At 44.7% G+C, this 144,179-nt stretch overlaps 3 protein-coding genes across 3 annotated transcripts; all 3 read right to left on the reverse strand.

The window, feature by feature from the left end:
- Nucleotides 1-21,608: 21,608 nt before the first annotated feature.
- LOC109732708 (uncharacterized) lies at nt 21,609-25,192 on the reverse strand. Its single transcript, XM_020291895.2, has 2 exons — nt 23,281-25,192; nt 21,609-23,184 (listed from the first exon to the last, which is right to left on the reverse strand). Exons 1-2 carry the CDS (start codon nt 25,190-25,192, stop codon nt 23,099-23,101), a joined length of 1,998 nt encoding a protein of 665 aa, XP_020147484.1. The 3' UTR covers nt 21,609-23,098.
- A 9,377-nt stretch (nt 25,193-34,569) lies between these two features.
- Nucleotides 34,570-95,251, reverse strand: LOC109737773 (uncharacterized). Its single transcript, XM_045231593.1, has 5 exons — nt 95,030-95,251; nt 94,754-94,950; nt 94,435-94,487; nt 93,685-93,894; nt 34,570-36,446 (listed from the first exon to the last, which is right to left on the reverse strand). Exons 1-5 carry the CDS (start codon nt 95,249-95,251, stop codon nt 34,570-34,572), a joined length of 2,559 nt encoding a protein of 852 aa, XP_045087528.1.
- Nucleotides 95,252-102,212: 6,961 nt separating this feature from the next.
- Nucleotides 102,213-104,470, reverse strand: LOC109737775 (bidirectional sugar transporter SWEET6b-like). The gene is made up of 5 exons (XM_073503104.1): nt 104,351-104,470; nt 104,050-104,266; nt 103,788-103,949; nt 102,802-102,921; nt 102,213-102,699 (listed from the first exon to the last, which is right to left on the reverse strand). Exons 1-5 carry the CDS (start codon nt 104,428-104,430, stop codon nt 102,538-102,540), a joined length of 741 nt encoding a protein of 246 aa, XP_073359205.1. The 5' UTR covers nt 104,431-104,470; the 3' UTR covers nt 102,213-102,537.
- Nucleotides 104,471-144,179: the final 39,709 nt, after the last annotated feature.

The raw sequence follows: 144,179 nt of genomic DNA on the forward strand, positions 1-144,179 counted from the left end.
AGTAATAGTGGTAGATGCAGGCAGGAGTCGGTCTACTTGTCTCGGACGTGATGCCTATATACATGATCATACCTAGATATTCTCATCACTATGCTCAATTCTGTCAATTGCTCAACAGTAATTTGTTCACCCACCGTAAATACTTATGCTCTTGAGAGAAGCCACTAGTGAAACCTATGGCCCCCGGTTCTATTTTCCATCATATTAATCTTCCATCCACAAGTTATTTCTAGTGCCGTTTTTATTTTACTTTCTTTACTTTGCATCTTTATCATAAAAATACCAAAAATATTATCTTATCATATCTATCAGATCTCACTCTCGTAAGTGACCGTGTAGGGATTGACAACCCCTTATCGCGTTGGTTGCGAGGATTTATTTGTTTGTGTAGGTGCGAGGGACTCATGCGTGGCCTCCTACTGGATTGATACCTTGGTTCTCAAAAACCGAGGGAAATACTTATGCTACTTTGCTGCATCACCCTTTCCTCTTCAAGGGAAAACCAACGCAGTGCTCAAGAGGTAGCAAGAAGGATTTCTGGCGCCGTTGTCGGGGAGGCCTACGCAAAAGTCAACATACCAAGTACCCATCACAAACCCTTATCTCCCGCATTACATTATTTGCCATTTGCCTCTCGTTTTCCTCTCCCCCACTTCACCCTTGCCGTTTTATTCTCCCTCTCTTTTCCGTTCGCCTCTTTTTCATTTTCTTGCCTTTTCGTCATGGCTAGTCCTTTATCTTCTCCGCTGTCTCCCGAAAATGAAATTCTCAATTTTAAACAAAGGGAGGGAGAAAATCTAAAAGACGCTTGGTATAGAATTTGCAATGCTCAAAATAGATCTACCGGGAAGCAATCTACTTCCGTTCTTCTCCGCAATTTTTATGTAGGTGCTAATCCTTGGTATAGATATATTCTTGACACCATTACCGGAGGGAATTTCTTGGGTAGCCATACTTTTGACTCTTATAATGCTATGATAGATTTGTTTGGCTCACCACCTCTTTTGGTTAATGGAACTATTTTAACTTTGGAGCATGTAATGCAAAGACTTGAAATTATTGAAAATAAAGTTGCTACCATAGAGCTAATTGAAAATTTGGATAAAAATATCCACAACCAAATTACCCAATACGGATCTAAAGTAGGAGTCACTTTGAAAAATATTAAGGAGAAGGAACCCATAGTTAATGAAAGAATAAATCAGGATTCTACTAGAATCGATAAACTTGAGGGTATCATTACCAACTTGGGAACCGCTTTTTCTTCCATAAAAAATACTCCTAGTCCTCCAATGAAAATTGCAAAGCATATGTATGTTCCTAAAAATAAGGGTGAACCCTCTAGTAAGGAAACTGCGGATCTCAAATCTATAAGTATTCATCCCGATCTTTTTGCTATTATTAAGGAACCATTTGCAATGAATGAATTTTTCGATCTTGTGCCTAAAAGTTTGATAATTAATAAAAATAAAGAAACTCCCAAGGATGATAGATGCCTCATTGAAGAATTGCCTACCAAAGATGGCAATACCTAGATCTATCCTTGCTTTTATGCCTAGCTAGGGGCGTTAAATGATAGCGCTTGTTGGGAGGCAACCTAATTTTATTTTTAGTTTTTTGCTTTTTGCTTATGTTTAGGAATAAATAGTTGTTCTAGCCTCTGGTTAGATGTGTTTTTATGTTTTAATTAGTGTTTGTGCCAAGTTAAACCTATAGGATCCTCTTGGATGATAGTTATTTGATCTTGCAGAAAATTCCCGAAACTTTCTGTTTACGAAAATAATTGTTAAAAATCACCAGAACGTGATAAAATATTGATTCGAATTGCTGCTGATCAATAAAAAAATTGTCTAGGTCTTCCTATTTTGGCTGATATTTTGGAGTTCCAGAAGTTTGCGTAAGTTACAGATTACTACAGACTGTTCTGTTTTTGACAGATTCTGTTTTTCGTGTGTTGTTTGCTTATTTTGACGAATCTATGGCTAGTAAAATAGTTTTTAAACCATAGAGAAGTTGTAATACAGTAGGTTTAACACCAATATAAATAAAGAATGAGTTCATTACAGTACCTTGAAGTGGTCTTTTGTTTTCTTTCGCTAACGTAGCTCACGAGATTTTCTGCTGAGTTTTGTGTTGTGAAGTTTTCAAGTTTTGGGTGAAAGATTTGATGGATTATGGAACAAGGAGTGGCTAGAGCCTAAGCTTGGGGATGCCCATGGCACCCCCAAGATAATCTAAGGACACCTAAAAGCCAAAGCTTGGGGATGCCCCGGAAGGCATCCCCTCTTCCGTCTACTTCCATCGGTAACTTTACTTGGAGCTATATTTTTATTCACCACATGATATGTGTTTTGCTTGGAGCGTCTTGTATTATTTGAGTCTTTATTTTTTAGTTTACCACAATCATCTTTGCTGTACACACCTTTTGAGAGAGACATACATGATTCGGAAATTATTAGAATGCTCTATGTGCTTCACTTATATCTTTTGAGTTATATAGTTTTTGCTCTAGTACTTCACTTATATCTTTTAGAGCACGGTGGTGGATTTGTTTTATAGAAACTATTGATCTCTCATGCTTCACTTAGATTATTTTGAGAGTCTTAAATAGCATGGTAATTTTCTTAAATAATCCTAATATGCTAGGTATTCAAGATTAGTAAAAACTTTCTTATGAGAGTTTTGAATACTAAGAGAAGTTTGATGCTTGATGATTGTTTTTAGATATGGAGGTAGTGATATCAAAGTTGTGCTAGTTGAGTAGTTGTGAATTTGAGAAATACTTGTGTTGAAGTTTGCAAGTCCCGTAGCATGCACGTATGGTAAACGTTATGTAACAAATTTGAAACATGAGGTGTTCTTTGATTGTCCTCCTTATGAGTGGCGGTCGGGGACGAGCTATGGTCTTTTCCTACCGATCTATCCCCCTAGGAGCATGCGCATAGTGCTTGGTTTTTGATGAATTGTAGATTTTTGCAATAAGTATGTGAGTTCTTTATGACTAATGTTGAGTCCATGGATTATACGCACTCTCACCTTTCCATCATTGCTAGCCTCTTCGGTACCGTGCATTGCCCTTTCTCACATTGAGAGTTGGTGCAAACTTCGCCGGTGCATCCAAACCCCGTGATATGATACGCTCTTTCACACATAAACCTCCTTATATCTTCCTCAAAACAGCCACCATACCTACCTATTATGGCATTTCCATAGCCATTCTGAGATATATTGCCATGCAACTTTCCACCGTTCCGTTTATCATGACACGTTCATCATTGTCATATTGCTTTGCATGATCATGTAATTGACATAGTATTTGTAGCAAAGCCACCGTTCATAATTGTTTCATACATGTCACTCTTGGTTCATTGCATATCCCGGTACACCGCCGGAGGCATTCATATAGAGTCATACCTTGTTCTAGTATCGAGTTGTAATAGTTGAGTTGTAAATAAATAGAAGTGTGATGATCATCATTTTCTAGAGCATTGTCCCAAGTGAGGAATATAAAAAAAGGAGAGAGAGAGAGACAAAGGCCATAAAAAAGAGAAGGCCCCAAAAAATGAGAGAAAAAGAGAGAAGGGACAATGTTACCATCCTACCACACTTGTGCTTCAAAGTAGCACCATAATCTTCATGATAGAGAGTCTCTTGTTTTGTCATTTTCATATACTAGTGGGAATTTTTCATTATAGAACTTGGCTTGTATATTCCAACAATGGGCCTCCTCAAGTGCCCTAGGTCTTCGTGAGCAAGCAAGTTGGATGCACACCCACTTAGTTTCTTTTGTTGAGCTTTCATATATTTATAGCTCTAGTGCATCCGTTGCATGGCAATCCCTACTCCTTGCATTAACATCAATCGATGGGCATCTCCATAGCTCATTGATTAGCCTCGTTGATGTGAGACTTTCTCCTTTTTTGTCTTCTCCACATAACCCCCATCATCATATTCTATTCCACCCATAGTGCTATGCCCATGGCTCACGCTCATGTATTGCGTGAAGGTTGAAAAAGTTTGAGATTACTAAAGTATGAAACAATTGCTTGGCTTGTCATCGGGGTTGTGCATGATGAGAGCATTCTTGTGTGACGAAAATGGAGCATGACTAAACTATATGATTTTGTAGGGATAAACTTTCTTTGGCCATATTATTTTGAGAGGACATAATTGCTTAGTTATTATGCTTGAAGTATTATTATTTTTATGTCAATATTGAACTTTTATCTTGAATCTTTCGGATCTGAATATTCATACCACAATTAAGAAGAATTACATTGAAATTATGCCAAGTAGCATTCCACATCAAAAATTCTGTTTTTATCATTTACCTACTCGAGGACGAGCAGGAATTAAGCTTGGGGATGCTTGATACGTCTCCAGCGTATCTATAATTTTTGATTGCTCCATGCTATATTATCTTCTGTTTTGGACATTTTTGGGCTTTATTATACACTTTTATATTTATTTTTTGGGACTAACCTATTTACCGGAGGCCCAGCCCAGAATTGCTGTTTTTTTGCCTATTTCAGAGTTTCGCAGAAAAAGAATATCAAACGGAGTCCAAACGGAATGAAACCTTCGGGAACGTGATTTTCGGAACGAACATGATCCAGAGGACTTGGACCCTACGTCAAGAAAGCTACCAGGAAGCCATGAGGTAGGGGGCACGCCTACCCCCCTGGGCGCGCCCTCCACCCTCATGGGCCCCATGTTGCTCCACCGGCATACTCCTTCCTCCTATATATACCTACGCACCCCCAAACTACCAGATACGGAGCCAAAAACCTAATTCCACCGCCGCAACCTTCTGTCCCCGTGAGATCCCATCTTGTGGCCTGTTCCGGAGCTCCGTCGGAGGGGGCATCGATCACGGAGGGCTTCTACATCATCACCATAGCCTCTCTTTTTGGATCTTCGGGTCCATAGTTATTAGCTAGATGGCTTCTTCTCTCTTTTTGGATCTCAATACAATGTTCTCCCCCTCTCTCGTGGAGATCTATTCGATGTAATCTTCTTTTGCGGTGTATTTGTTGAGACCGATGAATTGTGGGTTTATGATCAAGTTTATCTATGAACAATATTTGAATCTTCTGAATTCTTTTATGTATGATTGGTTATCTTCGCAAGTCTCTTCGAATTATCAGTTTGGTTTGGCCTACTAGATTGATCTTTCTTGCAATGGGAGAAGTGCTTAGCTTTGGGTTCAATCTTGCGGTGTCCTTTCCCAGTGACAGTAGGGGCAGCAAGGCACGTATTGTATTGTTGCCATCGAGGATAACAAGATGGGGTTTATATCATATTGCATGAGTTTATCCCTCTACATCATGTCATCTTGCTTAAAGCGTTACTCTGTTCTTATGAACTTAATACTCTAGATGCATGCTGGATAGCGGTCGATGTGTGGAGTAATAGTAGTAGATGCAGGCAGGAGTCGGTCTACTTGTCTCGGACGTGATGCCTATATACATGATCATACCTAGATATTCTCATAACTATGCTCAATTCTGTCAATTGCTCAACAGTAATTTGTTCACCCACCATAAATACTTATGCTCTTGAGAGAAGCCACTAGTGAAACCTATGGCCCCCGGGTCTATTTTCCATCATATTAATCTTCCATCCACAAGTTATTTCTAGTGCCATTTTTATTTTACTTTCTTTACTTTGCATCTTTATCATAAAAATACCAAAAATATTATCTTATCATATCTATCAGATCTCACTCTCGTAAGTGACCGTGTAGGGATTAACAACCCCTTATCGCGTTGGTTGCGAGGATTTATTTGTTTGTGTAGGTGCGAGGGACTCGTGCGTGGCCTCCTACTGGATTGATACCTTGGTTCTCAAAAACTGAGGGAAATACTTACGCTACTTTGCTGCATCACCCTTTCCTCTTCAAGGGAAAACCAATGCAGTGCTCAAGAGGTAGCAATACCTCGGCCCCGGACACATGGGGGAGCAGACCCCCCTGGAAACTGGCGATGGGGGCCATACCCAATTCGGCCCCCAGCCGAATACTATTCCGGAGGCCCATACGGCTCCGGAATCAGGTAAGCAGCCTCGTTCGAAAGAAGCAGGTGCACCTATTCTGCCGGTTACTTTTGTCTATCCAGAGGCACCGGATACTCTACTGGAAGCGCTTCAAGGTGCTTCCATTGTAGAAGAACACCGTATCCTTATGGGTACGGTGGTTGAGAGGGTTCAGTCTGCTAAGAGCGGACTGACCGAAGCCTGCACCAGCCTCCTAACAGGCTTTGAGGTATGTGACATAATTATGCAAAAAGAATGTCGTAGTATAGACAGTAGCCCCTGAGACTCTTTCTGGTGTTCGAAAAGAAAGGCCGGACAGAGGATGAAATAATTTTCGCAGCAGACTAATCATATATGTCTATATGAATAAGCAGGCATCGATGCTGGCTGCGACCTCCCATTCTGCCAAAGTCACCAAGCTGAAGCAGAGTCTGGAGCAGGCCGAAGAAGAACTCGGCCGTGTCAAAAAACAACTAGAGGACAAGCAAGGTATGCAATGGCCTATTCAGATCTAAAATGATATGAATTATTTGTGTCGATCATGTTATTATGATGTTTCATAGGAGCTGCGGCCGAGGTGGAGTCCCTCAAGAACGCGCTGGCCAAGGCCCAGAAGAAAGCGGAGAAGGAACAAGCCACCCGCAAAAAACACGAGTCAAGGGTCGGGGAGGTTCAGCAGGAGCTCAAGGACGCCATAAAGAAATGCGAGTCCTTGGAGCGCGAGATTATGGACCAAGAGTCTGAACTTGCTAAGGCCCGCCAAAGCGCACAAGTGGCCCAGGTTGAGGCCCAGGGTGCCCTCCAGGAAATCCAGGAGGCCAAGCAGATTGCGGCGGGTAAGGCCTTTATTATGTAGAGCAAATTTGTGAAGGAAAGGTACCTCTTACTGACCCGGATTTGGAGTTCTCCAGGAGCGTTTGCAGATCTGCCTCGCAGTGTTGCTGATGCTACGGAGTTCTTCCGAGCCGAAGAGGGGAGCTCAACGGAGAAGCTGTTCTGGTCACAATACCTTGCGCCAGAGCATCTAGTGCCCCTTAGGGATCAGCTGAAATAGCTGACCGAACTGCATAGCGTGGCCGGATTGACCATGAAGGATTTGATAATCCGTCTATGGCCTACCGAAGCCATACCCAGCAGCCACTTCGGGCTCGTGAAGCGGCTGATCGATGCCTACCCTCAGCTTGATGCCATAAAGCGGTCGGTCTGCATTGAAGGTGCGCGGATGGCCTTCGCCCGTGTCAAGGTACAGTGGGCGAAGATGAACACTGTCAAGCTTGCGACCGAGGGACCGCCTATGGGCAAAGAGCACCGCACGCCCGATCTGTATTTTGATGATGTCCTGGAAAGATCCCGCATTGTAGAGGGCCAGTGTGTGAAGGACATTATCTTTGAATGAATGTATTCGTGTTATTCGGTCCTGTATTATGGAACAAAGCCTATATGTAATATATTGCTTGTTGTTTTATGAAAATATTTCCTCCTGTGCGGCCGTTTATTAAATCTGAGAGTTGGCCAGTCGTCGGCTTCTGCCCCCACGTAGGTAGTATGGGGGTGTTCGGGTTGGAACCTAAACACACTTGACCTAAGAGTTTGGTCCTTGAAGGAGGTGTTTAGTGCATCGAACCAGGAAATCGGACTATGTGGCTTTATCACCCTCACTTAGCCATAGGAGTTTGACAATAGGAGTGTAGGTGCAGCCTCTAGTTAGTATTTGTTTATCCCGACTAGGGCGCTGTAGACACCTGATCGGGTGGAGGCCGATCCGTCGGATAATGCAGAAAAAATTGCAAGAGATTTATGTTTAGCCGCCGAATAGCTGACCAGCTCTTGCCGCATCATGACAATCAGTTTTCGGCTTTCTCTACTGAGGTGTTTATCCGGATGAATCAGAAACACAATCGCAGTAGTTCTCCCTTTACTACCCTAGCCGATAAGATGGAACGTAAGGTAGCAAGCATAGGAGCCAGGCAACCCAACTATTGACCAAAGACATGATTCGGAGCCGATGCATATAATGCTATATTCTGGGCGCCGAATTATACTGTAAAAAGTGTTCGAACTTGTTGCAAACGTATGGAGCGCAATGGAGACCCTAAGTCGGACCAATGTGTACGAGTGAAATCGATAAAAATAGTGAAATGTAATGAAGGAGTAAGCCAGTGCCACGTATGTTGGGCCGGAAACTATTTCCATTATGATCTGATTGATACGTCAAAGCGTATTTGGTACAGGTAATGCGATAAGCAATAGGGCTATTTAACATGCTGAGACCAAGGGGAAGCTGCGTGTCGCTCCTGAAAATAGGTAAAGTGATCATCAAGAAGATCATCTAGGTATTCTGCCACACGTCTATGTTGCTTGCCTCCTTGGTATGTTTATCCTTCGAAAGGATCGATGATCAAGCCATCGTGAGGGGCCCATGGAAAAGAAACATGAAAAGGATAGAGAAAAAAGGGAAAGTATGAGTGCTCAGATGAGGTCGAGCCATATTGTGGACCATGATCAAGTTATGCATCCGTCTTTGCCCATGGTATTTTTAGTACGTAGTTATGTATGCGTGGTACGTACGCCGCAATCCGGTCGGGACTGAGACAGAGGCCGAATTGCTAGTCGAACTCCTAACGAGTTGGGCTGTCATGCTGCAGAGTAGTCCGGACTCGTTTAATAGTGTCCAGGGGCTTGGCCGCCGAATTGATGTTCTGCTTGATAAGGCCGCCCTGTACTTCCGCTACCAGGGCCGCGGTGTGCTCCTCGGTACGAAGGGAGTGAGGGAGTCCTAGACTAAGGGGTCCTCGGGCGTCCGACCTGTTATCCTTGGGCCGGACTGATGGGCTGAGAAGACATGAAGACCGGAGACTATACCCGTGTCCGGATTGGACTCTCCTTGGCGTGGAAGGCAAGCTTGGCGATCAACTATGAAGATTCCTTCCTATGTAACCGACTCTATGTAACCCTAGATCCCCCCGGTGTCTATATAAACCGGAGGGTGTAGTCCGGATAGGACACATTCATTACCATAGTCATACATGCTAGACTTCTAGGGTTTAGCCATTACGATCTCGTGGTAGATCAACTCTTGTAATACTCATATTCATCAAGATCAATCAAGCAGGAAGTAGGGTATTACCTCCATAGAGAGAGCCCGAACCTGGGTAAACATCGTGTCCCCCGTCTCCTGTTACCATCGATCCTAGACGCACAGTTTGGGACCCCCTACCCAAGATCCGCCGGTTCTGACACCGACATTGGTGCTTTCATTGAGAGTTCCACTGTGCCGTCGACGAAAGGTTCGACGGCCCCTTCAATCGTCGATAGTGACGCTGTCCAAGGAGAAACCTTCCTCCCCGGACAGATTTTTATATTCGGCGGCTTCGTACTGCGGGCCAACTCGCTTGGCCATCTGGAGCAGATCGATAGCTATGCCCCCGGCCACCAGGTCAGATTTGGAAGCTTGAACTATGTTGCGGATATCCGTGGAGACTTGATCTTCAATGGATTTGAGACCACGGCGATCGCTCCCCCTCGCTCTGGTGAACATGACTTAAATCTGTCGTCGGACCTCATTCAGGAGATGGTTCCTATAACTGCTACGGCCTTAGATCCGGAGCAGATTGCACCATCCGAAGCCAGGGAGTCCGCGGCGTTGGAGCTGCACACAGACTCAACACCAGGCATTGTCAGCGTCAACGGAATTCCGGACTCGTCTCCGGCTATAAGTTCCGAACCACGCACACCCCCGGTCACCGAGTTGGACCGGTTATCAATCTTCGAGTTCAGCGCCGCAGATATCTTCCAACACTCGATGTGACGAATTCATTAAAAAACCTGTCCCTAGCGAAGGACTCGCGCCCGAACTATGTCCGGTTCGAGCTAGAGGATGATAATGGAGAATTTCACTTCCCACCCACCACCCACTTCATAGCCACTGTCGAGGACTCAACCGACATGCCTGGTTATGGCTCTGAAGACATTCACGGTATAGACGACAATGCCAACAAGGAGCAAGGCCAAGACCCGCCAGTCACCGGACGTGGGACGACCACCCCTTCGTACAACGTATACATGGTTGATACACCTAAAAAAGCTCGCGACGATGACAAAGGAGATCCAGTTGAGAATAAACCTCCTGGGACACAGTCTAAGTACCGGCGCCCTAAACACCGCTCCAAGTCACATCGCAGCAACGATGGCACCGGAGAAAATAGTACTCCGGACGACGCCGAAAACAATGAAGACCCTGTTGGAGCAAGATCCGAACAGGAGGAATAGGAAAACGGGCAAGCCAGCCCCAATGAACAGGCCCTGCCCAGCGACAATTCGGAGGACGACAACTACCTCCCGCTCTCCGAAGATGTGGTAAGCCTCGGCGACGAAGACTTCATCGTACCCGAAGAGCCCCTCGAGCAGGAGCGCTTCAAGCGCAGGCTAATAGCTACTGCAAGGAGCCTGAAAAAGAAGCAGCAGCAGCTTCAAGCTGACCAAGACCTACTCAACGACAGATGGACCAAAGTCCTGGTCGCCGAAGAATACGGCCTTAGTGGCCTAGCCAAAAGCTACCCAAAGCACAGATTGCTATACCAGTCCGACGACGGGGCGTTGGAGCCCGTACCATCATCACACAATGCGGCAGGTCACCGACAACTCTGTCCGGATAAAGAGGCAACTCAAGCCGAACACCAGGCCGCCCCACCTCGCCATAAAGGCAAGAATAACGCGGATCACGATCGCCCAGACGACCTACAGCGGGACTCGAACAATAGAGCAGGATACGCAAGACCGATCTACAGATCGCGCAAGCATGCCTCGACACGCGACGATGGCTACCTATTCGGACGTGACAAACCTAGCCACTCCCAAGCTGAAAACCGCAAAGGGACTCCTTCGGAGTTACGTCGCAGTGTGGCCCAACATAGAGGCGCCGCACACCCGCTTTGCTTCACTGATGAAGTAATGGTTCATGAATTCCCCGAAGGATTCAAACCCGTCAATATTGAATCATACGACGGAACAACCGATCCTGCGGTATGGATAGAAGATTTTATCCTCCACATCCACATGGCCCGTGGGGATGACCTCCAAGGAACATATGTCCGAGGAACATATGTCCGGCCGCCGGATGCCGATGACCTAAGTCACATTGTCCAGCAGCCCGGAGAGTCAGCTAGGAAGCTCTGGACTCGGTTCTTAGTCAAAAAGAACCAAATTGTCGACTGTCCGGACGCGGCAGCCCTTGCGGCTTTCAGAAACAGTGTCCGGGACGAATGGCTTGCACGTCACCTCGGCCAAGAAGGACCTAAATCCATGATAGCCCTAACTGCTCTGATGACCCGCTTTTGCGCGGGAGAAATAGCTGGCTCGCTCGTAGAAGCAACAACACCAGTGACCCAGGCACTTCCGAAATTCGAGACGGCAACGGAAACCACGACAAATCAAATTCAACAGTCGCAATGATAATGAAAGGTCACGTGACACAGCGGTCAACGCCGGATTCAGAAATCCCAAGCCCGGCCAAAGGAAGAAGCCATTCAAGCCAAACGAGACGAACCATCCAACCTAGACAGGATATTGGACCGACCCTGCCAGATTCACGGCCACCCCAATAAACCAGCTAATCATACTAACAGAAACTGCTGGGTCTTTAAACAAGCCGGCAAGCTCAACGCCGAACACAAGGGGAGAAGGCCGCCAGGCGACAGGGATGACGGAGAGGTTCACCAACGAAGTACAGGGGGTCAGAAGCAATTTTCGCCCGAGGTTCAACCACTCCCGGAGCGGAAATGGCAACCCGGCTTCCGCCGCCCACTCCGTACACCTACAAAGTTTGTACCACACATACATCATTGTGCACTCAAGATACCATGGGCATTGGCGGAAGCACAATACGGACAAGCCTGCAAGCACTCCAGTAACTTTTATTATTATTATTATTATTATTATTTATTTTCTCTTTATTTCCTCCTTCTCTATCCTTTAAAAATAGGTGACGAACAGGATAAACATCTGAAAACTGGCTCTATCGGAGTCTGGATCCGTACACTCACCTAAGGGGCTATTTCCATCAAGGATTCCCCCCACCAAGGACTGGCGGCGCAGACGTGCGACAGGAGGTCCAAAATAACTTTTTGTAGATCGCACTCTCTATTTCTCGAGCCTGTACTATGCCTGTTCCTCCGCCTCCAACCCCGAGCATGTCAAATAGCCCGGGGGATGGCTTATATATATATATATATATATATATATATATATATATATATATATATATATATATATATATATATATATATATATATATATATATATATATGTATGTATGTATATATCATAAGTAATCATTGGCATATCGCTTAGTTCCCGGTAAACAATACCCGAACTAATCATCCGGATTATTTCCCCAACAAAATATGGCTCCTACGGTTATTTCACAGAAATACCTTGGCATAACCTGCCAGGGGCTTAGTGTGGGAACAAATGAGTTGCCAGTAAAAGTCTGAACAGCTCTATAGCATACTTCAGCGTCGCAAGTTTGGCCTTATATCCATCAGCTCCAAATCATTGTCTTGGGTCAATAGTTGGGTTGCCCGGCTCCTGTGCTTGCTACCCTACGTTCCGCTCTATCGGCTAGGGTAGTAAAGGGAGAACTACTACGATTGTGCCCTGGTCTAAACCGGACGAGCACCTCAGTAGAGAAAGCCGAAAACTGACTGTCATGATGCGGCGTGAGCTGGTCAACCACTTGACGACTTCTTGGAATCTTTAGTGATTCTCCGTGTCACACGAGTGATCTTTTTCAGATCAAATATGTAAGGCACCATACGCCGCATACATACCAGAGGCTATGTCGTAGTCCCACCATAAAACTCCTATGGCTAAGTGAAAGTGTTAACGCCCTATAGTCCGATTGCCTGGTTCGCCGCATTATCACCTCCTTCATGGACCAAGACGTTGGATAAAGATTTATTAAATGCTTTTCCGGACACCCCCGTACTTCCTACGAGGGGGCTGAAGCCGACGACTGGAAAACTTTCAGATTATATTAAAACGGCCGCACAGGTGGAATTCAAGCTTTCGAGCAAAACAGAAAAATAGATTAACTATAAAATTGTCTTTTACAATTCCCATACATCTCACTCGAACATTATGTCTTTCGAGCACTGGCCCTCTATCAAGCGGGTGGCCTCTAGGATGTCTTCAAAATAATGCTCCGGTTGGACGGTCCTTGCCTTTGGGTGGACTCTTCGTCGCAACATCGATGGCCTTCATCTTCTCCCAGAAAGTCTTGACTTGGGCAAAAGCCATCCTTGCACCCTCAATGCACGTTGACTGCTTCACAGCGTCGATACGCGGCACCGCGTCAACAAGCCTCTGCACCAAACCGAAATAGCTATTCAGAACAGGCTCGGTTGGCCACAACCAGATTATGACATCCTTCATGGTAGCGCCGGATATCCTATGAAGTTCGGCCCATTGGGACAGCTATTCGTCGAGCAACAAAGGGCGCTTTGATGCGCCAAACTGCGACCAAAAAAGCTTCTCCGTTGCATACCCATCTCGCGCTTGGTAATACTACGCCGCATCGGAATAACTCTTCGGCAAGTCCAAGAACTCATCTGGAGAAGTCCACACTTGGTTAAGCTGAGCATAGTTGGGTCACCGAACTTAGTTTGCAGCAGAAATGGCTTTCCAGCCGCAATCTCCCTAGCCTGCCGAACCTCCTCACGGACTGCTCTGGATTCCGACCGCGCTTCCCTCGCCTCTTGTAAGGCCTTGTCCAGTTCAGCCGTTAAGGCTTTACTCTCCTTCTCCAGAAATTCACAGCGGCCAGTGGCATTTTCCAGTTCAAGCGCCACCATGGATATCTTCTCCTCGTCCTGGCGCCGTGCAGCTTGTTCCGCTTTCAGCTCGGCCGATGCCTTTTCGGCAGCAGCATTACTACACCAGGCCAGCTCCTTGGCCTGGGCCAGCTCCGCTCGAAGAACTTCAACGGCGGCAGCACCATCTGCAGCCATGCATACTCCAGCATATAGATTTTAGCGTCATGCTTATACCATAAAAATATATGGGGATTGCACCGAATACATACCTTGCGACTCGTCAAGACGCATATTGATTAATGCAAGATCATCCCCTGCCGCATCAATCTTCCGCTGCAGCTTGGCAATTTCCATAGTGCGGGAAGTGGCCAAGGGGGAAGCAGCCTGTGTTCAAAGTTTATCAGGTTAGTCCTCAAGCGATCCTTTTCGATCCTCCGTTTGCTTCCTCAGGGAAGACAACCCGAGTCTCAGGTGCTACTACCTATACACTGACGCATCTTCACAAATGAAACATAGCTGAAAACATTATGTCACAAACCTCGAAGCCCTTAAGTAGGCTCACGAAGGCTTCATTTAATCCGCTTTTCACGGACAAAACCTTCTCAATCACTGTACCCATCAAGGTACGCTGCTCCCCCGAGATAGATGCTTTCTGCAACATGTCCCGCAATATATCCGGAGTCTCCAGGTCTCCGGAAGCTGCTCCAAAAGCACAATCATCCTTTGAAGGAATCTGTTCACCCGTCTCCAAAATCACTGTCGGCTGTGAACCAGACAGTTCGGGGCCTTTGTTATCATCAGCCCCGGAGTCCCGGATGGTCAGAGGTCCACCTTCGGGTACTGCCTCTTTCTTCCCCTGGTCTAAAGGGACCCTCCGCGATGACTCTTCAGAGTCACCTGCCTTATTGGGCGAAGAGGTTGGAGGAGGCGTTTCGCTCTCCATCATCTCTGGGAGGAGACTTCCCGAAGAAGAGGATCGCCCAGAAAAACTCTGTGCCGACCTGTAAAAATGCATGAACGTGTTACGTATATCATCGATAACAGCAACGGAGCGGGACGCTATCAAAGTACTCCGGATTCACTTACGGTTTGGCAGAGGGCTTATTCCCTTGTTGGAGCTGTTTAACGGCATCACTTTCCAAACCCAAGCCGCTCGACGGTGGCACCTTGCCCTTCTTGGAAGACCGCCCCTCCCAATCTTCGGAGGCGGCCCTCTTCCTCCTGCTTGGAGAAGGGATACTGGGTCCTTTTCCGCCTCCGTCTTCGGGCGAGGAAAGGTCGATTTCTCCGGACTTAATGTCCGACTTACCTCCGGAACCAAGGTCATCTTGGGTCTTCTCGCCCTCCCGTGCTGGTGCCTGGTATGGCGCCGAGACCAGCATCCTTGTTAACACAGGAGTAGCTGAGTCATCGGGAAGGGGAGCCGGACACCTAATCCGTTCCACCTTCTTTATCCAGTCCTGAAAAAGGATGATACTGTTGGTATCTTGCCACAAGGTATCTGACTATAAGGTATTCGGTAAACGGGTACTTACCGGGGTATCCGGATGGTTACAGTCTAGGCCGACGTCTTCGGTGGTGTCCGGCCATTGCCTTCGTTTCCCGAAGAATAATCTCCACATTCCTTCGTGTGTTGTGCCGAAGAAGTGCTGAAGAGTCTGCGGCCCTTCTGGATTGAACTCCCATAGGCGGAGAGGCCGTCACTGGCACGGCAGGGTCCGACGAACTAGCATTACTTGAACGACGTTGGCTATGTCGATGTCCCTCTCAATGAGGCTTCGGATGCGACTTTGCAGAGTTCGCACATCATTCATTGATCCCCAATCTAGCCCCTTGTTAATCCGCGATGCAAGCTGAATTATGGGGCTGGTTCGAAAGGCAGGCGCAGCTGCCCACTTGGAGCCACGGGGCTCGGTGATATAGAACCACCCCTGCTGCCATAAATCGGAAGATTTGGCGAAGGATCCTTTCAGCCAAACAGCGCTAGCAAGCTTGCTCACGGTAGCGCCACCGCACTCAGCTTGCTCCCCTTTTATCGCTTGCGGCTTCACATCAAAAGTCTTGAGCCACAAACCGAAGTGCGGAGGAGTTCGGAGGAAGGCTTCGCACGTGACGATAAACGCCGAGATAAGAAGAATAGAGTCCGGGGCCAGATCGTGAAAATCTAGCCCATAATAGAACATGAGCCCTCGGACGAAGGGGTTAAGTGTAAACCTAACCCAGGGAGGAAGTGGGATACGAACACGACCCTCTCACCGGATCTGGGGGTGGGAATAACCTGCCCCTCGGCAGGAAGCCGATGATGGATTTCTGTGGTCAGGTACCTCGCCGACCGAAGCTTGGCAATATCTCCCTTCGTGACAGAAGAAGCTACCCACCGGCCTTCATGGCTGGATCTGGACATGATTGGGGCTTGAGGCAACCGAAACCCGGGTGTTGGAACTCGGGGTAGCAGGGGTCGAGGAAGAAGCAAGCGTGAAAGAAAAAGACGGGTCTGTACCCCTATATAAAGGCTACGAATATCAAACGTCTCTTCCTGGGCCTCAAAACTTGCCTATTCCCAAGGAGTTGTACCCAAGCGACGGTGGGGTTACCCACGTCTGGGTTGGCAAGAATCCCCTAAAGAAGGGGAGACACGATCTCCGCTTGGATAAGACATGCCAATAAAACCACGTCTCGAGACGTGGGACGGTGGGCCGGCTAACGGCTCAAAAATAATGGCCGAGCAGGCATGATGTCATATTACCAAAAATTATCAGCGGATTGAGCTTGTGAAATATTATATCCTCTGTAGTTGTGTATACAGGTCTGGATACAATCATTACATCTGAAGACTATCTTGGAGTTCGGAAAGGGGAACCCGCCTTGCAATGCCGAAGACAATCTGCACGTCGGACTCCTCGTCATTGAAGCCAGGTTCAGGGGGTACTGAGGGTGTCCTGGACTAAGGGGTCCTCGGGCGTCCAGCCTGTTATCCTTGGGCCGGACTGATGGGCTGAGAAGACATGAAGACCGAAGACTATACCCGTGTCCGGATTGGACTCTCCTTGGCGTGGAAGGCAAGCTTGGCGATCAACTATGAAGATTCCTTCCTATGTAACCGACTCTATGTAACCCTAGATCTCCCCGGTGTCTATATAAACCGGAGGGTGTAGTCCGGATAGGACACATTCATTACCATAGTCATACAGGCTAGACTTCTAGGGTTTAGCCATTATGATCTCGTGGTAGATCAACTCTTGTAATACTCATATTCATCAAGATCAATCAAGCAGGAAGTAGGGTATTACCTCCATAGAGAGGGCCCGAACCTGGGTAAACATCGTGTCCCGCGTCTCCTGTTACCATCGATCCTAGACGCACAGTTCGGGACCCCCTACCCGAGATCCACCGGTTCTGACACCGAGAGGGAGCGTTCCATGTTTCCGTTGACTGTTATGACACCGCGTGGTCCGGGCATCTTAAGTTTGAGATAGTCATAGTGTGGCACCGCATTGAAGCGAGCAAATACGGTTCGTCCGAGCAGTGTGTGATAGCCATTGCGGAAGGGGACGATGTCGAAGATCAAGTCCTCACTTCGGAAGTTGTCCGACGACCCGAAGACGACTTCTAATGTGATTGAGCCTGTGCAACAGGCCTCTACACCTGGTATTACTCCTTTGGAGGTAGTTTTTGTGGGTTTGATCCTTGACGGATCGATGCCCATCTTGCGGACTGTGGCCTGATAGAGCAGGTTAAGGCAGCTGCCACCGTCCATGAGGACTCGCGTGAGGTGGAATCCATCAATGATTGGGTCGAGCACTAGTGCGGCTGAGCCGCCGTGACGGATACTGGTCGGATGGTCCCTGCGATCAAAAGTGATTGGACAGGATGACCATGGATTGAATTTTGGGGCAACTGGCTCTATCGCATAGACGTCCCTGAGCGCGCGTTTGCGCTCCTTCTTGCGGATATGAGTAACGTATATCATGTTCACCGTTTTGACTTGGGGGGGGGGGGGATTTGTTTTGTCCCCCTATGTTCGGCGGATGGGGCTCCTCGTCGTCGTCCTCACTTGGCGAACCCTTCTCCTTATTCTCGGTATTTAACTTACCGGCATGTTTAAAGACCCAATAGCTTCTGTTGGTATGATTGGCGGATTTATTGGGGGTGCCGTGGATCTGGCATGGTCGATCGAGGATTCGGTCCAAGCTGGATGAGCCTGGATTACTTCTTTTAAATGGCTTCTTCCGCTGACCGGACTTGGAGCCACTAAATCCGACGTTGACCGCCGTGTCATCGGTATTGTCACCGTTATTCTGACGCTTGTGTCTGTTGCGTTGGGGCTTGCCGTTGCTATTTCTGGCTTCAGAAGTGCCAGGTTCGCTTGCATTGTTGCTGCTACGGGCTAGCCAACTATCTTCGCCCGAGCAAAAGCGGGTCATAACTGCCGTGAGGGCTGCCATGGACTTCGGCTTTTCTTGGCCAAGGTGTCGGGCGAGCTATTCGACGCGAATGCTATGCTTAAAGGCCGCTAGGGCTTCGGCATCCAGACAGTCGACAATCTGGTTCTTTTTAATTAAGAACCTGGTCCAGAATTTCCTGGCCGACTCTCCGGGCTGTTGAACGATGTGACTTAAGTCACCGGCATCCGAAGGTCGGACGTATGTGCCCTGGAAGTTGTCGCGGAAGGCGTCTTCCAAGTCCTCCCAGCTGCCGATGGAGTTTTCTGGCAGGCTGTTTAACCAGTGCCGAGCTGGTCCCTTGAGCTTTAGTGGGAGGTATTTGATGGCATGAAGATCATCACCGCGGGCCATATGACTATGGAGAAGAAAGTCCTCAATCCATACTGCGGGATCTATTGTTCCATCATATGATTCGATATTCACGGGTTTGAACCCTTTTGGGAATTCGTGCTCCATTACTTCGTCAGTGAAGCAGAGGGGGTGTGCGGCGCCTCTATATCGGGCCAAGTCACGACGCAGCTCGGATGGAGTCCGTCTGCGGTTTTCGGCCCGGACGTGCTTATGCTTGTCGCACCCGGCTAGATAGCCGACCTCGTGCGCCGGGGCACGCCCCCGCGATCCATAGATCTATCTGGTCTGACCTGCTCTATTTTCCAGGTCCTGCCGTAGGTCGTACGTATACCCCCGAGCTGTTGTGTCTCTGCTTTTACGGCGAGGTACTATGGGCTAGTGTTCGGCTTGAGTTGCCGTTTTGTCACGGCCGCGTTACGCGTTGATGGTACGGGCTCCAGCGCCTCATCGTCAAATTGAGGTAGCAGCCTGCGCTTCGGGTAACTCTTGGTTGGGCGCCCGAGGCCGTATTCCTCGGCTGCCAGGACATTAGTCCACCTGTCGTTGAGCACATTTTGGTCAGCTTGAAGCTGCTGTTGCTTCTTTTTCAGGCTCCTTGCAGTGGCTATTAGCCAGCGCTTGAAGCGCTCCTGCTCAAGGGGTTCCTCAGGCACGATAAAGTCTTCGTCGCCGAGGCTCACCTCATCCTCGGAGAGAGGAAGATAATTACTATCCTCCGAGCCTTCCTTTACTGCTTGTTCATCAGGGCCAATTTGCCCATCTTCCCGATCGTCCTGTTCGGAGGTTGGCTTGACGGGGTCTTCTTGGTTTTCGGCGTCATCCGCAGTATAGTTATCTCCGGTGCCGGTATTGCTGTCTTTTCCACGGCGTGATTTAGAGCGGCGCCGCTGACGTCGGCGATTTGGTTGTGTCTCAGGAGGTTTATCCTCAACTGGGTTTTTCTCGTTATCTCCGTTACCTTGTTTGGGTGTATCCACCATATATACGTCATATGAAGAGCTGGCCGTCCAGCGTCCGGTAAACGGCGGGTTATGGGCCTGCTCTTCTCCGGCATCATCGTTCATACCGTCGATGTCTTCGGAGCCGTAATCGAGCATGTCGGTTAAGTCCTCGGCAGTGACTATGAAGTGGGTGGTGGGTGGGGCGTAAAATTCCCCGTTCTCAGCCCCTAGTCCGGGCTGGGCGTAGTTCGGACGTTTCCTCTTTGTAATGACGAGGGGTCGCATTAAGTCCAGAGCCTCGGTTAAAGGCGAGGTTTGGCCAGGGAGAAGAGAGTCCGTGGAGTACGGCGGGAAGGGAACTCTTTGGCCGAGCTCACACGATGCTAACTCTGAGGGTTCGGAGCTAGTGTTCGGAGAAGGGTCCGGCTTCATGATGATTGCCGGTGACACTACTTCCTCCGGCTCTCCCGTACTAGGCTTAATAGCCGCAGAGAGTCCGGCGGGCTCGGGAATCCTGTCTTCGGACCTGGTGATGCGCTCCGGATTTAAGGCATGAGCGAAGGTTGGGGTCGCGAACCCTTGGAAGATCAAATCTCCTCGGATATCGACGACATAATCCAGATTTCCAAAACTAATCTGGTGACCTGGGGCGTAGCTGTCGATCTGCTCTAGATGGCCAAGCGAGTCGGCCTGCAGTGCGAAGCCGCCGAACACAAAGAACTGACCGGGGAGGAAGACCTCCCTTAGGGCAGCATTGTTGTAGATGAACGATGGAGCCATCGAGCCATCTATTGACGGTACAGTGGAACTCTCAATGAAAGCACCAATGTCGGTGTCAAAACCGGCAGATCTCGGGTAGGGGGTCCCGAACTGTGCGTCTGAGGATCGAAGGTTACAGGAGACAGGGACACGATGTTTACCCAGGTTCGGGCCCTCTTGATGGAGGTAATACCCTACTTCCTGCTTGATTATCTTGGATGAATATGCGGTTTACAAGAGTTGATCTACCTCGAGATCGTAGTGCCTAAACCCTAGATGTCTAGCCTATATGATTATGATTGTCCTCTACGGACTAAACCCTCCGGTTTATATAGACACTGGAGGGACCTAGGGTTGTACAACGCCAAGCTTGCCTTCGACGCAAAGGAGAGTCCCATCTGGACACGGGAAGAAGTGCTCTATCTTGTATCTTCATGTCCCATTACTCCGGCCCACGTCACATAGCCCGGACGCCGAGGACCCCTTAATCCAGGATTCCCTCAGGCACGACCCGAGTACTTTTTTTAGAGAAGCCAAGACTTAGTGTGCCTGAACGGATCGTGCCGTGCATGGCCCTTTTAACCCAGGCTGGGCCGTGCTGGGTCGGGCCGGTCCATTTGGCTAGGTTTGCACACACCGAAGCCCACACACCCGACATGCGTAACATTGTGGCCCACAACGCGTCCACCCTTAAACAGCGGGCGTCACCAAGCAAACTCATTTTGAGGTTCTATATTCTCAGGGAGTTTGTTTTTCACGGAAAGAAGTGTGACGATCCAGTCAAAATTGTACCGCTCAATTGATCGAGGGAGTTCCTACCCATATGAACTTTCTTTACCAAAACAATCAGATCTATTATAAAAGTACATCAGAAGTACACAACATCCCAAACATATTAAAAATTACATAGAGAATCCGAAACCATCAAACGTTGCCAGAACTCCTAGATAAAACCACACACAATTAGATAAACTTCATAATCTTACTGCTTGTTTGCGGATGCTCCCAGTCAAACAGGAGGAACTCGACGGTACCAATGATGTTGGCATCAACCATATGACTGAGGCTCATGCCAATAGTTATATCGTAACTGTGTTATTTCAATTATAGATAATTCACATCATTCCAACCCAGCTTAATACCGCTCTTAGTTGTCATTTATAGAACCGCCGCCCTGCCGCAAGCACAAGCAGCCCCTAGAATATATTCATCGCCCACTCAAGGCCGGGTAAGTCCCAAAGTTCAAAGGGAAAAATTCCATTTGAAAGCTGGAAAATACGTTACTCGTGGTAAAAACTCTTATTACTTTCCTGTTTGCAGCAACTCCTCCGACAAATACTAAATACTATAGTTCTGTGTAAATTGGCGGGCAAGCCCGGTGAGTGGTACTTAGATGAGTTCGCTGCCCACTATGTGTGGGGAAATACATTTAAGTTGTATAGCAAAAATGTTTGCACTCTGCGAAATATCATCAAAGACAAGAAAACACCTTACCATTACTACGTATGCCACATGACAGAAACATTTGCTACTGACGGCAAAAGAATGGTAATCTTAAACAAATGCATTCTTGGTTTCCTACAAGAACATGCCGACAAACCATATACTGAATAGCCTTTATCCTCATTTGCAGTACTTCAGCACACACTTTTCTAAGAAAAGCCTCTTCCGCACATGGATGCTGTTCATGATGAGCAACCAATCAGTATAGGAGACGGGACCACAAGTGTCATGGCCCGCTTTATCAAGGGCGTCGACAACAGGGCTACACTCACAAAGAACTGGAGCAGCTTCTTCCATAAGGCAAACATGAAGAAAGGGTGTGTGTATGCTTTCGCCTTCAAATGCACGTCTAAGGGCCTTTGCATGATTGTCTATCCAATCTAAGCATATCACAGTAGTCCTTTGCTATGTAACTTGGTATTACTACAAGTACCTGTCGAGACTTTTACATTTGGTATCATTCTGGATTTTATGTAAAAAAATATGACAATCATGTCCGTATGACTATCATCAATCCGTACTTTATTTTCATATGTTTCCTTCTGTGTCTACATATTTTGATGCACACTCTTTCAATAATTGGCTTGATCTCGGCCTTTGCGCCATGGGCGCAACGGGTTATTTAGTGGGGTGAAACGATGAAGACATCACCATCGCCAGCTCCTGGAAATATCTAGAGGTTGGATTTTCACCCGGAGAGCCTAGGCTCCTTGTAGAGGAACATGAGTCCCATGACGATGCCTGCAAAGAGGGAAACGACGCACGAAAGCGCTGCCGTCGACAGCACCAACATAGTCAGGTCTAAGCTTTCGCCCGGAATTCTTTCGTCCCAACACGAGCGGCCTACAGGTTTGGACCAGAGCTTCCGAGCTGTTCCAGAATAGTAGAAACTCTTAAAAAAAAACTTATATTTAGGAACGGAGGGAGTAGTTTGGATCCAGACAAGAATCATGTCAAAATCATCAATCTGTGGTAGAAATTACGAAATTGCTCAGACCACACCAGAGACAGAGAGCACAGCAAAATTTCAGCGAAATGATGGAATTATTACGAGATTCGTGTCCATTTCCAAACGCCTGTCCATGAGACATGACATAGGATTTATTCGATAACAGGATTTATTCGATAACAAACTAGCTAGGTTTGAAAGCAAAATCGACGCAAATTGTTCAGAGAGCAGGAAATACGCTGAAGAAAACAAAAACTACCACACCCGATTGATTATTCAGAGAGCACGGCCGGGGCTTGTAGTCGATCAGTCGAAGACGACGAGCTTCTCGTACAGCGGCCCGGCGATGGCCTTCTCCATGACGGACCTCGGCGTCATGGCGACTTCTTTTCCTTTCTTCAATTCTTGTTCTTCTTCTTCTTTCGAATTCCCATCTCCCTTTTGTAGTTCTTCTTCTTCTTCTACCTTCTGTTCTTCTTCCTCTGGGCCGAGGAAGAGCTTGAGCATGTTCTGGGAGAAGCCGCTGACGAGCGCCACCCCCTTCTGCTCCGACGTGACCGGCACGGACCTCGAGTCGCGCAGGTTCCAGAAGACGATCTGCGGTATGGCGTCGGCGTACCCGGCCTCGGTGTACTTCCTCGTGATGGCCTCGTAGTCCGTCTCCCACGGCCTGGCCGACGCCTGGTCGAACTCCATGTCGCTGAACACGAACACCTTCTTCACCATGCTCTCGGGGGGCAGCTTGCCCGCGACGGCCACGTGGAGGAGCTGGTCGAACACGGCCTGGAAGTCGGTGTTCATGGCCCACTCCATGCGCTGGACGAACTGGGCCTTCTCCCAGAGGGTGTCGCCGACGACGTGGTGCAGCTGCGGCCGCATGCTGAATGTGATGACGCGGTGGCGCCACGGCTCGTCGCAGAGCTCCGAGAGGAGGAGGCCCAGCGAGACGCAGACGTCCATTGGGAGGCCGGACATGCTGCCAGACACGTCGCACACGGCGAGGCAGTTGTTGAGCTTGCCCAGCGCCAGCAGGTCGTCCACCGTGCGCTTCCACTGCAGGTTGGCGACCTCGGGGTCGAAGTAGGCGGACGTCAGGATCTCGTGCGGCAGCAGCGCGCCCGCCGCTATCTTCACTTTGCCGGCCTCGACGTCGGCCAGGTAGCGGGCGAAGCGCGCTTGGTCGTAGTAGACGAAGTGCTCCTTGTAGTTCTTCATGGCGACGGAGGACACGCGCGTGTACACCACTTTCGCCCACTCGCCCGCCGAGATGAAGATCTCGGGGAGCTTCAGGGCATGGCGGAGCGGCACGTAGGCCTCCTTGCGGAGGCGCTCGCGCACGCGGTAGGCGTAGTGCGCGTCCGGCAAGTCCTCGGGAAGATCGCGGGCCGAGCCCTTGGGGAAGAGGCGGCGCGCGATGGCCTCGCAGATGAGCGTGGAGCGGTCGTAGCAGCTGTCGACTGACGGGCACCACTTCCCGGCCAGCGAGAGATCCATGTTGCCTGCCGCGAGCTTCTTCAGGTCCTCGGCGAGAAGGTCGGCGAACACCTCCGCCGTCATGTCGTGCAGGAGGCGGTAGTTCTGGTCGCGGGTGTACCTCTGGACGGCCGTCGCCGCGGCGTCCGTGCGCTTCTTCCTGCGCGCGACGGCGGCCTGGGCGGCCTCCTCCAGATCACGCCTCTGGCTGGCAGCAATGCGCGCCCTCCTCGTGCGCTTCTTGTTGCGGCGCGCGAGCCCCGACACCTCAATCCTCCGGCCGGGGCGCGGCGTACGCGTACGAGATCGGAAACGGGCGAAGCGAGCGTAGGCGGGGATGGCGTGCGCGCGGGCGACGAGCCCTCCTCCCTCGGCGGCGAGGCGGGCCTGCTTCCCCGGCTTCCTGGTGGAGACGCCGCCGTGGATGATGCGGTGGAGGATCTCGGGGAGGTCCTTGAGGTAGCCGAACTCGGCGACGGGGCGCGCGTTGAGGGCGAGCGTGGCGGGGTGGGAGCCGTGCATCCAGAGCGCGGCGGCGTAGAACCCCTCGCGGTCGGCCTTGCCGGTGCCGCGCACGCCGCGGAGGTTGCAGGCGAGGCGGAGCGCGGTGGTCGGCTCGGCGGCCCAGGCGTTGGCGAGGAGCGATGACACGGTGCCGGCCGGGGTGCCCGGGACAACGTGGAAGAAGAAGTCGAGGCAGGGGTCGCCCGAGGTGGCGAACGTCGGGGAGTTGTTCTCCGTGCGCGTCTTGGGGGGCGGCGGCGGGGCCGGCCTGTTGAAGTTGGCGTCGAGGAGGTCCACGAACTGGTCGCCGGTGGGGGCGGCGGCGCACGCGGCCGTCGCGGCCAGGCTCTCTATCGGCGGGCCGCGGAGGGTGCTGGAGACGGCCCTGCGGCACGCCGCAGCAGCTGCCGACGCCGCCGCCATGGGTGATCGGTTTTGGGGCGAGGGTTTTGGCTCAGGGTTTTTGGGAGGTTTATATCGTGTGCAGAATATGGGGAGGAAATGGCGCGGGTTGTTGGAGGCGAATATAAAGCGAGCGGTCGCGTGTGGTTCAAGTCGCGGCAGTGAATATCTTATCAGCCTACCTGGCTACGTACCTGCGGCTGGTGCCATTTCCGTTTGATTTTCCGAGCTCATACACTATACTTTTTTTTTGCGGGAGGTAATAAATTTTTTGCGGGAGGATATACTATACTTTTCACGTATCGAATATTCAATAATGTAAGTGAGATTTTTATTTTGCTGATTTAACATACGCCTACGGCCGTACGGGTATATAATCCATATCTAAGATGTAATTAAGGAGAAGGACGGGAGAATGTACAAAGACAAGTACTCTGCAGAAAGGAATGTATAGAGATTAGAGAGAGGGTGCACACGGTTGTCTCCACCGTTCGTACACAATGTGAAGTCCTATGCATTTTCTGTTTTGCATCTGATGTGTATCGGTGGGTAAGGCTATCTCTCATCAAATGCACCATCAAATGGGAGGGGAACTTTTGGTCTATGGGGACATATACAACCTATATGGAATTTTTGTTTTAACAATTCAACACAAAGTCAAAAAATTCTGTAAATATTTTTTAAATAACTTGACCTTACATTGTAGTACTTGTTAGAAAAATTTCACAAAAAGAAAATCCTCCTTTGACTTCTTTTCAAAAAAGACAAAATGTTGACCAAAATAGTGTGAATAGTGACCTGTAATAGCAAATAAATTTTGTCTTTTTCGCTGTGAAGTCAACGTTGGGTTTCTTTTCATGGAAATTTGTATACAGGTGCGAAACTAAGTCTAAGTTTATTCTAGAAAAACTTCTCGACTATCTTGACTTTTTGTTTAATTATTAAAAAAAATCTCCATATAGGGTGTATATACAACCAGGAACCGAAGTGTAATTCCCCCATCAAATGTGCGTACACACGTTCTACCGGATAGAGGCATCCAATCGTGATCACCAAATGTCCACCCTTGTCTGGGCTCCTTCTTTTGATTTTTCTTTTATCTAGATTAATAGCAATAACCATAGATTTAAATAGTTGCAAAAAATGCAACTAGTATTATAGACACCGAATGTTCAGCTAGCCTTTTACATCCATATAGATCTCGAAAAGTCCCAAGTTCAATTGTCTCTGTCAGCGTCAATCCTTAATTTTTGAGCTCCTTTTCACCCTCTTTTTTTTTTTTGAAATGGACGCAGGAGAGCTGCGTATTTCGATTGATTAGAAGAAGCGGTAAAGAAACGGATGCTCGGTTAATTAAGAGAAACCGAGCTAAAACCTTTGCAAAGAGCACACCACACCTAGGCTCGAGCACAATAGGACATACAGGAAACGCCTAAAGGCCAAAAAAGACCGCCATGAGCATGTAAGGCGACATCACCGCCGCCGGAGAGAAACGACATGTCCGACGAAAGAGGAGCGAACATGTGCCTCTCCGATCCTAGAGAGGGCGCCCAACCTGACTCGCATGGCGCTGCAAGCATGTCGTGTGTGCTCCAAGTGCCATCACCATCGCCTCTGATGGACATGCCACCAAGGGGAGCTCCTGCCACACTCCTGCCGACCAACGACCGGCCCCAGACGGATGCACCACCAACGGCTCCAAGCATACCAATCCGCTGCCCGCTTTAGATCCACCGCACCACCACTACCAAGTGCTCCCGGCATCCGACTTGACTCCAAGGCAATGCTTCCAACAAAGTAATGACGCCAATGGCGCCACCATTACACATGGTTTTCACCGGGAGACAAGAACTCAAATCAGGGAGAGGTGTCAGATCCCCTCGATGGCACCTCCAACAAGGCAAAAATCACACCAGAAGGCATCATTCGCCACCAGCCCAGACCGAAGTCGAGCATGACTTTCGTCAGGGAGCCGAGCACCTATGCCGGAGACGGCGTCTTCAACACACCATCACCAAACCGGAGCAGCAGACGCCACCTGCTACACCGCCCAAGAACCAGCCGAAGCGCCGCCAACGCGCAAGCCAGAGCAACACGAAGGCCATGCCCCGACCATGCCACCGCGGACCACCATCCCGACAAGGAGCCACCACGCAACCTGACTGCAGACAGTCGCCAGCCGACCCACCTCCGGGCCTCCGGCCGCCAAATTCCGGATCCGGCCGCTCCAGGCCAGAGGCCGCCCACCGCCCGCGCCCCCAGCAACACCGCCAGCCATCGATCTGAACCACCTCCAGATCCACCACGCCCGCAGCACCGACGACGTCCCAACATCACGCCGGACGAGCAGGGCCGCCGGCGAGCGCCCAGGCCACCACCAGCCTTGCCGGACCAGATCTGAGCAGGGGACGCCCCGACCCGCCGCGAGCAGGCACCACGGGCGGCCACCATGCTGCCCCCGCAGCCGTAGCGGCGGCACCATCGTCGAGAGCCCCTAGGGCCGCCGCCCCAGCTTCCTGGCACGGAGCCCACGCCGCAGCACCGCCGCCCGCAGCTCCATGCCTCCGCCGCGTCGCTGCGTAGATCTGAAGGACACCTCGCTGCAGGTCGGCGCCTCGCGCCCAAAGCTGCCCAGCTGCCACCTTCCTTGGGCCAGCCCGAGCTTCGCTGGGATGAGCCCTCCGGCGGTGGCAGGACGAGAAGATGAGGGGGAAAAAGCTGCGGCGACTAGGGTTGTCTCCCCCGATCTGCCAGGGAGGTGACGCGGGGGTCGGGCCTCCTGCTACGAATTGGATTGGAGGAGACAAATCGTTTTTACATGGTAGCACGGAATGTCCTGAACAACTTCACCGCATTGGGATCCAAGTTCGTTGCCACGTTTGCTCCTAGGAAACACCCTTGATAACAATATTCCTCTCCTCGAGCTTAAAATTATTGTTTTGCATTTCCATGGACATGTCAAACCTCTCCACCTTCTTTTCTTTGTTCATCATACTACGGTTTGGCACATGCCTCCTCCTTTGCCATGATGTCCTCGAACTAGTCCAACATCTTGGCCACCGCCACTTCTAGCTTCTTCTTGTCGATCTCTCACCCCCCCCCCCCCCCTCTCCTCGACCTAGCTAAATGGGTGGCCAGTGCAAAGCCCTCCCACGGTTGGATCAACAACATTGTCATCAGGTTTTCCATAAGTGATATTGGCAGAATGGGCAATGCTTGCCCACTTGCTTTGTTTATTCAACCATTAAGCAACAATGAATCAATGTGAATGGTTTGCCCTCGGTCTGGCAGTACAAGGCGCATGCCCAATCTGGCCAGCAAAGTAAGACGATGACATGACCAACAAGTCGCAACAAAGAGCAAATAAATCCAATGACCAAGCACATAGAGCAACACAAAGGGAAACTTACGAGCTCTAGGAGTGACGCATCACTTGGCCACTGGTTTTGTGTTTGTGTATACGCGCTGCAATACTTATTTGACCTCATGTTGAATGGTGTACCATCAGTAGCCTAATGACTTGGAATTGCGATTGTGGGTCACTTCTTTTTTGTAGGGTCCGTGGTTCTTTTTGCTCATGATAGAAATCATGCATGTTTTCCCAACACACCGAGCCCTTTTTGCTATGTGTGTGCCTTGCAATGGATCAAACACTCATGCCCAACTAGGCGTCACACAACAATTCATCCGCATCGTCCCCGTCCGGCTCCATCTACTAGGTATCCGGTGGCATATTTTGCTCGACTGCGGCGAGTCGTCTCCTCGACTTGTCCATTTCTCATGGGCGCCGCGTTGTTGATCATGTTCGTCACCGCCTCATAGGTGGCCACCGTCAATCTTGGAGGTGGCATTCCGTCGAACAGTAATCAGGCACCGCCGGACGATGACTCCTCGAACGAAAACCACAATTGGGCAAGCTATAGACATTGCGACTCCGTGAACACTAAGTCTAAGTTGAGGTAGACGACGTACAGTTGATGGTGGCCGGATGCGTATGTGAATGAGGCACATAGTGTTGCGGTGACTCCGTCTCGGGCTGATTGTTAAGAATTAAGATGGTCGGCGTAATAGTACGGTGGCTTTTACTAGGGAGCGGCCAGGGCGACTTTGTATCCGCATAGGTTCATAACAAAATAGTAAAAAGGTCATAGCAGCAATACAGCTCAAACCAAACCCAAGATGGTTGACATACTGGAAACATTTCTTCGGCTCATTTACCATCAGTTGAAGGACTGAAAAAAAACCATATTTTCAAAGCTTGGTGTTATTCTTTTTGTCAGTCATTTTTTCCCACCTTTAGCTTCTCATCAAGGGTCGTGTAGTTTTTCCCAACCTTTTGGTTCATCTTATATTAATAAAATTAACTTCTCAAAAAGAAAAGGAGGAGGCCAATGGAATATTTGTTAATCTTGTTGGGTTGATGCAGGGGCGGATTTTCCGTACCTGGTGTGCCCAGGTTGGCGACGCCCCAAGGAGCTGATGCGACACCCGACAAACTCTAGTTAATGCCTACACGCGTCAAATATTTGGCGTGACGCCTGACGCGCGCTCCGTGCCGGGCTAGCCCAAGTAGATGTTCGTTTAATTCCGAGCGGTTTAACTGTTTTTTGTTGTTTCTAGAAAAACTGCTTTTTTGTTTGTTTATTCTGGTTTGTCCAGTTTTCAGTTGTTTAATTCTTTATCTTCAATTTATATTTCAGTTTTACTTTTCCCTTTTCTCATCTTTTGTTTTATTCTATTTTTCTGATTTAGATGTTTTTTATTATTTCTTTCTTTCTTGATTTCCCTCAGGTTTTGGTTTCCTCATAATGTTTTTATTTTTTATTTTTGTATGTTTTCGTAATTTGCCTATACAGAGGACATCTTTTAAATATGTATTAAACATTTTTATGTATGTTGAACATTTTTTTATATACGGTGACCATTTTTTAATGCATGGTGTCATTTCTGTTGTATATAACTATATATAGTGAACATCTGTTAAATGCAAATTGAACACTTTTTATACTACACATTGAAGTTTTTTTAATTACATGTTGAACTTTTTGGTAATATATGGTGAGCATTTTTTAACAGCTGATAAATTTTGAAAATGTATATACATTTTAGTTTGTTCTTATATATTTTCAAATTCTATGAAAATTTAAGAAATACTCCCTCCGTTCCTAAATACTTGTCTTTCTAGGCATTTCAACAAGTGACTACATACGGAGTAAAATGAGTGAATCTACACTCTAAAATATGTCTACATACATCCGTATGTGATATTCATTTGAAATGCCTAGAAAGACAAGTATTTAGGAACGGAGGGAGTAGTTCTTATGGAAGACAAATGATATAAAACCATAAAAAGAAAATCAAATGAAAGGAAACTTTTCAAAGGTGCACACCACACCCCTAACCATGCATCGCCAGTACGGGCCGGCCCATTATTCTTGAACTGTGCAAAACTTCAGTCATTTTTTGCCTACAAGCATCCAATAAGAGGCCTCGCAACACCCTACAACGCCGAGGTGACTAAAATCGTGATCTCTAGGGTTTATGTCTATTTTCATTTCTGGGCCTTACCTTGTTGCCCCTTCATTTTTTTAATATTTCATTGGTTGATCTCTCATTGGTTGATCATCTGATGGATTTTGTGACGGTTGAAGCGTGAGGCAAAGCTCTGCCTCGCCCGCAGCAAGGTAGAAGGAGGTCTCACCTCAGTCGGCGCCTCACATCGCTACTATTGGACCGGATCAATAGTAGCCTAAGGGGTGACCGTTTGTTCTTTCTTCTTCGCTTCTTTGTTTGTTAATTTTATCTTTTTTTACCTTTGTTTATATTTTCTAAATGTTCTAAATATATATGATTCGAAAATTCATTTACTTAATCTTCAAACAAAATGTTCACCATGCATTTGAAAAACATTAACACAGTGAATTTTCCTCTTCATGCAGTTTTGAAAAAATGTTCGCACTATTCACTAAAACATTTCTGACAATTAAAAAATGATCATGTATTTAGAAAAAAGTTTGCACTTTTTTATGAAATATAAAAAACATTCGTATAGTTTAACAAAATGTTTCCTACCATTCAAAAAATATTCATTACATTTTTAAAATTGTTTATCCAATGTAAAATATGTCATTTTATTCAAAACAAAATGTTTCATACCATTCAAAATAATGTTCAAAACCTATAAAAAATGCTTAACATAGTGAAGCTTGTATTTGAAAAGTAATTCATAATGTATTTATAAATGGTCACGTGTATCAGCAAAATGTTACATGTCTATACAAAAATCTTTGACTTGTATTTTAAAAGTATTCATCATGTATAATGAAAACTGTCCAGGGTCTATTTGAAAAATGTTTCACATGTAATTATAATATATTCAACGTCTATTAAAAATATATGCAATGTTTATTTGAATTTTTTTCACATGTATTACAAAAATGCTCAAAGTTGACCTTTTTTGTATTTGGGGTGGTGTGTAACAAAATCTATTCTCCTCCTTAATTAATAGTTGAGGCAAAGCTTATGCCTCCGTTTCGAAGAAAAAAATTGCTCAAACATGTATTTGAAGAAATGTTTCACATATAATTATAAAATATTCAACGTCTATTAAAAATATATGCAATGTTTATTTGAATTTGTTTTCACATGCATTACAAAAATGATCAAACATGTATTCGAAAACATGTTCTCATCTATTTGAGTTTTTTTCAATGTGTATAAAAAATGTACAACATGCAAAGAAAATGTTTAGAATTTGTATTAGAAAAATAGATATGCAACTGAAGAAAGAAAAATAACAAAAACAAAAAACAAAACATAAAAAAACATGAATAAATAAATAATTTTTTTGAGGTTTTTTTTAGGGGAACCGCAACAAAACCCGGCCGAAACAGATGACAGGTTCCATGTTATTGGGCCGCCGATCCCACCGGTCGTTGAGGCCCGCAAAGAGCGAAACATAGCCCTCACTGAAGTGTGGGCATGTTGTGAAGCTATGACGGTAGCACAAGATCTTGAGGCCTGGAAAAATCCATGTCACTTTTGATGCTCTAGCTATGGTGCACGAAATCAATAGCATTGCTTGTGGCATCTACATTTGGGTGATGGGGAAGGAAGCAATTCACGGATGGGATTTTCATCCATGAACACACGGCTTCTAATTTGAATGCTCATAGTTTAGTTTGAAGCGTCTTGCTGATTGCAAGTGGTCGTTTTTGACTGATCCCTGGGATTCGGTTATTGTACCTCTAAAAAGAAGACCACTTATTCTATGATATATACTGTAAAAAATACCACTTATTCTGCTACAAAAAAACCCCTGATGGGCTTGGGCTTTTAAGGACATTACTTGTCTCCTACATACATATACGGTGGGGTCACGGCGTACCACCATTGACGAATTGGTGATGAAATGCGTTGAGATGGTCACTGTCCAAATCTTTCTATCGCCCATGTCCGCCGTCCAGATCTTCCCACCGCCAACGGTTGCCGCAATGCCGACGTTAGTCGAACCGCCGACCGTGAGGAGAGAGTGATGGGGGAGACAGCGAAGAGTGAGCGGTGCAAGGATTTATGGCACGCCTTTGAGAAAGACCGCGCAGTCTCATGCCCATTCGCAGGTGCAACCGCGTGCCCTCTTTGCAGTCACTCTGACCCGACTCATCGGAAATGGTCGATTCAACCGTTCCTCTTTCTCTGAGCCACTTTGAGGAGTGTGTGATATTGGCCAAGCAATACGCGCACGTAACCAAATAAAACGATCAATCAAACACGACCGTGTAGGATCTGCACATTTACTCTTCCATCTCATGCATATTTTAGATGCTTTTTTTGCAAGTCTAAGGAGGATGTTAAGACTATTTTTCCATTTCTTTCCTCCTCTATAAGAAAAAGCTCTTCTCCTTTCGTCGGCGCCGCCACCGGTACGCCCCATCTCTGACGGCCTCTAGACCATGGAGGTGCGGAGGATCCCGGGCCCTTGCCGGCGAGAGGGACCCTGTTCTCGTTCCTGTTAGATTATGCATCTTGGTTGGGGCTGTGTGGCGGTAGCGATGTCCCTGAGTAGGAATAATGTCTCTCATATTGTATCCCCGTCCTGATGGTGCATCTAATATCGTCGGAGGGTGCGTGGAGGATTGTTCCGTCGTTTCTCACGGGATTCGGTCGGTGCTGGTCTTCGGTGGATCTGTTTGGATTCGGTCTATGTTCGTCTTCGCTTGGGTGTTCACAGGTTTGACCCTTCTGATCTACGACTTTCTTCATCGGCGATGATTGCTAGTCTGGTGCACTGGCCCTATGGGGCCTTAGCACGACGACTTCCCGACTGTCTTCTACAATAAGGTTTGCCCGGCTCCGGTGAGGGAGGACGATGACGGCGGTGCGCCTTCGGCTCGCTCCAGTGCTTGTACTCGTCGCTAGGTGGTCCATGGACATGGTTGTAATTTTTATTACCTCTGTTGTTCTTTGTACTGCCAGGATTGAAGATGAATAGATTGGGAAATTTCTCGTAAAAAAGGTCTAAGAAGAAGATTAGTTATGCTGCTGTAGTGGGTAGCATTAATATCATGCATATGATACTAATATATGGTACTACCTCGGTAATACATAGTATCCAATATCAGTATCTTACATGACCTTATTTGTTGTCATGCAAGACATATAGTACTATAGCATTATTATAATACGGTATCATGATATGATACTCAATTATCTCTTTCTCTACTTAATTCTATGCCACCTCATCAAAATTATCCCGTTTTGGGTTATTAAGTAAATAATATCTGTACTCTTTTTGGCAAATTTCCTATATAAATTAAAAAAAAATTCTGAAAAAAAGAACACACGCTCTTCCTTCGTATTGTGGATATTGATATATTTTTCTAAAAACTCAGTCAAACATGCACTCGTTTGACTTTTGGAAAAACAAATACATCTTGTATAACGGAATGGAGGGAGTACATAGTATCAAATATCAGTATCTTAGATGACCTTATTTGTTGTCATGCATGACATATAGTAGCATAACACTATTATTGACAAGGTATCATGATATATGATACTCAATTCTTTCTTTATTTATTTAATTCTATGTCACCTCATCAAAATTGTCACGTTTTGGGTTCCTATCAAGTAATAATCTCGGTACTCTTTTGTCAAATTTCCTATATTAATTAAAATATTTTTCTGCAAAAAAGAACGCTCATCTTCCTTCTTGCATTTGTCCAAAAAGACAATAACAAATATGAGATGAAAAGTTTAATGTTCGTTTCATGGACAGCTCTAAACTATAGACAAAGTTGGCCGCCTGCAATATATTTCTTCAGCAGAATGGAATGGAAACAGCTACAGAGAAAACCATTGCAAGCAGTCACGCTCACTCACACACGCGTGCCTACTCTTCAGTCGAACACAACGAACTTCTGGTACTCCGGCCCAGCGATGGCCTTCTCCATGACTGCCCTCGGCGACAGGATGTATTCGCCCTCGAGGAACAGCTTCACCATGTTCTTGGAGAAGCCGCTCACCAGCGCCACCTCCTTCTGATGCGCCGTCACCGGCACCGAGTCTGAGTCCCGCAGGTTCCAGAAGACGATCTGCGGCACGGCGTCGCCGTACCCGGCCTCGGAATACTTCCTCGTGATCGCCTCGTAGTCGGTCTCCCACGGCCTCGACGACGCCTGGTCGAACTCCATGTCGCTGAACACGAACACCTTCTTCACCATGCGCTCCGGAGGGACCTTGCCGGCGACGGCCACGCGCAGGAGCTGGTCGAACACCGCCTGGAAGTCGGTGTTCAGGTCCCATTGCATCTCGCGTATGAATTGTGTCTTCTCCGCGAGGTTGTCGCCGGAGATGTGGTGCAGCTGCGGCTTCTCGCTGAAGGTGATGACGCGGTGGCGCCATGGCTCGTCGCAGAGCTCGGAGAGGAGGAGGCCGAGCGCCACGCATACGTCCATGGGGAGGCCGCCCATGCTGCCCGACACGTCGCATACGGCGAGGCAGTTGTTGAGCTTGCCCAGCGCCAGCAGGTCCTCCACCATGCGCTTCCACTGCAGGTCCGCGACTCCATCGTCGTCGTAGGCGGACTTCAGGATTTCGTGCGGCAGCAGAGCGCCCGCCGCGATCTTCGCCTTGCCGGACTTGACGTCGGCGAGGTAGCTGTTGAAACGCTCTTCGTCGTGCTCGAGGAAGAGGTCCTTGTAGTTCTTCATCGCGACGGAGGCCACGCGCGTGTACACCACCTCGCCCCACGCGCGCGCCGAGATGAAGATCTCGGGGAGCTTGAGGGCATGGCGCAGCGGCACGTAGGCCTCCTTGCGGAGGCGCTCGCGCGCGCGGTAGGCATAGTACGCGTCCGGCAAGTCCTCGGGAAGATCGGGCGCCGAGCCCTTGTGGAAGAGGCGGCGCGCGATGGCCTCGCAGATGAGCGTGGAGCGGTCGTAGCAGCTGTCGATCGACGGGCACCATTTTCCGGCGAGCGAGAGGTCGACGTTGCCATCTGAGAGCTTCTTCATGTCCTCGGCGAGGAGGTCGGCGAACACGTCGGCCGTCATGTCGTGCAGGAGGCGGTAGTTCGGGTCCCGGGCGTACCTCTCGACGGCTCTCGCCGCTGCATCCGCGCGCTTCTTCCTGCGCTGGACGGCGGCCTGGGCGGCCTCCTCCTGGTCGCGCTTCAGGCTGGCAGCAATGCGCGCCTCGCTCGTACCCCCGTACATGGAGACCTCCGAGTCTTCGCTCCACTGCTTCTTTGGGGTCCTGGCGGTGGTGGCGACACCGCCATGGATGATGCGGTGGAGGATCTCGGGGAGGTCCTTGAGGTATCCGAACTCGGCCACCGGGCGCGCGTTGAGGGCGAGCGTGGCGGGGTGGGAGCCATGCATCCAGAGCGCGGCGGCGTAGAACCCCTCCCGGTCCGACTTGCCGGTGCCGCGCACGCCGCGGAGGTTGCAGGCGAGGCGGAGCGCGGTGCTAGGATCGGCGGCCCAGGCGTTTGCGAGGAGAGATGAGACGGTCTCGGCCGGGGTGTCGGGAACGACGTGGAAGAAGAAGTCGAGGCAGGGGTCACCCGAGGTGGGGAACGTCGGGGAGTTGTTCTCGGTGCGCGTCTTCGCCTGCGGCGCCGGGGCAGGCTTGTTGAAGTTGGCGTCGAGCAGGTCCACGAACTGGTCGCCGTTGCGGCGAGGCTCTCGGCCGGCGGACCGCGCAGGGTGTAGGAGACGGCCCTGCGGCACGCCGCAGCAGCAGCAGCCGCCGCCATGGATGCGATCGGTTTGGTCTGGGTGAGGGTTTTTGGGGGATTTTTAAGATCGTAAATAGCCTGATTAGTTTGGGAGAGACGGATTTTGCGGGGGATCGCGCGCCTTTTGTGGAAGGTTTTGCTAATTAAGCTGATCCTCATCGTCGGAAAGCTTATTAGTTTTTTTAGGGATTAACCAAGTTTTTTTATTGGAAAAAAAAACCAAGTTTAATATTGCTCATAGACCACATTAAGTGGGATACACAAAGGATCATGGGGTTCCAAAAACCACAATTGTCTACCCCGATCAAACGAATGTGCAAACATCGCTATTAGTAGCTCTGTCTTCAAAGGTAAAATTACAATTGAAGAGTAATGAACGTTGCCTAACCTCCATTATGATTGCTCCGTAGCTCCCTTTGCTTGCTGTCTTGATATCATTTACTACTTGCTTGGAGTCCGAGGCTTGGAAAGCTTATTAGTAGTACGCTAATTTATCGTTGTAGGCTTTCATTTTCTTAGCTCATATGCATTTCTCTTTCCTTTTCCTTGAAAGGTTTAGTAGTACGGTAATATGTTTTGACGCAATTGTTATCGAATTCAAAATTCGTTTAAAAATCTGGCCAAAGAGTCTGAAAAATACGTGATCTTCCAGAAACCATCCCAGAAAAAACTAGAATCGAGAAAAAAAATATCTTGGCAGGGACATGTACATTTCTAACGTAGTTCTGCTAAACTTTTTCAGTTTTATCAGTCACCTACAATTGAAAATTGGGTCAGTCGATTAGGTGGAGAAGAAGCAGCAGCCGTGAAGCAGCACCGAGGCCGCCGGCGGAGGCAGCAGCAGCAGGTAACTTCTAATGTTTTTTTTTAATTTTTTCAAAACTACTAATGGCGCACCGTGGGATGATGCGCCATTAGTAGTTTAATTAGTAATGGCGCACCACCCCACGGTGCACCATTAGTAATTATTTTTCAATTATTTTTCAATTTTTTATTTTTATTTTTTAAACTACTAATGGCGCACCTGTGAGTGGTGCGCCATTAGTAGTTAGTTCAACTACTAATGGCGCACCACTCCCACGGTGCGCCATTACTAGTTGAACTACTAATGGCGCACCACTCACAGGTGCGCCATTAGTAATTTTGTTACAAATTTTGTTTGTTTCAAATTTTTTTTTTTGAAAAACTACTAACGGCGCACGGTTGGGGAGGTGCGCCATTACTAGGTGAACTACTAATGGCGCACCACCCCCACGGTGCGCCATTAGTAACTTGGCCCATTCCACCGAATGCACCCCCTGGACCGCCTTTTCAGTTTTTAAAAAAATAAAAGAAAATGATGGAAATGTCAAAAAAATAAAATAAAATAAGTTTCCCATGTGATATGTGGTCTAGTTGTTGGGAAAATTAACAAATATGAATTTCGACTTTATATGCAAAATCTCTCTGGAATTTCTTAAAATGGGCATAACTTTTGCATACGAACTCGGATGAAAACGTTTTTTATATGAAAAATCATCTACTCGAAAAGTTACATCCGAATTTAACGGGGGAACCCCGTTAAACATTTTCAAAATCCTCAAAAACCTAACAGAAAAAAAGATACGGGGCTTTTAAGATCTGGAGAGGCAAAAAAATTCAAAAAAAATCAAACTTACTAATGGCGCACCTGCCCATGGTGCGCCATTACTATCTTCCCGCCTTCAAAATTCAAAATAAATTAAAAAAATAAAAAAAGTTACTAATGGCGCACCTGCCCATGGTGCGCCATTAGTATCTTCCCGCCTTCAAAATTCAAAATAAATAAAAAAAATAAAAAAAAGTTACTAATGGCGCACCTGCCCATGGTGCGCCATTAGTATCTTCCCGCCTTCAAAATTCAAAAAAAAAATAAAAAAAATAAAAAAAATAGTAATGGCGCACCTGCCCACGGTGCGCCATTACTATGCCGTATATATGGCTGGGCGTGTCCTCTCCTCCTTACCTCTTCATTCTTCTCCTCCACTTCATCTCCTTCTCCCTCCTCTCCGGTGAGCTCCTCCTCCCTCCTCTCCGGTGAGCTCCTCCTCCCTCCTCTCCGGTGAGCTCGTCCTCCCTCCTCTCCGGTGAGCTCCTCCTCCCTCCTCTCCGGTGAGCTCCTCCTCCCTCCTCTCCGGTGAGCTCCTCCTCCCTCCTCTCCGGTGAGCTCCTACTCCCTCCTCTCCGGTGAGCTCCTCCTCCCTCCTCTTCGGTGAGCTCCTCCTCCCTCCTCTCCGGTGAGCTCCTCCTCCCTCCTCTACGGTGAGCTCCTCCTCCCTCCTCTCCGGTGAGCTCCTACTCCCTCCTCTCCGGTGAGCTCCTCCTCCCTCCTCTTCGGTGAGCTCCTCCTCCCTCCTCTTCGGTGAGCTCCCCTCATGGTTTCTCCTTCCTCCTCTCCGATGCTCCGGTGAACTCCTCTCCGGCGACCTCCTCCTCCTCTCCGGCGATGTAGGCGAGCACCTCTCCGGCGACCTCCTCCTCCTCCTCTCCGGCGAACTCCTCTCCGGCAAAAGAACACGGCAAAAGAACGTACAAGATCCAAAAACAGGAACAAAATTTGAAATAATATCGTGCAAAAAAATGAGCCAAAAAAACAAGCAAAAAATGGGCAAAAAAATCGCGATCCAGATCCAAATTCAAAAATAGCAAAGGATACTAATGGCGCATCACTAAACAGTGCGCCATTAGTATGCCGAAGTTACTAATGGCGCATCCTGTTGTTGTGCGCCATTAGTATGCCAAAGCACCTGGGTATAGATGGCCCCCTGGGAGGCATACTAATGGCGCACTGTTGTATATACTAATGGCGCATCTGGGGTGCGCCATTAGTATACCAGATACTAATGGCGCACCAGTGGTGCTCCATTAGTAAAATATACTAATGGCGTGGCACTAATGGCGCACCACTAATGCGCCATTAATGGCCAAATTAGGTGCGCCATTAGTAGGCCTTTTCCTAGTAGTGGTCCGAACGTCATAACCGTACTTTATTAGATATGGTGCGATCTATGATGTCTCTTACCGATTTACCGCTATCGTTTTATGGTTATGCTTTAGAGACGGCCATATTCACGTTAAATAGGGCACTATCTAAATCCGTTGAGACGACACCATATGAACTTTGGTTTGGCAAGAAACCTAAGTTGTCGTTTCTTAAAGTTTGGGGCTGCGATGCTTATGTGAAGGCAAGAAACCCAAATCGGAGAAATGCGTCTTCATAGGATACCCAAAGGAGACCTTTGGGTACACCTTCTATCACAGATCCGAAGGCAAGATTTTCGTTGCTAAGAATGGATCTTTTCTAGAGAAGGAGTTTCTCTCGAAAGAAGTGAGTGGGAGGAAAGTATAACTTGATGAGGTAATTGTACCTTCTCCCGAATTGGAAAGTAGTTCATCATAGAAATCAGTTCCAGTGATGCCTACACCAATTAGTGAGGAAGATAATGATGATGCTCATGAAACTTCGGATCAAGTTGCTACCGAACCAGAGTGGTACGGTAATCCTGTTCTGGAAGTCATGTTACTAGATCATGACGAACCTCCAAACTATGAGGAAGCGATGGTGAACCCAGATTCCGCGAAATGGCTTGAGGCCATGAAATCTGAGATGGGATCCATGTATGAGAACAAAGTGTGGACTTTGGTTGACTTTCCCGATGATCGGCAAGCCATAGAGAATAAATGGATCTTCAAGAAGAAGACTGACGCTGACGGTAATTATACTGTCTACAAAGCTCGACTTGTTGCGAAAGGTTTTCGACAAGTTCAAGGAGTTGACTATGATGAGACCTTCTCACCCGTAGCGATGCTTAACTCTGTACGAATCATGTTAGCAATTGCCGCATTTTATGATTATGAAATTTGGCAAATGGATGTCAAAACTGCATTCCTTAATGGATTTCTTAAAGAAGAGTTGTATATGATACAACCAGAAGGTTTTGTTGATCCTAAAGGTGCTAACAAAGTGTGCAAGCTCCAGCAATCCATTTATGGACTGGTACAAGCCTTTCGGAGTTGGAATATACGCTTTGATAGTGTGATCAAAGCATATGGTTTTATAGAGAATTTTGGAGAAGACTGTATTTACAAGAAAGTGAGTGGGAGCTCAGTAGCATTTCTAATATTATATGTGGATGACATATTGTTGATTGGAAATGATACCGAATTTCTGGATAGCATAAAAGGATAGTTGAATAAGAATTTTTCGATGAAAGACCTCGGTGAAGCTGCTTATATATTGGGCATCAAGATCTATAGAGATAGATCAAGACGCTTAATTGGACTTTCACAAAGCACATACCTTGATAAAGTTTTGAAGAAGTTCAAAATGGATCAGTCAAAGAAAGGGTTCTTGCCTGTGTTACAAGGTGTGAAGTTGAGTCAGACTCATTTCCCGACCACTGCAGAAGATAGAGAGAAAATGAAAGTCTTTCCCTATGCCTCAGCCATAGGTTCTATCATGTATGCAATGCTGTGTACCAGACCTGATGTGTGCCTTGCTATAAGTTTAGCAGGGAGGTACCAAAGTAATCCAGGAGTGGATCACTAGACAGCGGTAAAGAACATCCTGAAATACCTAAAAAGGACTAAGGATATGTTTCTCGTTTATGGAGGTGACAAAGAGCTCGTCGTAAATGGTTACGTCGATGCAAGCTTTGACACTGATCCGGATGACTCTAAGTCGCAAACCGGATACATATTTATATTGAATGGTGGAACTGTTAGTTGGTGTAGTTCCAAGCAGAGCGTCGTGGCGGGATCTACGTGTGAAGCGGAGTACATAGCTGCTTCAGAATCAACAAATGAAGGAGTCTGGATGAAGGAGTTCATATCCGATCTAGGTGTCATACCTAGTGCATCGGGTCCAATGAAAGTCTTTTGTGACAATACTGGAGCAATAGCCTTGGTGAAGGAATCCAGATTTCACAAAAGAACCAAACACATCAAGAGACGCTTCAATTCCATCCGTGATCAAGTCAAGGAGGGAGACATAGAGATTTGCAAAAAACATACGGACCTTAATGTTGCATACCCGTTGACTAAGCCTCTTCCACGAGCAAAACATGATCAACACCAAGACTACAAAGGGTGTTAGAATCATTACTATGTAATCTAGATTATTGACTCTAGTGCAAGTGGGAGACTGAAGGAAATATGCCCTAGAGGCAATAATAAAGTTGTTATTTATATTTCCTTATATCATTATAAATGTTTATTATTCATGCTAGAATTGTATTAACCGGAAACTTAGTACATGTGTGAATACATAGACAAAACAGAGTGTCCCTAGTATGCCTCTACTTGACTAGCTCGTTGATCAAAGGTGGTTATGTTTCCTGACCATAGACATGTGTTGTCATTTGACGAACAGGATCACATCATTAGAGAATGATGCGATGGACAAAACCCATCCGTTAGCTTAGCATTATGATTGTTTAGTTTTATTGCTATTGCTTTCTTCATTACTTATACATGTTCCTCTGACTATGAGGTTATGCAACTCCCGAATACCGTAGGAACACCTTGTGTGCTATCAAACGTCACAACATAACTGGGTGATTATAAACATGCTCTACAGGTGTCTCCGAAGGTGTTTGCTGGGTTGGCATAGATCAAGATTAGGATTTGTCACTCCGTGTATCAGAGAGGTATCTCTGGGCCCTCTCAGTAATGCACATCACTATAAGCCTTGCAAGCAATGTGATTAATGAGTTAGTTGTGGGATGATGCATTACGGAATGAGTAAAGAGACTTGCTGGTAACGAGATTGAACTAGGTATGATGATATCGACGATCGAATCTCGGGCAAGTAACCTACCAATGACAAAGGGAACAACGTATGTTGTTATGCGGTTTGATGATACGTCTCCAACGTATCTTTAATTTATGAAGTATTCATGCTATTATATTATCCATCTTGGATATTTAATGGGCTTTACTATGCACTTTTATATTATTTTTGGGACTAACCTATTAACCCAGAGCCCAGTGCCAGTTTCTGTTTTTCCCTTGTTTCAGTGTTTCACAGAAGAGGAATATCAAACGGAGTCCAAACGGAATGAAACCTTCAGGACCGTGATTTTTGGAACGAACGTGATCCAGGAGACTTGGAGTTGAAGTCAGGGAAGCTTCGAGGTGGCCACGAGGCAGGGAGGCGCGCCCCCCACCCTCGTGGGCCCCTCGTGGCTCCCCTTACCGACTTCTTTCGCCTATATATATATATCCATATACCCTAAAAACACCGGGGAACACAATAGATCGGGAGTTCCGCCGCCGCAAGCCTCTGTAGCCACCAAAAACCAACCGGGACCCTGTTCCGGCACCCTGCCGGAGGGGGGATCCCTCACCGGTGGCCATCTTCATCATCGCGGCGCTCTCCATGACGAGGAGGGAGTAGTTCACCCTCGGGGCTGAGGGTATGTACCAGTAGCTATGTGTTTGATCTCTCTCTCCCTCGTGTTCTTGGTTTGGCACGATCTTGATGTATCGCGAGCTTTGCTATTATAGTTGGATCTTATGATGTTTCTCCCCCTCTACTATCTTGTAATGGATTGAGTTTTCCCTTTGAAGTTATCTTATCGGATTGAGTCTTTAAGGATTTGAGAACACTTGATGTATGTCTTGCATGTGCTTCTCTGTGGTGACAATGGGATATCACGTGATCTACCTGATGTATGTTTTGGTGATCAACTTGCGGGTTCAGTGACCATGTGAACTTATGCATAGGGGTTGGCACACGTTTTGTCTTGACTCTCCGGTAGAAACTTTGGGGCACTCTTTGAAGTACTTTGTGTTGGTTGAATAGATGAATCTGAGATTGTGTGATGCATATCGTATAATCATACCCACGGATACTTGAGGTGACATTGGAGTATTTAGGTGACATTAGGATTTTGGTTGATTTGTATCTTAAGGTGTTATTCTAGTACGAACTCTATGATAGATAGAACGGAAAGAATAGCTTCGTGTTATTTTACTACGGACTCTTGAATAGATCGATCAGAAAGAATAACTTTGAGGTGGTTTCGTACCCTAGAATAATCACTTTGTTTGTTCTCCGCTATTAGTGACTTTGGAGTGACTCTTTGTTGCATGTTGACACTACTAGGGAAAACCTTATACACAGAACATTAGCAGTAGCGCGGGCTAAAAATGCATGCTGGTGCTAATTAGCAGCAGCGCGGTGGTGTAAACCGCGCTACATATACAGTTATAGCAGTAGCGCGCCCGAGTACAAAAGCGCTACTACTAAAATTCCCACGGCTTAGCCGATAGGCTGCACATAGTAGTAGCGATCTTCGCCAAACCGCGCTACCGCTATTTGCTTTGTAGCAGCGTGTTTACGCTGAGACGCGCGACTGCTAAAGTAAATAAAATTAAATGGAAAGCAAATAGAAAAGTAAATGAAAATGAAAGAAATACAAAAAGGTGAAAGGAAAAAAAATAAAATATAAAGAAAAATAAATGAAAAGTGGAAAAAAGAGAATGGTATACCAGTAGCGCATATCCAGGAACGTGCTGTAGTTATGTTAGCAGTAGCGCACTTCCTGGAACGCGCTACTGCTACTTCTGACTAAACCGCTCGATTCATTTCCCCCAATGGCCACTTCCCCCAAATCGCAACTCCTCCGCTGTCGCCGCCGCCGTCGCCCGTCGGCCGCCGCGTGCTCTCCCGCCTCAACGCCGCCCCTGACCCCGGATTCGACGCCGCCCCCGACCCCGACCTCGACGCCGCCCTCGGCCGCGCGCCCGAGCCCCGACCCCGACCTCGACGTCGCCTGGCCCTCCCTTGCCGCAGTCACCGTAAGGCTCTGCCTCTCCTCTCCCCTACCCTCCTCTCTCTCTCTGCTAGGGCAATTTATATATGTGTTGATGCTGTGTTGATGTTCATATGAACCCTAGGTGTTCATATGAACCCTAGATTTGTTTAGGGCAGTAGGCATTTTTTAGCATTTAGGAAAAATGATTAGTAATTTTTTTTTGGAAATTAGCTAGGGCAATTTTTTTTGAAAATGCCTAAACAGTAATTTCATTTGCATATTGTTGTTATATGATATATGTCATTGATGTTCATTTGCATATTCCATTATTGAAGTGGTTCGATTGTGCCCAAGTGGTTTTGTTGTTTCCAGGAAATGAAGCTGAGTGGCCTATATTTTGCCGGAATGTTGATTCATTTCCGTTCCGGCAAATTTCAGATTCTCGATTTGTCCACTTTTTAGCAAAAGTCATGCCGAAATTTTCCGTGAATTTCCCATTGTATTGGGTGTGTTGGGGACACAAGAGACTCTTTGTTATTTGGTTGCAGGGTTGCTTGAGAGAGACCATCTTCATCCTACGCCTCCCACGGATTGATAAACCTTAGGTCATCCACTTGAGGGAAATTTGCTACTATCCTACAAACCTCTACACTTGGAGGCCCAACAACGTCTACAAGAAGAAGGTTGCGTAGTAGACATCAAGCTCTTTTCTGGCCCCGTTGCCGGGGAGGTGAGTGCTTGAAGGTATATCTTTAGATCTTGCAATCGAATCTTTTTGTTTCTTGTTTTATCACTAGTTTAGTTTATAAAAGAAAACTACAAAAAATGGAATTGAGGGTGCCTCATATGCTTCATCTTTTTAATATCTATTGTGAAAATGATGGAAAGGAAAATTGTGCTCAAGTACTAGAAGAAGAATTACATAGAATGCTTGGCATAAAATATGTGAATGATGAGCATGATTGCAGTGTTGTTAGTATGAATTCTTTGAATACCCATGATGCTAATGATATGCAAAGCCACAAGCTTGGGGATGCTATGTTTAATGAAGATGATATGTTTAGTCCCCCAAGTTTTGATAAGCAAATTTATTATGATGAAAGCATGCCTCCTATATATGATGATTATTGTGATGACACGTATGCTATAAAGAATAAAGATAACCATGAAAATTGTCATCATGATTTTAATTTTCAGTTGGATTATGCTTCACATGATAGTTATTTTGTTGAGTTTGCTCCCACTACTATTGATGAGAAGAAATTTGCTTATGTGGAGAGTAGTAAAATTTATATGCTTGTGCATCATGAGAATAATGCTTTATGTGATGGTTATATTGTTGAATTCATTCATGATGCTACTGAAAATTATTATGAGAGAGGATCATATGCTTCTACATATGGCAATAATATCAAGTTTCCTCTCTATGTGTTGAAATTTTTGAAGTTGCACTTGTTTTGCCTTCCTATGCAAGTTGATTCTTGTTTGCATAAGTTGTTTGCTCACAAAATCCCTATGCATAGGAAGTGGGTTAGACTTAAATGTGCTAGTCATATTATTCATGATGCTCTCTTTATGTTTCAATTCTTACCTTTTATATGAGCATCATTGAAATCATCATGCCTAGCTAGAAAGGCATTAAAGAAAAGCGCTAGTTGGGAGGCAACCCAATTTTATTTTTGTTCTTTGCCTTTTGCACCTGTTTAGTAATAAATAAATCATCTAGCCTCTGGTTAGATGTGGTTTTATGTTTTAATTAGTGTTTGTGCCAAGTAAGACCTATAGGATCTTCTTGGATGATAATTATTTGATCTTGCTGAAAAAGACAGAAACTTTCTGCTCACGAAAACAATTGTTAAAAATCACCAGAAAGTGATAAAATACTGTTCCAATTGCAGTAGATCTATAATCAAATTATCTAGGTCGTGCTATTCTGGAAGATTTTTCCGAGTTCCAGAAGTGTACGTTTGATACAGATTACTACAGACTGTTCTGTTTTTGACAGATTCTGTTTTCTATGTGTTGTTTGCTTATTTTGATGAATCTATGAGTAGTATCGGAGGGTATGAACCATAGAGAAGTTGGAATACAGTAGATATTACACCAATATGAATTTAGAATGAGTTCACAACAGTACCTAAGTGGTGATTTATTTTCTTATACTAACGGAGCTTACGAGTTTTCTGTTAAGTTTTGTGTTGTGAAGTTTTCAAGTTTTGGGTAAAGATTCGATGGACTATGGAATAAGGAGTGGCAAGAGCCTAAGCTTGGAGATGCCCAAGGCACCCCAAGGTAATATTCAAGGATAACCAAAAGCCTAAGCTTGGGGATGCCCGGATGGCATCCCCTCTTTCGTCTTCGTTCATCGGTAACTTTACTTGGAGCTACATTTTTATTCACCACGTGATATGTGTTTTGCTTGGAGCGTCATTTTATTTTGCTAGGATTTGCTTGCTGTTATTTAGAATAATGTTTTGCATATTTATTTTCAATAAAAATGTCAAGGATAGCCTTTACCATGCTGATTCTGCAAGTATACATGTTGCTGTTTCAAAACAGAAGTTTACCGCTGTTGCAAAAATTCCCTAGAAAAGTCAGAATATGATAAAATGTTGAAACTTTTTGCATATTGAGCTCTGATAAATTTTCTACAGTGTGGTAGAATTTCATAATGTTTGGAGTTAGGTAAGTATGATGAATCTTGCATTCTTTACAGATTGTACTGTTTTGGCAGATTGCTGTTATGTTTGCATAGTTTGCTTGTTTAATGATTCTATTTGAGGATAGGAGTATTAAATATGCAGAGGCATTTAGTATGCAATGTTGAATAATAATTTTAGTGATTTGTTACAGTAGAAAATGATAAGGTTTTTGCATTGGTTTTTACTAACTTATCTCACGAGTTCTTGTTGAGTTTGGTGTGGATGAAGCTTTCGAGATTTAGGAAGCTGTGATATTTGAGGAATTAAGGAGACACAAAAGCTCAAGCTTGGGGATGCCCAAGGCATCCCAAGATAATACTTCAAGAAGTCTCAAGCATCTAAGCTTGGGGATGCTCCGGTAGGCATCCCACCTTTCTTCTTCAACAATTATCGGTTAGTATTGGATGTGCCTAAGTTTTTGCTTCTTCACATGATGTGTGCTATCCTTGAAGTGTCGTTTTATTTTGTTTTGCTTGCTGTTTGATTAATATCCCAAGATCTGAAATTCTTAAATGAGAGAGAGTCTTCACATAGCTACATAATTATTTAACTACTCATTGATCTTCACTTATATCTTTTTGGAGTAGTTTGTCATTTACTCGTGTGCTTCACTTATATCCTTAAATGGTTGAATGAATTGAATCTCATAAATCTGAAATTATATAAGTTTCATATGCCTTTCCCATGGGGAGTAATGCCTTCACAAATAAGAAGTATAGGTGATCAATTTTTTGAAGGTTAGCAAACATTGTATTGGTCACGTGAACAATTCATGAAAGAATATTGAAGGAAGAGAGATTTCACATATAAATATACTATCTTGGACATCTTCTATGATTGTGAGCCCCATTAATTATTTTCAAATCTGAGCAAATTAGTTGAAGTTGGACAAGGAAGACAACATAATGAGTTATGCTTGGGTATATTTGTATAGAAGTTATATTGTTATGGATCCTCTAACATGTGGTGCTTTCTATTTAGAATCCTTTGCTAGCCAAAATATCTGTACTAAGCGGGAATACTGCTTGTGCATCCAAATTCCTTGAACCAAGTTTATTCCATGAGTGTCCACCATATCTACCTATATGCGGTATTTACCTGCCGTTCCAAGTAAATTTGCATGTGCCAAACTCTAAACCTTCAAATAATACTCTGTTTTGTCTGCCTGAATCTCTCATGTAGCCACTAGGGGCTGTCAGTTGTTGGGGAACGTAGTAATTTCAAAAAAATTCCTACGCACACGCAAGATCATGGTGATGCATAGCAACGAGAGGGGAGAGTGTGTCCACGTACCCTCGTAGACGGAAAGCAGAAGCGTTAGCACAACGCGGTTGATGTAGTCGTACGTCTTCACGATCCGACCGATCCAAGTACCGAACGTACGACACCTCCGAGTTCAGCACACGTTCAGCCCGATGACGTCCCTCGAACTCCGATCCAGCCGAGTGTTGAGGGAGAGCCTCGCCTAAGCACCGCTACAGTATTATCGAGGTGGACTATGGTGGAGGGGGGCACCGCACACGGCTAAAAGATCAAACGATCAATTGTTGTATCTCTAGGGTGCCCCCTGCCCCCGTATATAAAGGAGCAAGGGGGAGGTGCGGCCGGCCAGGAGGGGCGCGCCAGGTGGAGTCCTACTCCCACCGGGAGTAGGACTCCCTCCCTTTTCCTAGTTGGATTAGGAGTCGAGGGGGAAAGAGGAGGGAGAGAGGAAGCAAAGGGGGGGCGCCGCCCCCCTCTCCTTGTCCTATTCGGACTAAGGGGGAGGGGCGCGCGGCCCTGCCCTGGCCACCTCTCCTCTTCTGCACAAAGGCCCACTATGGCCCATTAAGCCCCCGGGGGGTTTCGGTAACCCCTCGGTACTCTGGTAAAATCCCGATTTCACCCGGAACACTTCTGATATCCAAATATAGGCTTCCAATATATCAATCTTCATGTCTCGACCATTTCGAGACTCCTCGTCATGTCCGTGATCACATCCGGGACTCTGAACAACCTTCGGTACATCAAAACATATAAACTCATAATATAACTATCATCGAAACGTTAAGCGTGCGGACCCTACGGGTTCGAGAACTATGTAGACATGACTGAGACACGTTTCCGGTCAATAACCAATAGCGGAACCTGGATGCTCATATTGGCTCCCACATATTCTACGAAGATCTTTATCGGTCAGACCGCATAACAACATACGTTGTTCCCTTTGTTATCGTCATGTTACTTGCCCGAGATTCGATCGTCGGTATCTCAATACCTAGTTCAATCTCGTTACCGGCAAGTCTCTTTACTGGTTCCGTAATACATCATCCCACAACTAACTCATTAGTTGCAATGCTTGCAAGGCTTAAGTGATGTGCATTACCGAGAGGGCCCAGAGATACCTCTCCGACAATCGGAGTGACAAATCCTAATCTCGAAATACGCCAACCCAACAAGTACCTTCGGAGACACCTGTAGAGAACCTTTATAATCACCCAGTTACGTTGTGACGTTTGGTAGCACACAAAGTGTTCCTCCGATAAACGGTAGTTGCATAATCTCATAGTCATAGGAACATGTATAAGTCATGAAGAAAGCAATAGCAACATACTAAACGATCGAGTGCTAAGCTAACGGAATGGGTCAAGTCAATCACATCATTCTCCTAATAATGTGATCCCGTTAATCAAATGACAACTCATGTCCATGGCTAGGAAACCCAACCATCTTTGATTAACGAGCTAGTCAAGTAGAGGTATACTAGTGACACTCTATTTGTCTATGTATTCACACAAGTATTATGTTTCCGGTTAATACAATTCTAGCATGAATAATAAACATTTATCATGATATAAGGAAATAAATAATAACTTTATTATTGCCTCTAGAGCATATTTCCTTCAGTCTCCCACTTGCACTAGAGTCAATAATCTAGTTCACATCGCCATGTGATTTAACATCAATAGTTCACATCTTTATGTGGTTAACACCCATAGTTCACATCGATATGTGATCAGGGTTTACTAGAGTCAGTAATCTAGTTCACATCGCTATGTGATTAACACCCAAAAGAGTACTAAGGTGTGATCATGTTTTGCTTGTGAGATAATTTTAGTCAACGGGTCTGTCACATTCAGATCCGTCTGTATTTTCCAAATTTCTATGTCAACAATGCTCTGCACGGAGCTACTCTAGCTAATTGCTCCCACTTTCAATATGCATCCAGATTGAGACTTAGAGTCATCTGGATCAGTGTCAAAACTTGCATCGACGTAACCCTTTATGACGAACCTTTTGTCACCTCCATAATCGAGAAACATATCCTTATTCCACTAAGGATAATTTTGACCACTGTCCAGTGATCTACTCCTATATCACTATTGTACCCTCTTGCCAAACTTATGGTGAGGTACACAATAGGTCTGGTACACAGCATAACATACTTTATAGAACCTATGACTGGGGCATAGGGAATGACATTTCATTCTCTTTCTATTTTCTGCCGTGGTCGGGCTTTGAGTCTTACTCAATTTCACACCTTGTAACACAGGCAAGAACTCTTTCTTTGACTGTTCCATTTTGAACTATTTCAAAATCTTGTCAAGGTATGTACTCATTGAAAAAACTTATCAAGCGTCTTGATCTATCTCCATAGATCTTGATGCTCAATATGTAAGCAGCTTCACCGAGGTCTTTCTTTGAAAAACTCCTTTCAAATACTCCTTTATGCTTTCTAGAAGATTCTACATTATTTCCGATCCACATATACTTATCAGAAATGTTGTAGTGCTCCCACTCACTTTCTTGTAAATACAGGCTTCACCGCAAGTCTGTATAAAACTATATGCTTTGATCAACTTATCAAAGCGTATATTTCAACTCCGAGATGCTTGCACCAGTTCATAGATGGATCGCTGGAGCTTGCATATTTTGTTAGCATCCTTTGGATCGATAAAACCTTCAGGTTGCATCATATACAACTCCTTTTCCAGAAATCCATACAGGAATGCAGTCTTTACATCCATTTGCAAAATTTCATAAAATGTGGCAATTTGCTAACATGATTCGGACAGACTTAAGCATCGCTACGAGTGAGAAAATCTCATTGTAGTCAACACCCTGAACTTTGTCAAAACCTTTTTCGACAAGTCTAGCTTTGTAGATAGTAACACTACTATCAGCGTTCGACTTCCTCTTGAAGATCCATCTATTTTCTATGGCTTGCCGATCATCGGGCAAGTCAACCAAAGTCCACACTTTGTTCTCATACATGGATCCCATCTCAGATTTCATGGCCTCAAGCCATTTCGCGGAATCTGCGCTCATCATCGCTTCCTCATAGTTCGTAGGTTCGTCATGGTGAAGTAACATGACCTCCAGAACAGGATTACCGTACCACTCTGGTGCGGATTTTATTCTGGTTGACCTGCGAGGTTCGGTAGTAACTTGATCCGAAGTTACATGATCATCATCATTAGCTTCCTCACTAATTGGTGTAGGAGTCACATGAACAGATTTCTGTGATGAACTACTTTCCAATAAGGGAGCAGGTACAGTTACCTCATCAAGTTCTACTTTCCTCCCACTCACTTCTTTCGAGAGAAACTCCTTCTCTAGAAAGGATCCATTCTCAGCAACGAATTTGCCTTCGGATCTATGATAGAAGGTGTACCCAACAATTTCGTTTGGGTATCCTATGAAGATGCACTTCTCCGATTTGGGTTCGAGCTTATCAGTTTGAAACTTTTCACATAAGCATCACCGCCCCAAACTTTAAGAAACGACAGCTTAGGTTTCTTACTAAACCACAGTTCATAGGGTGTCGTCTCAAAGGATTTATATGGTGCCCCTTTTAACGTGAATGCAGCTGTCTCTAATGCATAACCCCAAAACGATAGCGGTAAATCAGTAAGAGACATCATAGATCTCGCCATATCTAGTAAAGTGCGATTACGACGTTCGGACACACCATTACGCTGTGGTGTTCCAGCTGGCGTGAGTTGCGAAACTATTCCGCATTGTTTCAAATGAAGACCAAACTCGTAACTCAAATATTCTTTTCCACGATCAGATCGTAGAAACTTTATTTTCTTGTTACGATGATTTTCCACTTCACTTTGCAATTATTTGAACTTTTCAAATGTTTCAGATTTATGTTTCATCAAGTAGATATACCCATATCTGCTCAAATCATCTGTGAAGGTGAGAAAATAATGATACCCGCCGCGAGGCTCAACACTCATCGGATCGCATACATCAGTATGTATTATTTCCAATAAGTCAGTTGCTCGCTCCATTGTTCCAGAGAATGGCATTTTAGTCATCTTGGCCATGAGGCACGGTTCGCAAGTACCAAGTGATTCATAATCAAGTGGTTCCAAAAGTCCATCAGTATGGAGTTTCTTCATGCGCTTTACACCGATATGACCTAAACGGCAGTGCCACAAATAAGTTGCACTATCATTATCAACTCTGCATCTTTTGGCTTCAATATTATGAATATTTCTATCACTACGATCGAGATCCAACAAACCATTTTCGTTGGTGTGTATGACCATAGAAGGTTTTTATTCATGTAAACAGAACAACAATTGTTCTCTAACTTAAATGAATAACCGTATTGCAATAAACATGATCAAATCATATTCATGCTCAACGCAAACACCAAATAACACTTATTTAGGTTCAACACTAATCCCGAAAATATAGGGAGTGTGCGATGATGATCATATCAATCTTGGAACTACTTCCAACACACATCGTCACCTTGCCCTTAACTAGTTTCTGTTCATTCTGCAACTCCCGTTTCGAGTTACTACTCTTAGCAACTGAACTAGTATCAAATACTGAGGGTTGCAATAAACACTAGTAAAGTACACATCAATAACATGTATGTCAAATATACCTTTGTTCATTTTGCCATCTTTCTTATCCGCCAAATACTTGGGGCAGTTCCGCTTCCAGTGACCAATCCCTTTGCAGTAGAAGCACTTCGTCTCAGGCTTAGGTCTAGACTTGGGCTTCTTCACTTGAGCAGCAACTTGCTTGCCGTTCTTCTTGAAGTTCCCCTTCTTCCCTTTGTCCTTTTCTTGAAACTAGTGGTCTTGTCAACCATCAACACTTGATGTTTTTCTTGATTTCTACCTTCGCCGATTTTAGCATTGCGAAGAGCTTGGGAATTGTTTTCGTCATCCCTTGCATATTATAGTTCATCACGAAGTTCTAGTAACTTGGTGATAGTGACTAGAGAACTTTGTCAATTACTATCTTATCTGGAAGATTTACTCCCACTTGATTCAAGCAATTGTAGTACCCAGACAATCTGAGCAAATGCTCACTGGTTGAGCTATTCTCCTCCATCTTGTAGGCAAAGTACTATCAGAGGTCTCATACCTCTTGACACGGGCATGAGTATGAAATACCAATTTCAACTTCTTGGAACATCTTATATGCTCCGTGGCGTTCAAAACATTTTTGAAGTCCCGGTTCTAAGCCGTAAAGCATGGTGCACTAAACTATAAAGTAGTCATCATACCGAGCTTTGTCAAACATTCATAACGTCTGCACCTGCTCCTGCAATAGGTCTGTCACCTAGCGGTGCATCAAGGACATAATTCTTCTGTGCAGCAATGAGGTTAATCCTCAGATCACGGACCAAGTCCGCATCATTGCTACTAACATTTTTCAACTTAGTTTTCTCTAGGAACAATATCAAAATATAAACGGGGAGCAACAACGCGAGCTATTGATCTACAACATAGATATGCTAATACTATCAGGACTGAGTTCATGATAAATTAAAGTTCAATTAATCATATTACTTAAGAACTCCCACTTAGATAGACATCCCTCTAATCCTCTAAGTGATCACATGATCCAAATCAACTAAACCATGTCCGATCATCACGTGAGATGGAGTAGTTTCAAGGGTGAACATCACTATGTTGATCATATCTACTATATGATTCACGCTCGACCTTTCGGTCTCCGTGTTCCGAGGCCATATCTGTTATATGCTAGGCTCGTCAAGTTTAACCTGAGTATTCCGAGTGTGCAACTGTTTTGCACCCGTTGTATTTGAACGTAGAGCCTATCACACCCGATCATCACGTGGTGTCTCAGCACGAAGAACTTTCGCAACGGTGCATACTCAGGGAGAACACTTGTACTTTGATAATTTAGTGAGGGATCATCTTATAATGCTACCGTCAATCAAAGCAAGATAAGATATATAAAAGATAAACATCATATGCAAGCAAAATATGTGACATGATATGGCCATGATCATCTTGCGCCTTTGATCTCCATCTCCAAAGTACCGTCATGATCTCTATCGTTACCGGCATGACACCATGATCTCCATCATCTTGATCTATATCAATGTGTCGTCACATGGTCGTCTCGCCAACTATTGCTCTTGCAACTATTGCTATCGCATAGCGATAAAGTAAAGCAATTATTTGGCGCTTGCATCTTATGCAATAAAGAGACAACCATAAGGCTCCTGCCAGTTGCCGATAACTTTAACAAAACATGATCATCTCATACAACAATTTATATCTCATCACGTCTTGACCATATCACATCACAACATGCCCTGCAAAAACAAGTTAGACGTCCTCTACTTTGTTGTTGGAAGTTTTACGTGGCTGCTACGGGCTGAGCAAGAACCGTTCTTACCTACGCATCAAAACCACAACGATAGTTCGTCAAGTTAGTGCTGTTTTAACATTATCAAGGACCGGGCGTAGCCACACTCGGTTCAACTAAAGTTGGAGAAACTGACACCCACCAGCCACCTGTGTGCAAAGCACGTCGGTAGAACCAGTCTCGCGTAAGCGTACGCGTAATGTCGGTCCGGGCCGCTTCATCCAACAATACCGCCGAACCAAAGTATGACATGCTGGTAAGCAGTATGACTTATATCGCCCACAACTCACTTGTGTTCTACTCGTGCATATAACATCAACGCATAAAACCAGGCTCGGATGCCACTGTTGGGGAACGTAGTAATTTCAAAAAATTACCTACGCACACGCAAGATCATGGTGATGCATAGCAACGAGAGGGGAGAGTGTGTCCACGTACCCTCGTAGACCAAAAGCGGAAGCGTTAGCACAACGCGGTTGATGTAGTCGTACGTCTTCACGATCCGACCGATCCAAGTACCAAACGTACGGCACCTCCGAGTTCAGCACACGTTCAGCCCGATGACGTCCCTCGAACTCCGATCCAGCCGAGTGTGGAGGGAGAGTTTCGTCAGCATGACGGCATGGTGACGATGATGATGTTCTACCGACGCAGGGCTTCGCCTAAGCACCGACAGTATTATCAAGGTGGACTATGGTGGAGGGGGGCACCGCACACGGCTAAAAGATCAAACGATCAATTGTTGTATCTCTAGGGTGCCCCCTGCCCCCGTATATAAAGGAGCAAGGGGGGGAGGTGCGGCCGGCCAGGAGGGGCGCGCCAGGTGGAGTCCTACTCCCACCGGGAGTAGGACTCCCTCCCTTTTGCTAGTTGGATTCGGAGTGGAGGGGGAAAGAGGAGGGAGAGAGGAAGGAAAGGGGGGGGGGCGCTGCCCCCCTCCTTGTCCTATTCGGACTAAGGGGGGGAGGGGCGCTTGGCCCTGCCCTGGCCGCCTCTCCTCTTCTCCACAAAGGCCCACTATGGACCATTAAGCCCCCGGGGGGTTCCGGTAACCCCTCGGTACTCCGGTAAAATCCCGATTTCACCCGGAACACTTCCGATATCCAAATATAGGCTTCCAATATATCAATATTCATGTCTCGACCATTTCGAGACTCCTCGTCATGTCCGTGATCACATCCGGGACTCCGAACAACCTTCGGTACATCAAATCATATAAACTCATAATATAACTGTCATCGAAACGTTAAGCGTGCGGACCCTACGGGTTCGAGAACTATGTAGACATGACCGAGACACGTCTCCGGTCAATAACCAATAGCGGAACCTGGATGCTCATATTGGCTCCCACATATTCTACGAAGATCTTTATCGGTCAGACCGCATAACAACATACATTGTTCCCTTTGTCATTAGTATGTTACTTGCCCGAGATTCGATCGTCGGTATCTCAATACCTAGTTCAATCTCGTTACCGGCAAGTCTCTTTACTGGTTCCGTAATACATCATCCCACAACTAACTCATTAGTTGCAATGCTTGCAAGGCTTAAGTGATGTGCATTACCGAGAGGGCCCAGAGATACCTCTCCGACAATCGGAGTGACAAATCCTAATCTCGAAATACGCCAACCCAACAAGTACCTTCGGAGACACCTGTAGAGCACCTTTATAATCACCCAGTTACATTGTGACGTTTGGTAGCGCACAGAGTGTTCCTCCGGTAAACGGGAGTTGCATAATCTCATAGTCATAGGAACATGTATAAGTCATGAAGAAAGCAATAGCAACATACTAAACGATCGAGTGGTAAGCTAACGGAATGGGTCAAGTCATTCACATCATTCTCCTAATAATGTGATCCCGTTAATCAAATGACAACTCATGTCCATGGCTAGGAAACTCAACCATCTTTGATTAACGAGCTAGTCAAGTAGAGGCATACTAGTGACACTCTGTTTGTCTATGTATTCACACAGGTATTATGTTTCCGGTTAATAAAATTCTAGCATGAATAATAAACATTTATCATGATATAAGGAAATAAATAATAACTTTATTATTGCCTCTAGGGAATATTTCCCTCATCAGTATCTTCCATGCTAGGTGGGTTATTCTCACGATGAGTGGAATCCGCTCATCATTCACGAGAAAATGGCTGGTAACTGGGATGCCCAGTCCTATGATCGAAAGATCAAAAACAAATTCGCAAATAATTTAAACAAAACTCCCCCCGGAATGTTGATAGTTGGACGGCACCCGTTGTTTCGGACAAGCCGTGGAGTGTGAATGTTGGTGGAGGGGGAGTAAAAACTTTACCTTTCTGCGTGGGAACCGCCTATAATGTATCTAGTATGGAAGATATTGGGAACTCTTGGTCGTTATGTTGACAATGAAAGCATAACTCTCAAAATTATTTTCATCTCTGTTTTTGCTTCGAGCTCTGGCACCTCTGCAAATCCCTGCTTCCTTCTGCGAAGGGCCTATCTTTTACTTTTATGCAAGAGTCAGTAGTAGTCCTTCTCATTCCAACCTACTCTTTAGTTGGCAAGCATCATGTGGTGGAAAGATCTAAGCATATATGGCCATTCAAATATATTTGATCATGAATTATTATTGTTGACAATTATCTATATGATAAATAAGTTGGGAGGCGAAACATTAAGCCCCTATCTTTCTCTGTGTTCGATGGATGCTATTTGTTCTAAAAATATGCTTTGAGTGGTAGCAATCATGGAAGACTATATGATAGTTGAGTATGTGGGATTTGCTAAATCAAAGCTCTAACATAGATTCTTCCTGAAAATAAGATGAATTGTAATTGTTTGATGATTAATAACACGGTTTGTTAGTTTTCAAGAAAGTTTATGATCTATACTTTAACATGTGAATAGCTTGTTACTTGATCATGAAAAGTTCTATGAGTTGAGCTACTGTTATGACATATGATGATGCTAGAAAAGGTGATTGAAATTATCATTGATCAAACTTGTGCACCTGCTAGCATTCACACTTCATAAATTATTTCTTTTATCATTTACCTACTTGGGGACGAGCAGGAATTAAGCTTGGGGATGCTGATACGTCTCCAATGTATCTATTATTTATGAAGTTTCATGCTATTATATTATCCATCTTGGATGTTTAATGGGCTTTACTATGCACTTTTATATTATTTTTGGGACTAACCTATTAACCCAGAGCCCAGTGCCAGTTTCTGTTTTTCCCCTTGTTTCAGTGTTTCGCAGAAAAGGAATATCAAACGGAGTCCAAATGGAATGAAACCTTCGGGAGCGTGATTTTTGGAACGAACATGATCCAGGAGACTTGGAGTTGAAGTCAGGGAAGCTTCGAGGTGGCCACGAGGCAGGGAGGCGCGCCTGCCCCTTGGGCGCGCCCCCACCCTCGTGGGCCCCTCGTGGCTCCCCTTACGGACTTCTTTCGCCTATATATATCCATATACCCTAAAAACACGGGGGAACACGATATATCAGGAGTTCCGCCGCCGCAAGCCTCTGTAGCCACCAAAAACCAATCGGGACCCTGTTCCGGCACCCTGCTAGAGGGGGGATCCCTCACCGGTGGCCATCTTCAACATCCCGGCGCTCTCCATGCCTAGGAGGGAGTAGTTCACCCTCGGGGCTGAGGGTATGTACCAGTAGCTATGTGTTTGATCTCTCTCTCTCTCTCTCTCTCTCTCTCTCTCTCTCGTGTTCTTGATTTGGCACGATCTTGATGTATAGCGAGCTTTCCTATTATAGTTGAATCTTATGATGTTTCTCCCCCTCTACTCTCCTGTAATGGATTGAGTTTTCCCTTTGAATTTATCTTATCGGATTGAGTCTTTAAGGATTTGAGAACACTTGATGTATGTCTTGCATGTGCTTATCTGTGGTGACAATGGGATATCACGTGATCTACTTGATGTATGTTTTGGTGATCAACTTGCGGGTTCAGTGACCATGTGAACTTATGCATAGGGGTTGGCACACGTTTTCGTCTTGACTCTCCGGTAGAAACTTTGGGGCACTCTTTGAAGTACTTTGTGTTGGTTGAATAGATGAATCTGAGATTGTGTGATGCATATCGTATAATCCTACCCACGGATACTTGAGGTGACATTGGAGTATCTAGGTGACATTAGGGTTTTGGTTGATTTGTATCTTAAGGTGTTATTCTAGTACGAACTCTATGATAGATCGAACGGAAAGAATAGCTTCGTGTTATTTTACTACGGACTCTTGAATAGATCGATCAGAAAGAATAACTTCGAGGTGGTTTCGTACCCTACAATAATCTCTTCATTTGTTCTCCGCTATTAGTGACTTTGGAGTGACTCTTTGTTGCATGTTGAGGGATAGTTATATGATCCAATTATGTTATTATTGTTGAGAGAACTTGCACTAGTGAAAGTATGAACCCTAGGCCTTGTTTCCTAGCATTGCAATACCGTTTATGTTCACTTTTATCATTAGTTACCTTGCTGTTTTTATAAATTCGGATTACAAATACCTATATCTACCATCCATATTGCACTTGTATCACCATCTCTTCGCCGAACTAGTGCACCTATACAATCTACCATTGTATTGGGTGTGCTGGGGACACAAGAGACTCTTTGTTATTTTGTTGCAGGGTTGCTTGAGAGAGACCATATTCATCCTACGCCTCCCACGGATTGATAAACCTTAGGTCATCCACTTGAGGGAAATTTGCTACTGTCCTACAAACCTCTGCACTTGGAGGCCCAACAACGTCTACAAGAAGAAGGTTGCGTAGTAGACATCATTTGACCGATAAAGATCTTCGTCAAATATGTAGGAGCCAATATGAGCATCCAGGTTCCGCTATTGGTTATTGACCGGGGATGTGTCTCGGCCATGTCTACATTGCTCTCGAACCCATAGGATCCGCACGCTTAACGTTCGATGAAGATTTGTATTATGAGTTATGTGTTTTGGTGACCGAAGTTTGATCGGAGTCCCGGATGTGATCACGGACATGACGAGGAGTCTTGAAATGGTCGAGAGGTAAAGATTCATATATTGGAAGGTTATATTCGGACATCGGGATGGTTTCGAGTGATTTGGGTATTTTACCGGAGTACCGAGGGGTTACCGGAACCCCCCGGGGGAAATATGGGCCTTAGTGGGCCTTAGTGGAGAGAGAGAGAAGGGCCGCCAGGGTGGCCGCACGCCCCACATAGCAGTCCGAATTGGACTAGGGGGAGGGGGCGGCGCCCCCCTTCCCTCTCCCTCTCCCTCTCCCTCTCCTTCCTTTTCCCTCTGGTGGAAGAAAGGAAAGGGGGGGGGGGGCGAATCCTACTTGGACTAGGAGCCAAGTAGGACTCCCCCCATGGCGCGCCCCTCCTGGCTGCCGGCCTCTCTCCCCTCCTCCTCTATTTACGGTGACGGGGGGCACACCCCAAAGATACACCAAGAATTCTCTTAGCCGTGTGCGGTGCTGAAGGAAATATGCCCTAGAGGCAATAATAATGTTATTATTTATTTCCTTATTTCATGATAAATGATTATTATTCATGCTAGAATTGTATTAACCGGAGACTTAGTAAATGTCTGAATACACAGACAAACAGAGTGTCACTAGTATGCCTCTACTTGGCTAGCTCGTTGGATCAAAGATGGTTAAGTTTCCTAGCCATAGACATTATTTGTCATTTGATTAATGGGATCACATCATTAGATAATGATGTGATTGACTTGACCCATTCCGTTAGCTTAGCACTTGATTGTTTAGTATGTTGCTATTGCTTTCTTCATGACTTATACATGTTCCTATGATTATGAGATTATGCAACTTCCGAATACCGGGGGAACACTTTGTGTGCTATCAAACGTCACAACGTAACTGGGTGATTATAAAGATGCTCTACAGGTGTCTCCGATGGTGTTTGTTGAGTTGGCATAGATCGAGATTATGATTTGTCACTCCGATTGTCGGAGAGGTATCCCTGGGCCCTCTCGGTAATGTACATCTATATAAGCCTTGCAAGCAATGTTACTAATGAGTTAGTTGCAGGATGATGCATTACGGAACGAGTAAAGAAACTTGCCGGAAACGAGATTGAACTAGGTATTGAGATACCAATGATCGAATCTCGGGCAAGTAACATACCGATGACAAAGGGAACAACGTATGTTGCTATGCGGTTTGACCGATAAAGATCTTCGTAGAATATGTAGGAACCAATATGAGCATCCAGGTTCCGCTGGTTATTGACCGGAGACGAGTCTCAGTCATGTCTACATAGTTCTCGAACCCGTAGGGTCCGCACGCTTAACGTTCGGCAACGATCGGTATTATGAGTTTATGTGTTTTGATGTACTGAAGGTTGTTCGGAGTCCCGGATTTGATCACGGACATGATGAGGAGTCACGGAATGGTCGAGACATAAAGATCGATATATTGGAAGGCTATGTTTGGACATCGGAATGGTTCCGGATGAGTTCGGGCATTTATTGGAGTACCGGGGGTTACCGGAACCCCCCCGGGGAGCTTATGGGCCTTAATGGGCCTTAGTGGGACATGAGAGAAGGCATCCTAGGAGGGGGCCCCCCCCGAAGCCCAATCCGAATTGGGTGAGAGGCCCGGCCCCCCTTTCCTTTCTCCTTTCCCCTCTTCCTTCTATTCCTAGTGGGATTAGGAAAGGGGGAGTCCTACTCCTACTAGGAGGAGGACTCCTCCACCCTTGGCATGCCTAGAGAGGTCGACCGGCCTCCCCCTCGCTCCTTTATATACGTGGGGAGGGGGCACCCTAGGACACACAAATTGATCATTGTCTTAGCCGTGTGCGGTGCCCCCCTCCACCATAATCCACCTCGGTCATATCGTCGTAGTGCTTAGGACAAGCCCTGCGCTGGTAACTTCATCATCACCGTCATCACGCCGTCGTGCTGACGAAGCTCTCCCTCTACACTCAGCTGGATCAAGAGTTCGTGGGACGTCACCGAGCTGTACGTGTGCAGATCACGAAGGTGCCGTACTTTCGGTACTAGGATCAGTCGGATCGTGAAGACGTACGACTATATCAACCGCGTTGTCATAACGCTTCCGCTTACGGTCTACGTGGGTACGTGGACAACACTCTCCCCAATCGTTGCTATGCTTCTCCTAGATAGATCTTGCGTGATCGTAGGAAATTTTTGAAACTACGTTCCCCAACGGTGGCATCCGAGCCAAGTTTATGCGTAGATGTTATATGCACGAGTGGAACACAAAAGAGTTGTGGGCAATAATAGTCATACTGCTTACCAGCATGTCATACTTTGATTCGGCGGTATTGTTGGATGAAGCGGCCCGGACCGACATTACGCGTACGCTTACGCGAGACTGGTTCTACCGACGTGCTTCGCACACATGTGTCTGGCGGATGTCAGTTTCTCCAACTTTAGTTGAATCGAGTGTGGCTACGCCCGGTCCTTGTTGAAGGTTAAAACAACACACTTGACGAAAAATCGTTGTGGTTTTGATGCGTAGGTAAGAACGATTCTTGCTAAAGCCCGTAGCAGCCACGTAAAAATTTCAACTACAAAGTAGAGGACGTCTAACTTGTTTTTGCAGGGCATGTTGTGATGTGATATGGTCAAGACATGATGCTAAATTTTATTGTATGAGATGATCATGTTTTGTAACAGAGTTATCGGCAACTGGTAGGAGCCATATGGTTGTCGCTTTATTTTATGAAATGCAATCGCCATATAATTGCTTTACTTTACCACTAAGCTGTAGCGATAGTCGTAGAAGCGATAGTTGGCGAGACGACAATGATGCTTCGATGGAGATCAAGGTGTCAAGTCAGTGACGATGGTGATCATGACGGTGCTTTGGAGATGGAGATCAAAGGCACAAGATGATGATGGCCATATCATATCACTTATATTGATTGCATGTGATGTTTATCCTTTATGCATCTTATTTTGCTTAGTTCGGTGGTAGCATTATAAGATGATGTCTCACTAAATTTCAAGGTATAAGTGTTCTCCCTGAGTATGCATCGTTGCGGAAGTTCGTGTAACATCCCAAAATTCTCAATTTTGGAATGTTATATTAAATAGATAGATTTGATTGACTGTTTGATTGTGGTGTGGTTGCTTGTGTGAAATTGAGTGAAATTCGAAACTTTTTGAAAGTTAAATGAGAGGGAATAAAAGGACTTTCCCAAACTTTCATTTTTCATTTATGATCTCCGTGAATTCAAATTCTTTTCAATTACAAAACCCTAGAGAGAAGATGACATGACTTCTTCCATTTAATTAAATGAAAAGGGTATTTGAAAATATTTGAATTTCATTGGGAACTATTTCAAACTCAGAAACTTTATGCAACTCAATGATTTTCACGAGAGAAGATAAAATGACTTCTTCAAGACATATGAAATATGAGTTGGAAGTTTCAAAGAGTCAAATTTAAAGCCCCTTTGAAATTATTTTCAATTTGGAGTTATTTGAGTTTTATTCAAATTATTTTTCTCCAAAAATAAAATATATGGAAACTAGGGTAAAATGATTCCCTACATTAGAAAATTGGAGATAAATAAATTTGAAATCATTTTAGTATTTTTAAAATGATTTTTTATTGGGTTTTATTGCAACAGTAGTACTCTTTGCTTTATTTGAATTTTTGTGGATTTTATTTGGCATTAGAAAAAATGCTCACGCTGTAGGAAATCTTTTTCTAAATTTTTTGATATATTATATGCCTATATATTATTTTTATTTATTTTGTTTTATTATTTTTGTTTGTCTGGAAATTGTTTAAAAAAAACCTTCCCTCGAACTGGGCCGGCCCAGCGCCAGCCAGGCCAAGCCCCGCCGCCAACCGCCATCGCCCCGACCCCGTGCCCGCGCCGGACTCCGGTAGGGAGTTTGAGCCATTGCCGCCGCCGTCGCCTGATGACGCACAAGTATAGGGGATCTATCGTAGTCCTTTCAATAAGTAAGAGTGTCGAAGCCAACGAGGAGCAGAAGGAAATGATAAGCGGTTTTCAGCAAGGTATTTTCTGCAAGCACTGAAATTATAGGTAACAAATAGTTTTGTGATAAGATAATTGGTAACGAGCAACAAGTAACAAAAGTAAATAAAGTGCAACAAGGTGGCCCAATCCTTTTTGTAGCAAAGGACAAGCCTAGACAAACTCTTATATAGAGAAAAGCGCTCCCGAGGACACATGGGAATTATCGTCAAGCTAGTTTTCATCACGTTCATATGATTCGCGTTCGATACTTTGATAATTTGATATGTGGGTGGATCGGTGCTTGGGTGCTGTCCTTACTTGGACAAGCATCCCACTTATGATTAACCCCTATTGCAAGCATCCACAACTACAAAAGAAGTATTAAGGTAAACCTAACCATAGCATGAAACATGTGGATCCAAATCAGCCCCTTACGAAGCAACGCATAAACTAGGGTTTAAGCTTCTGTCACTCTAGCAACCCATCATCTACTTATTACTTCCCAATGCCTTCCTCTAGGCCCAAATAATGGTGAAGTGTCATGTAGTCGACGTTCACATAACACCACTAGAGGAGAGACAACATACATCTCATCAAAATATCAAATGAATACCAAATTCACATGACTACTAATGGCGAGACTTCTCCCATGTCCTCAGGAACAAACGTAACTACTCACAAAGCATATTCATGTTCATAATCAGAGGATTATTAATATGCATATAGGATCTGAACATATGATCTTCCACCAAATAAACCAACTAGCATCAACTACAAGGAGTAATCAACACTACTAGCAACCTACAGGTACCAATCCCAGACTTTGAGACAAGAATTGGATACAAGAGATGAACTAGGGTTTGAGAGGAGATGGTGCTGGTGAAGATGTTGATGGAGATTGCCCTCTCTGGATGAGAGGAGCGTTGGTGATGACGACGGTGATGATTTCCCCCTCCCGGAGGGAAGTGTCCCCGGCAGAACAGCTCTGCCGGAGCCCTAGATTGGTTCCGCCAAGGTTCCGCCTCGTGGCGGCGGAGTCTCGTCCCGAAAGCTTGCTTATGATTTTTCTTCGGACGAAAGACTTCATATAGCAGAAGATGGCCACCGGAGGGCTAACAGGGGGCCCACGAGGCAGGGGGCGCGCCCAGGGGGGGGGGGGTAGGGCGCGCCCCCACCCTCGTGGACAGGTGGAGGACCCCCTGACGTAGATTCTTCTTCGAATATTTTTTATTATTTCCAAAAATAACTTTCGTGGAGTTTCAGGACTTTTGGAGTTGTGCAGAATAGGTCTCTAATATTTGCTCCTTTTCCAGCCCAGAGTTCCAGCTGCCGGCATTCTCCCTCCTTATGTAAACCTTGTAAAATAAGAGAGAATAGGCATAAGTATTGTGACATAATGTGTAATAACAGCCCATAATGCAATAAATATCGACATAAAAGCATGATGCAAAATGGACGTATCAACTCCCCCAAGCTTAGACCTCGCTTGTCCTCAAGCGGAAGCCGATAACGATAAATATGTCCACATGTTTAGAGGTAGAGGTGTCGATAATATAAAATACGGACATGAGGGCATCATGATTATTCTCATAACAACAACATATATGGATATTTTCATATGATTTCTTATGCTCAAGTAATAATCTATTCACAATGCAAAGTATGAATGAGAAACTTTATTGAGAATCAACAAACTATAATCTCAGTCATTGAGGCAATTGCAATTTATCATAACATAAAAAAGAGTCTATGTCAAAGATTTCTAGCAAGTCCACATACTCAACTATCATTTAGTCTTTCACAATTGCTAACACTCACGCAATACTTGTGTAACATCCCAAATTTTCAATTTGGTATGTCATACATAGATCATCATTGCATATCATATTTTATTGCATTTTGACAAATCCTCGATAAATCCTAAGCAACTCAAGGACCCTCGGAGAGAGTTGGGGATTTTCTCGAATTTTCATATTTGATTTTCATCAAATAATAAGACGAGGATTTTGGTTTTAATTATTTTCTCTCCGGAAAATATTTCATTAAACAAAAGAAATGAGAGGAGAAAATATGACTTCTCCAAAACCATTGAAATACTGGAGGAAAAGTGTTAAAATCATTTATTGGAATTTATTCGGATTTTATTTGCAATTTTAATTGCATTAAAAAAATATTGCATGTTTTTAAAAATTTATTTTGCGTTAAAAAAATGTTCACCCTATTATAGATTTTCTAACTAGACGGGGAAAATTTATTTTATCTTTTTTGGACTTTTATTTATTTTTCTATGAATTATTTTCCGCGGAACGTTTAAAAAAAACAGCGCAGCGCCCGACTGGGCTGAGCCCAGCCGAGTCGCAGGCCGGCCCGCCCGCGTCGTCCTCCTCGCGCACGCAGCGCCGCCGCCGCTCGGAGTCCGGCACCCGCACGCCCCCGCCCGGCTTGCCCCTCCCCCAAGCCACCGGAGCCCCCCTCCTATTTATACCCCCGCACCCCCCCTCTTCTCTCACCCCCGCCGCCGCCGCACTTGCCCGCCCCGCCGCCGCCGGAGTCGAGCACGGGAGCCGCCGCCGCCGTTTGCCGCCGCCCCTCGCCCTCCCCCGAGCACCCCGCACCCCGCCGCCCTCGCCGCCCCTCGCCGGAGCACGGGAGCCCCGCCGGAGCACGCCCCCGACGAGGTAGCCGCACCTTGCCTCGTTGCCGGTTTTTTTTAAAACAAAACCGTTCGTTTAAAAAAAAACCCTAGATCGTTTTTTTTCGGTTTTGTTATTTTGCGAGCGTTCACCGAACCGTTCGTTTTAACGAACGCGTTCGTCGGTTTTTCTCTGTTAAGGAACGTCCGTTCTTGAACCGTTCGTCCGTTTTTCTTTTTCGTCGGATTTTTCCGCGATTATCTCAGATTCGATTTCTGATCAAATCTTCGTTTCTGTTTAACTTCTCGCTCGTTTATCGGAATCAGGCGATTCAAGCGCCTAGAGTTTCGTCTCGAAATTCTCTTTCCGTTTAAACTACTCAAACAAGTTTTTGCTACTGTAAAATTTGACCTAGATCCAGATTAGTAAACGAAGCTTGTTTCTTTCACCGTTTGATTTTCGTTGCTTCGTTCGAGTTGATTCTTTTTGCAAACCGGAGTTCTTAAGTTGAACTTTCTGGTTGGATCTTTCATTCGAGTTTACCAGTGCATTAGATAAGTACTGATTGTATGCTTGTTTGTTTGCGATAGAGTACCCGGAGTGTGCCGCTTGTTACTTCGAATCGCTAGGTTTCGCGGATCATCAGCAAGGCAAGTAACACTTTGATCATACTTTCCATACCCAGTTTTATTGCATTAGATCTATTCCTCTAACAATTGCATGATTAGGATCTGATTAAATTGTGGGAACTGGGAAGTAGTTGAGGTAGTACCTATTACCTGTTTTATTTATCAAACCCTTGGGAGTTACTTCTACGTTGCTATTATTATTGCCATGCTATGCTCGTAGACGTGGATTGGGTTTGGGAGATATTCATGACAGATGTGAGATGTTTAATAATGGTTTACGTAAGGTGGCAACTAAAACTCACATTTGGGTGGATTGAGGCACCTGGAGAACCCAGTGTTGTCTGATTTTATAAGGTCCGCCACCCAGGCTCAAAGGGATCATAAGATTGTTCATGCTAGAAACTTCCGTGTGCAGCCGCAAGCTATTATGGGCTCTAGCATAGTTGAGTAGGTTACAGGATCTCTTGAAGAGGTGGACTAGCAGATGTAGGGGAAAGTAGGTGTACCGGTCCATCCAGAGTAAAGAGTGATTGTTTCTGAAAGACTGTGTCTCGGTCATCCGTTTCTCAAACATCATGCAGTGCGAGAATCAAGCGGAGGCAATCGAGTCTTGTGGGAAAAAGTGCACAAACCTCTGCAGAGTGTACAAACTAATCATGCTTAGCCGTGTCCCCGGTTATGGACAACTTGAGTATCTAGTACCTAGATTATCATTTGAATCTCATCACCATGTTACTTTTAATTAATTTTGTTGGGTTAATGATGACACTTAATTGGGATTGAGTTGGGGGTACCTTCTCAATGTTTAACAACCACCATGATAGTTAAATAAAATTTATTCCTTTGAAGTAGGGAAAAATTGGCTTTTCGCATAAACTGTAACCGTAGAGCTTTCCACCAGCCATATATGCATGTAGTATAGCATTATTATTGTTCATTACTCTCTATGTGTTACTTTGCCAGCATATTCTATGTGCTGACCCGTTTCGGGCTGCAACGTTTCATGTTGCAGACTTTTCAGACGACGAGTAAGGTGCTTTAGGTCGTGGTCTTATACTCAGTGATGCCGCTGGAGTTGATGGACTCACTTATCTTCCAAGTCTTCCGCTGTTATCGTTATTAGATGGCCTTAAGCCATATTTATCATACTTAATCTCTTTGGAGATATTCGATGTAATAAGAGTGTGATTGCTACTCTGTTATAAATCCTCCATTTGTACTGTGCGTGTCAGCATTACTGATCCAGGGATGACACTGGTGCACAGCAGCACAGACCATTTGAGGTCTGGTCGCTACAAAGGTGGTATCAGAGCACACGCTGACTGTAGGACACGACCACTAAGCTTAAGCCCTAGAAAGCTTCTCTCTTCTCATTTCTGACCCCTCTCCACTTTCTACTCTTTTAGGAATGGCGGATACAAGGAGCAAGTTCATGCAACCAGATGAAGACACGCCGTTTGGTCGACACTTGAAGGAAGTCACTAAGTATCTGAACATAGGAATACCAAGCATCACCGGAACCTACAACGCCACATTACCCAAAGAGGAGAGCTGGAAGATTCAAGTTCACATTCCAGGAAGGACGTTTGTGCCAACTACTGAACCCATAAGATTGGTTTTCGAAGCACCAACCTGGAGTTTAGGGAAGAGCATGGCCGCACACATCGCCATGGGACGCATTGGAGAAGTCTACCACCAGGAGCTTATATAAGGATACAATTTATCAAATTTGTGGACGCCGAGACGCGCAATGGGAGATGATCAGAACCAAGAAGGATGGATCAATCGCAGCTTTCATCCAGGAGCAAAACCAACATATTCGTCGCCAGGAGAACCAGATGTGCACGGACAAGGAAGAACTGAAGAAGGCACTAACCAAGATCAAAGAGCTGGAGGAAGAACTCAAGGCTACACGCGAGGATTATTTGGAGGAAATCATCGCACTAGTAGGGAAGAATGACGACCTGGAGAAGAAGATTGGAGTATTCATGGGAAATCCAGTGCCAAAAGCAAAGGATGACGAATGCACTTGTCCGGATAACTACATCATCATCGACGGCACCGACTCGGAACCAAGTGAAGATGACTGGGTTGACGAAGCTGGAGCAGACATCATGGAGTCTTCAACGGATTAGAATTATTATTAGACCACCATATCAGTAGTAGTTTTCCCCCATTTAATAGTATAGTTCAAGCACTTTGTAACGCTAGTTAGATCGATTGTTATGCCTTGTTTGAATTGATTGAGTGATATTGATTGTATTTTTCTCATGAGCATATGGGTAGTGTTTTCAATCTAGACCTCATTCTATTCTTAACTCTCATCTTTTCTAACCTATCAGATGCCTCCGAGACGAGACACCGGATTTGTTTTCCCGCCAGAGATCACCCAGTTGATTCAGCAACAGAATGCCCTGATGCAAGTGTTAGTGCAGAACCAAGGCAACAACAACAACAACAACAACCCACCGCCACCACCACCTGTTGATCACTTAGCCCATTTCTTAAGGCTAAACCCGCCGGTGTTTTCCAGTAGCACCGAGCCGATTGTAGCAGATGATTGGCTCCGCAAAGTTGGAAGGGAGTTGACCACTGCAGGATGCACAGATGCGGAAAGAGTGCATTTTGCCGCACATCAGCTTGATGGACCCGCAGCATCATGGTGGGAGAATTATACAGCCACGCACCCTATTGACACTGTCACATGGGATCAGTTTCAGCAAGCTTTCCGAACAACACATGTTTCAGCAGGAGCTATGGCTATGAAGAAGCGTGAGTTTCGCAACCTACGCCAAGGAGGACGCACCGTAGGCCAGTATGTGGAGGATTTCAGTAAGTTAGCACATTATGCACCAGATGACGTTGCTACAGATGCTGCCAAGCAGGAGAAGTTTCTTGAAGGACTGAATGATGAACTGAGTATGCAGTTGATGGTAGCAACCTTCAACAACTACCAGGAGCTGGTAGATAGAGCTCTCATGATTGAAGGGAAGCAACAGCAGATTGAAAACCGTAAGAGGAAGTATGGACAAGGGAAGTACAATTCTGGAGCTCAGCAGAAGCCACGATTTATCCCGAGACCGGGAGGACAGTTTCAGCATACCCATGGAGGAGGTAGTTCGCACAACCATAATGGCTCCAAGAATGGTAATGGGAATGGAGGAACCAACGGACAGAACCGTACCAACCCATCTACCCCAACCAAGAGGGATCTAAGTCACATTACTTGTTTCAAGTGCCAGAAGACTGGACACTATGCAACTGATTGTCCTGAAGCCCAAAATGGAAATGGCAATGGAAGCTCTGGGAAGAAGCCGAACCCGTTCAATAAAGGACATGTGAACCACGTGAGCGTGGAGGAGGTTGAAGCTCAGCCTGATGCAGTAATAGGTATGTTTTTGGTTAAGTCATTTACTGCAACCGTTCTTTCGATACTGGTGCATCGCATTCATACATATCAAGGGGATTTGTGAATAATTTTAAGATGTCCACCCAAGTTCTCAAAAGCCCTATGTTAGTAACCTCGCCAGGAGCAGAGTATATGGCAAGCCAAGGATGTTTTCAGATACCATTGGCCATTGGAAGGCATGTTTTCCCCTCAGACCTCATAGTTTTGGAGTCGCAAGGTTTGGATGTGATTTTGGGAATGGATTGGCTATCGTTGTATGGAGGGAACATCGATTGTGCCAGTAAGACGATTTTGCTTACCACCCCGGAAGGAAAAAGGATCAAGTATGTATCCCGGCATATGCCGAAGAGGACTCAAGTAAGTTCCTTATCAGGAGTTGTACAGGAGGAAGTACCAGTGGTGAAGGATTATCCGGATGTATTTCTAGAAGAGTTGCCAGGCATGCCACCGGATAGAGGCATTGAGTTCTTGATTGAACTTTTGCCAGGCACAGGACCAATATCTAAGAGACCGTACATGATGCCCGCAAAAGATTTGGAGGAAATTAAGAAGCAGATCAAGGAGTTACTGGATAAAGGCTATATTCGCCCAAGCTCGTCACCTTGGGGATCACCAGTACTTCTAGTGGAGAAGAAGGATGGATCGCTGAGGATGGTTGTTGATTACCGAGGATTGAATGAAGTGACCATCAAAAACAAGTACCCACTGTCGATGATCAATGATTTGTTTGACCGTCTACAAGGAGCTAAAGTATTTTCCAAGATCGATCTACGATCAGGATACCATCAGTTAAAGATTCGAGAGCAGGATATACCTAAGACGGCTTTTACCATCAGATATGGACTGTATGAGTATACCGTTATGTCATTTGGTATGACTAACGCACCTGCCTATTTCATGAACCTGATGAACAAAGTGTTTATGGAGTTTTTGGATAAGTTCGTCATGGTGTTCATTGACGACATTCTAGTCTTTTCCAAGAATGAGGAAGAGCATGAGGAGCATTTACGATTGGTACTTGAGAAGCTCAGAGAACATCAATTATATGCCAAGTTCAGCAAATGTGAGTTTTGGCTGAAGGAAGTTGGATTCCTTGGACATGTTATTTCTGGAGAAGGAATAGCAGTAGACCCTGCCAAGGTTGACACAGTGACAAGTTGGGAATCACCCACGACAGTTGGAGAAATCCGGAGTTTTCTTGGACTTGCAGGATACTACCGGAGATTCATCAAGAATTTCTCGAAGATTGCTAAGCCCATGACTGAGCTATTGAAGAAGGACACCAAATTCAATTGGACTGAGGAATGTGAAGGTAGTTTCCAGGAGTTGAAGAAACGATTGGTTACCTCACCAGTGTTGATTCTGCCAGATCAACGCAAGGATTATGAAGTTTATTGCGACGCTTCTCGTCGAGGACTTGGAGCAGTGCTTATGCAGGAAGGAAGAGTTGTGTCATATGCTTCACGACAACTTAAACCCCATGAGAAGAATTATGCTACGCATGATTTGGAGTTAGCAGCCGTGGTGCATGCATTGAAGACATGGAGACATTTTCTCATCGGAAACCATTGTGAGGTGTACACGGATCACAAGAGTTTGAAGTATATTTTCACGCAGAAGGAGTTAAATCTCAGACAGAGGAGATGGTTGGAGCTCATTAAAGATTATGATATGAGATTGCATTATCACCCTGGAAAGGCTAACGTAGTAGCAGACGCGTTGAGCCGCAAGAGTCATGTCAACACCCTCATGACAGGAGAGTTACCTCAGGTGTTAGCCGAGGACCTTCACGAGCTATGTTTGGAGATAGTCCCAAGAGGCTATTTAGCGACATTGGAGATTCAGTCTACCTTGATGGATCAGAGAAGCTCAGAAGACAGACAAGGAGATTGAAGAGATAAAGGAGAAGATGAGCAAAGGAAAAGCCAAGGGATTTCGTGAGGATGAGCACGATACCTTATGGTTTGAGGACCGCGTATATGTGCCAAATGATCCGGAGATCAGGAAGTTGATTTTGCAAGAAGCCCATGATTCACCGTACTTGATACACCCAGGGAATACCAAGATGTACTTGGATCTGAAGAATACTTTCTGGTGGACCGGAATGAAGAAGGATATTGCAGAATATGTAGCAGTTTGTGATGTGTGTCAGAGAGTGAAGGCAGAGCATCAGAAGCCAGCAGGATTGCTACAACCATTGCCGATACCCGAATGGAAGTGGGATAAAATAGGCATGGATTTTATCACGGGATTACCCAGGACTCGTTCAGGCTATGACTCAATATGGGTTGTAGTCGACCGTTTGACGAAAGTGGCTCATTTCATTCCAGTGAAGACCACTTACACCAGTGCTAAGTTGGCAAAGATATACATGACCAGGATCGTATGTTTGCATGTTGTTCCGAGGACCATTGTATCAGACAGAGGAACCCAATTTACCTCGAAGTTTTGGAAGCAGTTACATGAAACATTGGGAACCAGGCTGGAATTTAGTACAGCTTTTCACCCGCAGACAGATGGACAGACCGAGAGAGTCAACCAAATTTTGGAGGACATGTTGAGAGCATGTGCACTAGATTATGGATCTAGTTGGGACGATAATTTGCCATATGCGGAGTTTTCGTATAAACAACAGTTATCAAACCAGTTTGAAGATGGCCCCTTTCGAAGCTTTGTACGGAAGGAGGTGTAGAACACCGTTGTTATGGGACGAAGTTGGAGACCGTCAGTTGTTTGGACCAGATTTGATTAAGGAGTCTGAACAGAAAGTAAGGTTGATTCGCGATAGGCTCAAAGTAGCCTAGTCCAGGCAAAAGAGTTATGCTGATTCTAAACGAAAGGAGACAGTCCACGAAGTCGGAGACAGAGTGTATCTTCGAGTATCACCACTTCGAGGAGTGAAGCGCTTTGGAGTTAAGGGAAAGTTAGCGCCCCGTTTTATAGGACCATACAGAGTTGTGGAACGTATGGGAGAGGTTGCCTACAAGCTGGAATTGCCCGAAGGATTGTCTGGAGTTCATGATGTATTTCACGTTTCCCAGTTGAAGAAGTGCCACGTAGAGATGGCTGAGATACCACTGAGAGATACCGTGCCACTGGAAGCGATTCAGCTGGAAAGTGATTTGACCTATGAGGAGAAACCAGTTAAGAATCTTGAGTATGCCAGCCGAGTTACCCGCAGTAAGGTTATCAAGTTTTGCAAAGTCCAGTGGAGTCACCACATGGAAGATGAAGCCACCTGGGAGCGAGAGGAAGATCTACGGAAGGACCACTCCCACCTGTTTTCTAGCCAACCCGAATCTCGAGGGCGAGATTCATCTTAAGGGGGGTAGGTTTCTAAAATCCCAAATTTTCAATTTGGTATGTTATACATAGATCATCATTGCATATCATATTTTATTGCATTTTGACAAATCCTCGATAAATCCTAAGCAACTCAAGGACCCTCGGAGAGAGTTGGGGATTTTCTCGAATTTTTCATATTTGATTTTCATCAAATAATAAGACGAGGATTTTGGTTTTAATTATTTTCTCTCCGGAAAAATATTTCATTAAACAAAATAAATGAGAGGAGAAAATATGACTTCTCCAAAACCATTGAAATACTGGAGGAAAAGTGTTAAAATCATTTATTGGAATTTATTCGGATTTTATTTGCAATTTTAATTGCATTAAAAAAATATTGCATGTTTTTAAAATTTTATTTTGCGTTAAAAAATATTCACCCTATTCTAGATTTTCTAACTAGACGGGGAAAATTTATTTTATCTTTTTTGGACTTTTATTTATTTTTCTACGAATTATTTTCCGCGGAACGTTTTAAAAAAGAAAAAAAACAGCGCAGCGCCCGACTGGGCCGAGCCCAGCCGAGCCGTAGGCCGGCCCGCCCGCGTCGTCCTCCTCGCGCACGCAGCGCCGCCGCCGCTCGGAGTCCGGCACCCGCACGCCCTCGCCCGGCTTGCCCCTCCCCCAAGCCACCGGAGCCCCCCCTCCTATTTATACCCCCGCAACCCCCTCTTCTCTCACCCCCGCCGCCGCCGCACTTGCCCGCCCCGCCGTCGCCGGAGTCGAGCACGGGAGCCGCCGCCGTCGTTTGCCGCCGCCCCTCGCCCTCCCCCGAGCACCCCACACCCCGCCGCCCTCGCCGCCCCTCGCCGGAGCACGCCCCCGACGAGGTAGCCACACCTCGCCTCATTGCCGGTTTTGTTTAAAAAAAACAAAACCGTTCGTTTAAAAAAAACCCTAGATCGGTTTTTTTTTCGGTTTTGTTATTTTGCGAGCGTTCACCAAACCGTTCGTTTTAACGAACGCGTTCGTCGGTTTTTCTCTGTTAACGAACGTCCGTTCTTTAACCGTTCGTCCGTTTTTCTTTTTCGTCGGATTTTTCTGCGATTATCTCAGATTCGATTTCTGTTCGAATCTTCGTTTCTGTTTAACTTCTCGCTCGTTTATCGGAATCAGGCGATTCAAGCGCCTAGAGTTTCGTCTCGAAATTCTCTTTCCGTTTAAACTACTCAAACAAGTTTTTGCTACTGTAAAATTTGACCTAGATCCAGATTAGTAAACGAAGCTTGTTTCTTTGACCGTTTGATTTTCGTTGCTTCGTTCGAGTTGATTCTTTTTGCAAACCGGAGTTCTTAAGTTGAACTTTCTGGTTGGATCTTTCATTCGAGTTTTACCTGTGCATTAGATAAGTACTGATTGTATGCTTGTTTGTTTGCGATAGAGTACCCGGAGTGTGCCGCTTGTTACTTCGAATCGCTAGGTTTCGCGGATCATCAGCAAGGCAAGTAACACTTTGATCATACTTTCCATACCTAGTTTTATTGCATTAGATCTATTCCTCGAACAATTGCATGATTAGGATCTGCTTAAATTGTGGGAACTGGGAAGTAGTTGAGGTAGTACCTATTACCTGTTTTATTTATCAAATCCTTGGGAGTTACTTCTACATTGCTATTATTATTGCCATGCTATGCTCGTAGACGTGGATTGGGTTTGAGAGATATTCATGACAGATGTGAGATGTTTAATAATGGTTTACCTAAGGTGGCAACTAAAACTCACATCTGGGTGGATTGAGGCACCTGGAGAACCCAATGTTGTCTGATTTTATAAGGTCCGCCACCCAGGCTCAAAGGGATCATAAGATTGTTCATGCTAGAAACTTCCGTGTGCAGCCGCAAGCTATTATGGGCTCTAGCATAGTTGAGTAGGTTACAGGATCTCTTGAAGAGGTGGACTAGCAGATGTAGGGGAAAGTAGGTGTACCGGTCCATCCAGAGTAAAGAGTGATTGTTTCTGAAAGACTGTGTCTCGGTCATCCGTTTCTCAAACATCATGCAGTGCGAGAATCAAGCGGAGGCGCGATCGAGTCTTGTGGGGAAAAGTGCACAAACCTCTGCAGAGTGTACAAACTAATCATGCTTAGCCGTGTCCCCGGTTATGGACAACTTGAGTATCTAGTACCTGGATTATCATTTGAATCTCATCACCATGTTACTTTTAATTAATTTTGTTGGGTTAATGATGACACTTAATTGGGATTGAGTTGGAGGTACCTTCTCAATGTTTAACAACCACCATGATAGTTAAATAAAATTTATTCCTTTGAAGTAGGGAAAAATTGGCTTTTCGCATAAACTGTAACCGTAGAGCTTTCCACCAGCCATATATGCATGTAGTATAGCATTATTATTGTTCATTACTCTCTATGTGTTACTTTGCCAGCATATTCTATGTGCTGACCCGTTTCGGGCTGCAACGTTTCATGTTGCAGACTTTTCAGACAATGAGTAAGGTGCTTTAGTTCGTGGTCTTATACTCAGTGATGCCGCTGGAGTTGATGGACTCACTTATCTTCCAAGTCTTCCGCTGTTATCGTTATTAGATGGCCTTAAGCCATATTTATCATACTTAATCTCTTTGGAGATATTCGATGTAATAAGAGTGTGATTGCTACTCTGTTATAAATCCTCCATTTGTACTGTGCGTGTCAGCATTACTGATCCAGGGATGACACTGGTGCACAGCAGCACAGACCATTTGAGGTCTGGTCGCTACAACTTGTGGTTACGGAGTTTTAATCGGACACACAGAAAGATATGGGCTTATAATTTCGCCTCCCAACCTTTTACCTCAAGGGTAATGTCAACAATAATAGCTCATGCTAACCTACATCCAATTAGATATATATATATATCAGGATCTTTCCAACATCCTGTGCTTGCCAAAGGATAAAATGTAAAAAGGAAAGGTGAAGATCACCAAGACTCTTGCATAAGGTAGAAGGTAATAATAAAAGATAGGCCCTTCACAGAGGGAAGCAGAGGTTGCCATGCGCTTTAAGGGTTGGATGCACAAAATCTGAATGCGAAAGAACATCACTTTATATTGCCACTTGTGATATGAACCTTTATTATGCAGTCAGTCGCTTTTATTTCTTCCACATCACAAGATCGTATAAAGCTTATTTCCTCCACACCAATCAATCATACATATTTAGAGAGCAATTTTTATTGCTTGCACCGATGACAACTTACTTGAAGGATCTTACTCAATTCATAGGTAGATATGGTGGACTCTCATGGCAAAACTGGTTTAAGGGTTTTTGGAAGCACAAGTAGTATCTCTACTTGGTGCAAAGAATTTGGCTATCCTGAGGGGGAAAGGCAAACTCAACATGTTGGATGATCCATGACAATATACTTTATCTCAAATATAAGCAAACATAACCCATTACGTTGTCTTCCTTGTCCAACATCAACTCTTTAGCATGTCATATTTTAATGAGTGCTCCCAATCATAAAAGATGTCCAAGATAGTACATTTATATGTGAAACCTCTCTTTCTTTATTACTTCCTATTAATTGCAACGATGACCAAAGCTATGTTTGCCAACTCCCAACAATTTTTAATCATCATACTCTTTCTTTGTGAAGTCATTACTCTCCATAAGGTCAATATGATCTCTTTTTATTTCTTTCTTTTTCTTTTATTCTCACAAGATCATGGCAAAACAATCAAGCCCTTGGCTCAACACTAATCTTTATTATATAGCTCACGGACTCGATTACATAGGGAGATCATAAAGCAAAACTCAAAAGTAGATCATACCAAGACTTTTATTCTACTAGACCAAGATACTACTAAAAGGATCAAACCAAGAAAAACGGTAAAGATAGGAGTGTGATGGTGATACGATACCGGGGCACCTCCACCAAGCTTGGCAGTTGCCAAGGGGAGTGCCCATACCCATGTGATTATGTCTCCTTTGTTGGCGAAGAAGATGGAGGTGATGATGGATAGTCGCACATTGAGCGTAAGAGGTCCTCCAGCTTGCGGATAATGCCCTTGAGTGCGATGATATGCTCCTTCAACAAAATATTTTCACGTGTGAGATACTTGTTTTGTATATGAGCTAGCTCAATCATCTTGAAAGCTTCGATCTCAGTTGGGGTAAGAAGATTGTGATCAAGTTGAAGGATGTCTTCTGTTGCCGAAACTTGGTCCTCCTTGGCCTTCTTGATCCCTTCATCCTTGTTGATCTCCATGGGTTCTTCCCTCTTCAGCTCTATCTTCATTAGCCAAGCATCATTGTCACCATTGTTGGAGGAGGGGGACGACATGATGCCTGGCCTTGACAACCCTGACAAAAAACAGCTCGAAACAAGAACAGAGGATAATTGCGTGATACGGTGGTCAAAACCTTCGAGAGATTATATAATGAATTTTTACCGACCAAAATACGTATCGTGCAAGAAAACGGAGTCCAGAGAGCGCATGAGGTGCCCACGAGGCAGGGGGGGCACGCCCAGGGGGGTAGGGCGCGCCCTCCACCCTCGTGGAGCCCTCGTGTCCTTCCCAGACTGCTTCTTATCTTTCTATTTTTCTAAATATTCCAAAACGGAGAAAAATTGCCATTAGAACTGTTTTGGAGTCGGTTTACTTACCGTACCACATACCTATTCCTTTTTGGAGTCTGAAACGTTCCAGAAAGTGTCCCTTATGTATTCCTCCAGGGTTACGGTTTCAATAACATTGGTTTCAACATTTATGGGATTACCTGAAATATAATGTTTTATTCTTTGACCGTTCACCACCTTCGGATTTGTGCCTTCGAAGTTGTTGATTTTTATGGAACCGGAACGATAGACCTCCTCGATAACGTAAGGGCCTTCCCATTTAGAGAGAAGTTTTCCTGCAAAAAATCTTAAACGAGAGTTGTATAGCAATACATAATCACCTACATTAAACTCACGCTTTTGTATTCTTTTGTCATGCCATCTTTTAACTTTTTCTTTAAACAACTTGGCATTCTCGTAGGCCTGGGTTCTCCATTCATCAAGTGAGCTAATGTCAAATAACCTCTTCTCACCGGCGAGTTTGAAATCATAATTGAGTTCTTTAATAGCCCAATAAGCCTTATGTTCTAGTTCGAGAGGTAAGTGACATGCTTTTCCATAAACCATTTTATACGGAGACATACCCATAGGATTTTTATATGCAGTTCTATAGGCCCATAATGCATCATCAAGTTTCTTGGACCAATTCTTTCTAGATCTATTAACAGTCTTTTGCAAAATTAATTTGAGCTCTCTATTACTCAATTCTACTTGACCACTAGACTGTGGGTGATAAGGAGATGCAATTCTATGATTAACATCATACTTAGTAAGCATTTTACGGAAAGCACCATGAATAAAATGTGAACCACCATCAGTCATTAAATATCTAGGGACTCCAAACCTCGGAAAAATAACTTCTTTAAGCATTTTAATAGAAGTGTTATGATCAACACTACTAGTTGGAATAGCTTCTACCCACTTAGTAACGTAATCAACAACAACTAAAATATGTGTATATCCATTAGAGGCAGGAAACGGTCCCATATAATCAAAGCACCAAACATCGAATGGTTCAATAACAAGTGAGTAATTCATAGGCATTTCTTGACGTCTACTAATATTACCAATTCTTTGACATTCATCACAAGATAGGACAAACTTACGGGCATCCTTGAAGAGAGTAGGCCAATAAAAACCAGATTGCAATACCTTATGTGCAGTTCTATCTCCAGCGTGGTGTCCTCCATAAGCCTCGGGGTGACACTTGCGTAGGATCTGTTCCTGTTCATGCTCAGGTACACAACGTCTAATAACACCATCTACTCCTTCTTTATAAAGATGTGGGTCATCCCAACAGTAATGTCTCAAATCATAGAAAAACTTTTTCTTTTGCTGGTATGTGAAACTAGGTGGTATGAATTTAGCAACGATGTAATTAGCATAATCAGCATACCATGGAGTAGTACGAGAAGCATTTATGACATTTAATTGTTCATCAGGAAAGCTATCATTAATAGGTAGTGGGTCATCAAGAACATTCTCTAGCCTAGACAAGTTGTCTGCAACGGGGTTCTCAGCTCCCTTTCTATCAATAATATGCAAATCAAATTCTTGTAGCAACAGAGCCCATCTAATAAGTCTAGGTTTAGCATCTTTCTTTTCCATAAGATATTTAAAAACAACATGATCCATGTGAATAGTTATTTTAGAATCAACAATATAAGGTCTGAACTTATCACAAGCAAATACAACTGCTAAGAATTCTTTTTCAGCAGTAGCATAATTTCTCTGAGCACTGTCTAGAGTTTTACTAGCATATTGAATAACATTTAATTTCTTATCAACTCTTTGCCCTAGAACATCACCTACATCATAATCACTAGCATCACACATGATTTCAAAAGGTAAATTCCAATCAGGTGGCTGAACAATAGGTGCAGAGATCAATGCTTTCTTAAGTATTTCAAATGCTTCTACACAATCATCATCAAAGACAAATGGTATATCTTTTTGTAATAGATTAGTCAGAGGCCGAGAAATTTTTGAGAATTCCTTAATGAACCTCCTATAAAATCCTGCGTGACCAAGGAAACTTCTTATACCTTTGATGTCCTTGGGACATGGCATCTTCTCAATAGCATCAACTTTAGCTTTATCAACTTCAATACCTCTTTCAGAAACTTTATGCCCCAAGACAATACCTTCATTGACCATAAAGTGGCACTTTTCCCAATTCAAAACAAGATTAGTTTCTTCACATCTCTGCAAAACTCGATCAAGGTTGCTTAAGCAATCATCAAAAGAGGATCCATAGACGGAGAAGTCGTCCATGAAAACCTCACATATCTTTTCACAAAAGTCAGAGAATATAGCCATCATGCATCTTTGAAAGGTAGCAGGTGCATTACATAAACCAAAAGGCATACGTCTATAAGCAAAAGTACCGGAAGGGCAAGTAAAAGTGGTCTTTGATTGATCATCCGCTGACACAGGTATTTGAGAGAAACCAGAATAACCATCTAGAAAGCAAAAATGTGTATGTTTGGATAATCTTTCTAGCATTTGATCGATAAAAGGTAAGGGGTAATGATCCTTTTTAGTAGCTTTATTTAGTTTGCCGAAATCAATTACCATCCTATAACTTGTAATAATTCTTTGCGGAATCAATTCATCTTTATCTTTAGGAACGACAGTAATACCTCCCTTCTTAGGGACACAATGGACAGGACTTACCCACTGACTATCAAGAATGGGATAAATTATACCTGCCTCAAGGAGCTTTAGTATTTCCTTTCTTACCACTTCTTTCATCTTAGGGTTCAATCATTGTTGGTGATCACGAACTGGTTTGGCATCTTTCTCCAAATTTATTTTGTGTTGACATAGAGTGGGACTAATGCCCTTAAGATCATCAAGAGTATATCCAATAGCAGCGCGATGCTTCTTTAGAGTTTTCAATAATCTCTCTTCTTCATGCTCTGAAAGGTTAGCACTAATAATAACAAGATATATCTTCTTTTCATCAAGATAAGCATATTTAAGAGTATCAGGCAATGGTTTGAGCTCAAACACGGGATCACCCTTGGGTGGAGGAGGATCCCCTAGGATTTCAACAGGCAAATTGTGTTTCAGGATGGGTTCCTGTTTAAAGAATACTTCATCTATTTCCCTTCTTTCATTCATAAACATATCATTTTCATGGTCTAGCAAATATTGTTCTAAAGGATCACTAGGAGGCATGGCAATAGAAGCAAGACCAATAATTTCATCTTTACTAGGCAATTCCTCTTCACGGTGTTGTCTACGAAATTTAGAGAAATTAAACTCATGAGACATATCACCTAAACCAATAGTAACGACATCCTTTTCGCAGTCTATCTTAGCATTAACAGTGTTCAAGAAGGGTCTACCAAATATAATGGGGCAAAAGCTATCTTGTGGGGAACCAAGAACAAGAAAATCAGCAGGATACTTAGTTTTCCCACACAAGACTTCAACATCTCTAACAATTCCAATTGGTGATATAGTATCTCTATTAACAAGTTTAATTGTGACATCAATATCTTCTATCTCAGCAGGTGCAATATCATGCATAATTTCTTTGTATAAGTCATGAGGTATAGCACTAGCACTGGCACCCATATCACATAAGCCATGATAACAATGATCTCCTATTTTAACAGAAATAACAGGCATGCCTACCACGAGTCTATGTTTATCTTTAGCACAAGGTTTAGCAATTCTAGCAGTCTCATCACAGAAATGAATAACATGCCCATCAATATTATCAGACAAGAGATCTTTAACAATAGCAATATTAGGTTCAACTTTAACTTGCTCAGGAGGTGTATAAGTTCTAATATTGCTTTTACGAACTACAGTTAAAGCTTTAGCATGATCCTTTATCCTAACAGGAAAAGGTGGTTTCTCAACATAAGCAGTAGGAACAATAGGATCATTATAAGTGATAGTCTTTTCTTCAACTTTAATAGGTGAAGCTACTTTTACTTCTATGGCAGGATGATATTTAAACCACTTCTCCTTGGGGAGATCAATATAAGTAGCAAAAGCTTCACAGAAAGAAGCTACTATCTCAGAGTCAAGTCCATATTTAGTGCTAAATTTACGGAAAACATCGGTATCCACAAAAGATTTAACACAATCAAACTTAGGTGTCATACCTGATTCCTTACCTTCGTCGAGGTCCCAATATTCAGAGTTGCGTTTAATTCTTTCCAATAAATCCCATTTGAATTCAATAGTCTTCATCATAAAAGAGCCAGCACAAGAATTATCGAGCATGGTGCGATTGTTATCAGAAAGCCGAGCATAAATTTTTTGAATAATTATTTCTCTTGGGAGCTCATGATTGGGGCATGAATATAACATTGATTTAATCCTCCCCCAAGCTTGAGCGATGCTTTCTCCTTCGCGAGGCCAAAAATTATATATATAATTGCGATCACGATGAACAAGATGCATAGGATAAAACTTCTGATGAAATTCCAATTTCAATCGTTTGTAGTTCCATGATCCCATATCATCACATAGCCTATACCATGTCAATGCATCTCCCTTCAAAGATAAAGGGAAGAACTTCTTCTTAATAAGATCATCGGGCACACCTGCAAGCTTAAATAATCCACAAACTTCATCCACATATATTAGGTGCTCATCAGAATGCATTGTTCCATATCATGCAAAAGGATTAGCTAGCAGTTTTTCTATCATACCCGAAGGAATCTCAAAGTAGACATTTTCATTTTTAGTAGGTTCATTAGGTTGAGGAGCAACTCTTTGCTCTACTGGTCGGGTTGAAGATACCCCGAACAAGCCCCTCAGAGGACTACTTTCCATAGTAACAAGTGACAGTAAATTTCAGCACACTATATAAATTTTTCCTTACCAAATTCCACCTACCAAAGGCGCTTCACTCCCCAGCAACGGCGCTAGAAAAGAGTCTTGATGACCCACAAGTATAGGGGATCTATCGTAGTCCTTTCGATATGTAAGAGTGTCGAACCCAACGAGGAGCAGAAGGAAATGATAAGCGGTTTTCAGCAAGGTATTTTCTGCAAGCACTGAAATTATAGGTATCAAATAGTTTTGTGATAAGATAATTGGTAACGAGCAACAAGTAAATAAAGTAAATAAAGTGCAGCAAGGTGTCCCAATCCTTTTTGTAGCAAAGGACAAGCCTAGACAAACTCTTATATAGAGAAAAGCGCTCCCGAGGACACATGGGAATTATCGTCAAGCTAGTTTTCATCACGTTCATATGATTCGTGTTCGGTACTTTGATAATTTGATATGTGGGCGGACCGGTGCTTGGGTGCTGTCCTTACTTGGACAAGCATCCCACTTATGATTAACCCCTATTGCAAGCATCCGCAACTACAAAAGAAGTATTAAGGTAAACCTAACCATAGCATGAAACATGTGGATCCAAATCAGCCCCTTATGAAGCAACGCATAAACTAGGGTTTAAGCTTCTGTCACTCTAGCAACCCATCATCTACTTATTACTTCCCAATGCCTTCCTCTAGGCCCAAATAATGGTGAAGTGTCATGTAGTCGATGTTCACATAACACCACTAGAGGAGAGACAACATACATCTCATCAAAATATCGAACGAATACCAAATTCACATGACTACTAATAGCGAGACTTCTCCCATGTCCTCAGTAACAAACGTAACTACTCACAAAGCATATTCATGTTCATAATCAGAGGAGTATTAATATGCATATAGGATCTGAACATATGATCTTCCACCAAATAAACCAACTAGCATCAACTACAAGGAGTAATCAACACTACTAGCAACCTACAGGTACCAATCCCAGACTTTGAGACAAGAATTGGATACAAGAGATGAACTAGGGTTTGAGAGGAGATGGTGCTGGTGAAGATGTTGATGGAGATTTCCCTCTCCCGATGAGAGGAGCGTTGGTGATGACGACGGCGATGATTTCCCCCTCCCGGAGGGAAGTGTCCCCAGCAGAACAGCTCTGCCGGAGCCCTAGATTGGTTCCGCCAAGGTTCCGCCTCGTGGCGGCGGAGTCTCGTCCCGAAAGCTTTCTTATGATTTTTCTTCGGACGAAAGACTTCATATAGCAGAAGATGGCCACCGGAGGGCCAACAGGGGGCCCACGAGGCAGGGGGGCGCGCCCAGGGGGGGTAGGGCGCGCCCCCACCCTCGTGGACAGGTGGAGCCCTCCCTGACGTAGATTCTTCTTCCAGTATATTTTATTATTTCCAAAAATTACTTTCGTGGAGTTTCATGACTTTTGGAGTTGTGCAGAATAGGTCTCTAATATTTGCTCCTTTTCCAGCCCAGAATTCCAGCTGCCGGCATTCTCCCTCCATATGTAAACCTTGTAAAATAAGAGAGAATAGGCATAAGTATTGTGACATAATGTGTAATAATAGCCCATAATGCAATAAATATCGATATAAAAGCATGATGCAAAATGGACGTATCATCGCCCCCTGTTCCAAGCCGGGACCCCGAACTCGGGGCCTTTATAAGCCGCCCCCACCGGCCCGTTCCCACCACCAGTCGCCGCCGCCGCCTCAAGCTCTGCAGCCGCGCCGCCCCGCGTAGCCGCGCCGTCGCCGCTCCCCTCGCCGCATCACCGAGCGCCGCTCGCCGTCGCCTCGCCTCGCCGGAAAACCACCGCCGCCGTCGACGCCCCGAACCGGTAATAGACCGCCCCCGGTTCACCGGTTTGGTTTTCGTTTTTTCTAAAAAAAACCTGGATCCGTTTTTCTTCAGAAAACCTAAATCTGGTTTTTTAGTTTAGTTATATAGTGAACGTTCACCGGGTTGGTTCTAGTAACGAACAAATTCGTTCTTTATGTTTCTGTAGCGAGCGTTCGCTTGATAGAATTCTTTTCTTTTTCTTTTTAATTTCTGCCAGGGTCCTATCCGTAGTGTTATTTTTACAGATTAGCCCATGATCTTCAATTGATCACTACTTTCACTCGTTTATCCAAATCCAACGAAACCAACGCCCACTTCTATTCTTTCAAAGACCGCACTAGTCTAGGCTTAATCCCGCTCATAATAAGACCATTAGCTCGTTTGACTTGACCATTTGTTTGTGGATGATAGACGGAGGCGTAATCAAGCTTAATGCCCAGGTTAGCACACCAGGCTTTCACCTCATCGGCTGTAAAACTGGAGCCGTTATCGGTGATGATGCTGTGTGGGACGCCATAACGGTGCACAACACCGGATATGAATTCTATCACTGGTCCGGCTTCGGCCGTTTTAACTGGCTTGGCCTCTATCCACTTGGTGAATTTATCTACCATGACCAGCAGATTGATGGCATTGAGGATTCCTTTGTCTGTGCAATGTTTGCAGAATACTGAGATCGCGTCTTCGTCGCGACAATCTTTAATCTTGTCTTTGACAAGGAGGAATCTGGCCCAAAAGTGATGGACTGTTTCCTGAGACTGCTGTCGTATGTACATGAGATCATGTATATCTGGGTGGGTGGGTGGCTTTAAATCCGATCCCTAACCCAATTTGGGATCCTGAATTTGAGAAACTTCCGAGCTTAATAGTTCGGGCTCCGGAATATCAACTGATTTTTCAGGCCCACCGTCCGATTCTAGGTTCGGAGGACAGGGCGTGTCGTTCCGCAGACAGGTATCCGGCTCTTCGAGCTTGGAAATCCGAACATAGTTCATCCTCAATATAGAGGAAGAGTTGTTGTTTTGCTCCTCTACTACCGCTATCTGATGGGTGATCGGCGAAGATTTGATTTCTCTCTGATCGGGTTTAAGCCCAATCCGATCGTAGTCTGTTGCGACCCCAAAGGCAGCGATGCGATCCAGGAGTTCGTTTAAAGACGACAACTCAGTAGGATCCATCCATTTGGAGTATTCGGAGTCAACACGAAGGCGATTTTCGATGACCCGAGGAGTCATCATCGGCTTAACGGCCGGACGGGCAGTCATGGTAAAGCCGCCCAGCCGGAGGGTTTGGCCTGAGGCCTGGGCTTCTCCGGAGGTAATACTATCCTTGACAACAAGGCGAGCCATCAATCCTGTCTTCGACGTCACAGCGGAACTCTCAATGAAAGCACCAATGTCGGTGTCAAAACTGGCGGCTCTCGGGTAGGGGGTCCCGAACTGTGCGTCTAAGGTCGATGGTAACAGGAGACGGGGGACACGATATTTACCTAGGTTTTGGCCCTCTCTATGGAGGTAATACCCTACTTCCTGCTTGATTGATCTTGATGAATATGAGTATTACAAGAGTTGATCTACCACGAGATCGTAATGGCTAAACCCCTAGAAGTCTAGCCTGTATGATTATGATTATGATTGCCTCTACGGACTAAACCCTCCGGTTTATATAGACACCGGAGGGGACTAGGGTTGTACAAAGCCGGTTACAGAGAAAGGAATCTTCATATCCGAACGCCAAGCTTGCCATCCACGCCAAGGAGAGTCCCATCCGGACACGGGAGAGAGTCTTCTGTCTTGTATCTTCACGACCCATCAGTCCAGCCCATGTCACATAGGCCGGACGCCCGAGGACCCCTTAATCCAGGACTCCCTCAATGTGCATTACCGAGAGGGCCCAGAGATACGTCTCCGACAATCGGAGTGACAAATCCTAATCTCGATCTATGCCAACTCAACAAACACCATCGGAGACACCTGTAGAGCATCTTTATAATCACCCAGTTACGTTGTGATGTTTGATAGCACACAAAGTGTTCCTCTGGTATTCGGGAGTTGCATAATCTCATAGTCATAGGAACATGTATAAGTCATGAAGAAAGCAATAGCAACATACTAAACGATCAAGTGCTAAGCTAACGGAATGGGTCAAGTCAATCACATCATTCTCTAATGATGTGATCCTGTTAATCAAATGACAACTCATGTCTATGGCTAGGAAACTTAACCATCTTTGATCCAACGAGCTAGTCAAGTAGAGGTATACTAGTGACACTCTGTTTGTCTATGTATTCACACATGTACTAAGTTTCCGGTTAGTACAATTCTAGCATGAATAATAAACATTTATCATGAAAAAAGGAAATAAATAATAACATTATTATTGCCTCTAGGGCATATTTCCTTCAATCTCCCACTTGCACTAGAGTCAATAATCTAGTTCACATCGCCATGTGATTTAACACCAATAGTTCACATCACCATGTGATTAACACCCATAGTTCAGATCGTCATGTGACCAACACCCAAAGGGTTTACTAGAGTCAATAATCTAGTTCACATCGCTATGTGATTTAACACCCAAAGAGTACTTAAGGTGTGATCATGTTTTGCTTGTGAGAGAAGTTTAGTCAACGGGTCTGCCACATTCAGATCCGTATGTATTTTGCAAATTTCTATGTCTAGAATGCTCTACACGGTGCTACTCTAGCTAAATGCTCCCACTTTCAATATGTATCCAGATTGAGACTTAGAGTCATCCGGATCAGTGTTAAAGCTTGCATCGACGTAACCCTTTACGACGAAATTTTTGTCACCTCCATAACCGAGAAACATATCCTTATTCCACCAAGGATAATTTTTGCCGCTGTCCAGTGATCTACTCCTAGCTCACTATTGTACTCCCTTGCAAAACTCAGTGCAGGGTATACAATAGGTATGTTACACAGCATGGCATACTTTATAGAACCTATGACTCAGGCATTGGGAATGACTTTTCATTCTCTTTCTATTTTCTGCCGTGGTCGGATTTTGAGTCTTTACTCAACTTAACACCTTGCAACATAGGCAAGAACTCCTTCTTTGACTGTTCCATTTTGAACTACTTCAAAATCTTGTCAAGGTAAGTACTCATTGAAAAAACTTATCAAGCGTCTTGATCTATCTCTATAGATCTTGATGCTCAATATGTAAGAAGCTTCACCAAGGTCTTTCTTTGAAAAAACCCTTTCAAACACTCCTTTGTGCTTTCCAGAAAAATTCTACATCATTTTCGATCAACAATATGTCATTCACTTATTCTTATCAAAAAGGCTGTAGTGCTCCCACTCACTTTCTTGTAAATACAGGCTTCTCCAAAAGTCTGTATAAAACCATATGCTTTGATCATACTATCAAAGCGTATATTCCAACTCCGAGATGCTTGCACCAGTCCATAAATGGATCGCTAGAGCTTGCACGCTTTGTTAGCACCGTTAGGATTGACAAAACCTTCTAGTTGCATCATCTACAACTCTTCTTTAATAAATCCATTAAGGAGTGCAGTTTTGTTATCCATTTGCCGGATTTCATAAAATGCAGCAATTGCTAACATGATTCAGACAGACTTAAGCATCGCTACGAGTGAGAAAATCTCATCGTAGTCAACACCTTGAACTTGTCGAGAACCTTTCGCGACAAGTTGAGCTTTGTAGACAGTAACACTACCATCAGCGTCCGTCTTCCTCTTGAAGATCCATTTTTTATCAATGGCTCACCGATCATCGGGCAAGTCAATCAAACTCCACACTTTGTTCTCATACAAGGATCCCATCTCAGATTTCATGGCTTCAAGCCATTTCGTGGAATCTGGGCTCATCATCGCTTCCTCATAGTTCGTAGGTTCATCATGGTCAAGTAACATGACTTCCAGAACAGGATTACCGTACCACTCTGGTGCGGACCTTACTCTGGTTGACCTACGAGGTTCAGTAGTAACTTGATCTGAAGTTACATGATCATCATCATTAGCTTCCTCACTAATTGGTGTAGGAGTCACAGGAACTGATTTCTGTGATGAACTACTTTCCAATAAGGGAGCAGGTACAGTTACGTCATCAAGTTCTACTTTCCTCCCACTCACTTCTTTCGAGAGAAACTCCTTCTCTAGAAAGGATCCATTCTTAGCAACGAATGTCTTGCCTTCGGATCTATGATAGAAGGTGTACCCAACAGTCTACTTTGGGTATCCTATGAAGAGACATTTCTCTGATTTGGGTTCGAGGTTATCAGGTTGAAGCTTTTTCACGTAAGCATCGCAGCCCCAAACTTTAAGAAATGACAACTTGGGTTTCTTGCCAAACCATAGTTCATAAGGTGTCACCTCAACGGATTTAGATGGTGCCCTATTTAACGTGAATGCGGCTGTCTCTAATGCATAACCCCAAAACGTTAGTGGTAAATCGGTAAGAGACATCATAGATCGCACCATATCTAATAAAGTACGTTTATGACGTTCAGACACACCATTACGCTTTGGTGTTCCAGGTGGCCTGAGTTGCGAAACTATTCCACATTGTTTCAAATGAAGACCAAACTTGTAACTCAAATATTCGTCTCCGCGATCAGATTGTAGAAACTTTATTTTCTTGTTACGATGATTTTCCACTTCACTCTGAAATTCTTTGAACATTTCAAATGTTTCAGACTTATGTTTCATCAAGTAGATATACCCATATCTGCTCAAATCATCTGTGAAGGTCAGAAAATAATGATACCCGCCGCGAGCCTCAACACTCATCGGACCGCATACATCAGTATGTATTATTTCCAATAAGTCAGTTGCTTGCTCCATTGTTCCGGAGAATAGGAGTCTTAGTCATCTTACCCATGAGGCATGGTTCGCAAGCATCAAGTGATTCATAATCAAGTGATTCCAATAGCCTATCAGCATGGAGTTTCTTCATGCGCTTTACACCAATATGACCTAAACGGCAGTGCCACAAATATGTTGCACTATCATTATCAACTTTGCATTTTTTGGCATCAATATTATGAATATGTGTTTCACTAAGATCGAGACTCAATAAACCATTCACCTTGGGTGTATGACCACAAAAGGTTTTATTCATGTAAATAGAACAACAATTATTCTTCGACTTAAATGAATAACCATATTGCAATAAACATGATCAAATCATATTCATGCTCAACGCAAACACCAAATAACATTTATTTTAGGTTCAACACTAATCCCGAAGGTAAAGGGAGTGTGCGATGGTGATCTTATCAACCATGGAATCATTTCCAACACACATCATCACCTTGCCCTTAACTAGTCTCTGTTTATTTTGCCACTCCCGTTTCGAGTTACTACTCTCAACAACTAAACTAGTATCAAATATCGATGGGTTGCTATAAACACTAGTGAAGTACACATCAATAACATGTATATCAAATATACCTTTGTTCACTTTGCCATCCTTCTTATCCGCCAAGTATCTAGGGCAGTTCCACTTCCAGTGACCATTTCCTTTGCAGTAGAAGCACTCAGTTTCAGACTTGGGTCTAGCTTTGGGCTTCTTCATGGGAGTGGCAAATTGCTTGCCATTCTTCTTGAAGTTCCCTTTCTTTCCCTTGCCCTTTTACTTGAAACTAGTGGTCTGGTCAACCATCAACATTTGATGCTTTTCTTGATTTCTACCTTTGTCGATTCATCATCACGAAGAGCTCGGGAATCATTTTCGTCATCCCTTGCATATTATAGTTCATCACGAAGTTCCAGTAACTTGGTGATAGTGACTAGAGAAATCTGTCAATCACTATTTTATCTGGAAGATTAACTCCCACTTGATTCAAGCGATTGTAGTACCCAGACAATCTGAGCACATGCTCACTGGTTGAGCTATTCTCCTCCATCTTATAGGCAAAGTACTGTCAGAGGTCTCATACCTCTCGACACGGGCATGAGTATGAAATATCAATTTCAACTCCTGGAACATCTTATATGCTTCGTGGCGTTCAAAATATTTTTGAAGTCCCGGTTCTAAGCCGTAAAACATGGTGCACTAAACTATCAAGTAGTCATCATACCGAATTTTTTCAAACGTTCATAACGTCTGCATCTGCTCCTGCAATAGGCCCGTCACCGAGCGGTGCATTAAGGACATAATTCTTCTGTGCAGCATTGAGGATAATCCTCAGATCACGAAGTTAGTCCGCATCATTGCTACTAACATTTTTCAACTTATATTTCTCTAGGAACATATCAAAAAATAAACGGGGAGCTACATCGCGAGCTATTGATCTACAACATAGTTATGCAAATACTATCAGGACTAAGTTCATGATAATTTAAAATTCAATTAATCATATTACTTAAGAACTCCCACTTAGATAGACATCCCTCTAATCATCTAAGTGATCATGTGATCCAAATAAACTAAACCATGTCCGATCATCATGTGGGATGGAGTAGTTCTAAATGGTGAACATCACTATGTTGATCATATCTACTATATGATTCACTCTCGACATTTCGGTCTCAGTGTTCCGAGGCCATATCTGCATATGCTAGGCTCGTCAAGTTTAACCCGAGTATTCTGCGTGTGCACAACTGGCTTGCACCCGTTGTATGTGAATGTAGAGCTTATCACACCCGATCATCACGTGGTGTCTCGGCACAACGAACTGTAGCGACCCGACCTCAGATGGTCAAGTCTCTGTGCTTCAGTGTCATCCCTGGATCGGTAATGCTGACACACACAGTACTCGAATGGATTTATAACAGAGTAGCAATCACACACTTATTACATCGAATGTCTCAAAAGAGAACTTATTACAATAAATATGGCTTAAGGCCATCTAAAACGATAACAGCGGAAGGCTTGGAAGATAAGTGAGTCCATCAACTCCAACGGCATAGCTGAGTGCATGACAAACGACCTAGCGCACCTTACTCCTCGTCTGATAAGTCTGCAAAATAATACGTTGCAGCCCGAAAACGGGTCAGCACATGGAATATGCTGACAATATAACATAGTAGAGCAATGAACAGATAAATTCTATCACTAGATGCATATATGGCTGGTGGAGGCTCTATGGTTATATGGTTTTTTCGAAAAGCCAATTTTCCCCTAGAACAAAGGAATATATTTTATTTAACTATCATGATGGTTGAAACATCATTGAGAAGGTTCCTCCAACTCAATCCCAATTAAGGTAATCATTAACAACCCAACAAATTAATTTAGAGTGATGAGATCAAATCAATAATTCAAGTACTAGATACTCAAGATGTCCATAACCGGGGACACGGCTAACCATGATTAGTTTATACACTCTGCAGAGGTTTGCGCACTTTTCCCCACAAGACTCGATCTCCTCCGTTTGATTTCTTGCACTACATGGTGTTTGAGAAACGGATGAGCGAGACACAGTCTTTCAAAAGCATTAACTCTTTACTCTAGGTGGACAGTTACACCTACTTTCCCTCTACATCTGCTAGCCCACCACTGAAAGAGGTCACACAACATATTCAACTATGCCAGAGCCCATAATGGCTTGTGGCTGCACACGGAAGTTTCTATCATGAATAATCTTATGATCCCTTTGAGCGTGGGTGGCGGACTGTAGGATGATCACACGGGTACTCCGGGATATCCTAGGACAACACTGGATTCTCCACGTGCCCACAAGCAATCCACCCAGATGTGTATTAAAGTTTCCACCTTAAGTTGAACCATTAATTAACAATCTCACATCTGCCATGGATACACTCAAACCCAATCCACGTCTACGAGCATAGCATGTCAATAAGCATAACGTAGAAGTAACTCCCAAGGGTTTGATAATAAAACAGGTAATAGGTTCTACCTCATCATCTACTTCCCAATACCCACAAGTTAATCACATCCTAATCATCCAATGTTGGAGGATTGTAACTAATGCATAAAAACTGGGTATGAAAAGAGTATGATCAATGTGTTACTTGCCTCGTACTGTTGATGAAGATGATTCGCACTCTTAACTCCTGATAGTTCTACTCGTCAAACTCCAGTCAATCTACTGGGTGAAGCTGAAAGCTAGCGTTCTTAAGGGAATATTCGGTCGGCGAACTAAAGACATTTTACACTCATTACACTATGAATCCCCGGATGTCACGTTTACTGCGATTTTTCAATCACAATTCGGGCCTGCACACTAACGGATGCTCACCCAGGGAAAGGAACCCTTAACGGAACTATTCTACCTGGAAGATGTTTCTTACAATCACAATGTAATATAACATAGCTAGCCAGATACAACTTGTCTCTTCAAGCAACTATGACCCCTACGCCTGGTTTCCATGCATACCCCGGTCTATATTGCCGCTCTGGTATTCGGAAACACTCCGCACCTTCGGGTCCAGAGGTAGAAGCGAAAAGGTCTGCCATGACAATCGTTTCATAATCTGGCTAGGGACAATAATGTCAATTGAAGTACATAGTCACTTGGACTCAAAAACTTCTTCCTCTATGCCGTCTAACAGGCTGTCTAGCTTACAATCCTGTCGGGAATATTTGGCGGCTACCTTTACTTTGTCATATACTAAACTAACTGGAATTTCTTTTCCATGTGACCCCTTAGGTCCGACCCGGGCCATATGATTCGGATCAAACTTGGTATACCGTGTCTTCACCATGGCCCAGGCTATCTCGCGCACCTTCTCAGCAGGCTGATATCATCCATAATCGAATACGCCACCGAGCACCCTTGAACAGATTCACAAGCTCCTCCATACTTCCTGGAAGAGAAGCGGATGGCCATAAGGCCTTAGCAACACTCCGCATTGCTTACCGAGCTCGCTCGTGCACTTGGGATAGCCCTTATAGCAAATCGCCTTGAGATCCGGACATTTCCTCTTTGGGATGGCCAGTCAGCATACCTGCAGACATAAATCTGTTAGTTCCTCTCCTCGCCGAATTATACGGAGGCAAGTTCGAAAAGCATACTGAATATGCCGCCTCGTAGCCACTTATTCTCCTTCACTGAGTCGGCCAGCTGGGCTCGCACATATTTTAGTTCTTCGCCCAGCAGGGTATTGGAATCCTGCAGCTTATTTTTATCTTCCCTAACCCGTGTCAGCACACGTTCGCCTGCGGCCAGTTGCCTTTTGGCCTCTTGCGCGACTTTCAGTGCCTCCTTCAGTTGATCTGACGATCCTGCCATGGGAATACAAAAAATATTAACATTGCCGGTATATGATTATATTTTCTCGATGGAGGGGAACATTACCAGGTGATGCCTTCTTGGATTTCTCCAGTTCGGCGGTAGCAGCAGCTAGCTGGGTCCGACACTTTTCCAGCTCTTGAGACAACAGGTTGTTCTTCTTTGTGAGCACCTGGTTATACAATGATCCTTAAATCAGATGTATCAACTGCTTCAAGTATCAGGGGCTACTGGTATATAATTATCAAATCTATACAAATGTGTACTTACCCGTATATCTTTCAAGTGCTGGTCTGTGGCTCTGGTAAGCCTGTCTCGAGCAGCTCGGATGTATGCATCAGCCGAGCTGAAGGCGTTGAATGCCTCTTTTGTAAAGCCTGGGTCGCAAAGAGCGGCCCGTCGGTGCCGATGATTCATGGCGCTTTCCACTTCAGAGTTTGTGACAGATACATCATCCGAATCCTCTGCCGAAGGACAATCTGGCCTCACTCTCGTATCAGACCTCGCCTTTAAGGCAGGGTCTGGAACCTGACTTGTGGAGGCGCGGTCGGCGGGATGCCCAGACATAGTCCGGCGAATTCTTTTCCTGATAAGACATAGCGGACAATGTCACAGTTTGATATGACCACCAGGGAGTATGTTTTAAAAGCCATACCTCTTTGATGAAGGCTCTGCCGTGTTGTCATTTTCCTTTCTCTTGGAAGATTTGCTTGGCATGGGCGCCGCTCTCTTAGGATATGCCTCCGGTGCAGCATGGGGCGTCGGGCGCCTCCCCTTTGGAACATAAAATAGTGCGGTGGGTGAGGCGTAATGAGGAAGCTCTTTCGAAGAAGGTGTCTCCTGATTACTTACATGCGAGGCAGGAAGGAGCCGGGATAGTCAGCTATGATGGCCACTTCTGTGCCGTCATAGCTCGCCTGGTAGAATACTCCATCCTCAAGCTCTACAAATATGTCCGGATCTTCTTCGAATCCGGGGTTGAGGTCCCGGTTATGATCCTCTGGCTGTGCAGCGGGGCTATGGATCCCCACAGTAACCTTCCTCCATTCCTGTTCAGGCGGATGGGTTAATATCGATTAAGCATAACCCAGGGAGAGGATTGAGTAAAATGATGGGATTAAAACTCACCCAGCTAGGAGGGCTATACATGGAAAATCCATCCCGGCGTTTCAGACGGGTAAACTCCTCTTTCTCCCCTTTGTACAGTTTGGCCAATATTTTGGCTAGAGCGGCAGGGGTCTCCGGACCCTTCCGACCGCAGCGTGAGGCATCATCTTCCCCATTGTAGTGCCACATGGGGAGCCCTCGGAATTGGAGCGGCCGGACCCCCCGCACTATGGAAGTCGCCATTACCTCAATTATTGATAATCCGGACTGGGCCAGCTGTGGTGTTTCTTCAACGGAGCATTTGAAAATTCGGGAAGACCCATTCAAACTGGGCCGGGGAGAGCAACGTCCTCAATATAGAACCATTCCGAGGGCCACTCTTCGGGCGCCTTCTTTGGCGTGCCGGACATGTATCCGGTCCCGGCTATGCGCCATACTTCGGCGCCGCCCACCTCGAATATCGATCCCTCTTGGTTGCGAGGGACGAGGCAGAATAGCTTCCTCCACAAATCAAAGTGGGCTTCACAGCCCAGGAAAAGATCGCAAAGGGCAACAAAACCCGCGATGTGCAGGATAGAGGCCGGCGTGAGGTTGTGCAGTTGGAGGCCATAATATTCCAGGAGTCCTCGGAGGAAAGGGTGGATTGGAAACCCGACGCCCCTCAACAAGTAGGATACGAAGCACACCCGTTCCCCCCTGGTTGGATTGGAGAAATTTGTTGCCAGAACTTCACCTTTGAAGGAGATCAATCCTGCTCGAACAGGGACCAGATCCGCGGGGGGAAGGAATCCCTATGTTTGGAGCTTAACCAACTGCTCATGGGATACAGAACATCTCTCCCAATCGCCCTTTTCGGAGCCATGAGGGCGGGAGGAGGAACTGGGGACGCTAGCCATGTTGAATGGTTTTCCCTGGCACGACTGTAAGTATTTTCCGCTGGGTGTGGAATGGATCTGAGATCCAATCCCTTGAAATAGAAGCCTTTCTTACATGGCCAGGGGGTTATGTGTAAAAAATACCCTAACGTCTCATATTCGCTCGACGCGTGGAAGCAGAAAGTGTGGAGGCACAGAAGCCGATGGGTGCGACATTAAATGGAAGGCCGAATACAGCTCTTTAAGTCAGGTACTTTGAAGTGATCGAAGGAGGAACCCGCCTTGCAATGCCGAAGACAATCTGCGCGCCGGACACCTCGTCATTGAAGCCTGGTTCAGGGGTTACTGAGGGAGTCCTGGATTAAGGGGTCCTCGAGCGTCCGGCCTATGTGACATGGGCCGGACTGATGGGCTGTGAAGATACAAGACAGAAGACTCTCTCCCGTGTCCGGATGGGACTCTCCTTGGCGTGGATGGCAAGCTTGGCATTCGGATATGAAGATTCCTTTCTCTGTAACCGACTTTGTACAACCCTAGTCCCCTCTGGTGTCTATATAAACTGGAGGGTTTAGTCCGTAGAGGCAATCATAATCATACAGGCTAGACTTCTAGGGTTTTAGCCATTACGATCTCGTGGTAGATCAACTCTTGTAATACTCATATTCATCAAGATCAATCAAGCAGGAAGTAGGGCATTACCTCCATAGAGAGGGCCCGAACCTGGGTAAATATCGTGTCTCCCGTCTCCTGTTACCATCGACCTTAGACGCACAGTTCGGGACCCCCTACCCGAGATCCGCCGGTTTGGACACCGACACACATCACTATAAGCCTTGCAAGCAATGTGACTAATGAGTTAGTTGCGGGATGATGCATTACAGAATGAGTAAAGAGACTTGCCGGTAACGAGATTGAACTAGGTATGGAGATACCAACAATCGAATCTCGGGCAAGTAACATACCGATGACAAAGGGAACAACGTATGTTGTTATGCGGTTTGACCGATAAAGATCTTCGTAGAATATGTAGGAACCAATATGAGCATCCAGGTTCTGCTATTGGTTATTGACCGGAGACGAGTCTCGGTCATGTCTACATAGTTCTCGAACCCGTAGGGTCCGCACGCTTAACGTTCGGTGACGATCGATATTATGAGTTTATGTGTTTTGATGTACCGAAGGTTGTTCGGAATCCCGGATTTGATCACCGACATGACGAGGAGTCTCAGAATGGTCGAGACATAAAGATCGATATATTTGAATGCTCTGTTTGGACATTGAAATGGTTCCGGATGAGTTCGGGCATTTACCGGAGTACCGGGGGTTACCGGAAGCCCCCCCCCCCCCCCCCCCCGGGGAGCATATGGGCCTTAATGGGTCTTAGTGGGAGAGAGAGAAGGCAACCTAGGAGGGGGCGCGCCCCCCAAGCCCAATCCGAATTGGGTGAGGGAGTCGAGCCCCCTTTCCTTTCTCCTTTCCCCTCTTCCTTCTATTCCTAGTGGGACTAGGAAAGGGGGAGTCCTACTCCTACTAGGAGGAGGACTCCTCCCCACTTGGCGCGCCTAGAGAGGCCGGCCGGCCTTCCCCCTCCCTCCTTTATATACGTGGGGAGGGGCACCCTAGGACACACAAGTTGATCATTGTCATAGCCGTGTGTGGTGCCCCACTCCACCATAATCCACCTTGGTCATATCGTCGTAGTGCTTAGGCGAAGCGCTGCGCCGGTAACTTCATCATCACCGTCATCACGCTGTCGTGCTGACGGAGCTCTCCCTCGACACTCAGCTGGATCAAGAGTTCGTGGGACGTCACCGAGCTGTACGTGTGCAGATCGCGGAGGTGCTGTACTTTCGGTACTAGGATCGGTCGGATCGTGAAGACGTACGACTACACTCTCCCGCTCGTTGCTATGCATCACATAGATCTTGCGTGATCATAGGAATTTTTTTGAAATTACTGCGTTCCCCAACAGGTTCCCCCTCCACAGTTTACGCCTCCGGTCATAGCGTCGTAGTGCTTAGGCGAAGCCCTGCGCGGATCACATCACCAACACCGTCGCCACACCGTCGTGCTGACGGAACTCTCCCTCGACCCGCTACTGGATCAAGAGTTCGAGGGACGTCATCGAGCTGAACGTGTGCTGAACACGGAGGTGCCGTAAGTTCGGTACTTGGATCGGTTGGATCGTGTAGACGTTTGACTATATCAACCGCGTTAACATAACGCTTCCGCTTTCGGTCTACGAGGGTATGTGGACACACTCTCCCCCTCTCGTTTCTATGCATCTCCTAGATAGATCTTGCGTGATCGTAGGAATTTTTTTGAAATTGCATGCTACGTTCCCCAACAGGCCGCATGTGGCGGAGGACGGCGGTTAGGCCAGTGGTAGGTGCGGCGGTTCAACGAAGAAGAAGAAGAGGGGATGAGGTAGGAGGTTGAAGAAAAAAATCTAACCATTCATTTCACATCCGACGGCTAAAAAATAGATCAACTGGCCCAAATTAACTTTTCAATCAACTTACCTCCAGCTAGTCCCAAACTTTTTTGAATACAGTTCTGCTCAATCTTATTAAGCCATGTACAAGAATCAATATTCCATTTGTTTCACATGTAGTATATTAAATAATTGCATATCATCGAAAAAATGATTGCATATCATCCATGGGTTTCTTAAGCCATATACTAAGGATCAGCCCCAAGCCAGATACATACTCAACCTACATGACATAATTCGCTTCATGATGTTCACTGATCGACAAAAATGTTGACATAATCAGCGGTTCCAGAAGCCATACTTCGGCCTCGCATTAAAACAAGAGAGTTTCTAGCTATTTGAAGAGCATCAGAGTTCGCTTCATGACGTTCATGTCGAGACGATACATCACCCACAGTGATTTGTACTTCTAATTCACCATTGAATTCCTGCCTCAACTTCCTTCTTCAATGATGTGAACCACACTTGCACAAACACATGCAATGATAACCGCTCGTATGCTCTGGTCTTGCCGCAGGAACAAAGCTTCATGACATGCCATGACTCAACACATGCATGCCGAATCTAATATCCCATCCAAAACTTGTACTGAGGCCCCCATGAACACGTCATCTTCTTTTCTGGATATAATAGTCGCTGCTCTTCTGCTCTTCGTAAAAAAATGCTCCATGACAGTTCCCCTTCACCGCACCTAGTGGCAGCGGAATCCACTTGCTTCTCTATTCATGAACCCCTCAAATGGTTTTCAGTATCTCTCCCCCTTCTAGTGCCACAAGCTCATCCAAAACACATGTAACAAAATTCTCGTGCAAAGGACTTTGGTAGATGTTTTCGTGAGTCAAGTCACGTCTCGCCCTCCGTAATGTCCACAGAGTAACCATAGTAACATCTCTAATTAAAGGGGAGTTTGTACATCATTCGGGGCTTAGGTCTCATCCCTCCACCAAAAAACCATGTCCTTGCATTAACTCAATCAAATCATACGAAAACCTCAGCTAAATCAAACTTTCCTTGCCTTCCCCTACCCACAATCAAGTCAAATCAATCTTACCAAAAATTTGAATATGTGTGTGTAAGATATATGTCAGACACAACCAATGTTGAACAACTGAAAATATGTGTGCCCCCATTGCAACGCATGAGCAATTAGCTAGTACTCTTTATGATTGAGTTCCTCTTCCATACCAAACAATCACTTTTTTTGCATTAGGCTCTCCACAATTCTTAATTCTCTCATACATGTCCTCGTCTACCAGCACCCGCACGCATTGTGCAATCTGGCACTCCAAAATGAATGTCTCCACAAACCATCTCTCCTCATCGGTTGTACATTTTTATTTTGTAGCCATATTTCTATGTTTTCCTGGCCAGCCTCCATTCAAAAATTATAATTTCCACCGGTATTTTATACTTCCAAAGTCTCATCCATCCCTTATGTTCCTTCTTCATGTTAGACATACCAGGGCTTCCTTCAAGCCACCTAAACACCAGAGAAACCAAACTTAACAATCAATGCCCAAAAAACTAGCAAAAAAAAGCACAAGCCACATGAAACAAACACCTCTTGGATCCTTTTTGCCATGGGAGCCCATTCGTGCCTCCAACACCTCTTGGATCACTGTCTTGATAAACATAATTCCTTCTACACGATTTTTTCATCCAAGCCTTTTATGTAATATCGTCCACAAGTTAATATAATTGCTCAACAAGAAGATGACGGAAGCATGATCATCAAGAAATTTGTGAACAAAGGAATTATTTTGTGTCCTCCAAATGAACCACTAAACGACAATTGCCAACTATGGAGCAAGCTTCATGATTCTATTGCAAAAGAGGAAAATCATTTGCCAGACATATCCTCAACATGGGATGGTGCCCTCCAGAAGCTCACAAATCACCACTATGTGATGAATTTTGCTAAAGAACACTAAAACGGAAGATGGTCCACCATCTCTTTCACAGAGCATGGCAATTCTCATCCTCTCTCCATTCCCTTCTCACTAGATTACCTTGTGTTAAGATGTTGTTTCTCAACGCCAACCAAAGAAAAATCCTGATTTTCAAAGGGATCTTTAGCTAAATATGTTTGTAGTGGGCCACTATCCAAGTTGTGAGTTGAATATAAAGTGATCTCGCATAGAACTTGCCATTGTTTAATTTCCAATCAGACTATCTTCTTCATCATTAGTTTGCAAAGATTGAACCGTTTCTTCAAGTTGTTGCCACTGTAACGCCACTTCCTCCAGAAGTGTTCTTCTACAAGGCAACCTATCTGATCATCATCCATGATATTCTTTATTGTCTACTTCTTTGAAAAGGTGACGCTATAAATCCTAGAGAATTGGGAGCTAGAGCTCCCCCCCCCCTCCCACATCCTTCCAATCAGCTTCACAATACATTTTTCCAGGATCCCCTGCCAAATAAAGCTCTGCCATAAGTGAGAAACACCAGAACCATTTTCTCACTGGGCCAATACATGCCTCCCGAAGATATTTCTAGTAAAGTATCATTTGCCAATTTGTTGATGGTACTTCACAACTTCCACAACCAATGGTAGGAAGAATCTAATTCATTGTGGTCAAGTCTAACATTCACATTGCTCCACAATATTTTGTCAAGTAGATAGAAGGCCTTTGAAAATTGTCAGAAATTGGACAATGTTTCTCTAGTTTATAAGGGCATCCACGAAAGGCAAATATACAACAATGGCTCATAGATACTTGTATGCATGTTCACTAATCATTGTCAAGAAATGTGTGATGTGGCTATGCAGTGCATATGCCATGATGATCTCCCATGCATGATGCTTCCTTAGAGCATATCCAATGGCTAGCCTAAAATTTGGCTACCTCAAAACAAATTTAGGAGAGAATAGAGAAGATTTAGGTAGCCATTCTTTTTGTTTTCACAGCAAGCCTAAAACTGGATATTTAAATTTTTGAAACCAAATGAAACATGAAGATCCGATAGTGGGGACGCCAGGAGGTGGATCCAATGGCCGCCGAAGCGCCGAAGTTGATTTTAGCCGGCGGAGGTCGTCGGGGCCGAGATGCTTGCCGAAGGCAACGACGCCCGAGCACTCGAACTTGGTCTGGCTCGACATGGCTTGCGGCACGTCGCCCGACTCCTATTCAAGTACGACAGACGGTGGCAGGGCTCATCTTCGGCAGCGGCAGGGTGGAAGGAGGCTAGAATCGACGAGACCAGGCAGCACCGTTGTGAGCTTGACAACAGTTGTGGGGGCAGGTATCTTGAAACAAATGGATGGCTGCATGCATGTGGGCCCCCGGACGTGCGCGCCCTGAGTTTGTCGAACTAACCCAATTAGACAAGATAGTATCAAACCAAATGAGAACCAATAATGAGATAATCACACAATGGGCAGCCATATAGAAACATGGGTTCATCGTGCACCTGCCTTAATTTGATGTTCAACTGCAAAATCAATCTTCACACATGAATTTTCTGATCTGTGGATTATACCATCCTCTGAAATATTGTACCAAAGATGATTTTTTTTGCGGGTGACATATGGATATTTATGTAGTGAAAACCAACACCTCTCAAGGCTCCGGTGCAAGATTTCTATATACGTGCATATTACGTAGAAATAATAAGGTCCAAGTTTAACTTTGTGGTTTCTTTATTACTTCTAACGCCCAAATTTGATGTACTTTTTTTTCTTTTGAATTGTTTGGAGTGCTTACCACATGTGTCACTAGACATGCGTCGAAACGTACACGAAAAGGTTGCCAGTACAAGCGTACGTTGAGCAGCAACAAGCAGGCATCGTCACGTGAAAAGAGCAGCAGTCAGCCAAGAAGTCCGTGTCTCCTTTCCACCCAGACATGCATGTTTTGCGCGCCAACCAGAGTAGATTGAGAGAGCAGGTGACAAGCGTGGTCTCATTCACTATCTGGGACAACTTAGCTACGTATACATTGTTCCATCAGTTTTGCACTAGACAGACGACAATGGTTCACGAAACAAAGGTACACTTAGACGACTCTATCTAACAAATGGTACTAGCTAGCACCACACTTGTTGAAGCGTCATCCGGAATTCATAACTATACAAAATGTTTTGGGCTAAAATCTCGGCCATCAGTTGGTCGGATTTGATTGGTGACGGCGGGCTTCCTACTGCTGCAAAGCCAGGTTTTATCTTTCGGCCGTGACAGAGACGTTGCCGCCGCCGCTTGTGTTGTTGTTGACGGCGGTGGGCAGCTCGACGTTCTTCTCATTCTTCGGGGTCAACTTGTAGTAGCAGGCGTAGAGGATTAGCTGGATGAGGCCGAAAAAAGCGCCGAGACCATTGGGGATCTGCACATAGTTAAAAGATGGCACCGCAATTGATTAGATCTATGCGAAGTGTAAGTCGGTTTGGAGCTTTCTTGGATGTGTATGTATCATGTATGTACTGACCGCCACGTAGAGGTCGAACTTGATGAGTGCATAGGCTGTCCAGCAGCACCCATTGAGGAAGTTCACCAGCGAGAGGAAGAATGGCATGTACTCCACGCTCTTGGTCCTGATCACTTTACCCTGCAAGCAGTATACAACATAATTTACTACTACTATCATAATTTGTTATAAGCACAAGGCTGGGTCAATAAATATATATGATTATTAAGATGATGACTAAACAAATTCCATGGTCAATTAACAGCAGCTACAATGGCGAACTCTACACCTAGACCGCATGACACACGGGATTCAGGGAACCCCGTTGTCGGTGGCTTGTGCGGTATTATTTTTCTTTGATATCGATATCATCAACTCATAAAGTTGTCAAGAGCGAAGGATCACAAAAAGGCAAAGATTACAACAGCACGAACATATGATCTATATGTCCATGCAATGAGTCCCCTAGGTATCACACATACATTTGTGATGAAGCGCTTGTTCACAGGTTTTAGTTAGATCATGAACGTCACTCAACAGCTAACACGAGAGTTTGGCGGTTGCAACAGAAAGTTGTTTCGTTGGCTAGCGCTAGCCATACGGACTGCAAGTACAGTCCATAAGGAGAGGACAATGTTGGTTAGCTACACGTGAGGCATTAAGTCTGCTCATAATGGGTAGCATCATAAGTTAGTGTCATGCATACATGATAGTAGTGTACGATACTATCTTGGTAATGCATAGTATCATATCTTAGTATCTTATAGACTACCTTATTTATTGTCATACATGACTTATAGTAGCATAGCATTCATTATGATACTCAATCCTCTTTTTCTTCATTTAATTTTTATGTCACCTCAACAAAATTGCCTTGTTGGCATGCATGATACTAGATATGGTACGGGTAGCCTAACACGCAACTACTAACTGAGTGCAAAATAAAACTCTACAAAATAACAACACCTCCCACCAATTAAAAAAGAGTATATCATCATTTTACGTACCATGATGGTGAGCGGGGAGGCATACATGATGGAGCCGAAGATGACGCAGAGGATGCCGACGATCATGGAGCGCTTCTCGTGGGTGTGGGTGCCGAGGAGCACGCCGACCACCATGCACACCATGAACACCGCCTCGGCGGTGAGCACGCCGAGCATCTTCAGCTGCACGTACACATGAAGGGGCATGGATTAGGGCCACATCTTCTATATATACAAAAACCAACAAGCCATGGGGATTAATTAGGAGGGACGTAGTACGTACCCGCTTGTTGTTGGTGGAGTAGATGAAGAAGATGATGAGGTAGGCGCCCTCGATGACGAGCCCGATGCCGTTGATGGTGGCGACGAGGATGCTGTTGGGGTGGACGATGGGGAGGCCATAGAAGACCCAGAGCATGCAGTTGAGCAGCGTCGCGAGGTAGGGGTCCGGCTTGAACTCCTCCACATCCTTGGCTTTGCAGATCCGACAGAACGTCGGCCTGCACCGGCAAGGCAAAAGAAACAAGTTGCCGACAGCCACCTTCCAGACAAAGGCCGCGGAGGAGAGGAGGGCGGGGGCTTACGTAGGGGAGAGGAAGAGCCCGAAGGAGATGACATTGCCGATGATGCCGACGATGTTGCGAGCTGCGTCGGCGGTGACCATTTTGCTCGTCGGGAAGGAGACGGCTGAATTGAGGAAGAGGAACGATGTTGGTTGTGAACTGGCTGGGGCGATGAGAGAGGCCGAGCTTATAGCGTGGCGGGGTTCGCATTCCCCAAGCCATCCCCCAATGGATATGGTTAGGGGTTAACGGTTAGTTAGACTGGCTCCTCGTGGCTGGGTAAAATCCGAGTCTAGCTCGTGGGTCAGACTGCATCATACCTTGGGTGTAACGTGCGCGCGTGCATGCCCTGATCGGGAAGGAGAGAACATGGGGGGGCATGCATAACCTCCTCGTACGCAAGTGCCGTGCCCGGCCACATACCAATAACATGGCATTGCAAGACACCGAATAAAGATAGGATAGATGAATGCAAGGCCCGCTCAAAAGAAATGCACAAGAATGTACGATTTGGCATAGATGTGGAAAGACAGAAGAGAAAAAAGGCAAAAGCAAATAAGCAAGCATCTGGTTTGTTCGGTTGTCCAAGAAGCTAGATGTAATTTTTAGTATGTTTGACCCCGTATATTTTTTATTATGTTTGGGATGTTTTGTACTTTCACTCAACTTTTGTAATAGATCTATGTCTTTTGCAAAAAAAGAAAAGATGTACTAGCAGTGTGACAGATGCATTTGCTAGTCTATCAAGAAAATCATAAAAAATTTGGTTCCATTCACATGAATTTTGGCTGTATTTTAAAGGATTTTCGGCAGCTTTTTTTCAAGCTAAAACACGCTCACTTTGTTACTCAATAATGTCGCCTCTCTAGTGCTCCTTTTGCACTCCGGGACTACTGAATCCCCTTTGTTAGTTTTTTTTTTGTTTGCATCGTTCTTGTTTCCCCCCATTTTGTAGCACTTTAGCTCGCCCCTACTGTACTCCCCTGGCTTGACCTTTGGGCGATGATTTATGCGAATTGAGAACCCGTGGAATTTTGCATATTCTTGATAGTAGTTTAGAGCTTCCTCAAAGGTGCCAAACTTAATTTCAGTGCTCGGCGGTGGGTACACCACCGTCTCAGAGTGCTTTTCATCCCAGTCGAACGTCTGCCACTCATTTGGCGCATGTGTTGCTTCTAATGTTATTGCGATGTGCCCGTTTGCGCGTTGCTTGCGACAATCTGTTATGACTGCTTGGGTTGCGCTGAAACAGCTGGTTGTGCTAGCCTTGTAGTCTGTGTAGGACGGGCGTCCTGAGTTGAAACAGGAGGCCCTGCATTTTTCTACAAGGATCAATGTTAGGTTCTTTTTGCTGTACATGGCAAATATTGTCATCTTTGCTTGGCAAATTATACTATATGTACATGGCAAATAATGTTATTTTAGCATGTCAACTTTTTGCAATACCATGTAGTGTAAAACTTTTCTGAAGCGGCCTTATTTTTCCCTTGGCAACTAACATACCATGGTGATGGAAAATTATTGCAGTACACAGTGGCAAAACATATTTTTCTACTCTTTATTCAATGTTTCTTTGTCATGATATCAAGTGCAAGCAAACCCACTGAGAGTTGTATGCCGAAGAGCACACACATTGTTTCTAATTTTTACAAAATTAGATGGCAAAACATTCTCTCAATGCCCACTAAAATCCATTGTTGTTAATTTCATTCATTTATGATGGCAATTTCCCCAATATTTCAAATTTTAAAAGACCTTATATGAATAATTCCTTCCATCGGAAAGCAATATGGCGCGCGCGTAAAAATAGGATTTGCCGCCTTCAGGACGAAAATGGTAATTGGTATGAGGAAAAGGCGTCAATGGAAAACTTGGCTAACTCCCCTACGCCCACGCCTAGGGTTTCCCTCCTCTCGGGCGATCTGATCGCCTTTGAGTCCTATCACCCATCGCAAGGCTTGATCGACGCCCTCATCGATCGCACAACGCCCCAACCCACGTCCGGATGGCCTCCCCCTCGGATGCCAACACTGCCACGAGCGGAGGCGCTTCGGCGGCCGCAAACCCCGCTCTGGAAGATTTCTTCGATCAATTGGATCTGAACGACGAGGAGTTCAATGATGTGGAGATTGATGAAGAGGATCCCGAAATCAAAGAAAGCGTTCGGTGGCTAGCCCTAGCTAGGGTTCACACCGATAAGAATTTCTCGCAGGCAGCCTTCTACAAGGATATGAGGGCGGCCTGGAATCCTGCGCAACGGGTAAGATTTCGCCCGGTCGGACCCAACAGATTCGTTGTCCAAGCTTCATGCCTGGGCGACTGGGAGCGGATGATGATGCAAGGCCCACGGCTCTTCCGCAAGATGGCGGTTCTGATGTGTTCGTACGATGGTTTCACGAAAGCGGACGATGTGGTTTTTGACCATATGCCCATCTGGTTACAGATACATAAACTTCCTGATCCATACTGCAAGCTGGGAATTGTGGAGAGGCTCCTAAAGGGGGCGGGCGAAATCATGGAGATGCGTTTGAACGGCAATACCCGCGGGGACTATGTTAGGGTTAGGGTAAACCACAACATCAAGCAGCCTCTTACAAAGTTTCTGAGCATTGTTCGGGCGCAGGAGAGACAGGTTTACCTGGTACGTTATGAGAAGTTGGCTCGTTTTTTGTAGTGTCTGTGGTCTGATGGGACATGAGCATAAGGAGTGCAGATCTGGTGTTCATGATAAGCAGAATCTCAAGTTTGGCGACTAGCTGTACGCCGATGGCCCTAGCCGGTCGAGGCCTGAGCAAAACCCTAGCAGGGCCAATAAACCTCGGCAGCAAAGGAAGAATGGCAGTCCTAGTGCTCCATTGGATCCTGGCCTCAAGGCTACGGATCCCGAGACTCTTGACACAGCCACAAGCCCGGTGAAGAACTCGGGTGCAATTATGGAGGTTGATAGAGATGCAAGGAAGAGATTGAACATGGACAGTGCTGGAGATGATGCTTTGAACAAACCCAATAGTAAGGATGCGGTTTTGGCCATTACGAATGGCAGCGGTCAGGACCTAGGAGAGAATGCCTCGCCAACGAGCAGCTCTTCTAGTAGTAAACGTGTCAAGCTCACCAAGGATCATGTTACCAATGAGATATCGGCGGCTTCCCGTGAGGAAGACCACTGGACGCAATGAATACCCTATTTTGGAACTGCCGGGGGGGGGGGGGGGGACCGCCGGACAGTTCGTGAGGTCTTGGCCCTCTCAAAAGCCAATAAGCCCAAGCTTGTCTTCCTGTGTGAAACTAGGCAAGCGACTGTGAAAATAGAGAAGCTGCGATGGAGACTCGCTCTGAAAGGTTTTCATGGAGTGAGTAGTGATGGGAGGAGTGGGGGCTTGTAGGATCGAAAGTATGTGTAGAGAGGGGTGATTAGACTACTCGACCAAATAAAAATCTAGCCTTTTCCCAATTTTGAGTCTTGGCAGATTTTAGCAACTTAGCACAAGTCAAGTAATCAACCTACACATGCAATTCTAAGAGTATAGCAGTGGAATGTAAAACAATTGCATACGAAGGTAAAGGGAGGAGTTTGGAGGGAGCAAACGCAATGTAGACACAGAGATTTTTTATCCGTGGTTCCGATAGGTGGTGCTATCGTACATCCATGTTGATGGAGACTTCAACCCACGAGGGTAACGGTTGCGCGAGTCCACGGAGGGCTTCACCCACGCAGGGTCCACGAACAAGCAACCTTGTCTATCCCACCATGGCCATCGCCCATGAAGGACTTGCCTCACTAGGGTAGATCTTCACGAAGTAGGCGATCTCCTTGCCCGTACAAACTCCTTGGTTCAACTCCACAATCTTGACGGAGGCTCCCAAGTGACACCTAGCCAATCTAGGAGACACCACTCTCCAAAAGGTAATAGATGGTGTGTTGATGATGAACTCCTTGCTCTTGTGCTTCAAATGATAGCCTCCCAAACACTCAGCTCTCTCTCATAGGATTGGATTTGGTGGAAAGAGGGTTTGAGTGGAAAGCAACTTGGGGAAGGCTAGAGATCAAGATTTATGTGGTTCGAATGGAATATCTTGACCTCAACACAAGTGTAGGTGGTTTTCTCCCAGAAAATGTATGTTGTAAGTGTAGGCATGTTCTGATGGCTCTCCTCACGAATGAAGAGTGGGTGGAGGGGTATATATAGCCTCCACACAAAATCTAACCGTTACACACAAATCATCAAACTCGGTGGGACCGAATAATGCAACTCGTTCAGACCGATTTAGTTCAAAATGTGAACGTTAGGATATTCTGTGGGACCGACATGTCAACTCGGTGGGACCGATTCCATAGGGTTGGGGCATAATGTAATCTCGGTGAGACCGATTACACAAACTCGGTGGGACCGATTTTGGTAATAAGCAAACAGAGAGTTGGTCAGGCAAACTCTGTGGGACCGATTCGCTCATTTCGGTTAGACCGAAACGTTGCGAAGGGGAAACAGAGAGTTTGCATTGCGATCTCGGTGGGACCGATCGCTCATCTCGGTTAGACCGAAATGTTACGAAGGGAAACAAAGAGGTTGCAATCTCATCTCGGTGAGACCGAGATCCCTATCGGTGAGACCGAAGTGACTAGGGTTTGTGGCAGTGGCTATGTCAAGTGAACTCTGTGGCGCCGGATAGGGAAGTTTGGTGGGGCCGAGTTTGACATTTGGTTTGGGACATATGTGGATATGAGAAAGTAGTTAAGGGTTTTGGAGCATATCACTAAGCATTTTGAGCAAGTAACTCATTAAGCAACACCTCATCCCCTTTTAATAGTATTGGATTTTTCCTATGGACTAAATGTGATCTTGGATCACTAAAAGTAAAATGTAGAGTCTTGAGCTTGAGCCAACATGTGTGCTTAGCATTTTGAGGGGTCCACTTTCTAATCCATGCCATGCCAATCATTGAGCTTTCCTAAAATATTTATCTCAAGATAGCATTAGCTCAATGAGCTATATGCTGTTAGGAATTACCAAAACCACCCAGGGATAGTTGCACTTTCAATCTCCCCCTTTTTGGTAATTGATGACAACATATAGATCAAAGCTTCGACAGATAATAAGATTTAAAAACATCGTCGCTTTGAGAAGTATGTGATAAGCAAGAGCTACCCCTAAATTTGTGCATTATTTAAAATTTGCTTTTGAATGCAAATGCACAATCGATTAGGACCATGGATTACTCTTCCATGTCACATACATCTTGGTGGAGCGCTCAAAATGATAGAAATTAAAAGCATGCACTCATCACCAAGCAAGTGAATGATCATATATGAGATATAAAAGATAATATCATCCAAACAAGCATTAAGGTAGCAAATGATCAATCACATGATCACACAAGTATCTCACACAATAAAAAGTTCAACCAAAGGCAAAGAAGCAAAACACTCTCTCAAAGCCTATGATCTATACATATTTCTCCCCCTTTGGCAACAAGTTACCAAAAAGTTCAAATATGCATAGTGCTATGCGTCTCTCAGGCTTGGTCTTCGGGAGGTGGTGAAGAGAGAACTCCAAGGACGAAGGCATCAGTTGATGTAGTTGGAGCTGGTGGAGTGGTTGCTGGAGGTGGCACTAGAGTTGTAGCTGATGCTGTAGCTGATGATGTAGCTCTAGAATCTGTTACTGCCACTGCAGCAGACCTCTGACTCCTTGGCACTCGGTGAAATGCATCTGTAGTTGCCTTGCCTCTCTTCTCTTCTGCTTCCTCTTGAAGCTGCTCAACTGCTGTTTGAATCTCAGTTACCTTCAGATCAAGATCATAAAATTTTGTCTCAATGATCCTCTGCAAGCTCTCCTGGTTTTGAGTCAGGGTGGCCAAGCCCTTCTCAATCCTCAGTGTAGACTGGATCAGATATGCAAGTTGATCTTGCTTGCTCTTCAGGAAAACTTGAGATTCCTCTTTAACACTTGGCATCTTGGCAGCTTTCTCAGCCTTTGCTTTGGCTCTCTTCTCCTGTGCTTGCTCAGATGTGGGGTCTTCCTCATTCATCACAACAGTGTTATGTTCAAAATCAGGATACAGGGGTAGATGCTCCTTATCCAACAGATATGTTCCTGTGCCCATCTTGGAGTTGATGAGCTCACGAATGTGCGGAGCAAACCCACAGCTTCTCTTCTGGTCAGCAGCAGTCCTCTTGATTGTTTCTACAATCAAACTCATAACCTTGAACTTCTGAGGGACATCAAATAGCTGTAGCAAGTTGATAGAATGCCCTCTGATCATCTTGTGATCTCCTGACTTGGGTAGCAGAGTGTGCCTAAGGATTGTGTTGATGGTAGGCATACTAGACAACAAGTAATGTACTGATCCAAGCTTGTGAGTCTCGAAAGCCTTATCTGGGATCTCCTTATACATGTTTTCCATAGTGTTGTGGTCCTTCTTCTTGGTGGCATACACATCTAAGTCATCTTCATGTTCTTCAGGGGCATTTATCAGCTTGGCCCACTCCTCAACTGTGGATTGGTACCTAGTACCTTCTGACATCCAAACTATCCTCCCATCTGGATAGAAGTGGGCAGCGGAGTAAAACTGCTTGATCAGCTCATCATTCCATTTGGTGAGCTTCTGCCCAACAAATTTGTCAACTCCACATGCCTTGAAGCTGTCATAAACTCCTGGAAAGTGATCTTCTTCTTCCTTGATGTATTCCCAATCCACCCATCTCATGTCACATATAATGGGCTTCTTGTCAAGCAAAATAATTTCATAAAAGTCTCGCTGTTCCTTTGTGTGAAACCTGTAATCAACTGCTGTCCTCCTCCTCACAGCATAAGGATCAGCTGTCTCCATAATCTCAGTCCAACATCCTTCCTGATATGCATATCTTCAGCTACTGGATGAGCATCATTGTGGTCAGGAATCTTGGGGTTCAACTTCCTCAAAACAAGTGAATCATCATCCTCTTCTTTAGCTTGAGGCACTGGGGCCTTGTTCTTCTCTTCAGCAGGTATACTTCTGGTGTTCCTCTTGGGCTTACTAGGCTTCTGAGCTGGAGCTTTGGGAGTAGACTTGGGCTTTGATGGAGCAGCCCCTGCCTTTATAGCATCTCCCATAAGCTTCTGAGCTTTGGGTGCTGGTGCAGCATCCACTTCTTCTTCCTCTTCTTCAGAATCTCTCATCATTGAGGGCTTGCCAAGAACTTTTGCAGTAGTGGTTCTTGCCCTCTTCTTTTTCTGCCCATCGCCTGCTGCTTCACCATCATCTGATTCTATGGTGAATTTCATTGTTCTCCTGTTGCTACCTTCCTTGGTTTTGACATTGGGATCCTCCTTGCTGGTGCCTTCTTATTCATCCCTGGCTTAACTGCAGCAGCTGTGCCATACTCCTTTTTCAGCACCTTCTTCTTGGAGCTTACTTCCTCCTCAGTGGCAACATAATCCTCATCCTCAGATTCTAAGGTTCTCTTCTTCCTAGATCTGGTGGCTGCCATCATCAGAAGTGCTTGAGGGATCTGAACCCTCACTCAGCTACACATGTTCCTCAGACCTGTTCTGGCTGTCACTCTGATAAGACATTTCTGCAAACTTACTGACAGCAGACCCTGTGAATGGATGTAGATGAGGTAGAGTGGATGAGCATCACAAAGTGCAGAGTTTTTGCAAAACAGATGACTTAAAAACATAGTTTTAGTTCTCCACAGAAAGCATTTCGGAGCTATCGATTTGTAAACTCGGTGATACCGAAGCAGCTTTTGGAACCTAAACTAGTGAACTCAGTCAGATCGAGTCACAGTTCGGTGGCACCGAGACTGCTAGGGTTTCACAGAGAATCGAACTCGGTCACACCGATTTGCAGTTTTCGGTCAGACCGAAAATCGCAAGTGCTATGGCCTAAGCCAAATCGGTGAGACCGATTTCTACAACTCGGCCGGCCTGAGATGGGTTCGGCGGAGACCTAACCCTAAATTTTCAAATCCAATCTAATCTAAAGGATGTTTTCAATGGATAGAGTGCTCGCATACGTGGTGATGATCATGGCCGAGCAATGTCCTACGAATCAGAGTTAAAGGAATAGCACAAAGAGACGAACTCGTACCCTAGTTCAGCGGAGTTCGCTACAGCGGCAACGGAGGGGCAAAATTTCGTTGACGGTGATGGAAACCAACGGCGGGAGGTCGCTGGCAGTGAGGAGACGATCCGGAGACCCGAGGCAGCAGAGCAGGATATGCGCGGGCTGAGAGGTTTCGAAGAAATTTCCAAAATCTCACTCGTGGGTTTATATATCCCGACCCTGTCGGTGTGACCGAGTGGAACAACTCGGTGGCACCGAGATGCAGAATCGCAAGCGGTTACTGCAACTCGGTGTGACCGAAAAGTTCAAATCGGTTGCATCGAGATTGGAAACCTAGATCAACTTAGTGATCTCGGTGTGACCGAAATGGATGATTCGGTCATACCGAAATGCACAAAGAGGTTTTGGAATTTTAAGTCTATGACGAATCGGGGACTCCGAGTGCTCCTCACACAGAGTGGTTCGAATCTGACTTGATCAAACTTTGTGATGTAGCATGAATAGAGCTTGAGATGAGAAAAGCATAGATAGCGAGAGGGAGTTCTTAGGCATTCTTGTCCATCCATTTGGCAAAATAGAAAGAGCCAAACAATCAAAGCAAAAAATGGATGTCCTCGAATGAGTAAAACATGCATCCAACATGCTCACACAATAAAATGACAAATGAAATATGTGACAAAGCATGCACAATCACTCTAGCATCTATCAAGCAATTTGGTGATGACTAGGTCATCTATATATGAGTATATTGACTTAGGAGTCAAATGAGAACATTTGATCATTGGTCATACTCATCGTTTAAGCACAAGTGGGGTTACCACTTTTACATAAAGCATTGTTGTGTTCACATCATTAGAGTTGCTTTAACTCAATTGATTAGAGTAAAGCTCCCCCTAGATGTGATATCCCCCCTAAGAGGGATGAACTAACCTTGGGTTTTGTCGATGATGACTTCATGTAGGTGTTGAAGATGTAGATGCTCAATGTTGATGTAGATCATTCGGAGCAATCCTTTGGAGTGAGTTGCACTTTCAATACCTACACGGGTTAGTCCCACAAGGAACAAACAGGGATATCCATAGACATAGAGTGGTGTTCACATAGGATGATGTCCATGAAAGCATTAGGTTACCTTGTCCCTTGTCTTACCAACAAGAGGGTTTGTGACTCATTGAACTAGTGCAAGATATGGAAGTTGTTTGCACTTGTCCTTGCCAAAGTGATAAGAGTGAAGTATGTTGGCGGAGTCACCCTCAAGAACTCTCTAGTTCTTCTTCTTCGGGATCCACACCATCTTGATGGGAATCCTTGGAGTTGTAGTCGTACTTGATGAAGTGAAACTTGATGTAGTCTTGGGAACCCACTTGACCAAGGCCTTAGGAGCTTCTTCAAATGCATCAATCTCCACTTGAAGCTTGTCATTGCCCTTTAGCTTGTGGTCTTGTGGTGGAAGATCATCTTGAGCTTGTGTTCCTTGGAAAGAAGTAGGATCATACTTCTCTTGTTGAGGAACAAACTTCGTCTTGGGGTATTGATCTTCTTCCCACTCAACTCCATTGGCATTGAACTTCCGTTCAAAACCAACACCTTGATTCTTCCGGTGTCTTCCTTGCTTGCGTACAATTTCCTCAAATTGCTTACTTGCAGCAAGGCTCTTGTAAACACCTTTCTCTATAATTCCCTTCAATAAGCTATTTTCTTGCTCAAGTGTAACATGGCTAAGAGAGTCATTAGTGGAATCAAGAGAACTACTAGAGGTAACAGCATTGGATTTAGCATGATTGTTGTTACTACTAGAGGAAGAATCTTTCTTGTTCTTGTTGCTAGATTTAACTTGTGGTATGTAAGTAGACAAGAGTAAACGCTTGGCAATGTAAGAAGAACTTTTCTTGCAAAGATCATCATTGATTGCTTTTAAGAACTCATGCTCCTGCTCAAGGTTGAGCTTTTCAAAGCGTAGCTTCTCATGAGTCTTTAAAAGTTCTCGATGATCTTCCAAGGTAGTTTCATGAGCTAACTTAAGAGTGTTTAGTTCTTTACTTAGACGCTCAATATCTTTCTTATCATCATCATTCGTTTTATCTTGATTAACATGATTAATAGCAAGTTCATCATAGTTTTCATAACTAGAGTTGTCAACAAGTAAATCATCATCTCCTAGCAAATCATCTTCATCACTATTGAAATCAACATACTCGGGGTGTGTTACCTTTGGACCTTTGGCCATGAAGCATCTTCCAATTCCTTCATTTGGTGAGTCAAATATGTCATAGGAGTTGGTTGTCACAAGAGCTAGACCGGCAACACCTTCATCTTGAGTATATTCGGAGTCGGAGTGATAATTTCTTTCGGAGTTGGAGCCGGATACCCATTCACCAACATGAGCTTCACGTCTTCTTTTTGTGTAGCTCTTTGATGACTTGTCCTTCCTTTCCGAATCCTTACTTCTCCGAGAGGGTCTTCGCTCATAACGATCATCTCTGCTCCTTCTCTCTCTAGGTGGTGATTCTTCTCTTCTACTTCTTCTTTTGGGAGAATCTTCCTTTCTTTTGTAGGGAGCCGTACACTCATTCGAATATTGTTCGGGTCTTCCACAATTGTAGCAATTTCATTCACGACTTGAAGATCTCTTGTCATTGTAGGACCTTGACTTGTAGCTTCTTTCCTTGCTTCTACTCTTGTAGAACTTGTTGAAGTTCTTCACCATTAGGCTCAATTCTTCATTGAAGGTTTGTTTCTCCCTTGATGATGTGGGAGCTTCACATGAGGCTTTGTAAGCACCACTTGACTTGTTGTGGAGCTCTTCCTTATCCTTAAGTGACATTGATAACCCACAAGTATAGGGGATCGCAACAGTTTTCGAGGGTAGAGCATTCAACCCAAATTTATTGATTCGACACAAGGGGAGCCAAAGAATATTCTCAAGTATTAGCAGTTGAGTTGTCAATTCAACCACACCTGGATAACTTAATATCTGCAGCAAAGTATTTAGTAGCAAAGTAGTATGGAAGTAACGGTAAGAGTGGCAAAAGTAACAGTAGCAGTTTTGTAGTGATTGTAACAGTAGCAACTGAAAAGTAACTAAGCGGAGAACAATATGTGAAAAGCTCGTAGGCATTGGATCGGTGATGGAGAATTATGCCAGATGCGATTATTCATGCAACAGTTATAACATAGGGTGACACAGAACTAGCTCCAATTCATCAATGTAATGTAGGCATGTATTCCGAATATAGTCATACGTGCTTATGGAAAAGAACTTGCATGACATCTTTTGTCCTACCCTCCCGTGGCAGCGGGGTCCTAATGGAAACTAAGGGATATTAAGGCCTCCTTTTAATAGAGTACCGGACCAAAGCATTAACACATAGTGAATACATGAACTACTCAAACTACGGTCATCACCGGGAGTGGTCCCGATTATTGTCACTTCGGGGTTGCCGGATCATAACACATAGTAGGTGACTATAGACTTGCAAGATAGGATCAAGATATTCATGAAAACATAATAGTTTCAGATCTGAAATCATGGCACTCGGGCCCTAGTGACAAGCATTAAGCATAGCAAAGTCATAGCAACATCAATCTCAGAACATAGTGGATACTAGGGATCAAACCCTAACAAAACTAACTCGATTACATGATAAATCTCATCCAACCCATCACCATCCAGCAAGCCTACAATGGAATTACTAACGCACGGCGGTGAGCATCATGAAATTGGTGATGGAGGATGGTTGATGAGGACGACGGCGACGGATTCCCCTCTCCGGAGCCCCGAACGGACTCCAGATCAGCCCTCCCGAGAGAGATTAGGGCTTGACGGCGGCTCCGTATCATAAAACGCAATGAATCCTTCTCTCTCATTTTTTTCTCCCCGAACATGAATATATAGAGTTGGAGTTGAGGTCGGTGGAGCACCAGGGGGCCCACGAGGCAGGGGGCGCGCCCCCACCCTCATGGACAGGGTGTGGGCCCCCTTGCCTTGATTCTTTCGCCAGTATTTTTTATTATTTGCAAAAATAATCTCCGTGAAGTTTCAGGTCATTCCGAGAACTTTTGCTTCTGCACAAAAATAACACCATGGCAATTCTGCTGAAAACAGTGTCAGTCCGGGTTAGTTCCATTCAAATCATGCAAGTTAGAGTCCAAAACAAGGGCAAAAGTGTTTGGAAAAGTAGATACGACGGAGACGTATCAACTCCCCCAAGCTTAGACCTTTGCTTGTCCTCAAGCAATTCAGTTGATAAACTGAAAGTGATAAAGAAAAACCTTTACAAACTCTATTTGCTCTTGTTGTTCTAAATACGTAAAGCCGGCATTCAAGTTTTCAGCAAAGATTATGAGTAACCATATTCACAATAACATTTAGGTGTCTCATGTTTACTCATTTCAATGGCATAATCAACTAGCGAGCAATAATAATAAATCTCGTATGACAACACTTTCTCAAAACAATCATAATATGATATAACAAGATGGTATCTCGCTAGCCCTTTCTGAGACCGCAAAACATAAATGCAGAGCACCTTTGAAGATCAAGGACTCACTAAACATTGTAATTCATGGTAAAAGAGATCCAGTCATAGTCATACCCAATATAAACTGATAGTAATGGATGCAAATGACAGCGGTGCTCTCTAGTTGGTGCTTTGTAATAAGAGGGTGATGACTCAGCATAAAAGTAAATAGATAGGACCTTCGCAGAGGGAATCAGGGATTTGTAGAGGTGCCAGAGCTCATTTTTAAAGCAGAGATAAATAATATTTTGAGCGGCATACTTTCATTGTCAACATAACAACCGAGAGATGGCGATATCTTCCATGCTACACACATTATAGGCGGTTCCCAAACAGAATGGTAAACTTTATACCCCCCCTCCACCAACAAACATCAATCCATGGCTTGTCCGAAACAACGGGTGCCTCCAACTAACAACAATCCTGGGGGAGTTTTGTTTGCAATTATTTTGATTTGATTTGCTTAGAGCATGGGACTGGGCATCCCGGTGACCAGCCATTTTCTCGTGAGTGAGGACCGGAGTCCACTCCTCTTGAGAATAACCCACCTAGCATGGAAGATACAGACAACCCTAGTTGATACATGAGCTATTCGAGCATACAAAACAGAATTTCATTTGAAGGTTTAGAGTTTGGCACATACAAATTTACTTGGAACGGCAGGTAGATACTGCATATAGGAAGGTATGGTGGACTCATATGGAATAACTTTGGGGTTTATGGGATTGGACACACAAGCAGTATTCCCGCTTAGTACAAGTGAAGGCTAGCAAAAGACTGGGAAGCGACCAACTAGAGAGCGACAACAGTCATGAACATGCATTAAAATTAATGAACATTGAGTGCAAGCATGAGTAGGATAATAATCCACCATGAACATAAATATCGTGAAGGCTATGTTGATTTGTTTCAACTACATGTGTGAACATGTGCCAAGTCAAGTCACTTGAATCATTCAAAGGAGGACACCACCCCACTATACCACATCACAATCATTTTAATAGCATGTTGGCATGCAAGATAAACCATTATAAACTACTAGCTAATTAAGCATGGCATAAGCAACTATAATCTCCAATTGTCATTGCAAACATGTTTATTCACAATAGGCTGAATCAGGAACGATGAACTAATCATATTTACAAAAACAAGAGAGGTCGAGTTCATACCAGCTTCTCTCATCTCAATCAGTCCATCATATATCGTCATAATTGCCTTTCACTTGCACGACTGAACGATGTGAATATTAATAATAGTGCACGTGCATTGGACTAAGCTGGAATCTGCAAGCATTTAATTCAAGGGAGAAGACAAGGTAATATGGGCTCTTGGTTAAATCAACAATAATGCATATGAGAGCCACGTCAACAATTTCATTATGGTCTTCTCCTATCGACCCCAAAAGAAAAGAAAAGAAATAAAACTATTTACACGGGAAAGATCCCAACAAGCAAAAGAAGAACAGGAAATATTTTTGGGTTTTCTTTTAATTATTACTACTACACGCAAGAAAGTAAACTAGCTAAAAGCTAGTACTAAGTTTTTTTGGTTTTTCTTAAAGTTTTTCAAACACACAAGAAGAAAGCAAGAAAAAGGAAATAAACTAACATGGATAGCACAATGAAAAAGTATGAGCACCGACAACTTAGAATGAGTGTGTGAACATGAATGTAATGTCGGTGAGAAATACGTACTCCCCCAAGCTTAGGTTTTTGGCCTAAGTTGGTCTATTGCCACGGCTGGCCTGGCGGATATCCGAAGTTGTAACTGGGGTCGTACTGAGATAAAGCCTCGGGTTGCCACTGGTTGGCAATCTCCTCCGGATTCCACTGATAAACAGACTGTCGTGAAGGATCAAATTGTGGTTCTGGCTCTGGCTCTGTAGCTGATGTGGGGTTCCGGTAGGCGTGAATGGCCTCCAGCGGAACAAGGTACTTGCGTGCAGATTAGTCAAACAAGGAAGGAGCAGGCAAAGTAATAGTCTGAGGATGATTTTTTATCAAATAACAGTCTATAATTAAGCTCCTTTTGCTGTTCTTAACAATGAAATCATGTGCTACCATACTCTTATAATCTAGAAAAGCAGGAGGTAGCAACTTTTCTTCTTTCTCATAATGTCTAATAGGTATGTTAAAATGCGCGGCGAGGCGCGAGGCGAAGATGCCTCCCAAGATGGGGCCCTTAGTACGGTTAAGATTTAACCGTTACGCAACAATAGCGCCCATACTAAATGTGTCATCACGAAACAGGGCATGGCACAAAAGAACAATATCAGGGGCACTAAGGTTGCCACAGTTTCCGCGATCAATTAAGCATCTACTAGCAAATATTGCAAAGTAACGTAAAACAGGAAAATGTATGCTAGTAATTCATGCATTGGAAACTTTCCTAGTTTCCCCTACAGCAATTGTATCAATAAATCCCTCCACATCGTCACGATGTGGCTCCTCTACGCTGCCCTAAAAAGGCAACTTGCAAACCTCACAAAATTCAGAGAGGGGCATCTCCTTATACTCATCATATAAATAAAAATCCACCGAAGGTGGTGACCTCCTAGCATGGAAATGAAAATTTTGCACAAAGATATTAGTGAGTAAGAGATACTGTTCGCGTTGGTCGCGGAGGAAGTCGGTGAGGCCTGCATTCTCAGCCAACTCATAAAAATCATTATAAATCCTGGCTGCTCTCAAGAAATCATCACACGGCCGAACCTCTGCGGTGCGAGGGAGATTATATTTGGGCCTCTCTTCTTCTTCACTTTTCTTATCCTTCGAGCTGCGGCTCGAAGAGCCCCTCAAAAATCTCTTCATCATTTTCTGAAAATTTCTGAAATTTTTAGTAACTTCAAAATAAAAGTGAACCAAACTCAACAAAATTGATAGCAACTACTCCCACAAGTCCCTAGAGACTATATCATGCATTAGAACTACTTGGAACCATATAAATTTGACATGCAAGCTCAAGAACATGGTCACCTAGGCAGCAAAAATTTGCAGTGAATAAAGCACTAGAACAAAAACTAATTGGACCATTGGAGGAGTCACATACCAAGGAACAATCCCCCAAAGCAGTTTTGTGAGTGGAGCTTTGAGCAAGGAGATCGAAAATCGCAGCAAAATGAGCTAGAACTCGTGCTTGAGCTGGTTGGTGATTTTTTTTGGGAGGAAGAAGGAGTGTGTGGGTGCAGGAATAAGTGGAGGGAAGCCACCATGGGCCCACGAGGCAGGGGGGGCGCGCCCACGGGGGGTGGACGCGCCCTGGACCCTCGTGGCCAGGTGCCAGCTCCCCCTGATGTGTTCTCAGTGCCAGATATTCTCAAATATTGCAGAAAAAAGAACATATTTCAATTTCGGTGCATTTGGAGAATTTTTATTTCCGGGGTATTTTTTATTGCGCGGATAATTCAGGAAACAGACAGAAATACTATTTTTGCTTTATTTAATCTAGATTACAGAAAAAAAGAGGGGTACAGAAGGTTGTGCTTTCTAACTTCATCCATCTCATGCTCATAAAAAAGAATCCACTAACAAGGTTGATCAGGTCTTGTTAACAAACCCATTCCGAATCGCATGAAACCGGAGAATTTTTGAATAGCACTAGGTTACCTCAACAGTGATATGCATGTCCCCAATAATAAGAATATCATATTTCTTCTTGACAGTAGGAAGAGGAAATTCAAAACCTCCAAAAATAATCGATGGAATTTTTCCAATAGAATTGATACTGTGGACTTGAGGTTGTTTCCTCGGAAAGTGTACCGTATGCTCATTGCCATTAACATGAAAAGTGACATTGCCTTTATTGCAATCAATAACAGCCCCTGCAGTATTCAAAAAGGGTCTTCCAAGAATAGTAGACATACTATCGTCCTCGGGAATATCAAGAATAACAAAGTCCGTTAAAATAGTAACGTTTGCAACCACAACAGGCACATCCTCACAAATACCGACAGGTATAGCAGTTGATTTATCAGCCATTTGTAAAGATATTTCAGTAGGTGTCAACTTATTCAAATCAAGTCTACGATATAAAGAGAGAGGCATAACACTAACACCAGCTCCAAGATCACATAAAGCAGTTCTAACATAGTTTCTTTTAATGGAGCATCGTATAGTGGGTACTCCTGGATCTCCCAGCTTCTTTGGTATTTCATAACCCACAAGTATAGGGGATCGCAACAGTTTTCGAGGGTAGAGTATTCAACCCAAATTTATTGATTCAACAAAAGGGGAGCCAAAGAATATTCTCAAGTATTAGCAGTTGAGTTGTCAATTCAACCACACCTGGATAACTTAATATCTGCAGCAAAGTATTTAGTAGCAAAGTAGTATGGAAGTAACGGTAACTGTAGCAAAAGTAATATTTTTAGGTTTTGTAGTGATTGTAACAGTAGCAACGGAAAAGAAAATAAGCGAAGAACAATATGTGAAAAGCTCGTAGGCATTGGATCGGTGATGGATACTTATGCCGGATGTGGTTCATCATGTAACAATCATAACATAGGGTGACATAGAACTAGCTCCAATTCATCAATGAAATGTAGGCATGTATTCCGAATATAGTCATACGTGCTTATGGAAAAGAACTTGCATGACATCTTTTGTCCTACCCTCCCGTGGCAGCGGGGTCCTAGCGGAAACTAAGGGATATTAAGGCCTCCTTTTAATAGAGTACCAGACCAAAGCATTGACACATAATGAATACATGAACTCCTCAAACTACGGTCATCACCGGGAGTGGTCCCGATTATTGTCACTTCGGGGTTGCCGGATCATAACACATAGTAGGTGACTATAGACTTGCAAGATAGGATCAAGATATTCATGAAAACATAATAGGTTCAGATCTGAAATCATGGCACTCGGGCCCTAGTGACAAGCATTAAGCATAGCAAAGTCATAGCAACATCAATCTCAGCACATAGTGGATACTAGGGATCAAACCCTAACAAAGCTAACTCGATTACATGATAAATCTCATCCAACCCATCACCGTCCAGGAAGCCTACGATGGAATTACTCACGCACGGCAGTGAGCATCATGAAATTGGTGATGGAGGATGGTTGATGATGACGATGGCGACGGATTCCCCTCTCCGGAGCCTCGAACGGACTCCAGATCAGCCCTCCCGACAGAGTTTAGGGCTTGGCGCCGGCTCCGTATCATAAAACGCGATGAATCTTTCTCTCTAATTTTTCTCCCCGAACACGAATGTATGGAGTTGGAGTTGAGGTCGGTGGAGCTCCAGGGGGCCCACGAGGCAGGGCGCGCGCCAAGGGGGGTGCGCCCCCACCCTCGTGGCAAGGGTGTGGGCCCCCTGGCCTTGATTCTTTCACCAGTATTTTTAATATTTTCCACAAATAAGCTCCGTGAAGTTTTAGGTCATTCCGAGAACTTTTGTTTCTGCACATAAATAACACCATGGCAATTCTGCTGAAAACAGCGTCAGTCCGGGTTAGTTCCATTCAAATCATGCAAGTTAGAGTCCAAAACAAGGGAAAAGTGTTTGGAAAAGTAGATACGACGGAGACATATCAGTATTCCACCCTTAAAAGTATAATTAGCAAGCATGGTGGAAATTTCAGCTTCCAGTATCTTTCTTTTATTTGTAACAATTTCTTTCATATACTTAGCATAAGGATTCATTTTGAGCATATCAGTCAAACGCATACGCAAAAAGATAGGTCTAATCATTTTAGCAAAGCGCTCAAAATCCTCATCATCCTTTTTCTTGGATGGGTTGGGAGGAAAAGGCATAGGTTTCTGAACCCATGGTTCCCTTTCGTTACCGTGCTTCCTAGCAACAAAGTCTCTCTTATCATAACGTTGATTCTTTGATTGTGGGTTATCAAGATCAACAGCAGGTTCAATTTCTACATCATTGTCATTACTAGGTTGAGCATCAACATGAACATCATCATTAACATTATCACTAGGTTCATGTTCATCACCTGATTGTGTTTCAGCATCAGAGATAGAAATATCATTGGGATTCTCAGGTGTGTCAACAACAGATTCACTAGAAGCATGCAAAGTCCTATCATTTTTCTTTTTCTTCTTTTTAGAAGAACTAGGTGTATCAACATTATTTCTCTGAGAATCCTGCTCAATTCTCTTAGGGTGGCCATCAGGATACAAAGGTTCCTGAGTCACTTTACCCCCTCTAGTTGCAACTCTAACAGCAAAGTCATTATTCTTACTATTCAATTCATTGAGCAAATCATTCTGAGCTTTAAGCACTTGTTCTACTTGAGTGGTGACCATGGAAGCATGTTTACTAATGAGTTTAAGTTCACCTTTAACTCAAGACATATAATCACTCAAGTGTTCAATCATATAAGCATTGTGTTTTAATTGTCTACCAACATAAGCATTGAAGTTTTCTTGTTTGACAACAAAATTATCAAACTCATCTAAGCATTCGCTAACCGACTTACAACGTGGAATATCACCTTCATCAAATCTATAAAGAGAATTTACCTTTACTACCTGTGTCGGGTTATCAAGACCATGTGTTTCTTCAACATGCGGTAAATTAAGACCATGTATTTCTTCAACAGGAGGTAAATTCTTAACATCTTCAGCTTTTATACCTTTTTCTTTCATAGATTTCTTTGCCTCTTGCATATCTTCAGGACTGAGAAATAGAACACCCCTTTTCTTCGGAGTTGGCTTAGGAGTTGGTTCAGGAAGTTTCCAATTATTTTCATTTGTCAACATATTGTTCAATAGAATTTCAGCTTCATCCGCTGTTCTTTCCCTGAAAACACAACCAGCACAACTATCCAGGTGGTCTCTGGAAGCATCGGTTAGTCCATTATAAAAGATATCAAGTATTTCATTTTTCTTGAGAGGATGATCAAGCAAAGCATTAAGTAATTGGAGAAGCCTCCCCCAAGCTTGTGGGAGACTCTCTTCTTCAATTTGCACAAAATTATATATATCCCTTAAAGCAACTTGTTTCTTATGAGCATGGAAATATTTAGCAGAGAAGTAATAAATCATATCCTGGGGACTACGCACACAACCAGGATCAAGAGAATTAAACCATGTCTTAGCATCACCCTTTAATGAGAATGGAAATAATTTAAGAATATAACAGTAGCGAATTTTCTCATCATTAGTGAACGGGGTGGCTATATCATTTAAATTAGTAAGATGTGCCACAACAGTTTCAGATTCATAGCCATAAAAAGGATCAGATTCAACCAAAGTAATTATCTCAGGATCAACAGAGAAATCATAATCATTATCAGTAACAAAGATAGGTGAAGTAGCATAAGCAGGATCATATTCCATTCTAGCATTCAGAGATTTTTGTTTCAGCTTAGCTAATAATTTCTTAAGATCACTTCTATCATTGCAAGCAAGAAAGTCTCTAGCAGTTTCTTCATCCATAACATAACCCTCAGGCACAACAGGCAATTCATATCTAGGGGGAGAATCTTCATCATCACTTTCATCAATATTATCAGTTTCAATAATTTCATTCTCTCTAGCCCTAGCAAGTTGTTCACCAAGAAATTCACCTAGTGGCACAGTAGTATCAAGCATAGAAGTAGTTTCATCATAAGTATGATGCATAGCAGAAGTGGCATCATCAATAACATGCGACATATTAGAATTAATAGCAGAAGCAGGTTTAGGTGTCGCAAGCTTATTCAAAACAGAAGGTGAATCAAGTGCAGAGCTAGATGGTAGTTCCTTACCTCCCCTCGTAGTTGAGGGATAAATTTTGGTTTTCTCGTCTTTCAAGTTCCTCATAGTGACCAGCGGATATAAATCCCAAGTGACTCAAAGAATAGAGCTATGCTCCCCGGCAACGGCGCCAGAAAATAGTCTTGATAACCCACAAGTATAGGGGATCGCAACAGTTTTCGAGGGTAGAGTATTCAACCCAAATTTATTGATTCGACACAAGGGGAGCCAAAGAATATTCTCAAGTATTAGCAGTTGAGTTGTCAATTCAACCACACCTGGATAACTTAATATCTGCAGCAAAGTAGTATGGAAGTAACGGTAAGAGTGGCAAAAGTAACAGTAGCAGTTTTGTAGAGATTGTAACAGTAGCAACGGAAAAGTAACTAAGCGGAGAACAATATGTGAAAAGCTCGTAGGCATTGGATCGGTGATGGAGAATTATGCCGGATGCGATTATTCATGCAACAGTTATAACATAGGGTGACACAGAACTAGCTCCAATTCATCAATGTAATCTAGGCATGTATTCCGAATATAGTCATACATGCTTATGGAAAAGAACTTGCATGACATCTTTTGTCCTACTCTCCCGTGGCAGCGGGGTCCTAATGGAAACTAAGGGATATTAAGGCCTCCTTTTAATAGAGTACCAGACCAAAGCATTAACACATAGTGAATACATTAACTCCTCAAACTACGGTCATCACCGGGAGTGGTCCCGATTATTGTCACTTCGGGGTTGCCGAATCATAACACATAGTAGGTGACTATAGACTTGCAAGATAGGATCAAGAACTCACATATATTCATGAAAACATAATACGTTTAGATCTGAAATCATGGCACTCGGGCCGTAGTGACAAGCATTAAGCATAGCAAAGTCATAGCAACATCAATCTCAGAACATTGTGGATACAAGGGATCAAACCCTAACAAATCTAACTCGATTACATGATAAATCTCATCCAACCCATCACCGTCCAGCAAGCCTACGATGGAATTACTCACGCACGGCAGTGAGCATCATGAAATTGGTGATGGAGGATGGTTGATGATGACGACGGCGACGGATTCCCCTCTCTGGAGCCCCGAACGGACTCCAGATCAGCCCTCCCGAGAGAGATTAGGGCTTGGCGGCGGCTCCGTATCGTAAAACGCGATGAATCCTTCTCTCTGATTTTTTTCTCCCCGAACGTGAGTATATAGAGTTGGAGTTGAGATCGGTGGAGCACCAGGGGGCCCACGAGGCAGGGGGCGCGCCCCCACCCTCGTGTACAGGGTGTGGGCCTCCTGGCCTTGATTCTTTCGGCAGTATTTTTTATTATTTCCAAAAATAGTCTCCGTGAAGTTTCAGGTCATTCCGAGAACTTTTGTTTCTGCACAAAAATAACACTATGGCAATTCTGCTGAAAACAGCGTCTGTCCGGGTTAGTTCCATTCAAATCATGCAAGTTAGAGTTCAAAACAAGGGCAAAAGTGTTTGGAAAAGTAGATACGACGGAGACGTATCAGACATCTCATGAGCAACAATTCTTCCAGTGACATCCGTTGGCTTGAGATCTTTGTAATTGGGGGATCAATGTGCGTACGGTATCATATTTTCCATCCAAGGCTCTTAGGATCTTCTTGATGATGATTCTATCGGTCATCTCTTCACTTCCTAAGCCGGCAATCTCATTTGTGATGAGAGCAAGCCTAGAGTACATTTCGGTGACACCTTCACCATCCTTCATTTTGAACTTGTCAAGTTGGCTTTGAAGCACATCCAATTTGGATTCCTTGACGGAGTCAGTACCTTCGTGCATATCAATCAAAGTATCCCAAATTTCCTTTGCATTCTCAAGACGGCTGATTTTGTTGAATTATTCGGGGCACAATCCGTTGAAGAGAATATCACAAGCTTGATCATTGTATTGCAGCATCTTCAACTCTTCAGCGGTAGCTACACGGTTCGGTTCTCTCCCACCAAAGAATTCACCTTGCAAGCCAATATACACAATAGCCCAAACGGCGGGGTTATGTCCAAGAATATGCATTTTCATCTTATTCTTCCAACTAGCAAAGTTAGTGCCATCAAAGTAAGGACCTCTATGGTGCTAATTTCCCTCGCTAGACGCCATACTCTCCTAGGTTGTGAAACCAAGGCTATGATCACCAAAAACTATGGAAATCAAAGCAAATGGAGACCAAAGCTCTGATACCACTTGTAGGATCGAAAGTATGTCTAGAGGGGGGGTGATTAGACTACTTGACAAAATAAAAATCTAGCCTTTTCCCAATTTTAAGTCTTGGCAGATTTTAGCAACTTAGCACATGTCAAGTAATCAACCTACACATGCAATTCTAAAAGTATAGCAGCGGAATGTAAAACAATTGCATAAGAAGGTAAAGGGAGGAGTTTGGAGGGAGCAAACGCAATGTAGACACGAAGATTTTTTATCTGTGGTTCCGATAGGTGGTGCTATCGTACATCCACGTTGATGGAGACTTCAACCCACGAAGGGTAACGGTTGCGCGAGTCCACGGAGGGCTCCACCCATGAAGGGTCCGCGAAGAAGCAACCTTGTCTATCCCACCATGGCCATCGCCCACGAAGGACTTGCCTCACTAGGGTAGATCTTCACGAAGTAGGCGATATCCTTGCCCGTACAAACTCCTTGGTTCAACTCCACAATCTTGACGGAGGCTCCTAAGTGACACCTAGCCAATCTAGGAGCCACCACCCTCCAAAAGGTAATAGATGGTGTGTTGATGATGAACTCCTTGCTCTTGTGCTTCAAATGATAGTCTCCCCAACACTCAGCTCTCTCTCATAGGATTGTATTTTGTGGAAAGAGGGTTTGAGTGAAAAGAACCTTGGGGAAGGCTAGAGATCAAGATTTATGTGGTTGGAATGGAATATCTTGACCTCAACACAAGTGTAGGTGGTTTTCTCTCAGAAAATGTATGTTCGAAGTGCAGGCATGTTCTGATGGCTCTCCTCACGAATGAAGAGTGGGTGGAGGGGTATATATAGCCTCCTCACAAAATCTAACCGTTACACACAAATCACCAAACTCAGTGGGACCGAAAAATGCAACTCGGTCAGACCGATTTAGTGCAAAATGTGAACGTTAGGATATTCGGTGGGACCGACATGTCAACTCGGTGGGACCGATTCCATTAGGGTTAGGGCATAACGTAATCTCGGTGAGACCAATTACACGAACTCGGTGGGACAGATTTTGGTAATAAGCAAACAGAGAGTTGGTCAGGCAAACTAGGTGGGACCGATTCGCTGCGACCGAAATGTTACCAAGGGGAAACAGAGAGTTTGCATTGCGTCTCGGTGGGACCGATCGCTCATCTCGGTTAGACTGAAATGTTACGAAGGGAAATAGAGAGGTTGCAATCCCGTTTCGGTGAGACCGAGATCCCTATCGGTGAGACCGAAGTGACTAGGGTTTGTGGCAGTGGCTATGTCAAGTGAACTCGGTGGCGCCGGATAGGAAAGTTCGGCGGGGCCGAGTTTGACTTTTGGTTTGGGACATATGTGGATATGAGAAAGTAGTTAAGGGTTTTGGAGCATATCACTAAGCATTTTGAGCAAGTAACACATTAAGCAACACCTCATCCCCTTTTAATAGTATTGGCTTTTCCTATGGAGTCAATGTGATCTTGGATCACTAAAAGTAAAATGTAGAGTCTTGAGCTTGAGCCAACATGTGTCCTTAGCATTTTGAGGGGTCCACTTGCTAATCCATGCCATGCCAATCATTGAGCTTTCCTGAAATATTTATCTCGATATAGCATCTCAATGAGCTATATGTTGTTAGGAATTACCAAAACCACCTAGGGATAGTTGTACTTTCAGGGCTTAGCACTTTTCTGGGATGAGTCCCTGACTGTAACGGTGATTGATTCTTGCAATCCTTTTATTGATGTCAGTGTGGTCAACGGAGGGTCGGGCACGTCTTGGCGGGGCACCTTTGTCTATGGAGAGCCTCGGGTGGAAAATCTCATCGCATGTGGGAGCACCTATGCAGGCTCCGAGCTCACTCGCGTGAGCCGTGGATGGTGTGTGGCGACCTCAATGAAGCTTTGTGGCAACATGAGCATCTGTCAAGGACCGAGCGCTCGGAGGCTCAGATGGTTGCCTTCAGAGACTGTCTGGAGATGTGCGAGCTCGAAGACCTTGGATTCTCTGGTATTCCGTTCACATACAATAATGGCCAGGATTCAGACCGCAACGTTCAGGTCCGCTTGGACCATGCTTGTGCTGATGAAGCTTGGCGTGATACGTTCCCGTTTGCAAAGGTGGTACACTTAGCCACCTCATGTTCGGATCATTGCCCCGTGTTGATTCAGATGGAGGGGATGCAAGACCAGCAGCGTCGGCCTCCCTGCCTGCGCTATGAAATCATGTGGGAACGTGACAATACCCTACCCAACGTAATTGCTGAGGCCTGGAATAAACACAAATCCTCTGGTGGCTTGGGATCGGTGGCCAGGTCTTTCGGGGAGGTCTTAAAGGAATTGAAGGAATGGAGTAAAATGAAGTTCGGCAACATGTTGAAAGATATTTAGAGGCTCTGTTCGCAACTGGCAGACCTGCAACTGTCCCGAGCGGACCGTGCTCAAGTCCGGGACAAAATGAACCAGCTCAACGAGCTTTTATACAGGGAGGAGATGCTATGGCTCCAGCGATCACGAATTACCTGGCTAAAGGAATGTGAGTGCAACACCAAATATTTGCACCGGAGAGCGGTATGGCGTGCCCGCAGGAATCTGATACAACGCCTACGGAAACAAGATGGAACTTGGTCTAGTGTTCCATCCGATATGGAGAGAATGGCTCACTCCTACTTTAAGGAGATTTTCACAAAAGATCCAACCCTCTCTCCCGACGAGGTGTTGGACTGTGTTGTCCCAAAAGTTACAGAGGAGATGAATATCTCGTTATGCAGGCCCTACTCAGATGAGGAGATCTCTAATGCTTTATTTCAGATCGGGCCACTGAAAGCACCGGGATGTGATGGGCTACCTGATAGGTTCTTTCAACGGAATTGGGCACTGCTAAAAACTGAGATTGTTGCTGCGGTCCATGAGTTCTTTGCTTCTGGTGTTATGCTTGATGGAGTTAATAACACGGCTATTGTGATAATTCCTAAGGTCCCTCATCCGAATGATCTGAAATATATTAGGCCGATAAGCTTGTGCAACGTTATATACAAGATCATCTCAAAATGTATGGTAAACAGACTGCGGCCCATTCTATCTGACCTCTTATCTGAAAATCAGAGCGCCTTCATCCCTGGGAGGCTGATCTCTGATAATTCTATAATTGCGTTTGAATGTCTCCACCATATTCAGTCGGTAAGAAACAATGCAACAGGTCTATGTGCTTACAAGCTTGATTGGATTTTCTTGGAAAAGGCCTTGGCTAAATGGGGCTTCTCGCCCATCTGGATGGCTCGTGTTATGGCTTGTGTCTCGTCGGTGAAGTACTCGGTAAAATTTAATGGGAAGCTACTGGAGTCCTTCTCTCCCTCAAGGGGACTCCGTCACTGTCTCCATTCCTCTTCTTATTTGTAGCTGATGCTCTATCTGCGTTGATTGATAAGGCTGCAAGGGAAGATGGTCTCAGTGGAGTCAAGATAAGTAGAGGTGCTCCGGAGATAACACACCTCTTGTTTGCGGATGAATCACTCCTATTTTTCCATGCAACAAATCAGCAGACATTGTTAGTGAAGGGGTGTTGAACACCTTTGCGACGACGACTGGACAACTTATAAACCCGTCGAAGTGTTCCACTCTATTCTCAGATCAGTGTCAACCTGATGTGGTTCAAGAGGTAAAAAACACGTTGGATATCACCCAGGATGCGTTCGAGCCAAAGTATTTGGGCTTGCCGGTTCCGGAGGGGAGGATGCATAAGGGGAACTTTGAGACTACCCAAGAGCGTTTGAGGAAAATACTTGTGGACTAGAGTGAGGAGTACATGTCTTTTGGGAATAAGGAGTTCCTTATCAAATCAGTGGCACAAGCCATACCAGCATATGTTATGAGTGTTTTCAAAATTCCGGCTTCGGTCTGTGATGATCTCACACGGATGATACGCCAGTATTGGTGGGGGGTGGAGAACGGAAGAAGAAGATGGCCTGGATGAGCTGGGATAAGTTGCGATTGCCTAAATCCATGGGAGGTATGGGTTTTCGGGACATGAGGGCGTTTAACCAGGCGCTGCTAGCTAAACAGGCCTGGAGGCTCCTGGATGGGCCGGATAGCCTATGTGCGCGTCTGCTGAAGGCAAAATACTATCCTTCTCGTCAGCTCTTGGATACGGTGTTTCCGGGCTCTGGGTCAGAGGTGTGGAAAGGAATACTGCATGGCCTTGAGTTGTTCAAGAAGGGCGTCATTTGGCGAGTCGGTAATGGCACGAAGATTCATACTTGGCGAGACCCTTGGCTGCCACGGCCTTACTCCTTCCGTCCGATCACTCCGAAGGGGAACTGACGCTTCAACAGGGTCTCTGATTTCTTGGATGGCAATGGAGCGTGGAGGCAGGACTGGTTGCGGGAGTTTTTTTGGCCGATGGATGTAGATCATATTCTGAAAATCTGAACCTCGCCTCGTCAAAGAGATGATTTCCTAGCCTGGTATTCGGAAAAAAGTGGTGGGTTCACGGTGAGAAGTGCCTACAAGTTGGCTACACATGATCACAATGTTGTCGCTGCCAATGGTGCGCCGAGTACTGCCCCACAGGGGAACCGAGCCGGGTGGAACTACATCTGGATGTCCGGGGCGCCTCAAAAAATGAAGATCAATGCATGGAGATGTGTGACAGGGACGATGGCAACACAGAGTTGCAAGGTCTTCAGACATTTAGTCACGCGCTCAACCTGTCAGCTATGCGGGGTGGCGGAGGAGGACTCATTTCATGCATTGATAACTTGCACACATGCAAGAACTCTCTGGACAAATATGCGTCGCCGTTGGCCACTTCCTGGAGATGATCTTCTTACCCATATGCTGATCATGTTCATTTGGCGGATTTGGCAGCTCCGCAATGATTTGACCCACGGGAAGGAACTGCCCCCTATGCCAGCCACTGTCGAGTTCTTGGACAGTTACTACAAGTCCATAAATCTCGCTGCGTGTTACACTACGGAGGAGATTATTAAAGGGAAAATGTCAACCTCGGCTGTGCTGGTGCCAACCCGAGGAGACAAGCCCCCGGCGGCTCCCTGGCCGGCACCGCTGCATGGCAGGGTGGCGCTGTCAGTTGATGGTTCTTTCCTTCATGAGGATGGCTCAGCGGCCGTCGGTATGGTGCTTCGGAACGACAAGGGTGAGATCCTAATGGCAGCTTACCGTTTCATCTTCTACTGCAATGACCCACTCGAGGCAGAACTGCATGCGATTATGCAGGGGATGGCTCTAGCAATACAACACTCTGACCTGCCGGTGGTGGTTCAAATGGACTCCTCTGAAGCGCTGTCTAGCTTGACAAATGGTGCACTTCTTCGTTCGGCATATGGACAAATTGTCCTGGAGATCAAGGCCCTTTTAGGTACTAGGGAGTTTTTTCCTTAAAAGATTAGTAGACTTCAAAATAGAGTTGCCGATCGGTTGGCTAAGTATAGCCGCTCCGAGTGTGCCACGGCTGTTTGGCTTGGCTCGGTTCCACCATGTATCGAGGATTTGTGGTCTCTTGACTGTAACTCTATATCTATGCAATAAACTCCCTTTACCCCCGCAAAAAAAGGAAAACTTGGCTGATCTTTATTTCCGAAATCTTTTTACTAGTGATCCTACGCTGGATGCTAGCAATGTGGTAGACCTCTTCCAGGAACGTGTAACTGGAGATATGAATGATGCATTATGTAAGGATTTCTCGGATGAGGAGATAGGAGATGCCCTATTTCAAATCGGACCTCTCAAGGCACCGGGCATCGATGGATTTCCTGCACGCTTCTACCAAAGAAATTGGGAGGTTATGAAGGCTGAAGTTACTAATGCGGTAAAATTATCTTTTGCCACGGGCATTATGCAAGAAGGAGTGAACGATACAATTATTGTTTTAATCCCTGAGTGTGATCAACCGGAAACAATAAAGGACTTCAGGCCTATTAGTTTATGCACGGTCTTGTACAAGGTAGTGGCGAAGTGCTTGGTTAATCGGCTTCGACCTATCCTTGGGGAGCTTATCTCTATTAATCAAAGCGCGTTTGTCCCGGACCGGCTGATCACGGACAATGCGCTTGTGGCTTTTGAGTGCATGCATTTCATTGAGCATAACACCAAAGAGGATAAAAAAATTCTGCGCGTATAAAATGGACCTATCCAAGGCATATGACCGTGTGGACTGGGATTTCTTGAGGAAAGTGATGCAAAGGTTGGGCTTCTCTTACTGGTGGGTCGAGTGGATAATGTCATGTGTGACCACGGTAAGATACTCTGTGAAATTTAATGGAGCCCTCCTGGAGTCATTCTCCCCATCCCGCGGGCTTCGCCAAGGTGATCCTTTATCTCTGTTTCTTTTCCTTTTTGTTGCTAATGGGTTACCTAGTTTGCTTCAGCAAGAGGTCCAAAATCAGCGAATTGAGCCCCTTAAGGTGTGTCGTCGGGCACCTGGTATTTCACACCTCCTCTTTGCGGATGATAGCCTCCTTTTCTTCAAAGCGGAGACCAATCAAGCTGAACGGATTAAACATGTGCTTATGGAGTACAGTCGAGCTACAGGGCAGCTGATTAACCCCACCAAATGTTCTATTCTGTTTGGTAGCTCTTGTCTAGAAGCAATACAAAATGAGATCAAACAAGTGCTCAATGTTGGCCAAGACTTGTTCGAGGCGAAATATCTTGGATTGCCAACACCTGAGGGCGAATGCATAAAGGGAAGTTTCAAAACCTCCAATCCCGACTAGCAAAGAGGATCCTTATGTGGGGGACCCCTCCCAAGGCGGCAAGGAAGTCTTAATAAAAGTGGTAGCCCAAGCGCTACCGACTTACATTATGGCTGTCTTCAAGCTTCCTTTTGGGCTGTGTGATGATCTCACAAGTATGATACGGAAATTTTGGTGGGGCTCAGCAAAAGGGAAGAGAAAAACACACTGGGTGGCATAGGAAAACATGATCAAACCAAAGAACCAAGGCGGCATTGGATTCAAGGACATGCCCTTGTTCAATTAAGCTCTCCTGGCTCGCCAAGCTTGGAGGCTTTTGCAATTTCCTGACTCTTTGTGCGCGCAGGTACTTAAGGCAAAATACTACCGTAACGGTGTCCTTACCGATACGGTCTTCACTGGCAATGGCTCTTCTACGTGGCATGCAATCGAGTATGGACTCAAGCTGCTTAAGAAGGGTATTATATGGCGTGTTGGCAATGGGGCGAGCATCCGAGCGTGGCGAGACCCCTGGATACCGAGAAGCCACCAGCTACGACCAATCACCGTGAGAGGGCGATGCCGACTGCGTTGGGTTTCAGATTTTATACAACCCAATGGCGGCTGGAACATGGACTTACTGCGGCGGCATTTCCTCACAATTGACGTGGACGAAATTGTAAAGATCAAACCATCAATGCGGAACCAAGAGGACTTCATTGCATGGCATCCGGACAAGCACGGCTCCTTCACTGTACGGAGTGCATACCGCCTTGCCCTTGATGAACATCTACGCGCACAGGGGAGTGGCGCTTCAAGCAGCAGATCAGGCGGAGACAGACCTGATTGGAAACTCATCTCGCAATGCGCAGTGCCGCCGAAAGTACGTATTTTTGGCTGGAAGCTTGTGTCAGATTCCCTTGCAACCCAGGTGAACAAGAGGACTCTTTCCATGCCTTGCTTAGGTGCAACCATGCGCAAGAGCTTTGGCTGGCTATGCGTAAGGAATGGTTGTTGCCTGCTGAGGAGGTGTTCACACCATCTGGTCCGGAGTGGATACTACAAGCCCTGCATGAAATGACTGATCAACAACGAACCATGTGCCTCATGATTTTATGGCGTATTTTGCATGCACACAATGATATGACTCACAACAAACCTCCACCAACGACAGAGGGCTCCAAAAATTTTCTCATATGGTACTTAAACTCACTGATGCTCATCCAGCAACTCCCCAATGTGGATGTGGAGAAAGGCAAGAAAGTGGTGCAATATGTTCAGAGTAGTGGATCATCACGACACATGCAGGATGGGCGTCAGAAGGTATGGCAGAAGTGGATGCCACCGCCGGAAGGTCGAGCTAAACTGAATGTGGATAGCTCCTTCAAGCAGGATGGATCAGCGGGTACTGGGATGACACTGCAAGATTCTAAGGGATCGTCTATCTTCGTTGCATGCAGGTACCTCTTCGGGTGTGCAAACGGGGTGGACGCGGAGTTGGCAGCGATGGAGGAAGGCCTCGCCCTTGCCCTACATTGGTCACCCCTGCCGTTGACGTTGGAGACCGATAGTTCTGAAGCGGTCGCTTTGGTGAATCCATCCACGCCCAACACATCCCTATATTCGTCTAGGGTTCAGGTTATTCGAGAACTTATCGAGGAAAGAAATGTATCTATTATTAATATAAACCGCGAAGTCAACTCTGTGAGTCACGGCTTAGCGAAGCTAGGTAGAGAGCAGGTGAAAACGGCAGTGTGGCTTCGTAATTTCCCCCGGAAATTGCCGCTGCCATGAACCCTGATTGTATCTCTATTGTTAGCTAATATAAATACTCTTTCCCCGCAAAAAAAAGAATAATTCTTTTTTTCATTCAGCTTTTCCTTTGCAAATTGTAACAATATGTTTTCAACAGGAAATCTACATGATCTCAATTATATGGCAATTATTTTCTCATGCAGCTTTTATCGAAAGTCCATTTTCTCACTAGTGAAAGTTGTCACATGCCAGTTCCTGATATCAACTGCTGAGACTCTTTATGTCATGCACATGCAAGGTAAGTATTTTGTTGTGTTCACTGCTGAAATTGGCTCTTTATGTTTTTCTCAATTTTTGTGTTGATCGGCACGAAAAAACCGATGTAAGCATGGGATTTTTTTGGGAAATGTTTACATCCGGCAGGCCGGCCGAACGCTGGGCCGGTCTAGGGCGAGTCGGACGATCCCACTAGATCAAAGGACGCATGTGCCCCATTCGCCACGTCGCTACCTCAGCCTCCTGGCCCACCACCGCTCCCCATCCTTCTCGACCCATCTCGACACTCTTATCCCTTTGCCCATTCACTCATCCCGCTCCTATCTCATCCCCTACCTCCAGCACCGCTCCCCATCCCCTACCAACGGCACGAGCGCCCAAATCAGGTCGCAGGAGAAATCACCTTTGCTCCCCGCCTCCCTTTCTTGCATCTAGATCGGGTCGAGACGGGGCTCTTCTCGTCCACTCCACTCCTTGCTGATGCGAGGAGTACTCAGCGGGCTGATGCAACCCGGGGAAGCCATGGCCGTCCATCTCCTCGTCCTCTCCCTCCCCCTCGACGAGGTTGGACGTTTTGCAACAGGTGAGGCTAGAGTTGGTGGCCAACGGTGATGGGATTTTGCTGCAACCGGCACCGGAAAATCTACCACCGGCGCTTGAATTTGCTGCAACCAAGATCAACAATTTTTTTGTTAGGATCCGCGTTTTTGAGTGATTTTTTTGCTGCAACCAGTTCAAAAATTTGCTACCATCATTTTGTTTTTTCTTACCACCATTGGCAGTCCGTCTTTTGATTTATTTTTGCTAACTAGATCCATCTTTTTGTTGGAACCACACAAACTTTTTGTTACCATGGTCTTTGATTTTTGCTACCGCCGCCTTAGTTTTTGCTACCACCCTGTTTTTGATTTTTTTTGCTGAATCCATCTTATTTTGTTGGAACCAATCCAAGTTTTGCTACGACGGTGTTTGATTTTTAGTACCACCGTCTTTGTTTTTGCTACTCCCCCATTTGTGATTTTTTGCTGGATTGATCTTTTTTGCTGGAGCCACTCAAAGAGAGAGAAAAGGGAGGGTGTGAATGGCTTGGATGGAGCTGCGAACCAGCATCCTAAGAAGCTTCAATCGAAGGCGACGAATTTTGGGGACCAGCCACCATGGAACCGCGAAAGCTGGAACCGTCGACGAAAAAAGCTTCAACCATTTTGTGAAAAAGCTTCAACCATGAAAAAGATTCAATGGGCGTGAGAAAAAAGCTGCAGCTGATGACATGGGGGTGCGGTGACCGACGGCGACTGATGGCGACCGACGGCAAGCTGGTGATGCTTCAAGGCAGCCCTCTGAGCGTCCATGCCGGGTGTCCAGGACGAACAGCTTGGATGCGTTTTTTTAGAAAAAAAAGGATGCAGAAGGCTGAGCTGACGGTTGGTAAAAAGATAAACTGACGCCCCAGATGCGACCAGCCAAACTGTTCCGCCAGTGCGCCGGCGCCTATCATTCGCCCTTTTTTGAACCCAACAACTACTCCTATGCATGTCTATCATATCTTCGTTTGCATACTGTCATAATCGGGGTAGCAGTGGACAAGTTGAATCCAAATCGAGCCTATCAGCACACATTTATCGTTTTCTTTCTTCGAAGAGAGGAAAGAAAGGCAATCTCGCCTGTCCTCGCGAAGCGCTTCTTCCACCGCCGCCCTCCGGCGGCTCTCCCCCGCCGACGACCTCGGTCGTCGGTGGTGAGGAGGGTCGCCGGATCCACGCGTGTGGATAGTTTTAGGTCAAAGTTGCTTAGTTTTTGGATTGTTCATCGTCTTGGCTTCAGCGACATCGATGTCGGCATTCAATAAAGTTTCTTCAGATTGTACTCCGACAAGGCGATCGGTCCTATGGTTGGGATGGATTTGGAATCTAGCCTATTCAACCAAGGATGGTGCGGCGGCGGCATCCTCGTGGCCGGATACTCCTCTATTTTTGTTACATTAGAGCAACTCTAGCCGATCCCAAAAAATAGAGGAGTATCCGGCCGAGTAAACCTTAATGGAGTATATTTACTCCAGTAAGTTTTGGCCGGACCTAGCTGATCTCCTAAATACAGTGGAGCATTTTTTTTGTCATCTGCGTTTCATTTTAGGCAACTGAAACAAATTTCAATGCTTCTTTATTTCATTGAACGGCATTTTGATACATCGGAGTACATAATTCATCAATTCTTTGCCATGAGAATGAAAGCAAAGAAAAGAAGAACCACAATTTGACATTTTAATAGATCTCCAACTTTCATTACTGCTCCCACTAGTTGGATTAATATTTTCTATATGTCTTCATTGTTGATTATCTCAATTGTCTTCTTGAGCTCGCACACTTCTTTCTTCATTGGTTCCAACGAATTCGACATTTCCGTCGCATCTAGTCTTGTTTCTAGTCTCTACTCTAGCAAGGAGTGCACGAACATCTATCAAATTTCTCGTTATCAATAAATCGGTGTAATCTTCTTCCAAATACAAAAACTTGCATCCGCCCTACACACAAATTTGAGAAAATATTAAGCTACAAATTGCACCGAATCCGATGAACTACCGAATCAAAACTAGCACTCACCCCATCTTTTTGCACTTGAAGAACACTCATCCGGGGTGTTCCGACGTGGTCAAAACCTGGCGCACCACCTGCCGTGGGCAGTTGTCACACTTTATGACCAAAAACGTGTAGGGGAACGCAGCAGAAAACAAAAAATTTCCGACCTACGCACCAGCCCAGGACCACTATGGAGACTGCATACATGGTTTGATCTTTTTCGTTACCGACTCGTAGCGCAGCGGGAAGTAGAGTCGATGACGATCGGCGGTGCAGATCCCCGCAGCTAGGATTTACAACCTCCCAACTGCGAGGATGTATACCCTCATCTGCTCCTCAGACAGCCCTCCAGGAGGCGGTCGAACAGCCCCCCCGGACGGTGTCGCGGATAGCCCTCCGGGAGGACCTTCGAAACTTGAACGGTCACTCGGACAGCCCTTCGGGAGGACCTTCGAAACTCGGACGGTCACACGGACAGCCCTTCGGGAGGCACTCACGGACTAAGACCGAAACTACGATCTCTCTACAGAGTTGCACACATACGGTGTCATCTATCCGGCAGGGCTTCGCCGTCCAGAACTAGTTCCCACCGGAACCCAGACAGCCTTTCGGCTCTACGAAACTATTTCGCTGGGAGGGAGAGAGAAGCCAGATCATGCATGGCACTTGTATGTGAGAAGGGATGATCCTTTAGGCAGCCCCCTCCACCCCTATATATAGGCCAAGCCCAAGGGTGGCTTCTCCAAGAAGCCAGGGGGGAAATACCAAAAAGGCCCTCAAGGTGGCTTCTCCAAGAAGCCAAGCAAAAAGCACTTTCACTATTCATGACGACATTTTTCAGTGTCCGTTCGAACTGAAAATATTTATGTGGGCTCAGAACATTTCCAGTACCCACTAAAATAATTTTCAACGCGTTCCGAAACAATTTCGGTTTAGTGATTTTCATTTGCGAAAAGGAAACAAGAATGCGTTTTCACTATTCATGAAGACAATTTTTCGCGTCCACTAAATCCGAAAATATTTCTGTGGGTCTTAGAATAATTCCAGTACCCACTAAAATGATTTTGGATTCGTCCTGAAACAATTTCAGATTAGTGAATTTCATCTGCGAAAAACAGCCAAAGCGGTACCGGCAGCTCCGAAACATTTTCGGTTTTTATTTCTGAAAATTCCAAAAAGTTTCCAGAATGATTCTGGCACCCTCTAAGAATTATCAGGCATGTGCCGAAAACATTTTGACTTAATGGCATACCCCGAAACAACTTTTTCGGTTTCACCAAAACTCATCCGGTGACCACTCTCTGCGGTACGATTCCGCTGTCCGAAACTTTCCGGTGTCCGAAACTTTTTCGGTGATTTTCTCTCAGATTCCCTGTCTAGTATTCAGCAGATAGATGACCCTTAAGCGTGTGACCCTATAGGTTCGGTGAAGTATAGACATGACCTGAAACCCCTTCCGATCAATGATCAACATCGGAGCCGTGGACACCCATATTGACCCCTATACCCACACGAATGAATATTCGAGTGAACCTCCAGTTGTAGTGAGCTATTCCTGTTGCTTCGTGATATGTCACAAACACCCGAGGTGAGATTTATTGCATGCCCATGGACGAACAATTTGTCCACCATGCAAGTTACCTCATTACCGGTTTTGTTCTCTTTTCTCGTTTCCGTGTTCCGGCATCCTAGTGATCAAATCACACTGTGTCTGGCCAGACGATGATGGATACCGTAATACCGAGAGGGCCCGAGAATATCTCTCCATCGTCGGAGGAGCAAATCCCAATCTTGAGCTATCAAGTTACTTGACACACTTTTCCATGAACCCGTAAGCCGCCGTAATAGCCACCCATTTACGGATGACGTTTAACAAACCCCAAAGTTCATGAAGCAAGCATGAAGAAACTCGATACTCTCATGGTCTAAGGAATCATGCAAACGTTAACCATCTCTGTGTTATGTACCAATAAACTTGTGACGAATGAATCTCATAGCATAACATCATGCCGGGTCGATTCAACACAAATGTTCTCTTAACATTATGCCCTCAAGGTTGGTGACATAGACATGCCCATGATCAGGAAAACATAACCATCATGCAACACTTGAGCTAGTCTTAGAGGCCAGACTAGGAATACATTTTACCGTTTATTATTCCACACGTGCATATGAGTCTTCCTCCGAGCCTCGTGGTTATTGCAGACTCGAGAACCATAGCAGTTATAGCATGGAACATAAACATAATTATGAACTCGGAGATAAATAATATCATTTATTATTGCCTCTAGGGCATATCTCCTACAGACTCCCACTTGCACTAGAGTCATTAATCTAGTTAATGCTAATGCACTTTACACCTGTGGCACACCGGTGTAAATATGCTTCGCTTGTGGTATAGCCTGATGTCCAACGGATCTGACGACTTCAGTTCCGTGTGTATCTTTGCATGTCCTCGCGTTTTCACGTTTTCACAAAATTCATATTTTGTGTGGACTTGGCTTTGTATGTATGTGAATCACAGGTCGAACCTGGATTCCTCAGACTGAGTTATGGAGCAACTACCTGCAGTAGTGTCCCATTGTCAAAAGCCATCTTGGAACTATAATAAGTTCATGAATGAACTATATGATTCAACATCTTCTTTGTCGCTTCTAAAGCGTCAACATACTTAGCCCTTGTTATAGAATTCGCCACAGTAACTAGTTTGAACAAATTCCAACTAACTGTGCCACCACATTGTGTGTTACACAAAACCCTAACTTAAATCGAAAATCGCACGGTGAAAAGATGAAGACTATCGATGTAACATTTTACAACGAACTCTTCATGATCTCCGCTTGCAAGAAAACATATCATCAGTACTTACTCCAGTACTCAATGACATCTTTCACTGTTGTCCCACGATCAGTACTTTGATCACTTTAGTATCCATACTCGCAACACCTTGGGAGTATCGGACATATCTGGTTGTTTTACATACCATGGAATACATGATTAATCCAAACACAAAAGTGTGTGGAATCTGCATCATGTATTTTACTCATCAGTGTTTTGGGACACCGAGTCTTGCAAAAACTCTTTCCATGTGACTTTGGCAAGAATCACTCCTTGGCGTTTTAAATGCTAAAAGGTTTTTGCATCTTGTCAATATGTATTCATTGCTTAGCCCCATTAGGTAAATCTATCTCCATAGATCATCATGCCTAATATTGAGGCTATTTAGCCTAAGCACTTCATCGAAAAACTATTTTCAAATGAAGTCCTAATTCGTGTCAAGAAATTTATTTCCAATTACCAATGTGCCAAGCACATAAGGTTTTTAGAAATATTATTACGCTCCCACTTACTTTCTTGAATTACAAGCATCTTCCTTACCCATTGATGAAGTCAAAACCCCTTTGACCATTTCATCAAAACACGAAGATTCCAACTCCATTTTGCTCTCTTCTGTCCATTGCTAGAACTCTGAAGTTTGCATACCTACTAGCATCCTCTGGATCGACAAATTACTTTGGACTGTATCATATACAAGTCCTAGCTTTCATTTCCATCAGATGGAAATCCTTTTATCATCCATGTTTCATATCTCATGATTGAAATATGTATTAATTGCTAGTTCAACCCGAATCGACTTTAACCATCGCTACGATGAAAACAACCTCATCGTAGTCAACTCTTGAACTTGTTATTTCAACAAGTCGAGCTTTATGGATAAAACATTTTATCCGTATCAGTTTTAAGTTCCATAAATATTCGTTAGACTCTAAGTCTTCTGAAAGGTGTATCAAGGTTTTAATCTTGAATCACTTATATGGAAACTAACTTGGGTTGTATTGGCATTTAGCCAATTCCGGAGTAAGGGCCCATCAACGCTTCCTTGTGTATCGTAGGTATAATGTTGTCTAACAACAATATCTCAATTGCGCACCTGAGAGGTTTGCACGAGCCTTGCCTACGTGGTTCAGCTGCAAGTTCGACCGAAGTTCATACATTTTATTGTAGAGACTTCCGTATCAGTCGCAGTAGGAAACTCTGGAATTACTTCCAAGGTCTCTTTCCTTTGATCTGATGACGTAGATACTGTTTATCTCGTCGAGTTGCACTATTCTCCCACTCACCTTTTTGAAAGAACCATTCTCTTTAAAAGCACACCATTTCGCGGCAAAACTATTTGCCTCGGTATAGTGAGGGAGGAATACCCAACATTTTGGTATGACCTACAAAGTAGCACTTGTCTGATTTGGAATAGGTTTGTAACCTTTTACACAAGCCCCATATTCCAAATGTTAAGAAAAGATATAACATGGTTGGGCGTACCATACCATGGCTTCATTTCAACAGACCCGATGTAGCTATTTTCAGTGTAAAAGCCGCAGTCTCTAAAGCATCACTTTAAAAGGGATAATGGCAAATTTATTTATGTCATCTTTGACCTTACCATGTCATAAATGGTTTGATTACATCTCCACAGACTTTCCACTTGCAATGGTGTTCCGGGAGGTGCAAGTTATGAAACCCCTTTCACAACTCATCAGACATTCGCTAAACATGTAACTCAAATATTCCTTTGTGCAATCAAATTGCAGAAACATAATTTTCTTGTTACAATAACTTCTACTTCATTTTTTAAAACCTTTTGAATGATTTCAAAAGATCCAAACTTACGTCTCATCAAGTAAATATCCATATATCTACTTGAGTCATTTCTGAGGATAAATAAATCCACTACTAACAACACTTATCGGACTACACACATCAAATGTATGATCACTAATAAGTTTGTTGTTCGTTCCTTATGGCCTGTGAACGGTATTTTTAGTCACTTCACTTTTCGGAGGAAAGTTGCAAGTGTCAGATGATTCAAAATCAAAAAGACTTCAAAATCCATCATAATGGAATTTTCCATGCGGGTTTCTCCAATGTGACCAAATGTAGTGCCACACTTGTGTGGTATTCTTTTAGTCTTGCGACATTTAGCGTCAGTGTTATGGATGTATCATATTACTATCAATATTCATAACATACATGCCATCTTGGATGGAAGCATGGCCCTTCATGTTATACATAATACTTAACAACAATTGTTGTTTTTATGAACAACTCTTTTGCAACAAACATTGTGCAATGGGCTAGCGTGTATGAAACTCTAAAATGAATTATGAAAGTAAACCCAGAGGTATTGTATTATTATCAATATTCATAACATACATCTCATTCATAATGAAAGTATGGCCCTTGTGTTATTCATAACATCAAACATAAAAAGTTCTCTTATGAACAACCTTCTTGCAAGATACCTTATGCAATGGGATAGAGTTTGTAAAACTCTAAATGAATTATGAAAATAAATACAGACGGCAATACACCGATGGAAGGTATAGTAACATTTACTATGTTCCCTGTGTATACCTTAACCTCATTTCTAGCTAGTCTTTCAGGCCATAGTAGTTCTTACATCGAGTTGCAACAGAACGCAATCGAGCGGGCAATTTTGTGATGAACTCACAATACCAAAGAATTAGTGATTAACATGTTTAACCATAATTCGCAAGAACTATATCTTTGACCAGCCTTCTATACATCAAAAAACTTGTATGACATTCATACATGAGCTGGATATTCCAGTCTTCTTTCCTTTTGCCTTTATACTTCTAACAGTTTAACTTTTAGTATTTCTCCTACTCTCAGAAGAAGCACCCAACTTAAGAGTGGCATTAGCCCCGGACTTCCTAGGCGTGTAAGTCATACTAACACCCTTTGGACACTTCCTTTCTCTTTAAGTTGTTGTTTTATTCACCTTTCATTATATGACAGGCGTTCCTCTGGATCCCTTTCCCAACAGTCAAATGCATAGTAAACACTTTTACTAATACTTGCAAACAAACATTGCTTTGTTTGTATCTGAAAATAATTTTTAGTTCCATGAATATCATATAACTATCCCAACTTTCGAAGTTTGGGTTTCATGGAAGCAAACATATTCCACTTGACCGTAACAGAATTCTAGCTTTTGGATCGAAGGAGGAGAGTCACATGATCCATAGCATTAGCGGGAGGATACGGAAAGCATGCGATAGGACAAAGTCCTTCTCGGCACTTTTGA

Source organism: Aegilops tauschii, chromosome 7 (assembly GCF_002575655.3).
Source record: "Aegilops tauschii subsp. strangulata cultivar AL8/78 chromosome 7, Aet v6.0, whole genome shotgun sequence".
NCBI lineage: Eukaryota > Viridiplantae > Streptophyta > Magnoliopsida > Poales > Poaceae > Aegilops > Aegilops tauschii.

Bases quoted from the DNA above. Each gene is read 5' to 3' on its own strand.
- LOC109737773 (XM_045231593.1), bottom strand. From the start codon at position 95,251: ATGGCGACTTCCATAGTGCGGGGGGTCCGGCCGCTCCAATTCCGAGGG. The intron at 94,951-95,029 runs GTGAGTTTTAAT...CCGCCTGAACAG, and splicing joins TGTATAGCCCTCCTAGCTGG to GAATGGAGGAAGGTTACTGT. The intron at 94,488-94,753 runs GTAAGTAATCAG...ATGTCTTATCAG, and splicing joins GGCTCCTTCCTGCCTCGCAT to GAAAAGAATTCGCCGGACTA.
- LOC109737775 (XM_073503104.1), bottom strand. From the start codon at position 104,430: ATGGTCACCGCCGACGCAGCTCGCAACATCGTCGGCATCATCGGCAAT. The intron at 104,267-104,350 runs GTAAGCCCCCGC...TTGCCGGTGCAG, and splicing joins GGGCTCTTCCTCTCCCCTAC to GCCGACGTTCTGTCGGATCT. The intron at 102,922-103,787 runs GTACGTAAAATG...TACTGCTTGCAG, and splicing joins CCTCCCCGCTCACCATCATG to GGTAAAGTGATCAGGACCAA.
- LOC109732708 (XM_020291895.2), bottom strand. From the start codon at position 25,192: ATGGCGGCGGCGTCGGCAGCTGCTGCGGCGTGCCGCAGGGCCGTCTCC. The intron at 23,185-23,280 runs GCCCAGAGGAAG...AATTGAAGAAAG, and splicing joins CATGCTCAAGCTCTTCCTCG to GAAAAGAAGTCGCCATGACG.